General features: G+C 30.1%; 6 protein-coding genes across 10 annotated transcripts in view; 2 read left to right on the forward strand and 4 right to left on the reverse strand.

The window, feature by feature from the left end:
* Nucleotides 1-15,523, reverse strand: part of LOC139424914 (uncharacterized) — a 336,554-nt gene extending 321,031 nt beyond the window's left edge. Inside the window, exon 1 of the mRNA XM_071177022.1 lies at nt 15,161-15,523. The gene's annotated coding sequence lies outside the window, so the exon portion shown is untranslated. The remainder of the gene's footprint in view (nt 1-15,160) is intronic.
* A 21,427-nt stretch (nt 15,524-36,950) lies between these two features.
* LOC107443386 (mitochondrial ribosomal protein L12) lies at nt 36,951-47,024 on the reverse strand. The gene is made up of 5 exons (XM_043043489.2): nt 46,679-47,024; nt 44,965-45,103; nt 41,445-41,519; nt 38,361-38,489; nt 36,951-37,712 (listed from the first exon to the last, which is right to left on the reverse strand). Exons 1-5 carry the CDS (start codon nt 46,777-46,779, stop codon nt 37,596-37,598), a joined length of 561 nt encoding a protein of 186 aa, XP_042899423.1. The 5' UTR covers nt 46,780-47,024; the 3' UTR covers nt 36,951-37,595.
* A 3,577-nt stretch (nt 47,025-50,601) lies between these two features.
* Nucleotides 50,602-96,954, forward strand: LOC107443478 (GATOR complex protein mio). 4 transcript variants are annotated; one of them, XM_043043482.2, is made up of 27 exons: nt 50,602-50,729; nt 60,093-60,158; nt 61,131-61,204; nt 62,959-63,023; nt 63,684-63,763; nt 64,847-64,893; nt 65,903-65,961; nt 66,904-67,075; nt 67,239-67,340; nt 69,800-69,894; nt 71,014-71,055; nt 72,059-72,114; nt 73,220-73,335; nt 73,733-73,851; nt 75,380-75,523; nt 76,279-76,351; nt 78,470-78,653; nt 80,029-80,100; nt 80,184-80,296; nt 82,550-82,719; nt 84,926-84,991; nt 87,134-87,206; nt 87,412-87,592; nt 89,308-89,473; nt 93,756-93,864; nt 95,752-95,845; nt 96,790-96,954. In XM_043043482.2, the coding sequence occupies exons 2-27, from the start codon at nt 60,109-60,111 to the stop codon at nt 96,875-96,877; spliced, it is 2,610 nt and encodes an 869-aa protein (XP_042899416.1). In that variant the 5' UTR covers nt 50,602-50,729; nt 60,093-60,108; the 3' UTR covers nt 96,878-96,954. The 4 variants fall into 4 exon arrangements, with proteins under 4 accessions (XP_042899416.1, XP_042899417.1, XP_042899420.1 ...); XM_043043483.2 differs by lacking the exon at nt 50,602-50,729 and adding an exon at nt 58,256-58,548; XM_043043486.2 differs by lacking the exon at nt 50,602-50,729 and adding an exon at nt 58,258-58,548 and having other exon boundaries at nt 64,852-64,893.
* On the reverse strand, nt 96,900-116,890 carry LOC107443535 (replication protein A 14 kDa subunit). The gene is made up of 4 exons (XM_016057479.3): nt 116,607-116,890; nt 113,011-113,085; nt 98,738-98,849; nt 96,900-97,042 (listed from the first exon to the last, which is right to left on the reverse strand). Exons 1-4 carry the CDS (start codon nt 116,694-116,696, stop codon nt 96,972-96,974), a joined length of 348 nt encoding a protein of 115 aa, XP_015912965.3. The 5' UTR covers nt 116,697-116,890; the 3' UTR covers nt 96,900-96,971.
* LOC139424794 (uncharacterized) lies at nt 108,752-113,004 on the reverse strand. Its single transcript, XM_071177895.1, has one exon. It carries the CDS (start codon nt 112,941-112,943, stop codon nt 110,583-110,585), a length of 2,361 nt encoding a protein of 786 aa, XP_071033996.1. The 5' UTR covers nt 112,944-113,004; the 3' UTR covers nt 108,752-110,582.
* A 12,898-nt stretch (nt 116,891-129,788) lies between the features above and the next one.
* LOC107443304 (uncharacterized) lies at nt 129,789-137,393 on the forward strand. Of its 2 annotated transcripts, none has more exons than XM_016057158.3 (4): nt 129,789-130,050; nt 132,659-132,838; nt 135,393-135,462; nt 137,188-137,393. In XM_016057158.3, exons 1-4 carry the CDS (start codon nt 129,802-129,804, stop codon nt 137,310-137,312), a joined length of 624 nt encoding a protein of 207 aa, XP_015912644.2. In that variant the 5' UTR covers nt 129,789-129,801; the 3' UTR covers nt 137,313-137,393. The 2 variants fall into 2 exon arrangements, with proteins under 2 accessions (XP_015912644.2, XP_071034248.1); XM_071178147.1 differs by having other exon boundaries at nt 135,393-135,460; nt 137,180-137,393.
* The last annotated feature ends 761 nt before the right edge of the window (nt 137,394-138,154 follow it).

Consider the following 138,154-nt stretch of genomic DNA (forward strand, 5'->3'; position numbering starts at 1 on the left):
GAGAAATTTTCTGTGGTGATTGAAGTTCATTACGAAGCAATACGCTTTTTGTTTTAGAAAAAAAAATTAAATTTCCATCTTTTAGTTTACTTGAATAAAGTAGTTTTTATTTTTATTTTATCGCATTATCTTCTGCCCTTTAGATCCGGGTTTCTAAGTTCTTTTACATCGAAAATTTTAACTTCCAGTTTAGTAGGGTACTGGTAACATTTAAGAAACAAATTGTCCGTGAGCTTTTTATTTCAGGCATAGCTCAAAATACGTATTTAAGAAATTAGACGCATCTCAAGAAACGGGTTTAATAAAATGGACATAGCATTTAATTCCGTTTCTCAAACTTAAAAATTCATTTTATAAAAAAAGAAAAAGAACAAAATCCAAGATAGCTCAGATTGTCAGAGGGACGACCCAATAAAATCAAAAACAGTCACACTAGTCTCAGTCACTGATGTTTTTAGTTGTCCCAAAAATGTCATAATGCGACGTTAGTTCCGGGGTAGCCTGGTTGGTAGGGCACTGGCCCATGTCCAAGAGGTCACGGGTTCGATCCCCAGGGGGCGAAGATTCCCCGTGTAGTAAATGGTGACTGGTGCATGTTAAATCTGTCGAGTCACAAAGTCCTCCATCTTCCCATAACAAATCATTCCTCTGGGGGTTCTGATCCAGGAGCTTCCTTGTCTTCTGGATTGGTTCTAAATTACAAGGCTACAGAGTTGAGCATAAGTAGTCGTAAACCCAAAACCTGGGTCGGCTATTCAACGACGGATGGAAAATAAAATATAAAAAATAATGTGACTTTGACGTTACTTCATTTTATGATATGAAACTATATTTTGTGACTCTCGGTAGTCACAACTATACATGACTGGGAATAAAGTCAGTGAAAAACGCTGTTACAACTTTGACTCCTTGAAAGTCACGCATGAACCATTTCCCGACTTATCTTACTAGAGTCACTTAACGTATTTTTTGCAACATCTGTCATCCTGTGCTTACGACTACTTTTTTCATTGAAGTCTCAACGATTCCACTCTACCTTGTAAGCAGATTTATTAATTTTTTTAAACTACTTAAAGTTATCACTATGCAATATATTGCTTCGCTGTCCAATGCTAACAGTATCAGACAAAATATATTAATTGTAACTAGACCCCTTGTTTAAAATACGCAACAACAGTGCTTAAATAAATTTAATATTATCCATTTTAAAAAAGAATTTCAAGACCAAGGAGGAAGAACGATTTATGTCCATTTTTCCCAAAAATAGCTTACTCAACAATTGGCTTACTCAAAATAGAATGGAAAGAGCAGTTTCTAACATAAACAAATGCCACATTTCAGCAACCAATTAGGATTGAGATGCCCACACTACAACACTTGCAAGTGTCCCATTGATGTTTCATAGAAAATAGCCAACGATTTTAAAACTTAAAGTTAAAATGATAGCTGTGCTGCCGTCAGCATTTTTTTTCTCTCTCTATAATTTGGCAACATCTGAAGTGTACCTCAAAAGTTCAGAAAAATTGATTGTGAACCTTGTAGAATTAAATTAAGTCGACCGCAAAGGAATGTTCATAAGATTAAAATTCTTTGCGTTGAAACCGTTGGAAATGTTTATAATTTTTTATATTATAATTTTTTCTAAATAAAAGTTTGAATTGCGCGTTTAAGTTTTTGGCGCGTTAAATCTATATCGATGTAGTTTTTGGATCGTTTTTATTTTTCGTAGGTTATGGCTAAAAATTTCCAAAGTTTTAAAAATCTTAATATTTTTAATTTGACGAAAATATGATGCGTTAATTTTAATCACTCTTGGACGTCTTTTAATTTGTGTCCAGTTCATAATTAATCCACGAGACTTTTCGATCGTGTTTTCGGTGTTTATTGTCGAAATTTCACGTTTCGTTTTTATTATTCTTTCCCAGATGGCACAGATTGTCACAGCACTGTCACAGCAGTGACCGTTATGAATTGTCTGAAGGAGGTCATAATATGACTTTGATGTTACACTGTCTTGTGACATGAAAGTCTCCATGACTATTTATTGTGACTTGTGTCGCGTGGTAGTCGCAAATATACTTAACTGGGACTCAAGTCACTTGGAAAATTAGGTGCCACTTTGCTGCAACTTTGATCCCCTGAAAGTCACGTGGACGTCATTTCATGACTTCATCAAAGTTCCAGAAGTATTTTTTACAATTTACCTCATTTTGTTTTCATATTTAATTTTTATCGAATTTGTTTCATTGAAGTCACGTGTATATGCGACTTGTATCACTAAAGTTATGATTCCAATCTACACAGAAAAGTCTCTTAGAAGTTTTGTAAGCAGTTTTTTGCTACCAATCTCTTACTGTGAATCCCAATTACAGTTGCGAATGGTCACAATGATTGCATTCAAAAGTGTGACCTGTTTAAATATTTCCGAAAGCATTCATAAATGACATTAAGAAAGAATTGGTCTCCGTAAACGTGCTTGTCTAAAAAAGAAAGCTTAAGTATATAATTGTTCCATTAACTAAAAGCTCGAAATGTCAGAAAAAAATAAATTAAATGCAAAACACCCCTTGTCCAAATATCAAACCAAAATTTAAATAAACGTATCTTACATTATTTATTTGAAGAAAGAATTTAGATGTTTTTTTCCATCAGTTTTTAAAATAGATGTACATGTTTACATTTTCTTTAAGATTCATGTTTAAAATTTCTAATTTTACACTAATTTTATTGCCACAAACTTGATATGACTTATTTTATTCAAAAATATTACTGCAGAGGAAGAAAAATAACATAATTTTTGCGTGAACAGTTCCATAAGCAAAAACATTTTTTGTAATCGTTTTATATTTAATTTTAAATAGAATGCTTTATTTTATTTTGCGTACGTTTGGACTAATATTGTTTAAACTAGACTGTTCACAGACTGTTTTTTTTTCACGGAGGGGGGGCGGGAGAGAATATAGATAAATTTTCCAAGTAAAAAGACAAGATGCTAATTAAAAGGTTATTTTCCGAAGTTAATGGGTAATTAATTATTCTTAGAAAAATACTCAGTAAGAAAATCCCAAAAATTCCCTATCGTCTGAATTTAGTTGTCGCAGTGACATCATTATGCGTGACAAAGATGTGACCTACTCACGTCTCAACATGATGACGGTGTGACGAAACTGTGACATATTTATGTCTTGACAAGGTCACAGAATGACGAAGATGCGACTTATTCACGTCTTGACAAAATTTTGACATTTATGTCTAAATAGGACTACCGTGTGACTAAGCTGAGACGCGAATGTCACATTCTTGTCACACGGTAACGTCAATGCGAAAGTTATATGTCTCATTGTGGTCTCGTCTTGACGTCTGACTGACGTCAAAACGTGACTTTCACAATGGCGGACGTAGTAACCTTCAAAATCCCACGCATGACTTAACAAATGAGTCTTCGTGACTGTCCCAGTTTTGCTGCAATCTGGTAACTGTGCTATTTGGGTTATAACGAGCCGCGAATTTCAAATCGTGCCTATAGTAATCACTTTTGACATGCTTCATTCTTATATGCATTATATGTATTTTTATTATGCATTAATACGATATTCGAATTTAAATATGTGCTCTAAAATATGCGTAGAAAGAGATTTTATGAATGTGATGTTTAAAAAAAAATTTTTACAGCAATTTTTTAAACTACAAAAAAAAAAAAAAAAAAAAAAAAAAAAAAAAAAAAAAAAAAAAAAAGCTCAAAAAGACAGTTAAAAAAACACTTTCGAATTTTACGCGTCGTAATAAAATTGTACTAAAGATATCCAGATTTTTTAAGAGGAAAAAAATAATATGGAAATAAGTAGTAGCAACTGAAAAGTGACTTGGATTGATGATAGAACGGCACAAAATAAAACGCGTCAAATGGGACACCAGTGCTAATAATAATCCCCGCACAATTAATTATAATAGCGGATTAAAAAAAAAAAATATCGAAATTTCTGAAACACGTAGTAAGATAAGAGTAGAAATAACTTCTGCAAGAATAATTAAAAAGAAATATCTCGAATCAATGGTTGACGGAATGTAAACAATAACAAGCTTCCTAAATCCGGATTTAGAAAACTTCCGGTGTATTCCTCCGCTTATGTTACGCTTACGAGGCGATGTGTGAACAGTCTTGGTAATCTGGGAAGCTTTATTATTGTGATTTATGTTCAAATTTACGCGTAATTTTATCATTCAAAAGATGTTTCTGTAATTTATAAATTCTAACAGGCCATGAGCCAAATGCCAACAAGACAAATTTAACAATATTAATAATATCACAGCATAAATAAAGTGTAAGGTAAGTCATGTTTTGAGTGTTTTCCCTTATTTGGCTATATTTTCATTACAACCGTCGTTGAACAGCCGACCCAATTTTTGGGTTAACGACTACTAATGTTCAACTCCGTAGCCTTGTAATTTTGAACCCAATCCAGAAGACAACTGAACTCCTGGGGAAATATGCCTTCGTGGAGGACTTTTGATGGAACTAACACGCATTTGCGTTACATGGAGATGAAGACCACGAGAACCTCCCACGGTTAGCCTGGCGGCAAGGGGACTCTAACCCATGATCCGTCTACCACTGAGGATATTGCACGTCAGCACTGTGGTTGGTGCAAGCCGGATGCGGAATTCGTATCGACTGGGATTCGAACCCGGTTCGCCTCATTGGGAGGAGAACGCTCTATCACCTGAGCCATCGCGACTCCATTTGACAATATTTCTGTAAATTGGCACCGTTTTTTTTTGTTTGCTTTGTTTTTTCTTTGGGTAGCATCATAAAAAGACCTCCTATACCGACACTTGTGACCTATGACGTCAGCGCCAGATAATCTACGTCAGTAAAATTGCGTATTAAAGTTCAGCTTAAGTTTCTCTACATAAGTTAGAATGTTAATTAACGATACGTTAATGAAATACAGAGCCGTATCGCTCATCGAATTAGTTGAAATGTAATTCTTTATCTTCTACTTCTTTCACTTAACTTAGATTTATTATTTGTTTACGTATTTTATTGTGGCCATGATATATTTTCGATGCATAATAAGTTTGTTTATGTTCCTCATGGCTTCGTGCCTGTCTTTGTGTTAAGTCCCTGTGCAAATATATAGTGAAAGAATTTAAATCTTTGTGAAAGAATTTAGAATGTGTCACTTCAGAGAACTGACACTTGACGTGCTTGGCTTACTCGAAATAGAACGGGAAGAACAGTTGCTAACTTGAAGAAATGCCCCGTTTCAACAACCAATCAGGATCGAGATACCCACACTACGTCACCTCGGCAGGTATCCCGTAGTAAAGTAAGACCTATAAGCCGAAGATTACCAACATCATTTACATTTATAATCATTTCCATTATTATATTTTAAATGACAGAACTGTTAAATTATATGTGCGTATAACAAAATATGAAAATTTAAATATTTCTTTTAAATTTATAGCAAACATTTTATTTTTAATACAAATATATTTTTGATAATTTTTATATTATATTAAATTTTTAAATTTAATAAGCTTTTGATGTTAATTAATGCCAAGCAGCATACATGAAAAATATAAGAAATGGTGCTATTTGTAAAAAGTTAAAACGAAACGAAATGAATGGGAAAGATTGATTCTGATGATTCTGATACTTTTAAAATGATTCTGATTCTTTTCCTTTTAAAATGATTCTGATTTAATTAAATATGAAACTATGCTAGGGAAATATTTTTCAGGAAATGTATTTCTTTTTTGTTACTATTTAAAAATAGATTAATCAGCATTAATTAATTGGTCAAAGATAATTTAACGCATGTACTTTTATTTTAATCATGGTTGTATTAAGAGAAAACTATAATAAATAGTTCAAGTCTTTTTTGAGTGAAATATGTTTTTTTTAGTTTTAGCTAATTAATTGGCTCTTAAATGCTTTTAAGTGTTGAATTTTTAGTTTTTGAATTAGAATAACTCAATGTTATTGTCATAACTTAATAAAAAAAGGGCATCACTATTTGATGTTGTTATGAAACAATATTATTTTCATTTCATAATAGAAAAGGATTTTATAATTAAAGTTTTCCTTTTTAAATCATGATTCATCAAAAGTATTTTTAATATCAAAAGAATGAGCCTCAGTAAAAAAGGTATTATTTCTGATTTTCTTTTATGTAATGAAATAGTGGATTTAATCATACATTAAAAAATAAAAAATGATTAGTTTGAATGAGGAAACGATTACGAGACTGAGAAAAATATGTCATATTATGTTAGAAAAGAAACAAATAAAGAATTATTGGCATATTCTTAAAATTGCCATTTTAAAAATAGGCCCCGAAGAATTCTTTCAGAACCATACGAAAAACATTTAAATTCTAAGTGGAAATAATGTAAACATAAACACTACGATTATTTAAAAATAAGATATTTATATTGTTTACGAATATTATTAAAAAATTAAGCAAACTAATTTAGCAAAGTATTTTGAACCTTAAAATTGTAAAACTTTAAAAAAGAAAAACATTTCAATTCTAAGTGAAAATTATGTGAAAATAAACAGCACGATTATTTACAAGCATATAATATTATTCGAAGGATATAATATTAAAATAACGTTAAACTTAGCAAAATACTTAACGTAAATTGAGAAAAGTATTTTGAACCTTAAGATTGTGAAACTTTAAAAAAGAAAAACATTTAAATTCTAAGTGAAAATTATGTGAAAATAAACAGTACGATTATTTACAAGCATATAATATTATTCGAAGGATATAATATAAAAATAACGTTAAACTTAGCAAAGTACTTAACTTAAATTGAGAAAAGTATTTTGAACCTTAAGATTGTAAAACTTTAAAAAAGAAAAACATTTAAATTCTAAGTGAAAATTATGTGAAAATAAACAGTACGATTATTTACAAGCATATAATATTATTCGAAGGATATAATATAAAAATAACGTTAAACTTAGCAAAGTACTTAACTCAAATTGAGAAAAGTATTTTGAACCTTAAGATTGTAAAACTTTAAAAAAGAAAAACATTTAAATTCTAAGTGAAAATTATGTGAAAATAAACAGTACGATTATTTACAAGCATATAATATTATTCGAAGGATATAATATAAAAATAACGTTAAACTTAGCAAAGTACTTAACTCAAATTGAGAAAAGTATTTTGAACCTTAAGATTGTAAANGCGGCTAAATTAATACCTTCGAGTTTTCAAGAGTTAAAATAGTAATTATAATAGTTTTCAATAGCACAAATAGTTCTGAAGTTCTTAGAGATTTGACTGGGCGCTGTTTGACAAGGTCGGGCATAAACATAATTTCAGTAAAAAATGTACTAGGCAAAAATGTATTTAGTAAAAAATGTATTAAGACAAAAATGTATTATTAGTGAGTTCAAAAAGAAAATTGAAAAACGTAATAACAAAATCCAACTTTTTTTATTTAAAATTTATTAAACAAATGCATAAAACTCGAAAATGAATGAAAATAACTTGCTAATTAATATTTTTATTCATTTTGCAAAATAATTGCATTTCGAAAGTGGTGTCACTGAGTCTGCTGCGAGAATTTCTCAGAACGTGCTTAGCCACGCTGAATAAGCGCTCCACGGGAGCACTAGAAGGTACTGCAGTATTATATTTCACATATAATTTTTTTACGATTGGATATCGATTCAAAATTGATATGCTTTCCGTTTCGACATTTGAGCTCATGTATGCCATAAATTCTTCTGTCGCTGGTGATTGGCATGATGTTTTCAGCTTTAGAAAATTTAAAATCCCTGGGTTTTTTTTCTGTTACGTTATTAGTTATAGCAGGGTGTTCAGCTTGGACAATTCTTTCCAATTTTTTTGTAGCCTCCTCCCTAGCTTTTTCTTCCAACCAATTAAATTTGATGCAAGGTACCAGACCTGCAGCAAACAATAAATCGTCCTGCGATTTCACATCGCGAAACCTTTCGCAGTTCAAAAGAGCCGTCTTTTCCCTTTCAGGAATGACAATTTTAAAAGGTCAAGGTATTTGAACACGAAGTTAGCTGTGAATGCATATATATTGCGCATTAATTTTAAAAATTAAAAAAACATAAGCATTTTTTAAAAAAATATTTATTTTTTATTTTTTTCTTATTTTTAGAAAGCTTACCGAGTTTTAGAAAAAAGTAACGATTTCATTCGATATTTCCGTTACAAATACTTGTACTTTTTCCCTAAAAAAGTAACGAAAGTACAAGTAAAAGTACTAAATTTAAAAAGTAACGAAGTACAAGTAAAAGTACGTACTTTTTACTTGTACCGGCGGGACAAGTAACGAAAGTAAAAGTACTGCCATGTATGCTGCATATGTATATGGCAGGCTTAAAATTTATATAAATAGATATAAAGCTCAATCAATGACAAATATTTAAAATTGGCGGCCACTCAGGTAAGAACTACCGTTTGTGACGTCACTAAGACCTTGATGATCTCATTTCTTAGTGGGTATGAGTAAACAGTTTTTTTTCTTCTTTAAATAGCAAAATATAATTGTTTTGTATATTTACAATTTTATTCCCACAATACGAATTTTGATGTTTTTAACTCAACTGACTGCCAATGGTTATATTATCTCATTTCGTGTAGAAAAAAAAAATAAATAACGATGTTCTTGGCACTATTTTTTTTAGAGCTCATAGAAACTGAATTACCATGTATTATCGTTATCTTTATCGTTATTTTTGTTGAAAACAGTTTGAAAAGAACTAATTGATTTCGTAAAAATTAATCATCATCCTATTCTGCCCACATCAAGAAGTGGAGAAATTAAGTCGTGGGTAGAATTATTCTAATTTCTATCTCCTGGGGAGAAATGTAATTAAGATTCTAAACAATGTTCTCTTTGCAAAAGGAAAAAAATGAAATGGTTTAATTTATTGTTTTACTTTCATATAATTGTAAAAGTTCACAGTCTTAATGACTAAATAATTTTTTATTCATTTAAAATATTTTCATCGTATTTTACAGGCATATATATATTTTATTTCGCAGAAATAGGCTTAATATTTCACATAAACTTCACGCCGTTTCTATTGCAGACGAAATAACAGCAAGTATTATTATAATGATATGCAAAAACATTCCATTTTACAGCTTTGATATAACATTTAATCTCTTTAGCAAAATTAGTTTCCCATAACAATTATCTATTTATTTGTTTATCGGAAAGTTTCTATTGAAAATTATTTATAAAATGAAAGGTTTGAGATTATTGTGAAATACTTTTTACAGCTTCCAAAAAATCGAAATTACTCTGTAATTATTATGGAAAAATTACTCTGTACAAAAAAAAGTACCCTGAACGTGGCACCATAACCCGATAAAAAAAGCTTATTTTGGAAAAGTTGCCTCAAACCACGAAAAAATTTCAGACATCAAAAAAAGGTTTTTTCAGTATAAACCAAATTAGTATCGTATTTCTATGAAGAAATTTGTAAGTAGTGCAGCACAGATAGCCAAAATCCAAAATATTTCTCAATCTATGCAAATATTTTTGAATATGTAGTCTAATACTTAAATAAAGTCTTTATTTCATTTCTAAAATATAAATTATTAATATTTTCGCTTGTTGAAAATAATGTTTAGTATTGGTTTTAGGGTTTTGTTCGAAAACTGGTCTTTTCCAAGTTCTAATTATTTTTTTAATTAAAAAAATTAAGTTATTATCGCATAATTTCAATAAAATATATTGTAATCAGCCATATTTTAATATCAAAAAATTTAAAAAAAAAACTTTACATATCAAGCTGATACTTAACTATTCAGTTTTTTGTCTCAACTATTCACTTTTTTGTTGGAGATTACCGTTTTCCGAACTCATTGATTCAATTAGTATTGAGACATTAATTAATGTTTTATGCTATTAAGATGCAAAAGAATTTTCTTCCTGCTTATTACCGAAACTCATATTTTATTTTATTTCACTTCTATCTCATTAATGAAATTTTAAGCAAAATCGGACAAAAAATGTACGTTTTCTTGTATAAACATTTATTTATTTATTTATTTCTAATTCTTAATCTGATCCTCAAAGATCTGAATTTTAGAGTGACTGCTATTTCTAGACTTTTGTGAGAGGTCAAAAGTTTGGTTCTCCTTATGTAAGTTTTACTTTTTGCGTATTAAAGCTCTAAAACCTTTCAGAACTTTGAAAAATGTTTGAACTGTTAAGCATAAAAACATCTAATTTCAAATTATAAAATACAAAATGTAAACTAAATCAGTAGAGAAATTTTTTGAGTAATTTAATTCATTTTAATTCTTCAAAAATTATTCTACAGATTTGTACAATATTAGAATCTTCCTAATTTTAAAATTCTCATCTTAATATCTTATAATAATATAAAATTTGTATACTATAATAACTTTGTATACTAATTTGTATACTAATCATATAATATACCTTATTGTCTATTAGTAACTTTTTTAATCATTAAATAAAATTTTGAAAAAATAAATGGATAATCATAAATAAAATAAAAAAAATTCGAGAAATCAATGTTGGATCAACAAGTTGTGACGATAAAATGGTACTCTGTACTTTTTGAGCTAACAAGTTTATTCTAACATCAAACTTTACTTTGAAATAAAATAGTCATATTTCCTGAGGAAATCATTAAAAAAAAGCTGGTTTTGATGAAGTTCTGAATGAATTCAAATGTTTGCTTTACAGAACGGTATTCACGTATACATTTAAATAGAAAGAGTGGTGTATTTCGTTAGAAGTTGATACTAACTATAAAAGTATTTGGGGAATTGTAGAAACTGCGTAATAATACGACAACGTTGTTCTAAGTCAAGATAAGGGGAATAATGTAGTTATAAGAAAGGTTCTACGGTACCTAGAGGATTTGCCTTTCATATGTTATCGTATACTCTCGATATGACGAACTTCTATATTTCGAAAACCTTGTTATATGAAAAAAATATTTTTCCCTTTAGCATTACTTATCCACGTAATGTTAATTTGAATTCATATGTCGAAGAGTTTCTTCTCATAACTTTGTTATGTCGAATTATTTTCGAAATGGAACATGATTTTTTTTGTCAGAAAAATAACAATGTAAGTTTAATTTAAACCAATAACTAGCATTGTTTTTAACAAATGAAGCTGAAATGGCGTCTTGGGGACGATTGTAACAGCTGAAAATAAATAATCTTATGTTTACAAACCATTACTTAACTCTTTAAGAACCACCAATGGTTTCCTATATCATTTATATTATGTTGCATGTACATTATTTTATTTGTCAGCTTTCACGGCATAAATTAAAATTTTTAACCCCTTAAAGTTAAAAGTTTAACCCTTGTCTCTGCTCATTATTATTTTTACTCCTAAAATGCCACTACTATTTTGATCAATAAAAAAAGACATCACAACTATGATAATATGCATAATTAACTATGTTTTAGTTGAATTTATGAACTGTTACAATTGACCCCGTAAGTGGGGACAATTGTAACAAGTGCACGACTGTCAAAAATTGTTAATAACTAATATAATAACATTTAAAATAAGGTATTTACTTTTTTTTCTAGTAGAGGATAGTCTACTTTACTCGTCTGTCAATTAATACTAATAATATATTAGATTTTTTGTTAGTTAAAAATAGTTAAATAAGAAATTTTACAATTAACCCCACTCTCCCCTACATATTTATTAGTAGTTATTTTTATGTTTAATGACTCTACTTTTTAGGGTAATCTTAGAATATACTTCTCTTTTTTTAGAACATATTTAGTTTTGAACTTATTATCCCGAGAACTAGTTATCTCGAATTTTTTTTTTTTTTTTTTGCAGCCCTTCAACTTTGAGATATCAAGAGTATGCTGTTTTTAGATTCTAAAGATAGTTACATCAGGGTCTGTATGCAAACTACATGAAAGGGTCTCGAACTCGCAGGTTTTATTCTCATCTCTGCATTTTTTTCCCTCAAAATATATTGCTTGTTTTTTCACCCATTCATTTAATGCAGAGTTGTTTTTCGTTGCCAAAATAGATTAAAAATATGCTTTAAGTCATACTGAAGGTTATTTTTTCTTATCGCTAACAATAAACATTATCATTTAATGTTACTCTTTCTCTTAATCACTTTCATTTGCTTTATTCAATGATTGACGAGCATTTTTTTTTTCTTTTTCTAACTCATTTTAAAAATTGTGGACCAAAATCTTGAATTTTTAAATCATAATCCTTGTTAGAACTTAATAAGAGACTCTCAATTGAACTTGTTTGTTACGTTTTCATTGACTCGCTTTAGTGCCCATAAGCTCTTGCATTTTGATTACATTCTGACTAGCTAGTGCACTCAAATTTCAATTAAATTTCTCCCTCTGATGACATCACAGGTGATTGCTGCGAGCAAAAATTATCTCTATTTCATCGCCAATCGAAATTTCGACAAAAATAAACTAACAGACCTGAAAAAGAGCCGAATAAAATAACCTAAAAAAAAGCATTTTTTGGCACTTTTTTGGCAATTATTCTTTAAGATTCTTTTTTAAATCATTCAAATATTCACTGTCAAATATTCACGGCAAATATTCACGGAAGTCTTGTTGCAAAATGTATAAATTGCTTCAAAAATATGACTAAAAGTAACAATACGACAAGCGGATTATAAATTTCACTCATCTTAGTTAATTCAGGTGTTTTTTTGAATTATTGTTATTAATAATGGGTTTATTTTAAATATTATTGAAGAAAAAGAAAATATTTTCAGTGGAATCAATGTTTTATTATTTTTCTTAGTGAAAGTAATTTTTTGTAAATGCAAATAATAATTTGAAGTAGCAAAAGATGAATTTTTGAGACCAAGAAGAAATAGTTTGTAACCTTCTATTATAGGATTTTTTTGACCGAAATGAGCGTTTTTCCCTGATTATTTGTTTATCAGTAAATAATTTATTTTTTCATCAGAAGTATGAAACTCATTTCACCGTTTTAATTAAACATGCAAGCGTAAGGTTAATTGCTTCCTACACATATCTTATTAATAAACTATATGCATGTCCTCTGAAATTACTTCCCCTGGCAAAATCATTAGACACACTATAAGATTCTATGTAAACTCTTAATTATCTGGTGATACTATACAGCTTTATTGTTTTTACGCGACTGAAACCGGTTTGCACTTGTTTACGTTCGTGTATCAATTGGTTAACATTCTAATGCAATACGTTAAAAATAAATATAAATGGGAAGTATATAAAAAAATCTCTTGAATAAAAACCCATTACATGTGTGTTTAAATATAAAAGAATTGCATATATACTTTTGCAAAACATGTAACTATTAAAAAACTACAGTGCGTCTAATAATTTGATCTAATTATTATAATATACTAATATAATGCTTGATATAGTAAATATTCCATATTGAAATAATACATCGTCTAATTTATCTAATTGTCGAATTTATATTACATATCGTCTGTTTTAACCAATTGATACACGAACGTAAGCAAGTGCAAATCGTTTTCAGCCGCTTAAAAATAATAAAGCTGTATAGTGTCTCCAAATAATTAAGATTTTGCATAGAATCTTACAGTGCGTCTAATAATTTGGCCAGGTTTACACGGATGACATTTCCTAACATAAATGAGTTGCCTTAAATGCCTTTTAATTAAATTCAAGAGCATTTTGAAACTGCTAATAATATTAAAAAGAAATTTTCAATCTAGAAATGGTATTTTAGAGCATGACTGATTCTTTAAAACAATGCGTTAACTTTAAATGTAACACCTGCCAATTTTATTCCGAGATAAATTAAATTCGTGTTGCTCTGTTGTTATTCATTCGATTGTTAAAGAGCAGTTTCATATTTACATTTTAATTAAGTATAGTTAATTAATTTAAGTATAAATTGCTAACATTACAAAATGTAATGTTTTCCATTATCGAAGGTTTTAAAATGTGTCACTTTTTTCTACCACAATTTTTATCCTAATTTTTTAATTCTATGACTATTTTAATCCTAATTGTTTAATTCTATGATTATTTTAATCCTAATTGTTTAATTCTATGATTATTTTAAACCTAGTTGCTTAATTCTATGATTATTTTAATCATATTTGATTAATTTTATGATTATTTTGATCCTAATTGTTTAATTATATAATTATTTTAATCCGAATTGTTTATTTCTATGATTATTTTAATCATAATTGTTTAATTCTATGATTATTTTAATCCTAATTGTTTTATTATATGATACAATGACATTCTTAAGCTACTTTATCAAATGATTCTAGCCATCAGAGAATAGCATGACGTCGATTTCAATTAATTCCTGGTTACAAAAACTAGCATAAAGTTTGATTCTGAATTTCACAATTTATTTATGAGTATAATTCTTTCTTTAAAAAAAATAATAATAATGAATCCAGATAAATTCGTAATGTCTCGTGGTATCATTTATTTGCAAAAATCACTTGGTACATTTTATTAGATTTTTTGTTTTCAAAGACTGGTTCCAGTTGTTTATATAGGATTCTTTTAAAAGTATAATAGTGGAAGCTAAGTTTCGTAGAATTTAAGAACTCACTTTATCGTTTAGACTTCTGGAAGAATCTCTTAGTAAGTTACAACTCCACGAAGTCTGATAAGAATGTTTAAATAAGAAAAAGATGATTGTTAATTTTGGGTTGAAAACTGAAAAGGCGCAATTTGAGCTTCGGCCATTTTCGAAAGCACGTGACCAGATTTGAAAATCGATAATTCGTAAAAATGGTTTCCGAAACTGTAACACAAAATGCTTGTTTTGCCAATTAATATTTCGATTACTTTCTGTCAGAAATAAATAAATAGATACGAAACTAAAAAGAAATAAATTATAAAATAAATTGAAAATCGAAAGTGAGAATAAATAATGCCATCTTTGACAGATCCAAAATGTAAACAATCATCAAAAATTCTCCCACATGTTTGACAGAGATGCTTTCTGTCTAATAAAAATAAAAATTGATTTCTACTGTTTAAAAAAATGTAGCTTTTAATTACTTCATTTTTAATTTAATTGAAATGAATATGTCATCACGAAACTTTCATCATTCAGAGAAACTATTTTGATTATGTTCTAAAAATTAACAGAAACTTTCAATACTTACAGAAAATATAGTTTCGCAGTATCCTTTACCATTGAGCAATTTTTATTTTTTAAATATTATATCCTTTTCTTATTTCACACTTTGTTAATCACATCCTTGATAAAGAACACTATTATTATATTCCATGGCATTTATTTTCGAAATCATCACTATTCCGGTGTAGGCACAGTTATAAAATATATAGTAATAACGATCTCTCTATCTATTTTTATTCTGTTTTGAATCATTCACACTCAACAAATCACATTCTTTTTAATTGCAATTCAACGCCAGCGTTAATCGAAAAAAGCATTTTTGCTCTACTAAGTTCACTAATGCGTCCACACTCAGAGAACGAACTGCGGGGTGATTCTTCTTTTACAACAGCTATCAAAAAATATTTTCTTACCTGGGCAGGTTTTTGCGGTGGCACGCGGCTTTCAAGGTGGATCAAGAAAATAGAAGAAGAAAAAAAATAATAATATATTCTAGTCATCATTTTAGAGGGGTCATTTACAAAATAATCGTCATTTCCTAGCATCTTCCTACAGAGGCGCCGCGAAATATTTTTGGGAGGGGAAAATTCTCATTTTGCCGTATGAAATTCTTAATTCGACCGAATCATAAAGAAGTATGAAATTAATTTGCTTCTATAAGAAAGAATTAAATAACTTTGTTTCTAATCTTTTCACAATACGTTAATTTTTTCCATCAGTATTCCTTGCATCTCCATATTTCTAGCACATTTTTTTTATATTTTTTCGTTATTACCTTGCATCTTCATAAAGGGGCGCCGCGAATTTATATTTTTGAGAGGGGGAAATTCTCTTTTTGCCGAATGAAATTCGTAATTTGACCGAATCATGAATAAGTATAAAGTTAATTTGCTTCAATAAGAAAAATTAGCTAATTTTTTCACAATACGTTAATTTTTTCCATCAATATTCCTTACATCTCCATATTTCTATCACATTTTTTTAATATTTCTTCATTATTCTCTTGCCTCTTCATAAAGGGTATAGCCTCATTTTGCAGAATGAAATTCTTAATTAGACCGAATCATGAATAAGTATGAAATTAATTTGCTTCAATAAGAACAATTAGCTAATGTTTTCACAATACATTAATATTTTCTATCAATATACCTTGCATCTCCATATTTCAATCACATTTTTTCATATTTCTTCGTTATTACCTTGCATCTTCATAAAGGGGAGCCGCGAATTTATATTTTTAAGAGGGAGAAATTCTTTTTTTGCAGAATGAAATTCTTAATTTGACCGAATCATGAATTAGTATAAAGTTAATTTGCTTCAATAAGAAAGAATTAAATTACTTTGTTTCTAATCTTTTCACAGTACGTTAATTTTTCCATCAATATTTCTTGCATCTTCATGTTTCTATCATATTTCTTCGTTATTACCTTGCATCTTCAAAAAGGGGCGCCGCGAATTTATATTTTTAAGAGGGAGAAATTCTTTTTTTGCAGAATGAAATTCTTAATTTGACAGAATCATGAATTGGTATAAAGTTAATTTGCTTCAATAAGAAAGAATTAAATTACTTTGTTTCTAATCTTTTCACAGTACGTTAATTTTTTCCATCAATATTCCTTGCATCTTCATGTTTCTATCATATTTCTTCATTATTACCTTGCATCTTCATACAGGGGCGCCACTGAACTGACAAAAGAATTGAGGTTCAATCCCCAGGCAGACGTAGCTTGCAACTCACACAGCTTCAGATTGACGCGTATCTGGCTCCACGTTACGAAATTGTAATTTAAAACAGTTGATCACACGAAATAGTGGAGCCTTAACCTCCACGAACCTCAATTAGAATGCTTAACTTTCATTCCAGTTAATAAATAAAATAAATGATCAACCATTTGATGAATAAAAGTAATATTAATAAATAATCATAAAAGTAAAGTAATTCGTATCTAAAAAAAGACCTAATTTTTCACGATCCCACGAATTGAATTAAATAATCAGGTGATTGACAAATTTCATCAAATGCCAAATAGAAAAGAAATATTTTATGAATCTTGTTTTTAAAATATTTAAAAAAGAAATATTGTTTCAATGGTAAAAAATTAAAAAAAAAAAGAAGAATCGAAAGTTAAATACAAATTTCGATAAACTTTTTTAAAATTCCATTGAATAAAAACGAACAATTATAGAGTATATTATAGTAAACATGACTTCATGTTTAATTTTGCCAGTTAACAAATAAAGCTAGCATCTAAACAGATGAAACAAAAATGATTATTTCAAAATTATTTTTGATAATCCGCTTTTTGAATTAATCTTTACCCTTTTTTTCGTCCATTCCACCAATTAATTAACCCAGAGAGCTTCCCACTAATGCAGTGTTTCCCAAAGTGTGGTACGCGTACCCCCAGGGGTACGGGAACAGTTTAGTGGGGGTACGCGTTCTTATGCGAAATATCTTGCAACAAACGAAAGTTTCAAAACATTTCATTTAAAAACAAAGCTAGCCATGAAAATTTATGATTACGTATTTTTCTATTGACTATTTTTTGCAGAGTTAACAGTTAATATAATATAATTAGTGGTGTGAACAACCAGTTGTGATTTTTAAGTTTTTTGCAATTTTTTAATAGTAAAAAATGCATTAATTTTTTTATTAGTGGTACACAGCTATACGAAAAATTTAGAAAAGGTACATAAAAGTCATAAGTTTGGGAAACACTGCACTAATGTAATGGATGCATAATAATTATCGGCGCTCAGTCTCTCATAATTACACTGATGAATATTTTTTCTGTTGCATGATATTTTTCTTAACAGATATTAGATCTTGCTGATCTTATGTCTGCCATCGGTTTCTCCCTTTTTAAAAAAAAACAATAACAAAAAACCAGTTAACAAATAAAGCTAGCATCTAAACAGATGAAACAAAAATGATTATTTCAAAATTATTTTTGATAATTCGCTTTTTGAATTAATCTTTACCTTTTTTTTCGTCCATTCCACCAATTAATTAACCCAAAGAGCTTCCCACTAATGTAATGGATGCATAATAATTATCGGCGCTCAGTCTCTCATAATTACACTGATGAATATTTTTTCTGTTGCATGATATTTTTCTTAACAGATATTAGATCTTGCTGATCTCATGTCTGCCATCGGTTTCTCCCTTTTTTTAAAAAAAATGAAAAATTTGTCAAAATGCAGTATAGTATAAAAACGTTACATATAACAGGGGGTCGCGGGAATGTTCTAATGGCATAGCAGCCAACTATATTGGATTTACAAGTAGAGTACTGGATTTTTCCACTTTCTCCTGGTTTACTGGTTTAATCAAATTTCAACTGGTTTTTGTACATTTTGGAAAATTCCCTAAAATTAGTTTTCCTTAAAAAAAAATCCCTATTGAAATAGAATTTTTCGCAGTTTATTGCTTGCTTGAATATTTAAATTAGTGTTACATAATGAAGCGAGCTTCATTTATAGAATATAATTTAAAGCTTTCCTTTTTTTTAAATTTTCAGTTAATTTTTATTCGGAACTCTCCTTTTAAATTAATAAAATATCTTTAAATTATCAGTAATAAATTACTTGTCTGTTAGTATTATAAATTATGAGTTTACATAAGAAAAAGCATTTCAAGTTCATTTAATGTCAATCATAATGGCAATAAAAATCCCTAAAATTCCCTGTATGTAAAATATTTAGTATATATTGTACAACAGTTAGCATGAAATTTATATTATTTCGCAATATCTGCTGGGTTTTTTTTTTTTATTATCCCCTTTCCATATTGACACTATGGAGTTAAGGCACATCATCAGGATTAGAAACATATGAGAACCCATGCCTAGAAATATCGTTGTATGGGACGCTTCCCTATTATGAGCTGTTTCTTCGTAAGCACCCCTAACCACCTACGATGACATTAAAATTACCATAAATAAATTAAAAGGGAATTTCTGACTTTTCCCCTTTAAACCTTTTCGAAAATGAAGTTCTGTGCAATGACATGACTTGTGATTGCGCATCCAACTATGTTCTGTCCTCTGCTGTTTCAGTAAAGCGAAATATGCATTCTTATTATTTGAGTTGATGACGATTCATTTATCATTTTCATTAAACTTTTGCTTCTGATTGCAACTGAACCAATTTTAAGCATAATAATTTTGTGTTTACTTTCGTTTTAATAAGACTCAATATAATATATCTCGCACGCGACTATTCTTTCCCTGCGTTAATTAAAGTCTTAGAATATACAGAACTTAGGGATCATCTAGCCTTAATGAATAGTACGATTAAGTAAATTATAATGAGCAAGCAGTGGCTCCGGGGATAGAGTGTTCGCCCGCCAATGAGGNCATTTTGTAGAATGAAATTCTTAATTCGACCGAATCATGAATAAGTATGAAATTAATTTGCTAAAATGAGAAAAATTAGTTAATGTTTTCACAATACGTTGATTTTTTCTATCAATATATCTTGCATGTCCATATTTCAATCACATTTTTTCATATTTCTTCGTTATTACCTTGCATCATCTTCATAAAGGGGAGCCGCGAATTTATACTTTTAAGAGGGAGAAATTCTCCTTTTGCAGAATGAAATTCTTAATTTGACCGAATCATCAATTAGTATAAAGTTAATTTGCTTCAATAAGAAAGAATTAAATTACTTTGTTTCTAATCTTTTCACAGTACGTTAATTTTTCTATCAATATTCCTTGCATCTTCATGTTTCTATCATATTTCTTCGTTATTACCTTGCATCATCTTCATAAAGGGGAGCCGCGAATTTATATTTTTAAGAGGGAGAAATTCTTTTTTTGCAGAATGAAATTCTTAATTTGACAGAATCATGAATTAGTATAGAGTTAATTTGCTTCAGTAAGAAAGAATTAAATTACTTTGTTTCTAATCTTTTCACAGTACGTTAATTTTTTCCATCAATATTCCTTGCATCTTCATGTTTCTATCATATTTCTTTATTATTACCTTGCATCTTCATACAGGGACGCCACTGAACTGACAAAAGAATTGAGGTTCAATCCCCAGGCAGTCGTAGCTTGCAGCTCACACAGCTTCAGATTGATACGCGTATCTGGCTCCACATTACGAAATTGTAATTTAAAACAGTTGATCACACGAAATACTGGAGCCTTAACCTCCACGAACCTCAACTAGAATGCTTAACTTTAATTCCAGTTAATAAATAAAATAAATGATCAACCATTTGATGAATAAAAGTAATATTGATAAATAATCATAAAAGTAAAGTAATTCGCATCTAAAACCACTAAGCCATCGGGCGTAACCGACCACAGTGCTGACATAAAATAGCCTCAGCGGTAGACGGATCATGGGTTAGAGTCCTCTTGCCGTCAGGTTAATCGTGGGAGGTTTTTGTGGTGTTTCTCTCAATTTAATGCAAATGCCGGTTGGTTCCTTCAAAAAGTCTTCCTCAAAGGCAAATTTCACCCAATACTTGATCCAGTTGAAAGTTCCCTTGTCTTTTGGATTGGATTTAACATTACAAGGCTGGGGAGTTCAACATTAGTAGTCGTAAACACAAAATTGGGTCGGCTGTTCAACGACAGTTATGAAATAAAATAAAAGTAAATCATAATGATGCAATTGTGGCCTAATCATATAAACATTTATTTAGTATTTATAATTATTATTTTAATTATTATAAATGATACATGTTGGTTGTGATTAAACAATCAAGGCAGAAATGAACTGATTGGGGGGCACTGCTATGTTTTTGAAAAGCTGCGTTTAAAATGTCACAAAAAACGGCTTGTTTTGAATCGCTGCCTGTAAAATGTTTTGCTTTTAAACAACTTTATCCTGATGTGCGCATTGCAGTTAGTTTATAAATTATTAAGTCAAAATTTATTATTTCAAAAAAGGGAAAAAAAACTAATACCTTAAAATCTTATTAACAGGAAGAGAAGTTACAATCAATATTGCACTACATGGATAACTATAAAATTAAATTCGAATTTCTCTTGTAAATTTTGAAAAATTTTAACATTTTTAATTCTGAGATATGTACGTGAGTTACTTATAAACACAATTAATAGTTCAGTAGCAGTTAATAAAACCAGCTGTTTTAGTACAAAAGTAAGTTATTTAAACAAAATTAGAATATTTCAGTTCATTATTATATATCGAAATAGAATATATTATATGTATCATATTATGTAATCAAATTTATTTTGATTTATATTTTCTTTAAATATATAATATATACAGTCCCTGTCCAAATTATAAGACGCACTAAAGATTCTATGTAAAATCTTAATTATCAGGAGATACTATACAGCTTTATTGTTTTTACGAGACTGAAAACGGTTTGCACTTGTTTACGTTCGTGTATCAATTAGTTGAAATTGTAATGCAATACGTTCAAAATATATACAAATAGGAAATATATAAAAATTCTCCTGAATAAAAACCCATTACATGTATGTTTAAATATAAAAGTATTGCCTATAAACTCGTGCAAAGCATGTAATTACAGTACAGAACCCGTTATCCGGAAATCAGCAAACCGGAAAACCAAAAAACCGGAGCGAAATTCGATAAATTTTCCCGCCATTTTCAAAAAAACTTTTTTTTCCCTTATAAGATTTTAGGATTTTTCTTTCTTTTTTTAAAGATGTTTACCTTACCATCATTTTGGAAATAATCATTAGTGTATTACTTCATCGATTTTTCTTCTTTTTAAGATTATTTCCAAAATTTTTATTTATTTATTTGGGTTTAACAATAAAAAAAAACGGCTTTTTGCAGCGATTCAGAAAACCGGAAAAATCAGTTATCCGGAATAACGATGGTCCCGATCGTTCCGGATAATCGGTTCCCTACTGTATTAAAAAACTACAGAGCGTCTAATAATTTGGTCGAATTATTATAATATACTAATATAATACCTGATATAATAATTATTCTATATTTATATAATATATCGTCCAATTTATTCAGTCGTCGAATTTATATTATCTATCATCTAATTTAATCAATTGATACACGAACGTAAACAAGTGCAAACCGTTTTCAGTCTCGTAAAAACAATAAAGCTGTATAGTATCTCCTGATAATTAAGATTTTACATAGAATCTTTAGTGCGTCTTATAANCCCCGTGTAGTAAATGGTGACTGATGCACGTTAAATCTGTCGAGTCACAAAGTCCTCCATATTCCCATAACAAATCGTACGTTTGGGGGTACTGATCCAGAAGTTTCCTTGTCTTCTGGATTAGTTCAAAATTGCAAGGCTACGGAGTTGAACGTTAGTAGTCGTAACCCCCCCCCCCCCAAATGGGTTGGCTGTTCAACGACGGATATAAATTAAAATAAAATAACAGGAAGAGAAGTTACTATGAATATTGCACTAGTGTAGACTACATGGATAATCATATAATTAAAATCGAATTTCGCTTGTAAATTTTTAATTCTGAGATATGTACGTGAGTTACTTATAAACACAATTAATAATTCAGTAGCAGTTAATAAAACCAGTTGTTTTAGTACAAAAGTAAGTTATTTAAACAAAATTAGAATATTTTAATTCATTATATATCGAAATAGAATATATTATATGTATCATATTATGTAATCAAATTTATTTTGATTTATATTTTCTTCAAATATATAATACATACAGTCTCAGGTCAAATTACTAGACGCACTAAAGATTCTATGCAAAATCTTAATTATCAGGCAATACTATACAGCTTTATTGTTTTTTTACGCGACTGAAACCAGTCAGCATTTGTTTACGTTCGTGTATCAATGGGTTAACATTGTAATGCAATACGTTAAATATAAATACAAATAGGAAGTATATAAAAACTCTCCCGAATAAAAACCCATTACATGTATGTTTAAATATAAAAGTATTGCCTCTAAACTCGTTCAAAGCATGTAATTATTAAAAAACTACGGTGCGTCAAATAATTTGATCTAATTATTATAATATACTAATATAATGCTTGATATAATAAATATTCCATATTTATATAATATATAGTCTAATTTATCCAATCGTCGAATTTATATTATATATCATATGATTTAATACACGAACATAAACAAGTGCAAACCGGTTTCAGTGGTGTAAAAACAATAAAGCTGTATAGTATCACCTGATAATTAAGATTTTGCACAGAATCTTATAAGGGCGTCTAATAATTTGGACAGGGACTGTACACTACTCTACGTTAATGGAAGAGACATTTTCAGTTTTTGAAATTCTTTTGAAATTTCTCAAGAAATACTTAGTGGATTATTTCATAGATTTAAAGAATGTTTAGAACAGTGTTTCCCAACGTGGGGCCCACGCCCCACCGGGGGGCAATTTGATTGTAAAGGGGGGCAATTGAAAAATGAACTAGACGTGAGTTTAAACCTTTTGCTCTGGGCCATTTAAATGCAATGCGAGATTTCGGTGACAAAATCGAAAGAAAATTCTTTAATAATAGCGGTCAATAAATATTATGTGACTTAGGGATTTTTTAAGCGACAAAACTGAAATGAAGTATCTGTTTACAGTTACGATAGTAAAGCATTTGTGAGTTATTTAGCCAATATCTTTGAAAAACTTAATATATTAAATAAGAAACTTCAAGGAACAAATAAAACTCTTGTTGATGCAAAAGCGAAGATATTTGGCTTCATTACCCTTATTGAGTTTTGTCAGAAATATATTAACAACAAAAACTTTGAACAGTTTCATTGGCTCCAAAAATGTGAAGTAAATGATACCCCTTTACTTGTTATTGTCTATCATCTGAAAATTCTATCGGCTGATTTAAAAGAAAGATATTCTGATTTAAAACAAATTTATTTTCCAACATGGATGTTGCAGTCCATGTTAGTGGATTTGTCTGATATATCAAATATATCAAGAAGAACTTGCAGAAATGCAAAATGATGAGTCAGTTAAAACTTTATTTAATATGAAAGGAGTGATGGCATGGCTTCGTGAGGAAACAGAAAACAAATACCCAAATTCAATCAAATGTGCAAGAAAACTATTGTTACCGATTCCATCTTCATATTTAGCTGAATGTGGATTTAGTGCTGTAAATGATTTTATTGGTAAAAAAAAGAAATCGTCTGGATATAACACAACGGGGAGACTTGAGACTGAAGCTAACCAAATTGGAACCTAAGATAAAATCTACGTGCAGCAAGCATCAAGGGCAAGAATCTCACTTAATTAAAATATTAAATTATTATAGAAAAATCTTTATTAAAATTATTTCGAATTTGAATTTTAGTTTTTCATTATATGTTCTGAAAATTTACTTACTTTGTTTCGCTAACAATTTCCTAAGTGAACAATTCGATTTTTTAAGATTAAAAATTATGTATATGTTACATAGGGGGGGGGGGCATAAGAATTTTAGAAAGGCTTAGGTGGGGCATGGTACAAAAAAGGTTGGGAAACACTGTTCTAAGTAGTTTTTGTTCTTTTTAAGGAATATGAATGGTAAGGTTCTATACAAATTTTGTTTAATTCTATGAAACAAGATTTCTTAAAAATTATACCTGCATTGTGAAGGATCATCCCCAATAAAACTATGTTTTCTTTCTTTGTCACATCTTTATTTCTTTGTCACACTTTCTTTATTATTTTCTATCTTTATTTGCAAGTATGGATGATTATTGTAAGGTATTATTTGTTATTAAATTTCGTTTTATGATGCAAAATGGAATTTGCCAAAACTCCTTTATCATTTATAGCTGTCTTTTAAAAAATACAAAGGCTACTGAAATTGCTAGAAGCGTTTTTAATTTTCACAATATTAAAATTGGACCTTTCTTTTTAATTTTTTCTATGCATGCGCACTATGATAGAGCAAATTTAAGTGCTCATATTTTGCACAATTTTTTACGTATTATTTTCAAATTTAAAAATAACTATTTTTTAATTAATTTAAGAAATTTACTAAAGCTTTTATATGGGTTATGATGCTTAAATTTTCCTATTACTATTACAGATTTTTTTCATAGATAGCAGCACTGTAATGTAACTTTCTTTATATATTTTTTACCAATTATTTTATACTATAAAGCTAAAAGCAAATTCATCATATTTTTACTTCTTAGCAATTTTTCTTAACACTTAGATTATTAATAAATCTAATTTTAACACATTTTTTAATTTATTTTTCTGCATATCGGTAGGTTTTTTTTCTGCTTTTCTTCTTTCATCTTAAACTCATTTACAATTACATTATTTTTATTTTTTAGAAGCATAGCCGCGTTATAAAGAATGACTTTAATCTCAGAATAATTATTCTTTAGGTTGAAATGCCTCGCGCTGTTGTAAAGAAATACGTCCTGAAGGTAACCTTCACAATCTCCCATATTTTTTTTTCTTATTCTGTTAAATTTATATGTATATAAGGTCTAAAAACTGCCGTTTAAATATATTTTATATTCTTTCTTTTTTTTTCTTTTGGTCGTATGCCTGTTTAGGCAGAGGAGGTGCGATTGTTCTTGTTTTTCAGTGGCGCCATCTATGGCCAAGGATTCGACTTCTGCCACACCATTCACACAATCACAAACCCGTTTATAGGGCGGGTCACATTCACAAACACAAAGGAGAAAGGACACAGAACACAGAGAGAGAGAGAGAAAGAAACATCCATGCCTTGCCCGGGATTCGAACCCAGAACCTTTCTGATGCAAGGACAGTTTCCTGCCCCTACACAAACCGGTCGGCAATATATTTTATACGCCAGGTATATATTATGAAGGACATCGCTATCTGTTTTGATTCGTATTTTGAACTATGCTACAATGTTGAGATGTTTTGCTTTCTATAATATTTGCTTTCTATAAATTTACTAATTTTAGACTTTGAGTTTTTAAATTTTTAATTATAATTTTTTTTTAATTTGTCTTGGCCCGGTTATAGGTCATGTTTTTAACTACTTAGTCCTTTGTATTAGTGTATGTTGTTATTATGTTTCTTTTTAACTTTGGAACCTTTTTTATCGTTCCTTCTTGAGATTTTAAATTTTTTGTATTGTATTCTTTTGATTTTTTTAATTGCGTAAGGGATCGTATTGGATTTTAATCTATTTATTTATTTATTTTTTTATAACGGCTCAGTTTATGCAGATGTCATTGAAGTTATTCCTTTTTTTGTGTTGTTACTTGTAATGCTGTATTTTTTTCTGTCGGGCTGTTGCCACTGACATCTGTGATTTCAAGTTTCTGTGATTTTATATAATTTCTGATGTTTTATGTGTGTATAATATATGTTTTATGAATCTACACTCGTATGCCCTTAAATAGGGCAGGTCAAGTTATGAAAAAACAATAACAATAATATTATAGGAATTATAGAACATAGACATAATATTATAGAATATAATATTATAGAATATAATATTATAGAATAGAATATTATGGAATATAATATTATAGAATATAATATTATAGAATAGAATATTATTGAATAGAATATTATTCTGTAATATATTCTATAATATCAGTTCTAAGACATTCCCAACTTGTATGTTTTTAAAATATGTAATAAAAATGTGTGTAATTGATTTATTATTTTATCTGACTCTTAAATGTGGCTTACATTTCTTCTTTTTATATTACTTTACCAATTACTGTTATCAATAATTATTTTTGTAAGTATAAATATGTGAAAAACCAAGTTTCTTTCTGCAAACTTATCTCCTAAGTTATTTTTAATGTTTCATCGAATCTAAAAATATTTCTCAAATACTTTAAAGCAAAAACCATGGAAAGAGTGGGTTTTAACACTCTCACATTTAACAAATACATTAACAAGAGGCTCTGAATTCTGAGATTTCAATGAATAATGTTTTGTTATTACGATCAAAACAACTCATAAAAATCCAAATGTTAAATTTCTTTTTAAAAAAATTATTCCCTTCATTTATAAATTTCGCATTTCCTAACTTTTATGGTTATCAAAGAAAAATTTGTTTTATGATTGTAAAACAAATAAACCACTTAACTTACAAGAATTTTGCTTCGTATTTCTACTATTTATTGCTTTATTGCATGAAAATTGCATTTTATAAAAATAAAAAAGTACCATTCTAAAAAATGCTTTAAAAGTTTCCAGTTTTGTAAGTTCTTATCATAAACCAGCAAACTGTTAGAGTATGCTTAACAAAAAATAAATTTATACCAAATAATTTTAAATTGGTTAAATCAGTAGAAAGGATATATTGTGGGTAATAGTACTTTTTTATACTTAAATCAACCTAATTTGGTCTAAAAAAAGATATGTTTAAAATGTATCTAGTTTTATATGTTACCGTGAATACTCGAAATCAAGAGAATGTCGACTTTCACCTGTGAATGTCAACAATTATATAGTCTCTTTCGTGAATATTCGAAATATTTTTTATATCCAATTTGATATTAATCTATTCGTTGATATTATTATATTTATTCGATATTTTAATATCTGCTGAGGATAGATTAGAAGAAACATCAGTGTTCGGAGTACCGGTTTAAATGCTTTCTGGGCAGTGGCACTTGACCTTAAAAAAGCATTTGATGTAAGGCATACCGGGCAAATGTATACCGGGAAGTAGCTCTTAACTAGTCCTAGTATATATTTCCGACATTTGCCAAAGCGGCTATTTTTATTTTATTTTATAACCGTCGCTGATCAGCCGACCCAATTTTTGAAGTTTGCGACTACTAATATTCAACTCCGTAGCCTTGTAATTGTGAACCCAATCCAGAAAACAGGGGAACTGCCGGATCAAGTATAGGGAGAAATTAGCCTTCGTGGGCGACTTTTTAACGGAACTAACCCGCATTTATGTTACATGGGAAGGAAAACCACGAAAACCTTCCAGGGTTAGCCTGACCGCAAGGGGACTCTAAACCATGATCCGTCTACCACTGACGATATTTTTAAGTCAGCACTGTGGTCGGTGCAAGCCGGATGCGGAATTTGTATCGAACCCGGGTCACCTCATTAGGCGGCGAGCGCTCTATCCCCTGAGCCACCACGACTCCACCAAAGGGACTACGTGATTGTCAACATTCACCGGTGGAAGTCAACAACCACCAATTTCAGTCATTCACTGTGAAATATATAAATTATTGGTTGGTCCGCCCCCAAAGTCTTAAGGTACTTCTGATACCTAAGTTTTAATATATATGCAATAACAAATCAGGGAAAGAAATGGACTTTTTTTAAAAAATGAAGAATCTTTATGCTTTTTTACAATATTTAAAATTATTCATTATAGATAAATTAATACTAACCAATATTATTAGTATCAGCATTCCTTATTTATGTTTTTTCACAAGCCCCGTAAATAAGACAGGATTTTTCACTAATTTAGAAAAAAATTTATGGCACTCTCAGAAAAATCTATCAATGTTGAACAATATTTATACCTTAAACAGCAATGTAATATTTAATAATGTGTTCAATTAAACCATATTTCCTTTTAAGATGAATCATAAAAATGTGTTATCAAGTTATATTAAGGTTGCCGAAAAAGTAAACGATATTATGGTATAATTTTTTGTATCTAAAATATTGCATCTAGTATGGAGAAGTTTATTAAATATTTTGTAATATGTAACTTGCATATAACATAATTGGGTGTAAAATTAAATTCATTTGAAGTTTAATTTTCGCTAAAATGATATCATTCAGTGCAGTGCATTTATGTAGGCATATGAATATTACAGCTTAATCTTGTCTGGGGCAATTTAATAAAAGAAATTTCTAACAATAAATTTAAATGGACAGTTATTTTTTTCTTCTAAATGCTTAATACTGATATAAAATTTATGAACACATAATAGGAAAATGTAAGGAATATTATGCACATATAATAGAATATAAACATGAAATAAGAAATTATTTCAAGGTAACAAATTTTCGAAAATTCAATACCTAATTGAGTATGTTACAAAACTTGATCTTTTTATGTATTGATTTCAAGAGTTTTTTTAATTCTAGTATCGTCTTAAATATTCTTGAAAAATAAAAATTGCGATATAGGACGTTTTTGAAATTATATTATTCAGAAACTATTCATCAAATTTTTTCAAATTTTGTATTTCATCATATTTTGTTCTAATTTGCATTTTATTTTGCATCTTTTACGCAGTCTGAGAATTGAATTACTTTCAGTTCAAAAAATTTTGGATTTTAAATAAGTAACAAAAACTGCAATTTTTTTTCATTTCACAGTTTTTAATTATAATTATTAAATAATAAAATTATTTAAGTAATTAATTTAATAAAATAAATTTAATTAATATTTAGTTAATTCTTAATAATAATTATTATTGTTTAAAACGCAATAGTTTTCATTTTATTAAACTACTTTATTATTTTAAATATGCAACAAAAATTCGAAACAAGTTGAAAGATTTTCATTAACAGGTTTTAGTTTTGTTGGAATTTCCATTACAAGAGGTCTCCATGAACTAATTAATGAATCTATGAAAAATTATCTATGAAAATGCAAACAACTCCTTTAGATTAATTTAAAGAGTTTCGAAAGGTCAATAATGTGTGTACCATGGTTCATATTGTTCTGTAAAAAAGAGGAAAAAAAGACAGAGTTTGCATTTTCAAAATTTTTAGAGGGTTAAAATTTTCTAAAATTTTTAATATTCAATAAAAAATTTATTCCAAAATCAACTTACGCAACTTTTTAAAGTTTAAAAATTAGTTAAAGCTAGGAAATTTTAACCTTAAATTTATCACATTTATATTCTTTCCAAAAACTGCATGTAAAACTAGTATACAGTATAGCTTATAAGTTTTGCATTTTCCGTCATACCGCCAAAACGAATTGGAAAAAAAGATTTTTAAAGACTTTTTTCATAAATCACGTTGTAACAGTTATTTCTTGAGATTCACATATTTTTTTTAAAGATTTTATTGCAAAAAAGTATCAAAAACTTCACCTTGTTTGATTACCAGACACGGAAATGTAGCATAAAATTTGGTAAATAAAGCTTATCGTATAGAATTAAATAAATATTTAGAAAACAATACAGCCAAATTGTATTATATATTTATAAAAGTACACTTTTTATGGCATCTCTAATGGATGAAAATGTTTTTATCTTCATCCTCTAAACTCTAAAGACAAAAAAAAAGAAGACAAAAAAGCAGAAACTTAAAAATTTTGTATAAAATTGTTTTCTCGACAAGTATAAAACAATATTTACAACAATTAAATTAAATAAATATTTACCTCTTTATCGATGAATCTCAGGGGAAATTTTTCATTATTTGACAGTGCAGCCCAAATCATTACAGAATTATTGTTCTGAAAGCTTTGAATAGTTCTTGCACTTTCAGGTTTTTAACTATACAACATTATTTTTAGCATTATAACTTTGTTCTGTGTAAAATATTTTCTCATCAGAAAAGACTATTCTGTCAACACTTTTGTTACTGTGCCGGATCAGCAATTTCTTACATCTTTGCAACCTTTCAAATTCTTGAGCAGTTGTCAAACCTTGAAGTTTTCTTTTGCGATAAGAAGCAAAAACCCAGGTCTTTATTTAATATAACTTGCATAGTTCTTCTAGTCACGTTCTTTTCGGCAGCCATTTTATTTGCACTGTGGATTTCTTCGTATCTTTTTACAAATTCTTTTCATGCATTTTTTCGTACGAACTGTATCGTGAACGACCAGACGTGGGTCGATCCTTACAGCTATTAGTATCCAATAATCGGTTTATAGTTTAATATATAAATGTTCTATAATACTCAAGAGATTTTAATTGTTTTAAGATTCTACCTGCAGAAAATCCGTGATCGAAAAGCTGTTTAATCATCAACCTTTTCGATTCCATCTTTAAATTTATTCAAAAGTTTTGCTTTAAGCAAGAATCGTCTTCACTTATAGAAAGCGACAATTACAAGAATAGTGAGAGAGAACTCGTTTTACCAAACGATTAAAATTAATTCCTATTTTTTTTAGTGTTACAGTGTTTTGATCCGAATAATCTGAACCTCACAAAATGGCAATCAAGAATTCTTCGAACCTGCAATTTCAACTTCATGATTCGAATCGTTTAAAAAGAATAAATAAATATTAATCCTTCACAGACAATTTTTTTTAAAATTCGATTTAAAAAGAAGACAGAGTATCAAAATCGTTTTCCCTGAAATGTTCACGTGATTAATAGAAAATATTTTTTAAAAAATGCCTATGTTGCTTCAGAAAGATCTATGCGTAAATGCTTTTATTTTCCTAGACAGCCCCTTTATTTCAAATCCAGCAGGTGAGAAGTGCTTGCAACAAATGGTAATGGAAGCTAGGGTACCGTGCAGTCATCAAGGCAGGGTCAAGAATAAATTGAAAATCGAAAGTTAAGAAATCCCTTATGGAAACTTCTAACTTAAATATTGACAAATATACCGAGTGCCAATTTTTATTAATTAATCTCTTTACAAGTAATTACTTCCCGTGCGTAACGAAATTTAAACCTGCAATAATTTGCTTGCAATTTGATGTTTTGAAGAAAAAAATTTATTTAAAGCTTCATAATTTAAATTTTTTTTCCATGAAGTCTACTTAAAAGTGGCCCAAACGAAAAAATTCCACATAAATTTTATTGTACTTCCATGATTTTTTTAATCTTAGCATAAATTTTAGTACCAATTTTTCAGTTATGCTTTATTCTTAAACATAAAATATATTACAAAACTTGTCATTTGAGTTCAAATAAACAATTTATTTTAAAAAAATAATTATGTAGGCCAAATTTTTTGCAAAAAAAATATCGGACTAAGGATAAAATAAATTTATTCGTCACTCGAGTATTTTAGCCTGTTTTCTGTATTATGAAGTTCGTGACAAACGATTTGTTGTTATAAATTTTCTAAACTAATAATTGAAATTTTAACCGTAATATGATTCAGGTGCGCAAAACGATATAGAAAAAAAAGAACTAGATTTCTTATTTTTTCTTGTATTTTTCTGAATAAATAAGTTTCTTTTTTTATCAAATTAATTCCTTAAATATGCTAATGAGTTAGTGCGGACGATATTATAAGTTAAGAAATCAGGCACATAAAGGTATTTTTCGGAATGAACATTCAATTTTTACGACGAACTATAATTCCAGGCCCCCAACGTATGGGGGAGGAGCCACAAACTGAAAAATATGGTCTCACTAGTTTGATCAGGAGATTGGTCAAAAGTTTGGAACCCTTAAAGTTTATTTTACTTTTTCCGTATTAACTTAGCCATCGAAGTCAAGGTATCTCGCTGTCACGTGACGAAAATGTTCGAAATGTCACGATTGAATCAGGAACAAGACATTTTTTCGAATCAATCGAGCAGAATAGAGTAGTTGGATCGAATTTTGTTTCAACTGCATAAAGACTTTGATGGAACTAACCTGCAATTGCATTAGATGGAAAGGAAAACAACAAAAACTCCCGCGGCTAGCTTGACGGAAAGGGGGCTCTAACTCATGATCCGTCAACCACTGAGGATATTTTACGTCATCACTGTGGTTTGTGCTGATACGGAATTCGTATCGTATACGAACCCGGTTCTCCTCATTGGGAGGCGAGCTCTTTATCACCTAAACCATAACGTTTCTGTTTGCTCTCATAGAAGAATTCGCTAGAATTCACACCAACGTACTTTTAAAGGCGAAAATTACAGAATAGTGCTTGAATTATTACAACATCCAACGCCATCACCAGATTTGGTCCAAGGTGACTTTTTCAATTTCCGAACATGGAAAAAAGAAACTGACTCAAGACGATGAATGAAGAATCCCAAACTATTATTTTGAGACCGAAATCCTATTTTTTAGAATGCTTAAAAAAAATGTGGCTCTCTAAAAACAGATTATGTTGGGAAAAAAAATCTATTCAAAATATTTGTATTTCTAAATACTTATTGAACGACCCTCGTCTAATCAGGCAGTCGGACGAATATAATTTAAATATTGAACTGAAAACGATATTCGAGGATAAGTTTTCTTTTTCATTTGGATGATCTTTTCACACATTACGAAGTTGTTCGTTCAATTTTCTTTTCTACTCTTTCATTTTATGGTTTGCTTAATATTACAATGAAGAAAATTAGTGTAACCAATCCAAGCTAAGTCCGCCTATGTGGGCCAAGCCTAGAAAAACCCAATACATATTTTTCAAAATAAACCAACATTTAAAAAAATTTTGACCTGCCCAAATCAGCTGTTTTAATTTCTATCATTATTTAATTTTAGAGTAAAATTAAATTTCCAATCTGATTTTGAAGTAATTCTCAAACAATTTCAAATTTGTTTTAAAAATTAAATTGAGTAAATATGGTTAAAAATACACAAATAGATTTGGCCAAGGCATGCACAATAATACCTAATACTCTCAGTTCTAGGATAGTAATGCTTAACAATAGTGGATATAATAAGATTGTTAATTTTATTTTATTTTCAACAGATAGGTACGTTCATCAACTTATTAATTTGTTAACCGGAAAAAAAAAGAAAAAAAAACGTTCAGGCATTAAATCTCAAATTTTCTCGAAAAATCCCATTTTGGGATTTTTTGGACCCTGTTCCGTATTTAAGTAAAACCCATTTACCCTTGTAAAAGTTGGGTTTTTTATGAACGCCTTCGTTAGAAAAAAAAGAAAAGGGAAAAAGAAAAGGTATGTGGGCTTACGACAGTTATAAGATTAGCTTTCAAATTGCTTTGAGATCATTTTTGTTCCTTGATGGAATGTAACAGCAAAATTGAATGCAACTCAATTAAAAGATTCCAAATGTTTATTGTATCAACTAAGTGGCTAAGCCCCCTGTACGCTGCCGCTCACCAACCCCGATGATTGTTTCGCAATAATTGTTGTTTCTTGGCAGAAAACAGTTTTTTTTACTTAAGTTAAAATTATTCACTAAACATACATGCACTATAAGGAATTATGTTTACACATACTGTTAAAAAGTGTGTATTGCAGTTATAAAAAAAAAAGGAAAAAAAACAATATTTTTTGTCTATAATTCATTATAAATTAAAAGGAAGTTAATTAAATCCACATTGCTTACTTCATTCCAATGAATGCGATTTCAGAAGTGCAGAACTGTAATAGAATATTCTTCTTCTTTATAGAATAGATATACATCTACATCTATATAATTCGGAAAACAATATAGAATTATCTAAATTACTTGAAATATTTTCATTTGTGTTGATTATTAATAAATTTTTATCATTTTCTTGGTAAGTGTTTTTTCTTCTTTTTTTTAAATTTTGAATGATTAATTTCAACTAGAATTCAGTTATTCTGTTTTTAAGTTACACATTGAAATTCATACGGAGATCTTACAATTACAAAATTTTATTGTGTGGTTTGTCATCTTAAAGTAATGAAAGGATAACCTAGGTATATATTATTTGAGAACATTTCATTTTGGAATTCTCCGGATTTATAAAGTAGGTAAGTGTTATGATTTTTATAATAAAAAATTTACTTGTAATTTTTTTTCAAATTTTAATTTTCTAATTAATTTAGTTCTAAATTAGACGTAGAAAATCATTCTGTAGAGAGCCTACAGAATTATTTTCTAAGTCTAATTTAGAACTTCAACAAACAATATTAAATTTTTTTTTTCAAGATGAGGAATTTTAGGATCGTATTTCTTTTATCGTAAGCTTTCTTTATCTTACGTTTTTTAGTTTATAAATAATAATTTTTTATTGAAACTTAGTCGAAAACTTTTCCTGCAAAATTAAATGATATAACATTGTGTTTCTGTATACTTCTTGCATATTTTAATGTTTGAAGCAGACCTGCCAACCTCAGAAAATAAAAAAGCAGGAGACTCTTTCTGTATCACGACATAGCACAATATTGAAAATTAAACCTGATTCACATTTCCTACAAGAAGTTTATTTCAAAATATATTACTTACATTACATAAAATAGACCACAATAAGATTCTGACTAATAAAGATATGTGTTCTTACTATAAAATATAAGGTTCTATAGAATTATATTAAAACACATCTTTTGATTTCTTAAAATTTAGGAAGAGGTTCAAAATTAACAGAATATGTCAATAATGAATACAATATTTTATAAATGTATTTCTTCTTATTTTTTTTTTTTTTAACTGCTACTGTTTTAAAACTGCAGATGTTGCTGATTTAGCAATACTTAAAAAAAACTGCCATCTATAGAAAGTGAAAAAACATTTTGCCTAATGGTATCCAATATATATTTCCTCTCCAATTTTGCCATTTCATCGGTTATTGCTGTTGTTTTGGTTCGCACACACCGTAATTTTTAGCGATGTTGCTATTGGGGAAAATTTTTCTAAATAAATGCCCAGCATGATCTAAAGCGCAAGTTGGGAAGGAAATTGCACAAATTGTTTTTTTTTCCCTCTATCCTGAACTAAATAGAAAAAAGCAGGAGAAAACACCCTGAAGGCGAAGATTTGAGGCAAAAGCAGGAGACTCCTGCTAAAAGCAGGAGAGCTGGCAGGTCTGTTGAAGTAATATGATTCAGAAAAATATGGAAGTTTAAATAGACTTTTCATACTAGATCATTAAATTTAATATAGCGATTTCGCAGGCATTAGGTCTTAACTCTAACGAGAAGAGAAGATACTTATTTTTTTCTATTTATTTACAAATGTTTTTTAGATGTGTTTTGGATGCTCCTTCTCTAAAAACAGTGATTCCATTTTGTATAAGAAAGAACATCAAACATTTTTCTTTTTTAAACTTAATAAGCCACAATAAAGTTGGAACATTACCATGCCACACTGAAGAAAGCTCTAGTGCAACTGATGATCGTGTTTGAAAATTTTATTCTCAAATAATATATAGATAATCCCTTCATTAATTTAAGATGACATAACACACAATAAAATTTTATAATTGTAAGAGCTTGGTATAAAATTCATTAACTTAAAAGCAATGAGCTTATTTAACTTAAAATCGGAATTCATGATACGCCTTCTGGCGGGGATATTTTCAAGCTTTAATTTATTAAGTTTGCATTTAGCTCTATCAGTCTCATTGGCTGAGTAGGACGCTATTTTTTTAGCAACAAATAAGAAGCAAAATTTTCCTAAGGAAGAGGCTGAAGAACTTGAAAAAACGACCCAGAGCATTGGTAAATCTTTCTGAAACAGAACACGTCCAACATTTGAAGAAAAATCTTTAGGTATCTTTTGTGCTCTGTATATGCTTTTACTTAAAAGCAGCATTATACTCTCTTTTTTTTCATATGGTTGACTTTTCAATACATTAAAAAAAAAGGTTATAAAAAAGGAATCAATGATAAAATCATTGACTACAAAATTGTGACAATGAAGAAAGTTTTAAGGACTGCGCACAAATTTTCCAATTCATAAAATTATTAGAAGAAAAAAAACCGAGAGTATATCTGCAATATATATTGCTTTAAGATAACTTTGGGCTTCGTTACATCCAGCTAGGATTGGTTACATACACGTAGACAGATTAGATTCCAGTTTCACCCACTCAAAGTATTTTTAACTCATCAGACCACAAATTCTCAATAATTTCAACTTCAACCAGTTTCTCTTTAATATTTGTTTTGTTTGTAACATATTTAAGTGCATTAGGTTGTGTATTCATTGTTATAAAGAGGCTTTACTTCAGTAAAATTATATTTTAATTACTTTTATCCCCATGATTTTTTTCCAATTTAAAAATATAAAATAAGTTTATAGCATAATATTATCTTTCACAATATAATTATAACTTATTTTATTATACACTGCTTACTTATAAAATAAAAAAATGAAATGCTAAAAAACTTTAACAAGACAGTTTTATTTGATTTTTATTTCAAAACAATTCTAAATGCATGATCGGGACATATTAGATGCCAATTTATAATTGCACTTACATCAATAAATAATAAATAGTTTATATGCCATAAAGATAATGTTTTTTTTATTTGAAATTACTTTTAAGTAAGTGATGATTAATATTTTATGAGTACAAATGCCAATTTTAAAAGTAATAGTAATGGTTAAAAATAATAGTGTAATTTTAAACTTAAAAAGCATTTAAATATCACTTTTTTGTTTAAATCAAATAATTTGAAAGAAAACATGATTAAAAATAAATTTGAGTTTTAAAAAAATGTCTAATTAATGCATCATAATTACACTTATAATTTTCCTATTTGTAAAACACAAATGATCATGAATATGTTATTCACAAGTCAACTAATACATGTTCTATTCTACAAAAAACAAACACTTTAAACATATAAACTTTTATTTAACATATAATTTTTTACTGAAGGGTGGTACGGTAAAATATTGTTGTTATTAATCACTGCATTTCTAAAACACAGAAGATAACATCTGCATATTATGAAATAAAAGTACTAAGTCTATATGTTTTTTATAAAAGTGCAGCCAACAAAAGGAAAAAAAAAATGCGTTTGTCTAGGAGATTTCACAAGTAGCACCAACAGCCTCTAGTGTCTCTTTCAATTTATCTGCTTCATCTTTAGCTATATCAGCTTTTATTATTTGTGGAGCACTTTCAACAAATTTCTTTGCCTAGAACAACAAACATTGAAAGTTACAAACAAATATAAGTTATGACTTTTGAATTGAATTATCTGGCAAAAATATATATTACTCCCTTCCAGGGCAGTGTATTTAGTCAGGTAACACTTAAAATACTAATGCAAACCACTAAAAATGTAAATCTATTTGCTTATAAACGTTCAGTTTTTTTAGCGGCATTATTTCTTTAAAAAATAAAAAAAACATAGTTCAACTAAATCTCTTAACATAAAATTCAACATCTAAAAGTACCATTTGATCATATGGTGTTGGACTAAAATTTGCAATAAAAGAAATTTACAAGTTGCTTTTTAATGAAATATAACTGATAATTTTTTGTTATAATAAATTAAAGTCAAGACGAAAGACTAAAGAAACAGTGATATCAAGAAATGCCAGTCTCGGATTTAAGTTCTCAGTCAACAGAACCCTCAAAGCGATTGCTTGCTCCGGATCATTCCCTCAACGTAAGCAATTTTTGTAGGTTTTTAAAGTTCCACTCCCATAAAACGTAACATTTTTCTCTATATTATTTTTAACATAAACTCACTATACACAATTTCAAAAACGAAATTCAGGAAAAAAATTTACAGAGTAGCAAAAACTGAAGAAAGATCAAATTAAGAAGTAATCAAATACCTGAACTAAATTCATGCCATCTATTAAACTCTTAATTTCTTTGATAATAGCTACTTTTTGAGAGGCATCAAATTTCATTAATTTTACAGTAAAAGAAGACTTGGTCACTTGAGGTTCACTTTCATCGTCCTGTAAAAAAATTTAAAAAAACACTATTATTAGAGAAAACATTCAATTAAAAACTTAAAGAAAAATTTTACTTTGTGATTTGTATAATAACTAAATTGAGAGAAAATTATTCATCTAAACCATCTTATTCAATTTTCAGCCGTCATCATGATTCAGTTAGAACTTCGAAGATGAGTCCAGGACTTTGAACTTTTTGAGTATGCACAGTGGCGTCGCTGATGGTGTTAGTCTTTCGGTGAAAACATCAAAATACAGCGTTTTATTGATAGTCAAGGTCACTGCATTATTCTGATTTTCAACCCTTCAGTGAATGATGCAGAATTTAACTATTGATCTGTGCCAATTCATATACATTCAATCGCAAGTATAATGAATATGTCAATACTGAATCCCAATATTTGCTCAAAATCTTTTAAAATTTACAAATGTTTAAAATTGGCAGTTTAGGAAAATTATACTCCTTATTCTATACAACTTAATAATTATTTCAAACTAAGTCTAATGTTGTAATGCCACAGATTCAAACTGTCTGGCATTTGGATATCACTCCAATTACAATTAATGGGTCCTACAAAAAAGAAATTTTCCTTTGCATCTGTTATTTGATTTTTATATTTTATATTCGTAGTTGAACAGTCGACCCAGTTTTTGGGTTTATGACTACTAATGCTCAACTCCGTAGCCTAGTAATTTTGAACCAATCCAGAAGACAAGGAAACTCCTGGATCAGTACTCCCAGAAGTATGATTTGTTATGGGAATATGGAGGACTTTGTGACTCGACAGATTTAACATGCATAAGTCACCATTTACTACACAGGGAGTCTTAGGCCGGCGGGGATCGAACCCACGACCTCTTGGGCATGGGCCCGGTGTTCTACCAACCAAGCTATCCCGACCCTTGCGCTTGTTATTTATTATTATTTAAAACTCAAATATGTAAGTTTCAAAATAAAAATTGAACAAGAAATATTTTACTTTTATACGCTGATTCAAGTGCGGCAATATATCTTTAAGTATGTAGATTCCAACCATTTATATTTTATTGGTTATTGTTCAAAATAAATACAGCTCAACACATGTGTTTGAAAAATTAATTCAAATATTATCAACAGGAAGAAAAGTCACAAAAACTGGATTATTTCGTTACCTAATGACCTAAATCTTTTTAGTGGGTTATCTTTCAACATGATACTTCCATTTAATGCAGGGTTTGCGAGCCTGCCTTGAGAAACCCAGTGGGTTTCTTCAGATTATACTACTTGAAAAAACTCATCTTTAAATCCACCGAGCAAATTTTTTCACACTTTATTATTTCCTATCAATTTTCTTAGCAATAATCAAACCTAATTGCTCTTCAAAATAATCAGCTTATTGTTTTATAAATTTAATTTTGCAACTTTTTATACAAAATTATATGAATTAAAACATATTTCAGTAATCTGATTTTTGAAAACAAAATGTAATATTAATGAACTATGTAAAACAAATAAAATATATGAATAAAAAATAACATATCGGTAAATTATAATACATTACTTATCTTTAAAAGTAATTATGTGTATTATGCATACACATTACACTTATCGCATCATTTATTTGGATTCATAAAACCGGGTTTGTTTAAATACAACAACGAATATATGTTATATGTACCAAATATTACAAAATGAGTATGATATATTTGATATTTTTAAACAAATAATGCTAAAAAAAAATTTCAGTTAAAAACTTAGTTTCTTCTTAAAGAAAAAAAAATTATGCATAAAGATTAAGTTTAAAATATTACACCCTTAATTTGGCAGAAAACCATAATTTGGAATTCATAATTTAAAACTATGTATTGAACATATAAGGAAATTATTGCATATTGAATGTGAATGCATATTGTAGATATTGGTTATTCATGATATGTTCATATATAATTTTTAAATTTAATGTGCATCTCTGCATGTTCATTTAAATTATGCTTGGAATGCTTAGAAACAGGTAGTTAAATTTTTTTGATCCTTTTCCATTCATATCAAAAGCAAAATATACAATGAAGATAAAAGTTGTGAATATTTTAAACATTTCAAGGCATATGAAGAATTCATATATTAAAAAATGCAAATGACCATACAATGTGAAACAAAAGGATAAGTGCATTTCATTTCATGAATGTTTACAATGCTTCTAGAAAATCCATTAACTTTCATTAACTTTTTTTAAGCAAATTATGTGTTTAGTTAAAATTCTAAACTAATCACATAACTTATGCTTTTCATTTTACTAAGAATCATTATGAAGTTGCTGAAATGATTCTTCTGAAATAATAACTTGCTCATTATGTAATTCATTACACATTTAGAAAGCATAAAAATGACTGAAACAGTTCTTCTCATAACCATTTCTTTTATTAATCCCTTTGGTAATAATCAAATATGTTTATATTTAATACATTTAAGCAGATTGAAAAAAAACTCATCTTTATGAAAAAAACCACTTAACCCAAGCAATTTTTTTTTTCTTTTCAATTACAACCCAGGTGTTTGCAAACTTTGAGACATTTAAATTTTCATATTTAATTATAATTGACGTTTCCAACAAGGAAATGGCTCTTTTGTAACAACTGCTATCTAGAATGTTGGTAGAGGAAAACACCGACCAAACTGTTTTGTCGCATTATATTTTTAAGGAGATCTCTAATAATTGTAATTTGCCCTTTTCTTGCTTTGTAGAATTTAGATATGTATTTTTATTGTTAAGTCTTTGCGACTTAGTCACGGTTACAAAAGATATATTAAATAAAATCTGCTTCTGTCTTATGCCTCTAAACTTACTGAATTGGCTTTTTCTAATCAATGCACAGTTTGGGAGCCTCTTTTTTTTATACCTGGTAATGAGAGGGTTATGACATAGCCTCACTTTTTCTATGCTAGATTTTATTGAAACAATTATCAATAATGCAACTTACTTCAGCAGATGCACTAGGAGCAACCATTGGCGCAACCCCCATTGTCATTGGAACATCTTTTATATTAAGTTTTTTCTAAAAAAGAGAAAAGTTTTGGCTCATGAAATATACACAATGTGGACTAAATTGATTATATGCCATATTAAAGAACTATATGATAACTACAACACAAATTTCATCAAAACTCAAAAAACTTGATTTTTGAATTTGTAAGCTTTTTCAGTTTTAATGGCATAATTTAATTAAGAAAAAATAAAACTTTAGTAAGTGGAGGGAAAATATGCCAGCAGGCCTGCCAGCTACTATGCTTTTTGCAAAATTCTTCATAGAGTGGTAGACATTTAAAAACCAAAGCTTTCAGAATTTTTGGTAATTTTGCCAACTTTTTAAAAGCTTAACCATGATAGACCTGGAACATAATGCTGTTAAAAGTTCATATGCCTGGAACACAGGGTTGGCAGGTTTTTGACATGTGACAGTTTTTGATGGTTTAAACTATTGTTTAAACCGTCACGTCAAAAAACTCACTGTCAAAAATGTCAAAAACCTATATTCATATATGAAATTTAACTAATACATAAAATTTACATATTTTTTATAAAGGATAGTGTTTCTAAATGTGTTCTAGAAATTTTGAAGAAACACTTATATTTTGAATAGTAACCAAAATTTTGTATTTTTGAAAACACATCTTTTGTTAACATAAGACAATACAAATTTAAGTGCTTTCTGTTAAATACACAGAGTAGTTAGGGTCGATTTACAGTATATTCAGCCTATTCATTTACTATGCTGAAAATTTAGTTTATCCAAATACTTGTGAATTTCATTTTGCTGAATACTATATAGTTTTGTTGAATATCTAAATATTCAGCTGTTGAATAATTACTTCTTGCTTTCAAGATATGCATTATTTGTATTCTTAATACAAGTGGAGAAAAAAAAATTAAGAGATAAAAATTGTTTTAAAATGATAAGTGTAATAATTATAAATAAATATAATAAACAATATGAATTATATTTATCATTATTCATAAATATAACTACTTTTAAATTCAAATTAACATACTGGATAATAAAGATATTCGGTATAACATTAAAAAAAAAATTTTATACACTTGTATCTTATATCAAGTTTGTATTTATACAACATAACTTGTAAGTTCCTTATAAATATTAGTTATATGTTCCTTATATGTCAAAAATGCATAGTAATAAACTTTTAATTTTCTTAAGTATCAAAAAGAAAAAAAAAATTTTTAAATATAAATATTTAAACAATTTTTGTGCAAAATTTTTCTGCACATGCATTTGAATATAAATTTCTAAGATTTTAAATCTATTATTTTACCTTAATTTTAATTTTAAAAAAATATAAAACCTGTTGATTACCTATAGTTTAATTAAATTTCAATATAATGCATGGCAACTGTTGATAGTTTTGAAGTTTATATATTTTCCTGGCAAACTTCAGTTTTTGACGGTTTAAACCAGTATTATACCCTTGTCATGTCAAAAACTACTTTTTGACGTCAAAAACCCAACCCTGCTGGAACATAATGCACATGAACTTTTAAAACATTTATGATTAGTGGTGTGAAAAATAAGTTTAAATGAATAAAAATTAATACATTGAAATATAAACAAAGCTACCACCGGAATAAATTTCTACAAAACAAAAAAGCGTAGAAAGTTGGCAGTCCATGCCAGCAGTGTTAAACAAGGAAAAAAAAACTCTGTCAGCATGATTGTTTACACAATTAATAAGTATGTATGCATTCAAATAAGTATGTAACATTTTAAGTATGCTTAAATGCAAAAATTAAATATTATTCTCAGCGGGTCAAAATAAATCATGTTTAGATGCTTAAAAAATGATGAAAACAGCAATTATCCTGATATTGGGAATTTTTTGCATGGGTAACTACCGATAAATAATGCTCTATGTACAGGGTATTTATCTAATCTATATCTTTGGCTTATTAAAAAAGTCTTAATCTATAATTAAAAATCTATCTTAATCTATATCTAAAAAAATATTACAGTTTTACAAAATAAAGTTATAGTACGAGAAGAATAAGTTAAAGTAGAATTTAATTCTATACTGCTGTCATCAATATTTAAAACCAAAATTAACTCAGGGTGCGTAGCCAAATCTTTCAACAAAAAATAAGCACCTTTTAAGTACTTTTCAAGCACTCAAAAAATATTTTTAAGCACTATATACATTTACAAAATGCAAAATAATTTTCAGACATTACATGATCATGATAAAATAACTGTGACAAAGAACTCTTTTCCTGATTATATTTGCCATTATAAAATGATCAAGAGATTTTTCAGTTCAATATCAGAGGGTGGAAAATTAAGCTTGAAATTGATAATATCTTGCAAAATGCTGCAGCGTTGCACACGAAATTGCAATAAACTCACCGAACCCAGCTCAGTAGAAACACATGCGGACCAGCAAGTATTTCATCAAACATGTAAAATGATTGGCGTTCTCATACACTACGGACCGACGATACAACGAAATAGATAGTGGTTGATTGAATTGGGAAAAGGTTGAATATAACAATGTGAAAAGCACACTTTTGCATAATACATGGCGAAAATCGAGATGGTAAAAAAAAAAATCTCATTTTTGAAAAGGGAAAATTACGCACTTTTTAAAAACACCCAATGAAAAAAGCACCTTATGTAACTAAGCTCAAAAATTATTCAAAGAATAATTTCCTACTAATTTTTTGCTGACAGTTTACTCCTCACTTATTGTATTTTCACTTAAACTTTGAAATCCTGAAGCAGAATTTTTTCGGGCTTTCTGCGACAAAACTCTCTAGCACTAATATCTTTCTGCAAGATACTTTCAATAATAACAAAGATGTATGTTACTAATTTAAAGTAATAAAAAACGCTGTGTTTAGAAAGAAAATAAACATATAATTATTTTCTTTGAATTTCTATTATTTTTTTACTTTAATATTACGGGCAATATTCTACTATTTTTTGGGGGGAGAAAACGCACTATTTATAAAATAAATTTACAATTTATACAAATTAAGACGCAGAGAAAGGGGCACGTTACCAAGAAAATGTCTCCTTTTTCATAAGAAAAAGATCCATGATATTGAACAGACAAATTCTCAAGCTCTTTATGAATCTAATTAATATGCACACTTAGAGGCATTCCATCTATCGATAGAAAAACAAGAGTCATATTTAAATAATCAAGGATTTTAATTATATACACAATTAAACTAACACCTGCATCAACTATGTAGTATGATAAGCACAGAAATATTTTATTCCTTTGCTCTGCACAGTGAATGCATTATTTTTATATCCCCTCTACTTTTTTTTTCATTCTTGGTGTATTTGACTTTATACTGTGTAAGAGTAATCACATTTTAATTATATTTCTGATCTAATAACAATTTTTTCCTCACATAGAGCAAAGACACACAATGCACAAATATAATAAATTTTCTAAAACTTTTGATCATACAAACATGCTTACCTTTAGACATTCATTTAAATCTGCTACTTCAATCAATGTTAATTTTGCTATTTCTTCAACAATGTTCTTAATTTTTGGAGCATAATCTTTTTCACAACCATCTGGTGTAGGGTGGGAAATAGTTGCTGCACAGTAGTGCCTATGACAAATTTAAACAATTTATTTTTTTCCAAAAAAAAAACATAAATTTGAACAGCCCAGATTAGGGTTGGTAATTTTTTGAAATTTGACAGTTTACTACGGTTTTAACTATGTCAAAACCCCATTTTTTTAAATATAATTTCGGATAATTGTCAAAAACTCAAAATTTTAGTGCAGAAATTATAACCATTTACACCTTTGAAGCAATTATAAATAAAAACGGGAGATTTGACCTGCTATTAACAAATACAGCAAAACCTCTGGAGATATATATCTATATATATTTACTATATATATATACACACACACAATGTAACCTCTCGAGAACAACCAAGCTCTGTTCCACAGTAAAATGATTGCAATGGAGGTTGGTTGTTCTTAGGGGTTATCTCCATTGACTTCAAAATGTTATCAAAAGTACATTTGCAAATAATTTTCATTTAAGTCAATGTAAAAATTGATAAAAGTTAATCTAAAAATACATAATAAAAAATAACGTATCACTATATTTTTAAAGCAAACAATGCTTTAAAAAAGAAGTAAATATATAATTTACAGAACATTAAATCTGGGTTTCGCCTGGCACCCCCTCTGGGCGATAGCCTTCTTTGCCTGTCACCGGCTTACATGTAGCACAATATTTACCATATAATACTTGAAGGCCATTCAATAGGTAAAGAGGTTACTAAACATCAAGATATAAAACATTTACAGTATTTGAAAGGGTAGAAATTTCCATATTGGTACCAGTGCCAAAATAAGTGCAAAGTTTTGGCGATGAGAAGATATTTGTAACGTAATCTACAAAAGAAAAATCACCAAGTCTTGGCAACTTCGAAGCTGTGGCCTGCAAGAAACTAAAAAAAAAGTATGAGAAGATTTCCACATCGTGATCTATTGTAGAATAATTGCCAAGTCTTGACAACTTGCAGGCAGCAGCCCACGAGGAACTAAAAAAACATCACAGAAACGAACCAACCCAAAGGGTATAATTCAAAGCCGGCCCAGGGCAAATCTCTTCATATCTTGTTTGTATTTTCCAGTTTAAAATCAATTTGGCGACTTGGCGATTACATTTGGCGGGGCAGCTCACAATACCGAAATATCCCTAAAAGCATCACAAAAAAGGGACTAACTCAATGAGTACTACTCAGAATCACCCCAGGAAAAACCTCTATATAAATCTAAATATATTCTTGGCGACTCATGGGCAGTTGTCAATGGTAGGTACGTATTTTTTTAACGTCGCACTAGAGCTACACAATGGGCTATTGGCGACGGTCTAGGAAACATTTATGAGCATGATCCGAAGACAAGTCATAGCAATTTTGATTCTCTGCAAAGGGAAGGGCTCAGAAGAGCAAATCTCAACACATTTTTGTTTTGTTTTTTTAAACTTGGGCAATTTTAAATTTTGTTTTTTGAAGATTGTACTTGGCCCGAGAAAAGTCACAACAGAAAATCACTCAAATTTTCAAATAATAACCACAAAACCAAATAAACCATTAAAAGATTACAAATTAAATTTAAATTTTGCATATATGAGCAATTTCAACCGGCAAAAGATTCTCACCTCCAAATTCTCCTTCGACTGCAATTTAAATTGTGGGAATGTATAAAATACTTCGGTATTCTTCGAACAGTACTAAAATTAATACTTCTCATTAAGGACATTTTATTATGTAGTGTTATATAATATGTAAAGATAAAACTTGACCTAGAAGAAATAAACAACGAAAAGCATGTTTAGATTGTTAATTGTAGTAGAGTGCGACGAGTTCTGTGCATTAGCTTATAGCTCTCTATTTCCATTAATGCAGCTTAGGAATGAGGCTTAATGGATAGCAGGAGGTTGCAGTAAAAAATCAGAAGCGGTTTGTGGCTTGGAAAAATTTGCTGAGGGATTGGAGTTCGGTCCGAGGATTGTAAGATATTAGTTCACGATATACTGGATTCGGAAGCGATAAGGACTGTTAAAGTTCTTTACGAGTATTCTGCAATGAGGGACATTCCAGGAGAAAGTGATCGTTCGTATCGATACCTCCGCCGTACGCAGTGCCAGATTAAGCGCACGCGGAGCCCTAGGCCATTCGAATTTTTGGGGCCTTTAGATTAAATTTTTTTTCTGGCATATTTTTTATTTATTCAAATATAAAAGCATTTATATATCTTTTAATTTAAGAAAGCACTTTTAAAAAGTTTAAGCTTTAAGTATTTCAATATATAAAATTTGATTGGAAGTGGCCATGTATCAACTCATACAACTGCATCAAAAAACATACAACTGCAGTTGTATGAGTTTTTTCAAGAGTATATAAAACAATAAACAAACACTTACCTTTCAGTTAATAATTTCATAATTATTTATTGATCAAATAGAATTACGGACACGAAATAATTATAAAACACTAAAAAAATTATGAGACACTTCAGTTCAACAACATTTAATTCTTTGCTTTTTGTTTAAACAAGTCTTAGCTCGTCAGTACTGCCTTCAATTTTTTCGCTCGCAAATCGAAATGGTAAATTTGAACTTAAAAAACATTGATAAATCTCATAATACATAAACTATAATAATACTTATAAATAATAACTAAAATAAGTAATAAATAAAAATGATTAACATTATGTAAATAAGTTGTCATATTTTATTATTATATATTTGAAATAATTTTTTTTAAATCATTGCTTTACTTAATTTTTTAAAATTTATTTTCAAGAAATCCAATTAAGGGGGGCCCTAATGAATAGGTAATCCAGCTCAGGCAGTACGGGTAGTTTGGGTTTTGTATCAATTTCCACTTGTGTAGAATCGCATTTGTCTGAAGAAATTCAGTTCTGAGCCTGGCAATTAGTACATCAAGATTTCAGGAGCTGATTAGTGAATGGTGATCTCGAGATACATCGTGGTGAGAGAAGGAAAGGAAGTATTTGCAGCCCTTACATGCACATAGTTCTTTATTGAGCTTTTCATCGAGGAAGGCTTGGCTAAGGTCTTAAGATGATGAAAGATGTTAAATGAAATTTTGGTTTAGCGCCTGTATTGCAAGCTGGTCTGCGATGGGTTATTGACGATAGTCTTTGAAACTTCCCTGAGGATGATCCAAAGATATGCCATCGCAATTTTGTGAGGCCACTTCCTCAATTTAGAGATAGATCTGAAGGGACAGGATATTTTACTTTTTTTACCTTTGTGCCCATAGTACTTAGTACTATGGTTTGCGTGGATTGCCTACCGCCACTACGGAGTGAAATTTTCGAGTATTTGCGTTTTTTACCTAATAAAACGATGCAATGACTGTTCCAGAAAGGTGGAAAGCGTGAGTTGTAGACCAAGAGTTATATTTCTTTAGTTTTTACTGATTTATTAATTGAAGAATTTGCGTGCAAACTCATTTCTGCAAGGATAGTTTCTTCTAAGTTTGGGATAAGGTGGTTCCAATGAATTCAATTTTGCTAACACGAGAGAGAATTATTATTAGAGATGGCCAAAGAAATACTCTCTGGTGCGTGGTCAATTTCAAATGCTTCATAGGATACAACAAAGTTCGTTACGGAGAAAAAGTCAGTAGATGAAATGATAGATCAAAAAGCGAGGGTTGGTAACCTGGTTTAAAGCATGCTGGAATCTTTGTGACTACACGTAGTACTGTGCCTCAAGACGCAACTCGTGAAACCTTTCTGCTTCTTTTGTAGTTGGCTGAACTCCTAAAGCAGCAAGGTGAATGTTAAAGTGCCGTGGTGAAATGAATGAGTTGGTTAGAGATCGGCTAAGAGATTGTAACCAGTCGACTGAAAATTATCCGTCAGGAGAATAAAAGTTCACAAGGGAGAAAATGTAATCAGACGTGGTAAACTGAGCCAAATTTGACTGTCTTTTCAAGACATCAAGGGCGATTACTTTTTTTTAGTTTTCGTTTGGGTGAGTGAGAGTTATTGTTACTAGATGAAGAATTGTTTGATGCGACTGATACTGAGGTTCGATTCCGTCCTTGATTGCGATGAAGAATATTTGTTTGGAGAAAGTTTCGATCATTGTTTTTTCCACTGTTTGAGCTATCTCTTGAACTAATTCCAGTATAGCCTGGGTTATCATAGTAGTTAGCGAGGTAGCTAATTCTTGAAATGCCAATCGAATTTATTTTTTGGTCACAAATTTGGACGATGAATCAGATCCTGAGATTTGTGCGTAGGTTTCGTTAGTTTTTGAGTGATCAAGGCATCTTGCTTCTACTACAGTTGTGTGGTTTAGTTTGCTGATTTTTAACTCTTACTGACAGAATGAACACCACGTGTCTGTGCTGAGGTGAACCATCACACCAAGCGCATCCTATCAGTGCAAATTAAAAACTTTTAATTTGGTTTAAACTTCTTTTGAAAAACTTTTCAGTTATACTTAACTAAAGGCGCTCAGTTTCTTCACATACAAATTTTAGGAAATCAAGTGTTTAAGATGATTTATAAAATTCTCCAGACTCCTATCTACTCAGCCAATGAAAAAAAATCGTTCCAATTAATAGATTTTGAAATCCAAATGTGCTTTTAAAGTATAAATCTGAGAAAGAAACAAACAAAAACAAGCTTTCAGAAATAAATTTTAACAACGTATGGTCGCTTATATATTATGTATATATATATATATAAGTAAATAAATTCAATGCATTATAAATAAATGAATATTTACCTCTCATAAGTTGTTGTTGTAGTTCATTTACGTCACACTAGAGAGCTGCACAATGGGCTATTGGTGACTGTCTGGGAAACATCCCTGAGGATGATCCGAAGACATGCCATCACAATTTTGATCCTCTGCAGAGGGGATGGCATCTCCGCTTCGGTAGCCTGACGACTTGCACGCGAAATCGTGCACTTTACGGTAGAACAGTTTAACGAGGACAAATGCCGCACACCCTCGATCCCTACGCAGGCTGATCCAAGTGGTCACCCACCCGCAGCCAGTGATGCTTGACTTCGGTGATCTGCTGGGAACCGTGTCGTAACGATCAGTCCACTGCGGGACCCTCACATAAGCGAGTTCCACTTATGTATGCCATGGATATCAATCTCATACCGATACCCATAATTGGCATAGTTATCGCTTTTTGAATCAAAGTAGGCATGAAAGTCGAACACCATTCAATGTAGGTTACGTATCGTCAAACTTAGACGCAATTTTATTTACTTTTATTACGCAATTTGATCGCACGCGCTTTGATTGTGTCAACCCGCCTTCAGATCCGCGCTTCTCAAATTTGTAGGGTTAACGTAATAGAATAGCGGCTGCCAAGATAGTTCTCCTGGTCATTCCTTGTTAAAGAAATAGTTCGATGCAAGTGTTCTATTGTAAACACAAGAGATCACAAGATACACAATCATCACGCTTGTTTATTTTGTTTTGAATTTTGATGTATCAAAGTAGAAAATTAAGCTATAAAATACTTTTTTTTGTAATTCACAACTGTTTACCGACTTAAAATTTTTTTTCCGTTAAATTCTTTCTTTAATAACTAATATTATATGTTAAGTCTTATTCTTTTACTGTATAAAGGTTTTATTTATATTGAGTCTACTTATTATCTTAATAAAAAAATGATTGAGAACAACAGGAACTAAGAAGTAACGATGTATGCAACTATTGTTAAAATATATATCTAATTTAACATTTGTTACACTTTTTTCTTTTGGATAACTCCATTTATGAATGTAGTATTTGCAGACTTTGGAAGTAAAACTCAGTTGAAACCCGTTTCTTAGTGTCATTTACGCTTACTCCAATTTTTTGTAACTAATGTAATGTGATATAACACCAGTAATGGAGTAGACCTTTAATATTTGCTCAATTCCACCAAAATATCAAATTTTACTTATATTGAGGCATCACATATATTTTTCCGTTCAGTCGTCAATGCAAAGTTATCAAGCCCAGGTAAATCAAAAAAAATTTTTAATGTTAATTTTTAAAATTTTTTTTTTAAAAAAAATACAAATAAATGAAACAGCTGAATTTACTTGCGCTGTAAAAATGGATGAGTACATTTTGAGATTTGTTTATTTTAATGTTAGGCTTTTTGATTTCTAGAAATTATTTAAAACATAATTTTTCACTTAAAAGTTAAAATTATAAGTATTTTAATTTTTCTTGAAATGTCTGAAATTTAGTCAAAATTGGTGAATTTCCATATTGATAGCTGTTTGTGCTATTGTAACATTGCTGAATAGCCAAAAGATTTTTGTTTAGCAAAAATTTAAAAAAGAAAAATGTATATTGGTCTGGGTGTGGTTTTGAGTTATAAGTTTTGAGTTGGTCTGTGATTTTTTTTTTATTTCACTTTAGTTTTTCTTGTGCCACTTCCTGGTTGGTGCCAAAATTTGGCCGGCACTGGTTTCCCCAGTCTATTTTAAATATTAACAGTAATATTATACTATTATTTAAATTGTATGAAAACTTTTTAGAAAATATNCCTGCGCGCGAAGTCGAGCACTTTACGGTAGCACAGTTTAACGAGGACCAATACCGCACACCCTCGGTCCCTACGCAGACTGATCCAAGTGGTCACCCACCCGCACACTGACCGTAGCCAGTGATGCTTGACTTCGGTGATCTGCTGGGAACCGTGTCTTAACGATCAGTCCACTACGGGACAAAAATTTGCTGAGAGATTGGAGTTTGGTCCGAGGATTGTAAGATAAGTTGTCCCGCAGTGGACTGATCGTTAAGACACGGTTCCCAGCAGATCACTGAAGTCAAGCACCACTGGCTGCGGTCAGTGTGCGGGTGGGAGACCACTTGGATCAGTCTGCGTCGGGACCGAGGGTGTGCGGTATTGGTCCTCGTTAAACTGTGCTACCTTAAAGTGCTCGACTTCACGCGCAGGTCGTCGGGCTACTGAAGCGGGGGTGCTATCCCCTCCGCAGAGGATCAAAATTGTGATGACATGTCTTCGGATCATCCTCCGGGATGTTTCCCAGACCGTCGCCAATAGTCCATTGTGCAGCTCCAGTGCGACGTAAATTAACAACAACAACAAGTAAGATAAATTCACGATATGCTGGATTTTGAAGCGATTAGGACTGGTAAAGTTCTTTACAAGCATTCTGCAATGAGGGACATTCCAGGAAAAAGTGATCGTTCGTATCGATACCTCCGCAGTACGCAGTGCCGGATTAAGCGCACGCGGAGCCCTAGGCCATTCAAATTTTTGGGGCCCTTAGATTAAATTTTTTTTCTCGTATATTTTTTATTTATTCAAATATAAAAGTATTTATATATCTTTTAATTTAAGAAAGCATATTTAAAAAGTTTAAGCTTTAAGTATTTCAATATATAAAATTTGATTGAAAGTGACCTTGTATCAACTCATAGAACTGCATCAGAAAAGACTGCATCTCAAAAAACTCATACAACTGCAGTTGTATGAGTTTTTTCAAGCGTATATAAAACAATAAACAAACACTTACCTTTCAGTAAATAATTTTAAAATTATATATTGATCAAATAGAATTACGGACACGAAATAATTATAAAACACTAAAAAAATTATGAGACACTTCAGTTGAGACACTAAATAACTTCTTTTTCATTTAAAACGTCTCCATATATGGTCAACAAAATTTAATTCTTTGCTTCTTGTTTAGACAAGTCTTAGCTCGTCAGTACTGCCTTCAATTTTTTCGCTCGCATATCAAAATGGCAAATTTGAACTTAAAAAACATTGATAAATTTCATAATACATAAACTATAATAATACTTGTAAATAATAACTAAAATGAGTAATAAATAAAAATGATTAACATTACGTAAAAAAATTATCATATTTTATTATTATATATTTGAAATAATTTTTTTTAAATCAATGTTTTTCTTAATTTTTTAAAATTTATTTTCAAGAAATCCATTTAAGGGGGACCCTAATCATTTAGGGTCCCAGACCCCATGGCCTAGTCTAGCCTAATGAGTAATCCAACACAGGCACGGACAGTTTGGGTTTTGTATCAATTTCCACTTGTGTAGAATCGCATTCGTCAGAAGAAATTCAGTTCTGATCCTGGCAATTAGTACATCAAGATTTCAGGAGCTGATTAGTGGACAGTTGTTGTTGTTGTTGTTAATTTACTTCGCACTAGAGCTGCACAATGGGCTATTGGCGACGGTCTGGGAAACATCCCGGAGGATGATCCGAAGACATGCCATCACAATTTTGATCCTCTGCGGAGGGGATGGCACCCCCTCTTCGGTAGCCCGACGACCTGCGCGCGAAGTCGAGCACTTTACGGTAGCACAGTTTAACGAGGACCCATACCGCACACCCTCGGTCCCTACGCAGACTGATCCAAGTGGTCACCCACCCGCACGATGACCGTAGCCAGTGATGCTTGACTTCGGTGATCTGCTGGGAACCGTGTCTTAACAATCAGTCCACTGCGGGACGATTAGTGGACAGTGATCTTGAGATACATCGAAGTGAGAGAAGGAAAGGAAGTATTTGCAGCCCTTCCATAACACATAGTTCCTTATTGAGCGTTTCGTCAAGGAAGGCTTGGATAAGGCCCTAAGATGATGAAAGGTGTTAAATAAACTTTTGGTTTAGCGCATGTTTTGCAAGCTGATCTGCCATAGGTTATTGACGATAGGCTTTGAAAATTCCCTGAGGATGATTCAAAGACGTGCCATCGCAATTTTGTGAGGCCGCTTCCTCAATTTAGAGATAGATCTGAAGGGACAAGATACTTTTTTTTTTACCTTTGTGCCCATAGTACTTAGTACTGCTCAACGATCGACCCCAAGACTTTTGATCCTCGGAATTTTGCGAGCACGTATATCGCATGTACTCGATGGATCCTAGTGGAGTCGAGTATAGAACCCCACTCCTCCGGACTGGAGTTCGATTCTTTAACCACTTGGCTACCATAACACAGGGTGAATTTTTAAAGGGATTGAAGTTTGATCTGAGGATTAGGAAAAAAATTCAGGGTTCCGCAGCAGATGTTCCGAATAGATAACGCTGGGTTCTGATGACATAACGATTAGTAGTGTTAAGAGCATTCTGGAATGAGGGAGATTCCAAGAGAAGATACAAGCTGACTTGTTCATTTTCTTTTATTCCTGGGTAGGATGGAATCCTAATATAGGAGAGGAATCTCACTTTCCTACTTGATTTAGTAATATGATCAAGAAGAAGAAGAAGAGAGATTTTATGAAATTTTCGGTTGCCTTTGATGAGAGACTGAAGTATCAAACTGCTGTCCGTTAGAAAATATAGTTGTCGTTGCTGGTAACACAATGCTTGAGGGATCAGTGAATGGCCAGTACTTCGGCAATAAAGTCCGATGTATGCGGAGAAAGCCGACTTTGGATAGTGTAACCTTCGAAGGCATGTATTCTCAAGCTAATTTTGTCTGTTTATTTGGATCCAATGGTTGCTAGAACAATACAGTTTGAGAGATTCAGATAGGGAAACATTTCGCACAAAAATCAATTCTATAGCAGGATTAACAGTTTGGTTTGAAATGGTAAGTTATCGTCATAATTTGAAGAATTTTAAAGAATTTGAGTTCAATTGTGGTATTTAATAACGTTACCTTGAGTTATGTTCGTGCTGGTCACCCAATTGTGAATGAACGGTATCAGTGGAGTCCTTTTACCTTAGGGAAAGTGGGATGGGGGGAAATGTAGGTGATAGTAAGCTGTAGAAGAAGATTGGTGTTGATGTAGTTCATTTACTCAGCAATAGAACTACACTATTGGCTATTGACGATCGACGGTCTGGGAAGAATCCCTGAAGATGATTCGAAGACATGCCATCACAATTTTGATCCTCTGCAGAGGGGAGGGCAACGCCGCTTCGGTAGCCCAATGACCTGCACGCGAAGTCGAGCACTTAAGGTAGACCAGGTTAACGAGGACCAATACCGCACACCCTCGGTCCCTACGCAGACTGATCCAAGTGGTCACCCACTCACACACTGAATGCAGCCAGTGATAATGCTTGACTCCGGTGATCTGATGGGAACTCTGTCTTAATGGTCAGTCCACTGCGGGACAGATGAAGATTCGAGAGAGATGTGTCGGAAGTAAAATTTTGCTGAAAGCCATTTATTTCGTGATGCTAGTGTACTCCCGCATCTTTGAGAAGAGATGGAATAGGTGTCTATCTAGCAAACCAATTGCCACAAGAAGTGCAGCTTTACATAATACGCCAAGGGTTCTTAGACCAGTTTTTCTGAAGAAAGAAAAGTTGTGACTTCCGAAGTCAAGGGAATTCCTGATGCATGAGTTGGCAATTCGGAGCAAGTGATTTGATCGGACATCCCAGCCTGTGTTAGAGTTATAGTGAAGCATAGAGAGTTACTTTAGGATTTTCGGATTTAAAACTGAAATGATCGTAGAAGGTTATGATGCTAGAGAAATGTTGAACGAGAATACGAAGGCTTTGAACCCAGAAGATAGATTTGCTGAAAATGTTAAAACTGAAATTATCACCAATCTGTTTTCTGGATAAGTTAATGACGGCGCTTTTGTCTGAGACAATTTCAAAGTTCTTATCATTCCTCCTTATCTGAGTTTGGTGGCGACCGAATTGCATCTTGTATTTCGTTTTGTGTATGGTTTTTGCGACTGAAATATGCCCCAAAGACAAAACATAATATATAACCAGTGAGATAAAGATGAAGGTCAAACATGTAAATCATGAAGAGGAGAGGAGAAAGAACAGACCCTTGCGAAACGCCTCGGTTCATTGTAAAATTTGCTGTTAGCGAATTCCGCCGTCAGCAGAGCTGTTTTCAATAGAGAGCGTAGTCCTTTTAGAGTAATTTCATCTAGTTCTGGTGATTTAAAAATGGAGGATGGGAGGGCATCATGAATTTCTAATAATGTGAAAACTTGATTGAAATCCTGCCTGTTTCGCTGAAGTCCAGGGGATGAGAGTTTTTGGGTAGGCTCTGTTTAGAGGAAAAGGTTATGAATATGTTTGTGTTAAGGCCCTGTAAAGTTCATTGTTGTTCACTGTGATGTTGTATGAGGGGGCATTAAGGAGTTCAGGACGATTTAAAATTAAACAGAGTATTTTATAGATGGATTTAGGTTGACAAATGTCTATGCAGATTTCATTCCAGCCTATGGTTTGAGTGGATTGCCTTCCGCTACTCAGATGAAGTTTTTTTTAATATATATCTTCCACCAAACTGGATTAAAAATATGATGTGCAATTCTCGAGTATTTGCATTTTTTACCTAATAAAACTGTGCAACAGGGGTGGATTAAGCGTATGCGGGGCCCTAGACCATTAAAATTTTTGGGGTCCCTAGATTATTTTTTATTTATTCCAATATAAAAGTATTTATGTATCTTTTTATGTAAGAAAGCATATTTAAAATTAAAGTAAATCATGATAAATTAAATTTTACTTTATTATATTAAATTAGAACTAAAAAGTACTCATAAAATTTTGAAAAAATTTGAAAAATCATTGTTTTTCTTAATTTATTTTCAAAAAGTTCATTTTAAGGGGGCCCCTAATCATTTGGGGCCACAGGCCATGGTCAAGTTTGGCCTAATGGGTAATCCGACCCTGTTGTGCAAAGACTGTTTCAGAAAGGCGGAAAGCGTGAGTTATAGACTACTCTATACGAGTTATATTTCTTTAGTTTTTGCTGATTTATTAATTGAAGAATTTGCATGGAAACTTATTTCTACAAGGATAATTTCTTCTAAGTTTGGGATAAGGTGGCTCCAATGAATTCAATTTTGTTAACACGAGAGAGAATTATTGTTGGAGATGGTCAAAGAAATACTCACTGGTGTGTGGTCAATTTCAAATGTTTCAGAGGATACAACAAAGTTCGTTTCGGGGAAAAAGTCAGTAGATGAAATGATAGATCAAAAAGCGAGGGTTGGTAACCTGGTTTAAAGCATGCTGGAATCTTTGTGTCTACAGGTAGTACTGTGCCTCAAGACGCAACTTGAGAAACCATTCTGCTTCTTTTGAGGTTGACTGAACTCCTAAAGCAGCATGGTGAAATGAATGAGATGATCCACAAAGATACAGTAGAAGTCCATCAGTCGTAAATCAGACATCCACCGTAACTTTTAGGTGGACGAAATATGGATAATTTGATTCATAACTTACCCAGGCATAGTCATCTCATAGACAGCCACAGGAATTATTCCTTATCTGCTGGAAGACGTGTTACGAATATGACCATTTTATATCGTTCATATATGAACTCTATAATTTAATATTTCTCATTCTTTGTATATCTTTCATATACGAACTCTATAATTTAGTATTTCGCATTCTTTTGGCCTCAATAAAAACTTTTAATTTGGTTTAAACTTTTTTTAAAAAAATTTTCAGTTATACTTAAGTAAAGGCGCTCAGTTTTTTTACATAAAATTTTAAGGAAATCAAGTGCTTAAGACGATTTATAAAATTCTCCAGACTCCTATCTACTCATTCAATGAAAATAAAATCATTCCAATTTATAGATTTTGAAATCCAAATGTGCTTTTAAAGCATAAATCTGAGAAAGAAACAAACAAAAACAAGCATTCAGAAATAAATTTTAACAGCTTAAAGTTGTGTATATATTATATATATAAGTAAATAAATTCAATACAATATGAATAAATGAGCCTCACATAAGCGAGTCCCTTTTCCAGGCTGCTTTATATCCTCTGCAATTTACTACCCATTTCTTCTTTCTTTCGAGATCTGATGGGAATCTTAAAATTAGAATGCCCTTTTTTTAAAACAGTTTTCACAATTCATCGCTGCATAATTACCCATACCAATAATTTCAAGTATCTAAATGGGCTTCAAACTCCTCACGCTAATGTTAATACCATGCAACTAGCTAACTTGTTTGCTCCATAATGGCGGAATAGGAATAACTACTGTGAATTATTTTTAAAACAGTTAGTGATTTATTTAAGGGATATACAAACTTTCTAACCAGAAGTAGAGCAGGTCAAGAGCTTGAGGTTGTTGCTGCTTACATTCATATTCAAAACATCCATTCAAAAAAGTAGCGCGGAAAAAAATAATGAAGAGAAGGGCAACTTTACATGAAAATTGAACATCGTTCAAGAATAGCGGCTGCCAAGATAGTTCTCCTTGTCATTCCTTGTTAAAGAAATAGTTCGCTGCAAGTGTTCTATTGTAAACACAAGAGATCACAAGATAGACAATCATCACGCTTGTTTATTTTGTTTTGAATTTTGATGTATCAAAGTAGAAAACTAAGCTATAAACTATTTTTTTTTTTGTAATTCACAACTGTTTACCGACTTAAAAATTTTTTTTCGTTAAATTCTTTCTTTAATAAATAATATTATATATTTAGTCTTATTCTTTTACTGTATAAAGGTTTTATTTATATTGAGTCTACTCATTATCTTAATAAAAAAATGATTGAGAACAACAGGAACCAATAAGTAACGATGTATGCAACTATTGTTAAAATATATATCTAATTTAACATTTGTTACACTTTTCTCTTTTGGATAGCTCCATTTATGAATGTACCTAGTATTTGCAGACTTTGGAAGCAAAACTCAGTTGAAACCCGTTTCTTAGTGTCATTTACTCTTACTCCAGTTTTTTGTAACTAATGTAATGTGATATAACACCAGTAATGGAGTAACCCTTTTATATTTGCTCAATTCCACCAAAATATCAAATATTACTTATATTGAGGCATCACATATATTTTTCCATTCAGTCGTCTATGCAAAGTTATCAAGCGCAGGTAAATCAAAAAATTTTTAAAATTTTTTTTTTAATGTTACCGCTATTTTTTTTAAAATAAAAATGAATGAAACAGCTGAATTTACTTGTGCTGTAAAAATGGATTAGTACATTTTGAGATTTGTTTATTTTAATGTTAGGCTTTTTGATTTCTAGAAATTATTTAAAGCATAATTTTTCACTTAAAAGTTAAAATTATAAGTATTTTAATTTTTCTTGAAATGTCTGAAATTTAATCAAAATTGGTGAATTTCCATACTGTTTGTGCTATTGTAACATTGTAATAGTCAAAAGATTTTTGTTTAGAAAAAATTTAAAAACGAAAAATGTATATTGGTCTGGGTGTGGTTTTGAGTTATAAGTTTTAAGTTGGTCTGTGATTTTTTATTTTACTTCAGTTTTTCCTGTGCAACTTCCTGTTGTTGTTGCCAAAATTTGGCAGGCACTGGTATGAAAATCTTCCCCAGTCTATTTTAATTATCAACAGTAATATTACACTATTATTTAAATTGTATGAAAACTTTTTAGAAAATATGATTTTGGTAATTTCAAAATGTTGATTAATAAAATTTTTGTTATGTCAATTACAAAATATTTAAAGTCAATATTTTGTCAGAACAAAGACATATTTTTCTTATCCTATTATTACTGTTAGCAGCAAGATGAATGTCACTAAAAAAATTTTTGCAAATAAAATAATTAAAAAAAAATTTGATATTTCTGATGTTACATTTTGTGTAATGAATATAACACTTAAAACTTGAATTGACAAGAAAATAGACATGGTAAATATTATGCAGATACTTATTCGCACGAACTCTCTAGCTTGGCAGTGGGCAATACAGATTAAGGCAGCATCTGCTGATTATTTTTGGTCTAAGTGTTCTTTTTGGTACTTTGGGATTATCTCATCGACCTGTCAACGCCCGCGAAAATGCGAAATCTTTTGGCACCATCATAATGAATAACAATTTCCAAAATAAACATTCTAAACACATTGAATTTATCAAATAATAAAAACAAGAAGTTTTGTGTACAAATACATAATAAAAAGTGTAATAAAAAGAATAAAAACAAAGTAAAAAACCTCTATTTTAAAATGTCAATGTGTTTCCGAATTTTATCCATGTCCTTGTGTTTGTGTTTTACATATTTTGGGTATTGTTTTTTAAAGTAACACAAACTGTATAAATATTTATTACATTTTTAAAATAATAATTTTACTTCACATATTTTCAGTTACATTGAATGAAAGATGACTTCACCCAAAGTTGACATTCTTTGGTCTCCAACAGAATCAAACAGGTTATTTCTCATTTTAAATTGTCATTCTGTATTGTAACAGGCAACTTTGTCACAAAAACTTTTTTTTTATTTACTCTACTGAATTGATGAACATTTTCTTTAAATGAGCTGTTGAAAATTTTATTCTATTTCATTGTTGCAATCTTTCTGATGATTGAACTGCTTAATTAATATCTTATAGGGAATTTTGTTGAATAGTTTATTCGATTTTGTTTATATCAAATTAATTTTTTTGCTATTACAACCTTTTATGATGAGAATCCACCACAGGTGCAAATATTAGGAGTCCGTAAGGAGAATTCTTTAATTTCTTGCAACCAGGGTTGGAGTTTTTGCCGGCAAAAAGGGGTTTTTGCCAGGACAGTGGCAAAAACCTGGTAAAAACCGGCAAAAACTGGTAAAAACCGGCAAAAACCAAANTTTTAATATTCAGCTGTACAGTGTGTCAAAAGAAAGGACTACCTTGAATAATTTTCGACCTAATGATCAGATCTTCATGTTCTAGGACTCAATGGCTATGAACTTAATGGCTTAAGGGAGTATCTCAAACATGCTAATTAATAACTGCAGACGACATTTTAAATTGGAAAATCAGACACAAAAATGTACTTTCTCTGAATAAACATACCTTTTTTTCGAACCGCCTTTCTTTCTTTTTCCCCCGGGAAGGGCTTATTCGATTGACAAAACAATAATGAAGATAAACAAATTTGTGAAGGGTCCGATTAAAATATGAATTATTTTGTGAAAGGTCCGTTTTTATGGAAAGATATTTTGTGAAGAGACCCAAATTTCTTCTAAACTGACCCCTGATTATATGTAATTTTTAGAACTTATCAAGGAAAGTATGTTAATCTTTCTAATCCAAATATTATAATTATTCAAAGCAGGTTTGGTAACATTAATTTTGGATAATTAAGGATCCTTGTTGTAATCTGACATGAAACTGAAGTTTTCTACTTGTAATTTTAGGTTCATTACTGTTGGAACAGATATACAATTATTTGAAGTTGAATATCATAAGGATGGAATTCTTAAATCTTTCTGTAAGTTTTTCAAACTTGATATTAGTTTTAATACTTATTGCAAAACATTTATATTTACCTTACACCTAGATTTTATCTTTATACTTGGACTGTTATAAATTCTATTTACCTGTCCATGTTATGAAGTTTATGAATTCAATAATTGTGTATTACATTACAACTAAAAAAAATTGTTTGCCTAGATTTCATATAGTAAAAAACAGGTACTTAAAAGAAATATGTGATTTGTATACTAAGTTTAATTAATACATAAATAAAGTCTTAAAAGGTAAATTATGTATTATTTGGGAACTTAGTGTATTAAATATTAAAAATTGTAATAAAATAAATTAAAAATTAAATGTAATTCCTTAACAATTTTGATATTAGAAAATAAGAATGATTTTAAAATAAACATTATGTATATGTATGTATATACACACACACATATATCGACATTAATATAAAAACTCTAACAAGTCTTTTTATATTACTTTTTTGTCTAAAATATCTTTCTTAATCTATTATTCTGGAAGAAAGGTTTTTTTGTAATTAAAGATTCTAATGCCTGTAAAAAATATCTTACGTTTTCATTGCTTACATCTAAATATTATAAAAAGTTTTTGTCAGATAGTGAACTGTATGTTAGAATTTCTGATTCTTAATTAAACAAGGAAAACATATTTCAAGGAATGAGATTCTCTTCATTGATAATTTCAGTAATATTTATAGGATCTCTCGGGTTCCCCAATTCAAGAGTAAACTCTTTGAAAAAATATCAATGCATACTAAACTTAAAATGAAAGAAGAATTCTAAAAATTTTCAAACAGCACCGGTTGCCATGGCTACTCATGCAATACTCCCAGCCTTGAAATCTGAGAAGTTTCAAAATAATAAATACAAATATTTAAAATTAAAGACAATAATATTTACTCGATATGTATAATTGAAAAAAAAAAACACCTTTAAATTAAGCTTAATGTTAAATATTAAATGACATCTATACACTCATTACAATATCGATAAGAAGTACACATTTATCTCTAACATTTCGTTTTAATATTTTTCCATTTGTTAACAAGATATTTATTACTCGTACTTTTCGATTCTTACCACAAATTATTTCTTTAATTCTCCCTGTTAGCCATTTTGTACTTGGTATATTCTTTGTAAACATCCATTTATATTATTGCAACAAATTCTTTAAATAGTTTCCAAAGTTGCTGCAAATTCTTTAAATAGTTTCCCTCTTCCATAGTTTCCAAATTTGTTGACTATATGTTGTTATTTTTTGCCATTTAGAAAGTCTGTTCTCTGACATGAACTAGTATCACATTTGAAATTTTAGACACGCAGAAAAGCTCTGATAGCTTTTCGAATATTAGAAAAAACAGAATCATTCATAGTTTAATTTAAAAAAATGGCTTATGCTAAACCACTAAGAAAAATTCATTTTTAAAATGGCTTACTTGCATGATATAATTAAAAGTTTTGAGTGATTTTTAGAAATTTCCTACTTTCACTTACCAGTTCACCGAATTTCAAGAGCCTAACACAAACAGTTCAGGACTTATTAGAGGGAAATACTTACACAAAAACTGTTTCTTTTATAAATATGAATTTATGCTCTTTTCAGATAAATCAAAGAAATAGTAATATTTATCTGATAAATTGGTTCTTAGTATGTTAATTTTGTGAATTATTGCTGTTTATGTGAATCTAATTATTTTGTGAATGTTTTGAAATAATTTTAATCTACATGTTTTCATTTCAGTTCCATTGTCAGAAACCTCAAGTGCTAACCTCATAGCTTCAAGTTCTGATCACCAATATTTAAAAGTATGAATTAAGTTTTAAATTTTTTAAAAACTTCTTTACCCTGTTTAATCAATTACCCAGTGTTATATATTCATTGTTTAAGTTCAAACGTAATTTTTACTGCTTTTTTTTATATTAAAGAGTAATTAAACACTATCGCCACAGTTTCTGTTTTTGAAATATTTTTAAATGTGGATCTATGTTTTATGAAACTTACAACTTTTAGTGTACAGCATTTTTTGACACGAAAATGTCTATACATTTTAATCAATTAAAAAAACAAGAGTTTAAAATAGAGAATTAAAAATAATTATTAAAACTAAGTAATAAGTTTAATTTATTGTACAGTTTCCTTTATAATTTCTTTTGTTCTTTATAAAAGCAAACCATTTATTAAAAAAAATAAGTAGGCAAAATTTTTGACGTATGTTCAGGTGCCTCATATTCTCTATGTTTTTAATGAATTTTTAAGTGTTGCCTGTTGTTGTGCTACTTTTGTTCAAAGTGCTAAAAATTAAACACCATTTAACCATAATTAACATTTAGATGGTCCACAGGCTCCATAAATATGTTACAAATTATTATTTTACAATAATCTTATTTAGTATGTAAAAACCAAATTAATAGATTAAATGTTATTTAGTGTTTACTGTGTATATTGTATACAAAATTCTTTTTCAGTGCTTTGCGTGGTGCACAAATTCTGATTATCCCCTTGTGTTAGCTATTGGATCTTCTAATGGTCATATCACATTGGAAAGGTACACTAATAAATATTCTTTTTTTTTTACTTATTTTTCTTTCAAGGAAGAGCATTCATTCTTAATTACATTAACAGATGGTATTGCATATTTTAATTGAATAAATTTTTCTAATGAAGGATCATTTGAAATAACAAAAGAATTCTTTTTGCCATTTTTTAATTTGTATTAATAAATCTATATATACAGTGTGCAAAATACAAAACAGACCACCCTGAAAAACTTTTGATCTAATGATCAGATCTTCATGTTCTAAGATCAGTATCAGACTCAGTACAATCAATATTTTAAGTTAGGAATTCAGACACAAAACGCACTTTCTCTAAATAACCAGACTTTTTTTCAATGAATTCAGATTTACGAACCCCCCTGAAATAAACGGAGTAGCTTTAATCTGGGAAATATAGTCCAAATAGTTTGGTCAAGAGAGCGGTCCAAAGTACTTAATGTTGATTTTACTGTTTATGTATTTTGCCATATTTTGAGAACTTTTTAACCAAATTGAAACATTTTTGCACATAATTATAAAATCGTTTATCGAAAGATAATTCCATGCAAAAAGCAACTCTTAGTAAATATTTATTATTTTTTAATATTTTCTTTAATAATAGTCGAATAATAGTTTAATTATAGTTTGAAATTATAGGTTATAAAATTTTTGATGTTTTTTTAATTATAACTACTATTTATTTTGAGTAGTTTAATTCACTTTTTATGCACTAACACATCAGTTTAAAAATATCCCCTGATAGTTTGAAGATTTTGTTTTTCCAAATTCTCTTAACCTCAAGGTTATAGGTTAATTGGGGTTCTACTGTGCTTACAATTAAAAGCAAATGAGAGCTACAAAAGTAACTGTGATTGAGCAAAGGTAACATAGCAGCATTAACGAAAGACTATTATAGTTATACGTTATTCTGAACCAGCTCTCAAATACTTGTATATTTTTAACACGAATAATAGGCTGCAGGTCTATCCCTCTTTACACATATAAGAACAGTATTAATATATAACAGTCACCTGACTGTATAGTTTTATTTCTCCTTCCATGCAATTTTTTATTAAAACTTTATATTTCTTTAGTATAGAACCCACTTCAAAAGATGTTGAACTTATTGGACGAGAATTTGGTAAGCATTAAATAAATTTTTAAATTTATGTTTTTTTAAACTTTTTATTTTTTAACTACTGAATTTTTACATCGTTATGTTATTCATAAAAATGTATTATCTACTTCCATAATCACATATTAAATTGAAAACAAAATAGCTGAACTATTTACCTTGCATCAATCATTCTTGAATAGTATATATTTATATGTATATATACCACGGCAGTCTGGTAGAGCAAGGAAATGATGCAAGCGTGTGTGAAAAGATGTCCATTATTTAGACATAATAAATTATTGGGAGAGTATGAAATCACTGACTAAAATCGCCTAGTTCTACTGTACAATGTTAGGGAAAAGTTTCATAAAGTTTTTTTCCCATATCTCTTACATCACATGCAAAAAGGGAAACATTATTAATTATAATTGGTCCATAAAATAGGTCGATAGATAACCTAGGTTCTCATATTATCAATTTACCATAATTTAAAGACTTTCATTCTACATTGTTTATTACTGTGGCACAGAAAAGTTTTTTTCAGGGCTAACAACTAGCTTTTACAATTGTCAACATGAAATTTATAAAAATATCATCACCTTGAAATTAATTCATTTTCAGTTTTTTTAAGATATTTTCTTAATTAGGTGGTACTGGTTGAGAATTTTGACTTTTTTTATTAAATTATACCAATTTGTAACGATAAATATAAATAGGTTCTATGTTTGTGAAAACAGTGTCTTTTAAGATGATATTATTATTGATTATCATCTTAAAAAAGAGAGGGAAATGGAGATCTTTTATTGTTTTAATTATGTTGATGCTTTTCTATAATCTTACTAATGTAAAAATAAAGAATTATTATTAAATCTAACTGACTGATAAATGAAAATTTGTAGTCACACTTAAATTAGTTACACATACAGATTTTTGAGAAATATTGCTTTTTTTTTATTTATTAAAATTCACATTTTGATTTGTACGACATTTATCTGAATACTTTATTTTTATATCTGTTTTTTTTCTTCTGTAGTTCCCAAGATTATAAGAGCATGTAGTGTGTTAAGCTGGAATCCCATTGAAACAAATATTGTAAGTAGTAAATATTCTTGTTTTATTTTATATCTTGATACCTTTTTATTTCTATTGGAAACAACTGCTGATAGATATATTGTATGGCATTCAAGCAGAACACACAAAATCAGATATATATTTTTTTACAAAGTATTTTTCTCTTAATTCACCTTTATGACAGGAAGTTTTTAGATCTTGTTCAAAATAAAATATTGTAAATGCCATTACGTATAAACTAAAATACATCTATATAACCCAATTCTAAAAACTTCATTTCTTCATAAATCACATTTGTGACTTTGTGGATGTAAACAATGAAAGTTGGAGTTAAGAAAGTTCTGTAACTAAGCAAGAACTATTAATTTTTTTTCATTATTTGTTTAATTATTTGCTAAGAGGTAATAATTTCAAAAGCTAAGTAAACTAAAAAAAAACTTTTTGTTATTAGCTTTAATTTAATTTTTTTTGTAAGTACAGTGGTTCAAAAATGAGGGCTCGAAGTTCTCTTTAAGTTCCTTAAAAAAATAAAAGTGTCCTTAAATGTCCACAAGTTTTGAAAAGTTCAATAAATGTCCTTAAATTTTTCAAATTCATGTTGAAGTTGACAGAAGTATTATAATATTTTTTCTAAAAAATAATTTTCAATTATTTACAAATGTGATTTTTTTTTATATACTGAGGTTGAAGTAACCAAGTTTATATATATCCAAGTTTTACTTATTTTGGTGAAATCATATTCTATTTTCAGTATATGTATATTTAATTGTAAAAAAAATTTATTCAAGTGTGTATATGTTTTTTTTTTTTTTTTGTACATATAGCTTGTCTTGTTTGTGCTCAAAATTTAAAATATTGAAACTACATAATTTTTTTTTACACCTTGTCATTAAGGTCCTTTCTATGATGCATTTACCTTTAAATGCAACTTATAAATGAATGACAAAGATTTTTTTTCTCCAGCTTTTATCTGGATTTGACAAATCCCGAGGAGACAATGGCATCTATTTGTGGGATGTGACAAGATCTCTCTACTCATCTAGCACAATTGATGCTGTCACTAATTATGATAGACGCTCTGTATTTTCTGCCTATGACTCCACTAACACTACTGTTAAACCTGTACTAGAATTAGGTAAACATATTTTGTGTATTTCAATTTATGTCCATAGTGAATAGGGTAAAAATTTGCTCCGTAAAAATAAATATTTAAGGCTGATAGTATTGCTATGATTTAACTATTTTTATAAAAACCCTCAACTACTTGCAGTATTATCGTCTAAAATGTTTCATTTTAGGTTTGTCTGAAAATGCTTGTTCTGCTTACTGGTTTCATAAAAATCCTCATATCTTTGTCTGTGGAATGAGTGGCAAATTTCTTAAACTGTATGATACTAGAGGTAAGCTGTCTTAATCAGTGCATAACTCTCACCATCAAATGATTTATGTTTGCCTTATCCGAGAACTAGAAAAAAATTGCATTATTTCTATAGTATACAAATATACCCTTGCACAGGGGTGCACAACCTTTTTTTAATGAAGGGTTACTTGCACTGCAGGTAGATTAATGAAGGGCCACTCGCATGTTTAGTCATATTAGCTGCAAGTATGATAATTTTTATGTAAACATTAGTGTTCTAAGCACTAAGTTTTTTATCAGTAAACTTAATAACAAATTTGCTGAAAATTAAATATTTTTAATTATTTGAATTTATTTAAAAATAAAAAAATTATATTTTTTAAAAAAAAAACTTTTTTTCACAATAATTAATCTATTAATATATATGTATACAAAGGGGGGAAGTATAAATTCGAACCAAAGAAAAAAGATATACATATTTTATAGAGTAATATAAATTTTAGTTAAATATTTTTATTAAAGAAAATTTTTAATATTTAAACAAAAACTAAAAATTCAGCAAATCCATTATAGTGCAAAATAAAATTCAATATTTTTTGGAAAAAAAGCTCATTGCGTTCAGAAGCTCCCACGGGCCCTATGTGGCCCGTGGTCCGTTGGTTGAGTCCTACATGATATGAGTCCTACATGAACTTCCACCGAGGGACCAATTTTGGGATATCTAGATTTTTTAATATTGGTCGTATATAGGGCCAATATTGGCCTATATATAGCCAATATATGGCCTATATTGGTTGAATAATGAATCTAAAATATCAGGTGAACCTGAAAGCTCTATATAATGCCGATTTTGGTTGTAAAGTGACTGTAAAATATTGGGTGAATCGGACACATCTATATAAGGTCAATGTCTGAAACTAACGGCCCCTTGAATACTTATTGAGCCAAGATTCGTGAATATTGGTCCAATGAGGGCCCAAGGTATTTTGCTGCTAGGGTATGTATGTATAAACATATGTATAGTGTACAAATATTTTGTATTATTTTTTTTTTAAATAATGACTGGCACTAAACTTTCGTTCTTCGCCTTAGAAGATGCTGGAAGTTTTCCTCATTTATCGTTACCCAGTGGGCACCTGTGAACCAAAGTCACAGAGGCGATCAACATTATTCATGCCACACTGCCATAGATAAGGTAGTTCACATTCGCACATAACAGAGGATAACACACGTAGAAACATCCATGGCCTGAGAGGGATTTGAACCCACAGCCATTGGCTTTGCAGTCAGGCATGCTAACCACTTGGCCAGCTGTGTACATCATTCATATATTATATCATCATTTGTATATAACAATAATCCCGGTAGCAGAATCCCTCCAGCCTAGCAGCAGATGCTGCATATCATCATACCATCTGCAAAAGTTTTTTTTTGTCCCAGAATTCAAATGGTAATAATAAAATGCTAGCTAGACAATGTGGATTTTTTTTTCTTTTTAAAGAAATTAAAATGGAAGCCAAGAGAAAAAGTGAAGAATTTTCTTTTCTATCCTCATTGAGGAAGAATAAAGAGTAGTCTCTCCAGTTTTCGACACCTAAAACAATTTTTCGGGCAGGTGCGACAATTTAGCAGTACTTCCGTAACAAAAATTCGAAAACCTAAGTTTTTTGAAATATTTTTTTTATTTTGGGCTTTGATATAATTTTATTCACTAAAATACGTTCATTAGAAGTAAAACAGAAAAAAGGATTTAAGTAATATTTTTTAAAATGCTACTGCTCTTCCAGTTTTATATCTGAGATAATCTGTTTTAATATTCTGATTAGATTATACATTCACTGATATGATATTTAGAATTATGGATTTATTTCATTTAAGTATTGTGTAAGTTTCAAATTAAATTTTTAAAAAAAGCCTAAATTATGCAGATTTTTTTTTATCAATCCTATATTTACAAGTTCAAATTTTGTTATGTGAGGAAATTAAATCTCTTATTTGTTTCAATAATTTGAATCAATCTTTTTGTACAGTTTATGTAAAAGGATTTTCAGCCAACTAAAAATGTAATAATTATAGATTTTTTTAAATTGTGAAATGAGACATTTACAAATTAATTTTTAATAAAATGTTTAATCAGATTCAAAATGAGTGAAACACTCATGCAAAATATTTTCTGGTTGAAAAATATTATACAAATTACAGCTTTAAACAGACTATTAAGTTTTCATATTGTAAAAAAGGATTGCAATTGAAAGTTTAATAAGTGATGACTATTTTAAGCAATCAACAAAAGAATCATATAACTTTCAATGAAATGACTAAATACGTTAATGCAAAATATTATTTTAGTTTGGTTTATGTAGTATCATTACTCCTTTAAATAGTAATTTTTATTATAGTCTTATTTGTAATTTTAAAAAATGTCTCTGAACATTACTGCACTAAGTATACCTTTCATTTTTCAAAAACTGCTATGTCGTATCCTCTTAATTCTTCTAGATAGTTCAAAGCATCCTGAAAGCACACTGACAAGGGCGACATTCAATCTATGTGGAGATCCTGAAGTGGAACATAGATTAGCCTCTTCATTTGATGTAAGCTAAATCAATATTTGTACCTCCCCCCCCCGCTTATTCTGGCCGATTGTACTAATTTTTGAAGTTGTATGGTCCCAAAGCATTTTAAAACTTAAATAAATTTTAAAAACAAAAATTAAATGTGCCTTAAATTTTCAGATTAGAGAATATAATGGGGAAGATAAATTAATTCTTTTAAAAAGCTTTATCTTCTTCTTTTGTACTACAGCCCAGAACAGGCCAATAAGTTTTTACCATCAAAGTCTATGCATAAATATATTTGTATTTCTGACACTCTAATTACCAGCAAAAATTTTTAAATATTTTAAGAAAACAGTCCAATAGTTACTAAAAAAATCTGTTAGTTTATTGGAATTATATTTGTACTAAAATATGAAATTTAAAAAAAAAAAATTGAATTTTCTTTTCATTCAAAAATTTATTAATAATTGATTTTAGTGGTAAATAACTTTTTCTCTTTGATCTGTAACAACTGGAAATAAGTGCAAATTTAAAAAAAAAATTGTTAGTATGAATGTATGTATACAGTGTAACAAAATGTATATATACAGTTGAAAGTCCCATATCCGAGATTTCCGGGTCTTCGGCAAGGCCGGAAAGTAGTTTTTTCTGGATAATAGGTCTTTAAGGTTAACATACATTAAAACATCCTTATTAAATAAATAAAAAAAGTCAATAATTAACATCAATTAAAATCAACACTGCACTGTTGCGTTATTTTTGAAACTTTTGTAATTGCGTAAATCTGAAATTTTTTTAAAATGTGAAGTTTTTGCGCTCTCTAAAACTGAGTGTGTGACTGGTAGCGGTAATAATCCTTTTATACGAAACGTGAGAAAAATACAAGTATAAAAAACAAAATAATACAGTGTAAACAGTGAAAATACAAGTGTAAGAAAAAATAAATATTTATATTTTTTTCTTGAAAAAGGAAAAGTTTTGTTTATTTTGATTGTTAAGAACTGTTAAAAAAAAGAGACTATTTCGGTAAGCTGAAGTCCGGATATGGGACTTTGTACTGTATAAAAGTACAAATAATATATTATTCATTTTTGAATGTTTTCTTTCTTTTTCCTGTATCAGCAAGTTTTTATGTTCATATTATTAATTTTTCAGTGCAATTTTCTACTCTGGGACGTACGGAATTTTGAAAAGCCCGTATCCTTCACTTTTTATTATCTTTTTCAATAAAAACAATAAATTAGTTTAAAACATTTTTAAATCGTAAGAAAGAACAAATGACTGGAAAGTGTAATAATGCCTAGTTTAATTTTCTTAAACCTTTGAATTCTTAATGAGGTTGTATATCTTCTTTACTTTTTAAACTACTGTAGTATTTGATATTGTGGAAGAGCAAACAACTGGACAATTCCACCATTTATGAATGTAATGTTTTCAGACATAAAATGCATGTAAATCAGTTAAAAAAAATATGTGATAAAAAAGTTATGTATAAAAAATGTAAATAAATATATAAAAGTATTAATATATATAAAAGTATCAAGTGATAAGAGAATTAAAACCTACTTTATTTCATTGGCTTATGGAAAAATATTATACTGCTTTTGGTGAAAAATTTTCCATTTGTCCAGCCGGTGATATACAGACAAGAACTGGATATTTGTGTTATTGGTGGGAAAAAATCTGTTTCTTTTTTACCTGTTTTTAAATATTTTCAACTTCATGCTTAAACATTACGTGAACTTATAATTTCTGCTTACATATTGGTTTTTAAGTTTGGATTAACTGTCAGTCCAATATCCCAACTGTTATTGATAGCATATCAAGATGCCAAATTATTATCAAATGTATGTATCCAATTGAAAATTTTATTCATTTTTTGTTTAATTTACCTAGTAGATATTTAAAACTAGTATTTAACTTAAAATTTTAGTTTTATTTGAAGTCTAATTATATACAATGTAAAATGTAATTATGCTCATAAATCTTTTTTTTTTTTCATTATTAGAAGAAATATTTAAAAAAAAATTATGATTATAAGATCGATATTGTTGTGATAATGTGCAAGTATTGTGATGATCTCTGGTTGATATCACTGATTACTGATAAATAGGAGGCAAATATTGTTACGATCACTGGATAATATCTATTTATATCTTGAAACTGTTTTAAGAAAATGTTTCCTTAAATTGAAATTTAGGTTGTTACCATTACCCGTCCTAAACCAATTGTCAAACTTGCCTGGTCTCCTACGAGGTAAATAATTTTATAAGTTTCTTGCAACTTACGAAGGTACCAACTATTGAGGTTTATCCGTAATCATTACAATTTTATCGTAAATATTAAGTTTTTTTTGTTGAGTAATAAAAATTACAGCTTTTTTTCTTAATGCTCTGTTTATAACAAAGTTTTTACCTATAACTCCATAGTGATATGAATTTTTTTTTTTGCAGTCAAGCTGTTTTTTTTCCTACTAAAGCAATAAATAAAGAATAAAAATGATTTCATATAAGTAAGAAATAAAAAGTAACAAGAAGAGTTAAAAACAATATCTTATCTTTTCCTCTGAGCTGTTTTTAAAAAAACAATGCAGGATAGTTTAAAAGTTAATCAAAAACTAGAACAATGATTCCAAGTTATAAATTTATCACTTTAGAAATGAATATGAAATTTCAGATATTTTTTAATTTTGTACTTTGGCCTAAGTGTAACTTTTTTTTTATCTTGTAGCGAAATTATGCATAGTTTTGTTACTATTTTACACCTGCATAGAATTTAGTAATTTATCAGTTTAAAATTATACTGATTTAAATTGTATTATCACTAACTTCTATTAACTATATTTCTGTGATAATGTACTTCTAACTACTGATAGCTAGTTTGGAAAGTTGGCACATCTTCATTTACTTTTGTGTTAAATAATTGTAATAAATGTTTTTACTTATTTTTAAAAGCTTTAGTTGTTTTGAAATTTAAATTTGTCGTTTTAAATTTATATGGTTTATTTTTGCAAAAAAAAAGAAAGAAAAAGACGTTTGGAGCTTTTTTACCTTGATTCTATAGGAAACCCTTTTCTTCTTTCTTTCGGTGTAATTTGCATACTTTTTACTGGGTTTTCTATTTCTTAGACCTAAATTAAACAAATTACAACTAAAATAAAATATCAATTCACATAGATTATGTTATTTACCATCTTAATAGATATAGAATATTCAGTCTCTTGAATCAGTTCAATATTTTAGTTGATATTTTTGAATAGTTGATATGTTTGAAATGAAATCAATTGATTTAAAATTTACTAATTTTAGTTTTTTTTTTTTTTTTTTAAATTTATAATACTGTTTTTATCTTATTCATTCAGGTCAGGGCTTTTAGCAGTGCTTTGCAAAGATAGTTCCTCCATAAATTTGTATGATATTCAGTCTCCTATTGGGAATGATGAGGTGGAGCCAGCTTTAGTCGAAAGAATTATCCAGCGTGAGTGGAAATAAAATCTTTTAAATGTGTCAGTTTGTTTTATATTATATGTGTTATTTATGAAAAAAAGTGATATTTTTGTATTGTTTCTTGGATAGTTAATTGTTAAAAAAAAGAGGTTTCTTTGAACTAAGATAATTTATTAATCATAGAAAATTTTTAAATTTTAATTTATGGTTAATTTTAATTTTTGCCTCATTTTTTTTGTTGATGATAGTAGTTTTGTTTTTGATTAAAAAACTTTTCTTTATTTGAGAGTTGTGTATTAAGTTTTGATATAAAACCATAAAAGGTTGGTTTTACTATTAGTTGTGACATTGCAATACAGAGTGTATAGATTCAAGTAGTTTCATATCATCCAACAACTTTTCATAACAAATAACCTTTTTTCCCCCAGCATTTCCTTCCCATTCGGCTTTGTCTTTTGCATGGCATCCAACTCACGAAAATCGAATGCTTGGAATCTCACAGAACAATCAACTTATTGATTATAAAATTTCAGATCGTATCACCTTGGTAAGAATCTTCATTTGCATTCATTCTTATATAATTTTGTAGTTATATAATTTTGTATTGTTAATTAAAATTTTAAAAAAACTTAATTATTTTGATTTATTAAAGTATACCTGATACAGTTAACTGTTTTTAATTCAAAATATTAGAGAATTCAAATACATGATTATGTTACNAAACATAAAAAAACGGCTTTTTGTAGTGATTCAGAAAACCGGAAAAATCAGTTATCCGGAATAGCGATGGTCCCGATCGTTCCGGATAATCGGTTCCCTACTGTACATGATTATGTTACTTAGAATTTTCCTGTGTTAAAATTTTCTTCCTAACTCATTATGTTTAAATTCCCAATTTTCTTTTATTAAATGCTTTGAAATGAACTAGGAAAATAAATGATATATTTATATATATATATATATATATTACTTTTATTGAAGAAAAAATCATTTAATTTTAAGTAAATTATACTAAACATATTGGCCAGTTTAAGTATTAAGTTTTTTATTTTTTTTAATTTTTTTGAATTTAAATGTGCAGGAATGAATTTAAATTTGTGTTACAGAATTTTTTTAAAGAGTGAACAACTCTTTATCATTCAATGATGAAAAGCTACCGAATCTTATATAAAGGGAGGTTATTTATTTACTTTGCTAAGCAATCATCATACATTTTTTCGTATTTTCAGAATCATCTTTCACTTTAAAGGGTCTGGGACAAGTCATTTTTCTGAGCCCTTTAAATATTCTTTTTCTGAGGCTTTCCTAGTTAAATGAATAACTAGGGACCCTAGATGTGATTTTGTCTCTTATTGAAATACATTATTTTTTTTCTTATTCCGATTTCAGCCTCAAAAATTGAGTTTAACGAAATAATCATCTAAAATATTAAATAATCCCCCTTAAAAAATCATCTAAAATTGTATAAATAAATCTTATTTTTCAACTTCATAATTTTAATTTATTTGAAGTTTTTCTATGAGGGGGGCCCCTAAAAATATAAAAATTGCTGACTTCTTTTTTATTTCATTTTTATCTTTAAAAAAATGTTTTCAAATTTAAAATAGTAAAAGGAAATTTTAAGAAAATTGTAATTATTAAAAAGAAAATTTGAATGTCCCTGGCTCCCTTGTTGTTGTTGTTCATTTGTGTCGCACTAAAGCTGCACAATGGGCTATTGGCGATGGTCTGGGAAGCATCCCTGATGATGATCCGAAGACATGCCATCACAATTTTGATCCTAAGCAGAGGGGATGGCACCTCCGCTTCGGTAGCCCGACGACCTGCACCCGAAGTCGAGCACTTTATGGTAGAATAGTTTAACGAGGACCAATAGTGCACACCCTCGGTCCCTGGCTCATTAGACTCTAAGTTAAGTGGGATCTTTCTTCAAAAAACCCCACTTATCCCAGCCTTACAGCAAGTTTTAATGTTTAATTTATTTATGATTCATTCTCAGTATAATCTTTTTCTTCATTGTGTATTTAAATCTGTACACATTTTATTGTTTTTCTCTCTGTCCACCTGTGCAACAGAATTGGTCACCAACATCAGAAATTGTTTGGACGCACGGGAAAAAAATCTTGCAGTGCGTGGATTCCAGAGATGAATTTTATTTGTGCCTCAATGACATCTCGGTTAAAATGAGGAAAAGAGCCTCTCAGGGGTATGGTTTAAAGGTATGCTCGTTTTTTAACTTTTCTAAGTAAATAGAGTTTCTATTATGAATGTTTGCAACTTTCCAAAATCACAATTCTAGGAATTCTTGTGTTTGCTGAAGAAATTAACCTCTTAACTTTGACCCTTGTAAACGTAAGCAATTGATGTTTCTCCAAAGTAAATGATTTTTCAATTAATGAATATTGTTGAGGATACAATATATAAGAGTTTTTAGGGATTAAAAATTAAACCAAAAACTGCATACTATCCCTTTACATAGTTTGTCAGTGTTTTGGGCTCACTGATAATAATGTTATTGTACTCAGTCCAATTTTAGTGGTCTCAGACCAATGAACCATCTATAATTTTGAGCAGCATGAATTGACATTGCTTGATTCTGTTTCATGGCACCTGCACAGCTCTGGTGCCACTATTAAAAATCTAACCCTTACACATATTTTTTATAGTTATACATTTAAAATTATACAGTGTTATGACAATTTTTAATTTAATTTTTGTCTTTTGTTTTAGATAATGCATTAAAAACCGAAAATGTTATTTTCAACAGAATATTTTATTGTTTCAAAACTTTAGAAACAATTCTTTGCAAGATGAATAAGCAATTTTTTTTTAAAGTTAATTACATCCTTCATTAATATTGAAGCCTATATATTTAAAAAAAAAAATAATAATCTTTATCTGTTAAAAGATTCCCAAGTAAGAAATAACTAAATTAAGTTATCATTTTTCTAATTCTGTGATAATGTCTTTTTAGATGCAGAAGGTAAGATCTAATGCCGAATTTGCTGATGATCCAAACCTCACAGGCGTTTGGATGTGGTTAGATCATATCCTTTTTACATTTCACATTTTTATGCTTACATTTTGTTACAATAATTGCACAATTTCTTTTTTTTCTTTTCATGATTTAAAAGTTTGTTTACGATTCTGTTTTTATATCAAATGTATACAACAGGGTTGCCACTCCACAGAAAAAACCTGGAAAATACAGGGAAATTAAAATATCACCTAAAATAACAGAAAGAATGGAGGGAATTTTGAGTTTTTCTTTAGAAACTGGGAAAATACAGGGAATTTTGCTTCTTATTTTCATGTTTTAAAAAATGGTGACTACTCAAAGCGTAACTTATGGGATATTTATGTATGATATTTCAGTTGTACTAAACTATTTCATTTACCGTAGCATTATTTAACTGTGTTCAGCTGTCCTTTTTTTCCTCAATTAAAATTAGTATAGTTAGCCCAATATAGCTGACACAAGAGTACAGTAATTGTGTTTCCTCTTAATATATTGTGTATAATATGTATTATATATATAATAAAAAGCTGTGTGTCTTAAAGTCTTTATTCAAAATAAGTCTAGTTATCCAAAACAAAACTTTCTTATTAAAGAAAATAAAGAATGTGAATTTACATATAGCAGCAAAAAATTATTGTCTACCCAATAATAAATGATAATCATAAAAAATAAAATTATTTATTAGTTATAATATTTCATACTTTGTTGGTCTTTGTCATTTAACATTTTATTGAATGCTGGAATTTCAAACTTTGCTGGTCTTTGTCATTTAACATTTTATTGAATGCTGGAATTTCAAACTTTGCTGTTACAAAGCTCCTATTTCCAGAAGAATACTGGACAAATAAAAAAAAATTTGTTGACATTTTCTTATAAAATGCCTGACTTTGCATTTCCCATTGCAGTAAAAATCAATCTGTTGTTTCTACAGAGTGGCCACCCACAAGGAAAACCTGGAATTTTCAGAAAATTCTTTATACTGGATAAAAATCTGGAAAAGTCAGAGATATTTGGATAAATCAGGGAATTTTTAAGAAAAGCTGGAATTTTTTTCTTAATTTTAATTATTTTACCATCCTTTGCACCCACTTATTTATTTTTAAGCAGAAATTTATCGCCTAACAGTTGAAATATCATCAACTTAGCAATACTTTGCTGAATAAAATTTGCTCCATCATAACCCTATTAAACTAGAATGCCACATGAAACTCTCCTATGGTTGCTAATTGAATGGAGAACCTTTGACCTCTTTGGAGACTTTGCAGTTTAGGATAGGCAAAGATTGCTTTGGAGGTGGAAGAAGGGGATAGAATAGTTATTTCTGTTTTAAAAAGTATGGTTTTTTTCTTCTAGTCTGTGGACTGAATCCATTTATCATTCAAGTTTATTTCTATACTTTGGAATATTTTTTTCTTTTGACAAAATGTTTTAGCGTTTTTAACTTTATAATATTCTCCAAAAATTAGTGGGTTATGTTTTAATAGTAGATTTTATATTGCTCTCTTTTTCTTTTGTACTCCCATTTAATAAAATCGGAGAATTATTTTTTCTCAACAAGGCCAAAAATCACCCATTTTCTTATAATTGCTAACAGCAATCTGAGGTTATCAGGCACAAATGTGTAGAAACATTTCACATTTTGATTTACAAAAAAATTAAAAAAATCCTCAAGATGCACTTTTGATATTTTACACCAGACACCAAAATACATAATTAATTGTATTGTGCCACTATGATTTAAAATAATAAAATTATATTTTCTGTTTAAAGCAAGATTCTAAGTCTCATTTGTATAATCTATTTTTATTTTGAAAATAATAAATATTTTTATTGTTAATTAATGATCAATTATTTTTATGTCAGACACCCCTGCTTTTCTTTTCTTTACATTTGTTTTTATCTCTTATTTCACTTTTTCTTTATAAAATGAAGTGAATAAAAACCATCTAAATATTCTTTTAGGTTAATTTCCAATAATGTATTTCCCTTCAGTATTCTAATAAAATCTGCTTAAGTATGTTGTACTTAAAGTATTTTATATTAGAACTTAAATTGATCAATGACATTTCTTTATAAGATGACTTTAAATATTGTGGTTAAATAAAAGTTTCATCTAAACAGTGTTCTGTCCTTAATGATTGTGTAATTGTCAAAACATATGAAGTGGATACAAAAAAGCGCCATCAAAAGCAGCCCAAGTATGAAGGGGTTTATTCTGTTATTTGTGGGGAGAATGACTCCTCTGCCTTTAGTCAAAGTGAACCAAGGCGTGTCTCTTGGGTTGGCATCAATTCAGATTGCAGGATAATTAAATACACATGTGAAGAAAGGTAATCTTTTTTATTGTAAGATCTAAACTTGTCAATTATAAATAAATAGTCATTAAACTAATGCTCACAGTATAATCAATAAAATGAAAAAAATCAAATTTTTTTCATTTTTTTAAAAAAAAATTTTATTTATATTTTTAGAATGCAAATAAATCTTGCCAAATGAGCTTCTTTTTGATGAATAATATTCTTAATAAAGGGATTTTTTCCCCTTCCTTAGTTTAAAAAGTAGTTTTGGTTAAGTTTTTTCTTCAAGTTCTAATTTTTTTTCTGTTTCGTAATTCAAATAGTAAAATTTTATTTTGAATATTATTATAGTAAAGCAGTGAGATTTAGTTATAGGTGGTGGCTATATGTATGTGGCATCATTTGTGTTTTTTTCATGTTTTTTTATTTTTATAACCGCCTTTGAAGAGTCGACCCATTTCTTGGGTTTATGACTACTAATATTCAACTCCATAACATTTTAATTTTGTACTCAATCCAGAAGACAAGGGAACTCTTGAATCAAGTATTGGGAGAAATTTGCCTTTGTGGAGGACTTTTTGATGGAACTAAACCGCATTTGCGTTACATGGAGAAGAAAACATCCCAGGGTTAGCCTAATAGCTAACCCATGATCCATCTACCATGGAGGATATTTTACGTCAGCACTGTGGTCTGTGCACGTCGGGTGCGCAATTCGTATATAAATCAGTCATCGCTGGGATTCGAACCCGGTTCACCTCATTGGAAGACGAACGCTCAATCCCCTGAGCCACCACAGCTCTTTCATATTGTTTTTATTTTATTTTATAACCGTCATTGAACAGCCGACCCAATTTTGTGTTTATGACTACTAATGTTCAACTCCGTAGACTTGTAATTTTGAACCAATCTAGAAGACAAGGAAACCCCTGGATCAGTACCCCCAGAGGTGTCTTGGTGTCTCAACAGATTTATCGTGTATCACTCACCATTTACTACACGGGGAGTCTTCGGACGACGGGGATCGAACCCACGACTTCTTGGGCATGGGCCCAGTGCCCTACTAACCAGGCTATCCCGGCCCTTTCATATTGTTTAGCTTTATTCATATAGCTTGTTATTGAAGAGTTTTTCTTTGCACCATTCCCTAGGAATCTTGAGACAACTGTATTCAAGATCTGTGCCTTGTTTATCTTTTATATGATTTTTGAACCAATAATGCTCAAAGTAAGTTTTATAAAGAAATTGAAATTTTTATATTATCTTTTTTTATATACTGGCTCCTAGCACCATCTCAACAGACCTAATGCCCCCCTTGCCCCACCATTTACTACTGAAAAAAAAATATTACATTTGCAACAATTTTATTTAAAAAATTTGTAAATAATATTTTTTTTTCTTGTTTCAGAGAGAGAGCTTTACAACTTTGTGGCTGGGGTGCTGATTTAGATTCAGTTGCCCTGTATAAATTTCTGGAAAGGTATTCTAATTAAATCTGCAACACAAATTTAATTTATTTTGAAATGCAAAATATGTCATCTTTTTGTGTAATTGTATTTTTAGGCTTGAAAATGATGGTCATTATGCTAGAGCTGCTGCTATAGCAGTTTTTAATCTGGAAATTCGTCGTGGCATTAAAATTTTAAGCAAGGGAGCTTTGTCTCGAAGTCATAAAAGTATGTGCATAGTTTTTCAAGTCACTTATTTTCTATTTATCGTTTATGAATTTCATTAATGTTAAAGTCTCTCTCCCAGAAAGTTTTCTTACCTCATTGTTAGGAGTAAGTGTTGAGCTGTTATTGACAGGCATGAATTATTATGAAAAAATCTTTGGTACTGTATATAGTTTAATGTTAGGTTTCATAGTTCACCTTTTAAAGAGATAACATATTATCTTCATTTTGTTACTTAGCAAAGTTCCCTGCGGCAGAATCGGGGCGACATTGTCACAGAAAGCTACCGAGTTTTTACAGAAAGATTTTTCTTTTGGGAAGTAAAAAATTATTTTTATATTCAAAAGATGTCTTTCTCACGCATCGGGTGAAAAAAAAATGCCTGTGATTTTTCTATTCTCTTTTGAGAATAATGAAAACTAAAGAATATTGAAGTAAAAAATTTGGCTTTCTTTTCTGCAGAAATTTTCGTTCTATTTTTTTTTATACAGTTATTACTATTAATTTTCACATTACTTTTAAAATCCGATATTTTTAATACGGTTTTATTTATTAAAAAACTGAATCTCGAAATGAAAATACGCATTTAGTAACCCCTTTTCGAAGAGTCCGATTCCGTGATTACGCCATTGAACTTTTTCTTTCGGTAATTATTACTACCTATTTCATGATTTTTTAAATTATTTTTTAATGTGATGATGACTTACAAAATGCAAAAAAGGAAATAATTACTATGTTTTTCCCCAACAAAATGCGAGAATATCACCTATAATGTTAGAATAAAAAAATACTACACATTCAATTAAAAAATTATTTTATTTGATCTGAATATTTTTTTTGTTTTGAAGTTGACGTTTCTGTTACTTAAAATTAAAAACATGTATATTTGTTATTTTTAAAAGTATCTTGCAGAAAGATATTAGTATTAGAGAGAGATATCGCAGAAAGTCCGAGAAAATTCTGCCACAGGGGAGAAGTTAACCAAGCTTATAACCAAAACATAAATATTTGCCTCAACTTTGTTCCAAATCTAAGTAAACACCAGTTTTTAAGTATGCTTGTTCCTCACAAACAAGCAGATCTATTTACGCAACAGAACTGATTGAACCTCTTTCCTGGTTCAAAAAACTCTCACAAGTTGATTTTTGAAGTTGAGGTAAATATTTACATAGAAAACAAAACAATTAAAAGGCTGGACGCATCACACATTGTCCAATGTTAAACCCTGAACTCAGTTTTGTGTACAATTTTTTCCCCTCGCATAGATTTCCTTAGCTTCAGTCAAAAAACATTCTGGGTGTAGCATTATTTAAGTGCATTGTACTGTAATGTTTATAACTGTATTAAGGTTAATGTTATTAACTGTAATGTTACAATTAACATAAAATACGACTCAAGCTCTAAAATTTATTTCAAAACTTATACAGAACTTCTTAAATTGGTAATTATGCATTCTCAATTGAAAAAACAAACAAACTAGTCCCTTTTTTAAAAAAAATAATAATAAAAGAAAGCATTGTAGCTCTTGCTTAGCTTGATTAAAATTTTTAATTAAAACTCCATGAATTTTTTGATAAAATCCGCTCTGAGCTTTGTTTTTCTAAAATATGCCTGTTACGTTACAGTACATATAAATTCGAACATCATCTTGTGTATTTCAAGGCATTAAAGGAAGACTTTTTATTAAAATTATTTACATTTTTACAGTACATATAAATTTGAACATCATCTTGTGTATTTCAAGGCATTAAAGGAAGACTTTTTATTAAAATTATTTGAAAAATTTTATTACATAATTATTTTATTAGAAAGATATTAAATTAATAACATTTTTATTATCAAGACACTTCAACAGGGTTGCCACTCCATAAGGAGAACAGGGAAAACCTGAAAAAGACAGGGAATTTAAAAATTACCAAAAATAGCAGGGAAAATGAGTCTTTCCTTAAAAACTGGTAAAATACAGGGGATTTTATTTGTGTTTGATGTTTTTCCGGCAATTAAAACTAGTATAGTTAGCTTAATATAGCTCAGACAAGAGCATAGTGATTGTGTATTTCCTTTTAATATATTGTTTATAATGGGGAAAACACAGAGAATTTTTTTCCTTCTAGAATTCAATGGCAACTCTGCCAAATAATAACGTTTTTGTTCAAGAAATTCTACTAAGAACTTGTTTACTTTTGTTAAATCTTATTGTCATGCTGAATATCTATTTATTTAAAATGCGACTTTTAAAGGGGTTTTTACTTTTAGGTTCTTGTGATTTAAATGCTATAGCCATGGCACTGGCAGGTTATACTGAAGAGCGATCTGGTTTATGGAGAGAAGTGAGCGGTGCATTAAAGTCACAGTTAACAGATTCCTACCTCAGGGCCATGTTTGCCTTTTTGACTGCAGATAACGATGCATATGAGGAAATATTGGTTAGTCTCAAATTATGTGATTTACTCAAATTATGAGATTAACTATTTTAGTAATTCAAAACATTTTTGCACACAATTAGTGAAACTTTTTTTTTTGTTTTCAATGGCAAAGGAAAATGACAAACTCTTGTAAAATTAACAAAGAACGGAAATAAAAAAAGAACACAATAAGATTTAAAAAAAGTCAATGTCCAGCGCTCCAGTATCGCTTCACCGCAGAGCCCTTCATCCCAACAAATGGTTCCTGTCCATGATTTCGTCGCTTCCGCAAAGTGGGCAATTGGGCCAGAATAGCCTGGTTGGTAGGGCACTAGGCCTATGTCCAAGAGGTTATGGGTTCGATCCCTGCCAACCGAAGACTCCCCGTGTAGTAAATGGTGACTGATTGATGCACATTAAATCTGTTGAGTCTCAATGTCCTCCATGTTCCCATAACAAATCATACCTCTGGGGGTACTGATCTAGGAGTTACCTTGTCTTCTAGATTGGTTAAAAATTACAAGTCTACGAAATTGAACATTAGTAGTCGTAAAACTGAAAATTGGGTCGGCTGATCAACGATGGTTATAATAACTCTCCTCTGAGCCGCGATGACTCAGGGGATAGAGCGTTCGCCTTCCAATGAGGTGAACCGGGTTCGAATCCTGGCGATGGTTGCTCGATATGAATTCCGCATCTAGCTTGCACCGACCACAGTGCTGGTGTAAAATAACCTGAGTGGTATATGAATCGTGGATTAGAGTCCCTTTGCCGTCAGGCTAACCGTGGCAGGTTTTTGTGGTTTTCCTCACTATTTAACGCAAATGTTGGTTAGTTCCATCAAAAAGTTTTTCACAAAATTTCTACTAATACTTATAATAATTATTATATATTAATAATAATTTCTACTTGATACAGGAGTTCCCTTTTCTTCTAGATTGGGTTAAAAATGACAAGGCTACAGAATTTAACATTAGTAGTCGTAAGCCCAAAATTGGGTCGGCTGTTCAATCGGCGGCCAGGCAATCATGGCCTACTTGGAGTGTGAACTGCATGCCGAAAATTTTTAGATCTCTTAGCCGTCTAGGACATTACCAAGGTGCACCACTCCCACCCTATCATTAAACTCATTATCAAGGAATATTCATTCAAAAAAATATTCCCTTTTGTTGTTCCTCTGATTTTTAAAATCTTCAAACATGAAAAATATTATTTTTAACTTTTAATTTATTTGAACCTATGATAATTTTGATCCTAAAAGTGCACATATAAAGTGAAATAAGTAAAATAATATTTTTTTCTCATTTAATTTTATAAAAATAAACGACAAAAGAATGGTTGGATAAATCCTTGCTTACTGTAGATTTTTTATTGTTCCAATTAATCTTTTGAAAAAAAAAAATTAAATTATTAACATCATTTATTTTTTTTAAATAAGATTCAGCTTGTTTGAACTTTCCAGTTATTTGGTTATTTTCTGTATATAAATACAGCTGTGATAAAGTTGTAGCGTACAATGATAGATATAATACAATAATGCAATTTATAAATATGGTTTTAAGGTTTAATCAACCTTTATTGACTCATATTGAAAATCTGATACATTTGTCAGTTTTCTAAGTTTTTAACAGTGATAAGATTTGTCTCACCTGGTTATATGAAATTTTTTATTTTAAAAATTACAATTTAGGACATACATAACAACATATCACTTGTCCAATGACTTGTTGATATATATATATATATGAAATTAATAAGAAAAATATATTTTTTGGGTTATTTTACTTTTTTATTACTTAGACTTTTCTTTAAGGGTAGTTATTTTGATACACCCTGTAATTAATCGCCTGATTCATATAAAATTTCATACACCCTGTTTTTTCTCTTGATTCTTGAGTGTGAGAGCAACAAAATTTTAAATAGTTGAAAATGGCATAAAGCTAAATATCACCCTAATGTACATAGATTCAATTTCTATTATCTATTTACATCCACTTTTAAGCTTCTTATAATTCAAATAAAATGAAGCAAATTCATTTGAAACTTTCTTATGATATTGAACAGAAGTTAATCCATTTGAGGAGTAAAAAAAGTGTAATCTGTTTATTATTATTTTTTTTTTAAATCCTCTTTAGTTTTATAAAGAAAACATGAATGTCTTTGGTGATGAAAACAATTTTTACAAATTCAGTACATTTTATAGATTAATTTACTTTTTTTATTGCAGAAAGATAATAAAATCGTTGTTCAAGATCGTATGGCATTTGCTTGTCTCTACCTGAATGATAAAAAAGTATGTTTAAAGTTTATATTTGCTTTCATTCTATGGATTCATTATAGTTGATTCAATATGAGTATGGATTCATAATAGTTGAACAGTTCCTTAGTTGTTGAGTAGTTTATAATAGTTGGATAGTTTAGTTCAGTTAACAAATTTATGTGATCGTTAAAATTTAATCTTTCATAAAAATAGGATTTCATAAAGCATTCTTTTTCCTATTGTTACAAAAGTTCCCATACTTATATGTGTAATTACATGAATTGTATCTAGTGTAGTGAGTTATAAACTACTTTATGGAATTATGACAGTTATGCACCAGACTGTTTCCACAGAAACTGGTGCAAACAGTAATCATTAGTTAAAGATGTTCTTTTTGACTGTGATCATATCACATAAAATTGAGACAACAACTTGTTGATGTTAGAGTATCTGTGCTTGTATAAGTTCACATTATGATGTATCTCTTCTTCATTTGTGTTTTTCATCATCTGTAAATAAATCATTTTTATATTCACTCATTAGTGTTGTTCAATAATAATGAATTTTAATGATCTTGTTGAAAGAACACATCAGTAAAATGGAACATTACATAATATTATCTAAACCTAAATCTCATCGTTGTTTTTTAAAACTTTTTGTAGGGCAATAAAAAATTTATATATTGCTTATTTGCTGTGATATGTATAATGTATAATAATTTTTAAAATAATTATTTTAAGAGAATATAGAATTTTTTTTATTTGCAAAATTAATAATTTAAAATAATGGCTTGAAATCAAAAAATATATCCTGCTATGAGTTTTTTTTATTAATTTGTAAAATCTGACATGTTTTTCATTTTTTTATTTCTCCAACTGGTTTGTACGCTTAAAGGAAAAAATTATATAAATAAAACCAGGTGATCTACCTCTCCTCAGAATCACTATGTGCTTGCATCCAATAGCATATAACGTTCTCTTATCACTGATTATCATTTATCGCTCATTTTAATTTGTTTGGTTCATAATAGTATTGTTTGCATATATTAATGTAGTACATAACATGTTTTAATAGTACGTAATAAATTGTTTCCATGATGTATCGGATACGACAAAATTTGGCTTACATGAAATAATTATGATAGTCCCGCCTATTTCAGGTTAATGAAGTTTGACTGTATTGGGACTTTAGAAACCACATGGAATTTAGTCGTAATAACTGCCAAAAAAATGATCAAACGTAACTTGCATTTATGATAAAATTGGTAAAAATAAAGCAAGTAAAAGAGTGATTACTCAAATTTCAAATTCACACATCATAATAAAAACATTGGAATTCTTAAAACCATGTGGAATTTTGTAACAATCACTGAAAAGCGATCAAAAAACCACATATACGATAAAATCTGTACAAACTGAACGCAGTGAAAAGTGAGGGATCTTTAATGCGCGAATCAAAATTTTTTGATACTTTTTTATTTTTCAAGCATAAAAATAAATATTTTTACTGTTCAGATTCTCCTGTGGGCTGCATGTTATGCACCTATAATTTCAACCTTGATTACTTGCACCCAAATAAAATAAACACTTACATAAAATTTATCTTATTAAAATGACTTGGAAAAAATTTCAATCATCTTGTAAAATGCTGTTGGAAAAGCTCATATCTCCCCTCCTTCAGCCAAGCTTGGCTGAAGTATTAAGTGTTATGAAGAAACAAGAAAATAAAGTTTTGCTTAGTTCAAAACTTTATAAAGATCCTTCACTGTGTGTTATAGTGTGATGATGTGTTTCTGTGTAATAGTGTGATAAAGTGTTTCTGTGTTATATAGTGTGTTATATATTATTCACAAAGAAAAAGAAATTTTGACATTTATGCAACATTATTTGATGCTTAAATCAAAAATGAAGGATGTCTTTTTAAATATTATTTCATGATTTGTTTGTTTCCAAAGTTTGGTTTATAATAAATTGTTAACTAAAATATATCTCCAAATTCATTTTATGTATAGGTATTAAATTATTATGCATACACATCCATTGATTAAGGAAAAGCTGTTTTCTGAACATTATCGTTTTATTTATAATATTAAATTGAAATTTTAACTCAATTTTGCTTTTATATAATATATTTAAAATCCTGACCGTCAGTTATTAATTAATAAATTAATTCCAGCTTGCAGAATTTTTGGATGGTTTGAGAAGCCGGATGACTGAGACTGGTAATTTAGACGGGCTCTTATTAACAGGTTGGTTATTTGGTTGACTTTAATGTTTATAGTTAGATGAAAACATATCCATCAATTTTCTTTATAAGTGATTTCGATATGGCAGAAAACTAAGTTAGTAGATTATGGACCAGAAATTTACCTCATAATAGTTACTTATATATTGCTTTATTTTTAGAAACCTATATATTGCTTTACTATTTTTCTAATATTGCTTTATTTTTAGGATTAACCAATGATGGTTTATTTTTGATTCAAAGATATGTGGATACTACGGGAGATGTACAGACTGCTAGCTTAATCATTCTTCACACACTTCCAAGTCAAGTGTGTCGTGACCCCAGAGCTCAGTCTTGGGTGGAGAATTATCGACAACTTTTAGATACTTGGATGCTCTGGACACACAGGTAAATTCAAGACATGAGATGGTCAGTTCTAATATCATGGGAAACAATCAAATGTCAAGTAACTCTTGGGTGATTCCTTTTTTTTTTTTTTTTTTTTNTTTTTTTTTTTTTTTTTTTTTTTTTTTTTTTAGACAGGCAAAAACCAAGAAATCATCTAGAAAAATTGACCCTTGTGCCAATCAGGGTATTGACTCCACGCAATACTAAAAAGAGCATCTTTTTTTGGGAATTGTTTCTGGAAATCTTTCATTCCGTTTCCAGAGTTGCTAAACATTTTAGAATAAATTACTCTTTATACGTGCATTTTAACGAATTTAATACGCCTTGATTCATTGGTTGTAGCAAAGATATACAACTTGTGCATTAAAAAGAAAAACAATGAAATATGAAAAAAATGGATAAATATGACAACCGAAGTACCAGCTCCGGAAGTCATAAAAGCTAAACCTTTTCTATCGAAAGAGCATGACAAAAGTCTAAAATTGCTCACTCTGTACCCCAAAGGTTTTGCCAAAATCCAGGAAAAGAATATACTGTTTAGTTTGACAAATTACCTTGTGATTTTTTTTTTTTGATTTGTTGTGCCTTTATGATATAATTTAATTAACTTCCGTGATTTTGAAAATTATTTTATAATTTGAGGATTACAACTAGATAGCATCTAAATTTTTTTTTTTTTTTTAAATTATGCATAGTTTAAAAATGCTTTAAGTTTTTGGGGTAAGCAAAATATGTTTAATATTGTTATTATTGTATATCTTAAAAATGATTGATTTTAAACATTATGGCATGTTATATATAACATTTGCATATGTTTAAAAAAATTTCCCCTGCCTGCTATTAAAACGGCCCAGGCTTCACCCCAATTCTAACCACTTTGAAAATGTCACTTACATATTTCATTCACTCAGCTTTCCAGTGTCATTCAAATAGCCTGTTAAACATATACAGTCAAACCCCGCTATAGTGAACCTTCAAGGGACCGAAATTTTGGTTCACTATAACCGGGAGTTCACTATATCCGTTCCGCAGGCAATTTAACTAATGGTTCCCAAACTCCTCCCTTTTATTACACATTATTTAAATAAATGACTGAAAAATATTATTTAGTAGCGAAAAATGTGTTATTTTTCATTACTCTTCGTCTTGCTTAAAAAAAAAAAAAAATTTAGTAATCTTTAGCTGATGAGCAATCCTGACAGAAAATTCATATTGATCCCACTGACACCTTACAGGTGCACTATCTGCCAGGGTTGGAAATATCTGCTTGGTTTGTTTAGGGATGGGAAAGTGAGATAAAAGAAGCTTATCGCTAAATTCCCCTCTATAGATGGTTTTAAAAATCGGTATATGTATTTATTTTAAAGTAAAAATTTCAAAATTATTAAAAAAAAAATGAAGAAAAAAATCAGTTGAAGACAGAAAAAAGTTCATTATATCCAACTTCCTCACTTTTTTGGTTCACTATATCCACAAAAAATAACATTATACGTGTATAGCAAGGCACGGGACCTAACATTTCGTTCACTATATCCGGGAGTTCACTATAAACCGTGTTCACTATAGCGGGGTTTGACTGTAGCATATTTTATCATACATAATGAAATTGCAGTTACTGTAGAAGTTTGTCTTCAATCAATCAATAGAATAAATTACACTAAAATAATAATTTGATGAAATTTTCAATTATGAATCATTTGTTTTTTCTCTTCCAGAGCAATGTTTGATGTAAACTGGTATAATAAAAATACACAAATCTCCAAACCAACTCAACAGATTTTTGTTAGTTGCAACTTTTGCAGAAGATCTGTGTCCAATTTTCTCCAATTGCGTCCTATTTCTGGTTCAAATCGAGTTCCTGCTTCTTCAGCAAACAGAAAGGTTAGCAGTAGCGTGTCTTATTTATTTTTTTTACCTTAATATTTATGAAAATGGACACTATGCATAATTTTCAAAATCATTTTAAAATGAAAGAGCTTGAACACTAGAAAATGATAATTAAATTGCATTTGAACAAGTTAATTATTTTGAAAACTCCTTTCAAATTGCTATGATGCCACTCCCAGCGAAAAGGGCTGGTCGCTGACGATCATTGCCAGTGACGTCACTCTACATAAAACATTCTAGCAAATGTCTACTATCATTGCATATTATCAGTATTAACAATTCAGTTCAGTTCATTTTAAAAGAGAAAAAAAATATTGAGAATATGCTATTTTTGAATCTAAACAACTATTTTTTTAATACTATTTAATCAACATAGTAAAGGAAAAATCTCATTTTTGAAAAGAGAAAATTAAGCACTTTTTAAAAACACCCAATGAAAAAGCACCTTTAAGGGCTTTTAAAAAACAATAAGCACGTTTAAGCATTTTTTTATTGTTTTTTGTCATGTTCTCTTTGCTCTTTCTTTTTTTTAAAAGAAAAAAAAATTATATATAGTTGATAATTTTTTGGATTGATATGATGCAAGTTGTCATCTTTGTAACAATAATTCCTATTATTTTTATATATTCTAGATAACAATACTTCAGACATAATTTTAAAATTAATTGCATTTAAATCAAAATTTTTAAAAGAAAAGCTTTTAGTGCCATGTTTGTTTCTAGTTTTTATGTCTGTTTTAAGATGGTGTAACAAACTTGACATTTCAAAGTACAAAAATTCAGAAAACTAAATAATTCTAAAAAATATTGAATTTTATTTTGATTTAGACTAAGCATTTAGTAAGCAGTTTCAGACAATTGAATTAATGAATAAATATTTGCATGAAATTTACTAATGTAAGAAACATGGCAGAATAAAACAGCACCAACAGCGCTTCCCTGATTATCCCAAATTAACTCGGGTATGTATATATAGCAAATATTTATCATCCCGAGTAAGCTCGGGCATAGCAGAATGCGTCAATTCGTTTTGTTTTATCACGTTATTACTCAGCTGGAAGCAAAAAAATAAAATAATCATCTGATGTGATTGGAAGTTTGCCAATTTTTGTTTGGGAGTTTTGCTGTTTGGGGGACTACAGACTTGTTTTGTGCAATTGTATATGGGTCATTCTCACGAAAACTGTCATTTTTCAGTTCATAAAATCCCAAAAAAGTAAAGTGAATAAAAAGCTCTGAAACTTTTTATATTAATAGAAATATGTAATGGCATTATAAAGAAAGTATATATCCTATAAATTATACTTAATATTTAAATTAATTAATTTTTTAAATAATTAATTTATAATTAATTAATTTATAATAATTAATAATTAATTAATTAATTTAATAAATAAATTAATTAATTTAATAAATTAATTTATTAATTTTTTAATTTATTTTTCAAATTAATTAATAAGTAAATTAATTATTTTCACTATTTAAAAAGTGAGGGAATGACACTAATAGTGAGGGAATGATATTTTATTTTAATACATGTTTTTATCTAAGTTACATCTACCTAAAGTTTGAAAATGATAACATACTAAGTATATCTAATATTTATTATAATTTAGTCTTATATATTTAATAGTTTTTACAGGTTTGGGAAATAAAATTGGCTGGCACGATTGAACAAAAAAAAATTTAATAATATACTCATCTTGAATCATTCCCTCACTTCAGCGTCATTCCCTCACTTTATACACTAGTGAGGGAATGACGAATTCAATAAAATTTAAAAATAACAGTTAGGCCTAATTAATTTCTGAAGTCAATCACATACCATTATATTCATACAAGAAAGCAACATATAATTATCCACTTTCTCGATAAAGTTCTATTTTATTTTACTCTAAAAAATGACATGAGGGAATGACAAATGTAAAAAATTTTACCTGGTTTGATTCATTCAAATTTATTCCACAGCAAAGCTTCTTTAAGTTGAAGATGGAAATAACTGCAATTTTGTTCTATGTTGTTAACTTCTGAAGTTTTTATTAAAATATTTTTATTCTAAGAAGATTGTTGTGAGGGAATGACGCGAAACACTGGGGACAAAGTTTAAAATAGTGTTGTGTTAATATTTTTATCAGAAATTAAATTTAAAATTGATTTTCTGAATTCTATATTTCAATAGTCTGAAATGAAAAACACGAATTTGTAATTTTTTAAAATTTATATTTCAGAAAATTTTTTTTCTTTTTTTAAATCAGCAGTGGGGACAAGTGAGGGAATGACATATTGGTATATTTTAATTACCTAAAATAAATAAAAAACAAAAATTGATAATTTTATTTTTATTCTTTTGTTAGCCTGCATTCTGAAGGACACTTTCCCTGAAAACTTTTTTTTCGTAAGCTGTAAAACAAACATAAAATATACTGGGGACATGAAAATGACTGTTTTTGTGAGAATGACCCATATACAATGGTTGCTGAATTTACATAGAAAAAAAGAGTAAAAAAATGGGGTTCGCGAGTGAAAGTAATGCAGATGATTTCTCAGATTATGAAGATGTGAACATATACAAAGACTTATAATTAACTTTTTTCATTTGCCTGAGATAGTAAACTGATGGTAAATTAAATATTTTTTACACATAAAAAATTTAAAATTTCAACTTGTGTATTATATGTTTTGTTTCAGTTCCTTGCAATTATGAATGGAATAAAAAATATGTTGATTTTTTGCATTTTGTTTTCTTCCAAAAAAATTGGTAAGGGAGGCAGTTAAAAGGCTTCTTCAACTACAGATAGAACATTCGAAATATCTACTTATATTTCTTTTCTTACCCAGGGTGCGTAGTCAAATTATTCAAATAAAAAAAAAAAAAAAAAAAATAAGCACCTTTTAAGCACTTAAAAAAATATCATAATTAGGCAGGGTTGGAAAGTTTTTGGACAATTGACGGATTTATCTTGTTTTAATCGTCATGTCAAAAAAAAATCTTTTGGCATTGTTTTTGACAATTGTCAAAAATCATGAAATTTTGAATCATGTAAAATGAATGGCGTTTTCATACGCTACGGATTGACAATACGCCGAAATAGATTGGGGTTGAATTAATTATTAAAACGTTGAATAGAACAATTTGAACGGTGTCTTTTTGCATAATTCGAAGCGAAAATCAACATAGTAAAAGAAAAATCTCATTTTGAAAAATGGAAAATTAAGCACTTTTTAAAAACACCCAATGAAAAAGCACCTTTAAGGGCTTTTAAAAAACAATAAGCACGTTTAAGCATTGTTTTATTGTTTATTTGTTGGAACTTAATCTAGAGCATTTAATTCAAGTATAAGATATGACAGAGTAGAATACTTTGATTCTGAAAAGTAATTCTAATCTAAACAGTTTCAGTCTAAAGCAGCAAAATTTTCAGTTCCTTTTTAACTAGTCTCTTAAAAATTAAGATTAGTAAAACTAGTTTATTTTTGCAAGTTTTTCAGTAGTTAATGATAATGTAACTTCCATTCGATTTTCAATAAATTTGAATCATGCTTTTCATGTATTATATATTTCTATAAAACAATTTTACAATAATATAGTTCAAAATGTACTGTTATGATTTATTTTTAATAATATTTCTTATATATATTAAATAAGCTCAAACTTTAAAAAAAAAAAAAAACGTGAAGTTTTGCTAAAAAAAACCTGGAAAAAAATTCTTGTATCCTTAAAATAAAAACTAGTAACTTCATATTCAAAACGCAAATGAAATTGATTTTTCAACATTAATTTGTCACAAGATTCTCAGAATTTATAGTTTATTGAAATTTTATATTACTTTAATGCACTTTTTTTTTTTAAGGTAAAGGTTTTAACTTTTTTCAAGGTATGTGTTTTTTGTTTGAGGTTTTTTTAACTGTTGGGGAATTTAGTAATTATTTTTAGATTTGGTGATATATAAACATGGGACTACGGTATATTCATTTGTAATGCAACCAAATATATCTTGTTGCATTTCATGCTTTTAAGATTTTATTGGTGTTTTTTATCTATCTATATTAATCTTATGTTTTCTTCCCTGTTGTATTGTATTGCTGTATGTTATTTTTACAAAATGATCAGGGGAAATTCAAGAGAATTTTTTTCCAGCAAATTGTGTATGAACCCTAATAGTGAAAATTCTCTTAGATTTCATAATTTGAAAGAGATTTTAAAAAAAAAAAATCATATTTTGGTGAGAATAGGACAGAAAATTAGACGGTGAGCTGCAATTCTGTATTTATTTCAGATAACGTGTTGTCCAGGATGCAGAAAGCCACTACCACGTTGTTCTTTGTGTCTTTGCCATATGGGGACTGCTGCAGGACTGCCTATGCAGCGCCAAGCAGAAAATGAAGGTATGATTTTATTTATTTTCTTAAGTTACGACAGACATGACACAACAGTTTTAGGAACAAAAAAAGTAATACTGAACTTGGAGTGGTGACAAAACTTTAGAAACAGTTTTCCAAAATTATTATTATTTTTTTCAATAATGGCAGGCACTGAGCTTTTTGTTCTTCGCCTTGAAGATGAAGGAAGTGTTGCTCATTTATTGTTACCCAGTGAGCACCTGTGAACCAAAGTCACGGAAGCAAACAACATTACACTGCCACAAACACCCGTTCATAGGGTGGGCCACATTCACACAGCAGAAGACAACACAGAGAGAAGAGCATCGATTGGCTTCGCAGTCGTTAATCAATCGGCCACCTTTTCAAAATTATGAATTAAACAATTATAATTTAAAGTATTTATATTAAATATAATATAAATAAAATAAAAAATATTTTTTATTTAAAACATTTTGAAGATAATTCACTTAAAATTACGAGTTTCTTCTGTTAGTTGTTTCAAAATGCCATTCTGCAAGCTCGACTGTCTATATACTTCCGGGTTACTGTTTTTGGTGTGTTTTGAAACTATTTGGCTCACGACGTGATCATTGTATCTTGCAAAGTATTTTTTGTATTTGTTAACTGATGTATAATTTGTATTTAAAAGAAGAATCATTATAAGATTCTTAGTCATTTCAAGACATAAGAATTGTCATTTGAAAAATGGATCGTCATAGAGCACTTCTTAACAATATACCAACTTCAAAATTTAAACCTAAATGATAAATTTGTAAAATGAACTTAATCTCCCCTGCTAAAACAACATGCTAAACACTAATGTAGGATGGTGTACGGCTTGCACCAAGAACGAACAGTAATAAGTAAAAAGAAGCCAAATCAGAACTGCCAAAAAAGTGAGTTCTTTCAAAATCTAGCAACCATGTCACCTTTTTTAACAAAACATCTCTAAATAACTAAAACAAAATTTCACTTCAAAAACAACAGAATTACTTAATATCTTATGACATTATATACAGCAGTCATAAATTATATAATTTATTTCTTTTATTAAAAACAAAATTATCTATTTGAAAATATCGCCGCCTCGGACAAGGTCAAGAGCTATAGATTGTTGTTATTTACATTTAGCTGAAAACACCATCCTTATATATTGTCAGAATTTGAAGAATAAGATTTAGTAAGGCTGGAAAAAGCAAGATTATCTATCAGAACAAGACTGGCTTTTGTATTTAAAGCATGCAATTTGTTTTTGTGCATCAAATTCTACTTATCTTGTTTCCCATTTAACTTAGAATGAACCTATTTGTCAATTCTGTTGCTAATTTAATGTTTTGGAGTTATTTTTTATTGAAATGTATTTTATGGAACAATTTCATTAAGGTTTTTATGCCTTTTTAAAACTTCTACAAAGATATAATAGCTTTTAATAAAGTTATCAAAAATGTTCTAAATCCTTAAAAATTAAAATTGGGAAACAGAATTCCATACAGGGAATAGAATGAAAAATTTAATTATTCCAAAATATTAACTAGTCACTGAACAAATCATCACACAACATCTCTTGGAATGGTAGGTCAGGAGTTTCTAATATGTTATTAATATATTATTGTAGATTATCTTGTTTCTGCAAAATCCTTTTAAACATGAAATGGGTGTTAAAGTGGAATTCGGGCCACCCTCAACAGAGAGAATGGCAAACCTAATAATCTCCAGAATTTCAACTTTTCACTGTACTCTAATAAAAATAAGATTTTTCATTCTGATCATTAAGCTTTTTAAGGAATTTCATGTATAACTTTTTATAGTTAAAAGTACTTTAATACAAATATTGTATTTTCTTTAAACTTGCATTGTTTGTTTTAAAAGTATTGCTGTGTCTTCTTGCAGAGAGGAAAAAGATGACAGATTTTTCTAACTGGCTTACTTGGTGTCAAACATGTCGCCATGGTGGCCATTCTGCACATATCTTGGAATGGTTTAGGTCAGTATTTCATTTGATGCAAATTGTCTAACCTGATTTAATTATAGGCTATCTGACAGTAGTATTTTTTTTTTTAACTAAGTTGAAATAAGTCAAGCCAAATCAAATTTAGAAGTTGTTAGATTGTTCTTGTGTACATTGTTTTTGGGTCAGGTTTAATAAAAGTATTATTTTTGACATTGCTACCTACACAAGCGAGATATTGTTTTCTATGATGCAACGTGTGTGACTAAACCAGATTTAACGGGAATAGTAGTTTAAAATTTATAACTGTTTGCTTATAAAAAGTGTTCAATGTGCCCTAAAGATGGATTAAAATAGCGAAAAAGTTCTGCCCACCAGAAAACTTATTAAATACCATTCTCTTAGTAATTGGTTAACAAAATTGCACATCTCACCTGTCATCAGGTTTAAACAGGAGAAAAACAAAATCACTCCAACTATAATTATATGATATGGAGATAATTTTTAAACTCATTCTAGGGCCGTCGTAATCGCCAGGATTTTTTTTTGGGGGGGAGGGGGTGTAAATATAATTTTATAACACCTCTATTTATTTTCCTTATGAGTTGTTACTAAGTAACTGGTAAAAGTTATGAAACAAATGTCTGTAAAGTTCAAAAAGAATTCATGTTGTGACTGAAAATAGGAATCAAATAGTGAATCCTGACCGAATAGCAACATTTTTTTAAACCAATTGTTAAGAAATATTATTTTTTATAGAAATATAAGTTTAGATAAGAAAATAATCAAAACTAGTTGTATCATTGAGAGGGTGAAGGGAAAAAAAAACTAAATAGAAACTTTTAGAAAAAAAATACCCTCTCAATTATTAAAACATTATAAGAGATAGTGTCTATCAGAATGAATTTAGAATCATTTCATTTGATCAAATGTTATTCAGTATGTTCAAATATTTCATTTTTGTGCTTTTTCAATTGTAGGAATCACAATGAGTGTCCAGTTACTGGTTGCATGTGTAAGTGTATGTCTTTGGATGCAACAGGAAAACATGTCACTGAAGTGTATTAGCTAGAAATATAAAGCCAAATAATTTTCTTATACTGTGATTTTTATTGAATAAAAAAAAAAGAATGATACAAAAAAAATGAGAATTCCTTTTTCTTTAAGGCAATGTTACATAGTGATCAGGAAATCTTGAGGCCAAGGATAATACCTCATTGTGCAAAGACATGTCTGAAATTACATTTAAGCTTTCATTAGTTTAAACATGCTTTAGAAAAGTTGTAGTATTAAAATGATATACATTGTGCCCACTTAAAATCTGTAGTCACCCCGGTAGTTTTTGAAGGATTAGTTTACTCATAAAAGTAGGGTCTAAGTATAGTAAAGTTGCCATTCGCAATACAAAGAAGCCTAGCGGTAAAACTCAGCGATCAATTTAGTAAGAAAAAACATCACCCTTAGAGGTTGGGCAGCCTTGAGGAGCAAGGCTTGTCAACCAAAGGTCTATTGTACCCAAACCCTGGCAAGCAGAAGAGCTTTATAGCTGAAACAAGTTCCGCAAACACCCGACAGGAACATCCTGTAGTTAAAGCAATGTTGTCCCAGATGTTCGAATCTTTGAGCAAAATTGACTTCATACTCACAAAAAATATGTATGTGAAGTCTCCTCCTCAAGATGACAACTGACAAAGGAGATCAGGTGCAATAACCATAAAGTAAAGGTTGCAGTTACCAATGATCTTCCTCATCCTTACAAGTAATGTTAAAAATAAAAGGCGTAAAATGCATATCTTTTAGTTAGATGCAATGATTAGTTTTTAATACTTTTAACTATGTTCGTATATGTCAACTACATTACTTTTCAGTATTATTAATACATCTTATCAGACGTTTTGGTTGGTAAATGTAAAAATAAAAAAAAAAATATTAAATTTTAAAAAATCGGATTTAAGACAAGCAAATCTAATTTTTTCCAACTCTGCCTAAACCTTACTTATATGACTATGGCTCTTGGCCGTTCAAAAATTATTGGGGTGAAAACGGTTTTTAGCAGGCACATTGAATAACTTTAGAACATAGAATTCAGAATAAAAATAGAAATATAAGTACAGCATACCATTAAAATTATAGAATAAAAAAATGTCGAACATGAAGGTTATTCGGTCTGATGTAATGAAGACTTCTTTACTATTAATTGAAAAATGGGGAAAAATTTAAGTACATATTGGCTGCCACAACTAAACAAATACAAAATGCCTTTTTCACTTATTTTTATTCTATTTTTTATTATTTACATTACAAAAATTTCTACATTAAAAAGTGATTATCAATGATGTAATTCATTTTTCTTATAAATAAATTAATATTTACTAAGTTATCAAATTTAAACAAATATTTTAAATATACCCTATTATTTGAATATCTTAATTTGATAATACAGAATGATCTTAATGATTCATCAAAATAATGCAATTCTTTGAAAATCGCCAAGTTTATCATAAAAATTTCTTTACAATTAACAATTTTAAACAATGGAAATACATATTTATACGTATATTACATATATGTTACCAACAAAGTTTGAAGTCCAGCATTCTACATGCCTAGGCATTGAATCCAATTACTAAAACTAAAGCCGGTAATGTATGAAACAATTTATATTTCACACATTTCCTAGGCATTTTATAAAATGCCTGCGTAATAATAAAATGTTGCGTAACGTACATCATAAAAAACTTTTAATTAAACATTAAATTTTTACAGTGCATAACCTTACTATATAATAGTTCTTAATATTATTTAATATTTTAATTTCTCATTCATATTATGCCTGTAAATGCTGTTTCATTGGGTTTTAATAAAATAAATCAATTTAGTCATGTCGTGGTTGTTTTCAAATAAAGTAAGCTTTAATAAAACTTTTACCTGCTTTTTCATAAAACTCCTTTGGAAAACTGATAAGATGCTGGCACTTAATGGTGTTGTTATGGCTGACAGTACCTTGAACCTCAATAAATCCTTGCAATAAATCTTGAACCTGTTAGAAGCAATTTACACAAAATTAATTAAAAGTGTCAATAATTTATTTAGATTAAGTTTAAGAACAACTTAGTAAGTCTTCTGTTACTATATACTAATCTTTACAGCATTTTAAACATTAAAATAATCATATCAAGTCACATTCTAATTAATTTGTTTTAAAATCTTAGTCAATCAAAAAGAAATGAAGTTGGGAAAAAAAAATTCAGATTCAAAAGTGAAATGCGTAAACATGACTTGGATAAAACAAATCCTGGAAAAATCTAAAAGAAATGTCAGCTTAATTGATAAAAATTAAAAAAACCTATCAGTGGCAATCTAACCAAGATAGGTTGTTTTAAAGCACACCTATTATCAAAAATATTCAATGAAATTTTTTTTGTAATTTAAAGACTTCTTCACTTGGGGGAGAAAAAAAAATACCCAGTTAAAAAATTAGGCTAAAGAAGATTGGGTATACTGTCTGCAATTGAAAGAACAACATAAGTGCTTCACCACAGATTTCGAGAAAAATGGCTTAAAAACTATTTTTTTTTCCATTGCTAATGCTATGAATGCTAAAATAGAATCTCTAAAAACTGATAACACAAAATTTATTTAAAAAAAAAAAAAACTTGCAATTTATATCTTTTTAATGAAGTCTCTAATAAGCGAATATGTACTGAAAAATGTTTAGAATAGACAATTTTTCTTTGAATAATTCTACTTTGACTTTTGAAACTGTTTCAAACATTTTTTTAATATGAAAGGATTTATTACAGTAATAGACATTTTAAGAAAACTTCAGATAAACTAGAAAATTACTGGTCTTATTCCAGGGTGCATAGCAAAATCTCTCAACATAAAATAAGCACCTTTAAAGCACTCAAAAAATATTTTTAAGCACTATATACAAACAAACAAAATGCAAAATAATTTACAAAGACTTTATTTAATCGTGATAAAATAACTAATTTCTGACAAAGAACTCTTTTTCTTGATTATATTAGCCACCATAAAAAGATCCAGGGATTTTTCAGTTTGATTTCAGAGGGTGGAAAATGAAGCCTGAAATTGAGAATATCTTGCAAAATGCAGCAGAGTTGCACATGAGAGTGCAAGAATCTAGCCGAATCCAGCTCAGTAGACACAGTTGCGGACTCCCAAGTTTTTCATCAAATATGTAACATGATTGGCGCTATCATACGTTACTGACAGACACTGAAATGGATTGTGGTTGAATGAATTGTGAAAACGTCGAATAGAACAATGTGAAAACCATGATTTTGCATAATACACAGCGAAAATCAACATGGTAAAGAAAAAAAATCTCATTTTCGAAAAGGGAAAATTAAGCACTTTTTAAAAACACCTCATGAAAAAAGCACCTTTAAACACTTCTTAAAAATGCTACGCACCATTTATTCTCTAGTCTAAGCGGAACAAACTTGTATCCTGAAAATTTTTCTAATGTTGTCGGGGAAAAAAAAAAATCAAACTTCAAGTAATTAAAGGTAGAAACAGTCGTTTCAGCTGGGGTTTTAAAATTATCTAAGAAAATAGAATAATCGAATTGTGCAAGTTTAGGAGTAATTAGTAATTAACAAGCATGTATTGTAATTAGTATATTGAAATTTAACAATTGATTACAATATCTGATGTGCAATGCGTTCAACTACAATGTATTAATAAAACATATGACAGGTTGTTTAACATAAAAACAAATATTTTGAGTGTAAAAATTAATTATACTTACACTGTTTGGAATAGACATTTGCCAGAAGCACTTCACAGCACAGATATACAAACTATACCTTACTCTCCTCTCTAATAATTTTATTAACATTTATTTTCCAATATTTCATTTCTTTAATAATGTTTACCTTAAAATTTCATTTATTTAAATTTAATATTGGTTGAACTGCCACTTATTAATACCAAATAGGCTTAACCCTCTTGTAAGTATCTTTCATCCCTTCACAGTTTCCTCATAGAATTTTATTATGTAATTAAACTCTTCAGAGAAACATGCAACTGGAAATGTAGTTTTTTATTTTCAGGACTATTAGAAGGTTAAAATTAAACTACAAAACAGCAAAAATAGGGGATTGCTTTGGTATCCAACTGGTAATTTTAGAAAGAAAAAAAAAGTTAACTATTTCTTTAAAAAAAACTTTGTTTTGTTACTTAATCTCTCTTCAAAACCATAACAAATTAACAATACTTAAACTTGTTTTTTCATTAATTCAATTAAATGCTAGAAAAACTACGATTAAATTCAATTTATTTATCAATGAATTGGGGATGCAACAGATCGTACAATGGTCAGATATCTGGTCTGATTTTGAGCTGGCAACAATATCTTCTTTTTTTTTTTGTTCTTTCTTTTAGCATTTAATATTATGAGACAAATATTTTCTTTAAGTTCATATTCCTATTTCTTTTAAATAAATATTTAATTTAAAGTCAATATATATTTTAAACCACAACATTAATAATGCCATTTAATAAATATAATCATAATTATTAGCAAAAATTATTTAAACACATTTATTATTTAACCCATAAGAAATCTAATATTTAAACATCACATACGCAAGATTTGCAAAAAATAAGCAAAAAGATATTGTCACATTTCATATCACTCACAGTAATTCATGTTGGTATTACTAAAAAAATTTCTTACAGACAATTCCTTCATTGCAATATTAGAGTGACAACATAGCTGCCAAAAGAGAATATACGTTTATAAGTGATGAAAAGGCTTAGCTGTTTTCGCCTTCCTTATTGCTTCAATTGATAACTTATTGATTCCATTTCCTCAATTAATAAACATATAATTTTTTACTGACGGGGGCTGCAAGTCAATACATGTTTACTAATTTAGGATTCATGTTAGACAGGGTACGTAGCCAAATTTTTCAACAAAAAATAAGCACCTTTTAAGCACTCAAAAAATATTTTTAAGCACTTAAAAAAAATCATAATTAAGCGAAGTGGACAAGTTTTTGAGAATTAAAGGTTTTATCCGTCATGTCAAAAAAAACCTTTTGACAGTCAAAAACCCAAAATTGTGGCATAAGGATATTACCGATTATAAATATTAAGTATTTTTAAATTATCAATTAAAAACTAACTGAATCCTGAAATTCAGAATATCTTGCAAAATGCAGCAAAGATGCACATGAGAGTGGAAGAATCTCACTGAATCCAGCTCAGTGTACGGACATGCGGATCCGCAAGTATTTAATCAAACATGCAAAACGAATGGCGTCTTCATCGGCTACACCGAAATAGATCAGGGTTGAATTAATTGTGAAAACGTCGAATAGAACAATGTCATTTTGCATAATTCGTATCGAAAATAAATATGGTAAAGAAAAAAATATTTCATTTTGGAAAAGGGAAAATAAAGCACTTTTTAAAAAGCACCTTTAAAGACTTTTAAAAAAACGAAAATATGCACCTTAAAGCACTTTTTAAAAATGCTACACACCCTGTTAGAATAAGATGGAGTAATGGCAACTTGGAACTTTTTTGCCACAAGCCATGGCTGTTGATGGCATTTTAGGAATTATAAAATGTAGAGTGGGAAATCATCTTGACTGGAAGGTGAGTCACAACTGCAGAAGAATTTGCAAAAATTGCTGCAGGAAATACCCAAAATATCAAGGGACATTTATATTGAAAAATGAGATAAATAAATTCAAAGATCTTGAAGAAAGATGGAATAATATCCATTCTCTTCCTGACATATAGAACACTCACTATTTGCAGCCTGTACAAAATTTTGTTATTGACAGGGATGTAGCGAATATTCGGCCCTTTTGCCGAATATTCGTTTGCAGGTTGGCTGAATAATTGGCTAAATATTCAGCAAATTATTATTTGGAAAAATATTTTTCAGCTTTGTTTTTTTGGGGGCAAATTCTAATAGATTTAATAAAGAATAAATCTAAAATAGTATTTTTCACTATACATTATTAAAACTTATTTTTACACATATTTGTTAAGTTCTAAAATTTGTTAATTTATGATATGAGAGACAAATAGAAAAATGAATTTTGAAGAATAGAAACTAGATTTTTATTTTCTCTAACAGCGCTGCATTTTTAAAAGCGTTTCCAATTAGTGAAAATTTGATTCGAAAAAACATTATCTCAAAAGCTTTCTTCATAAAAACAGACATTAATTTTTTTTCTCCAAACTAGAGACAAGACTCAAAACAAGTTGAATGCATTTCAGTTAATGCCTTCAATTGTTAAGAAGTCTTTGCTTAAACAACAATAATTTTGCTTTTGAAGTAAAACATATTGATTTAGTACCGTAAATTTTGAAGAAAAAAAAGTTATTTTTTCAAGTGGTTTCACCTGAAAAAATAATGGCAGCGATATTTTCGGGCTGGGCCCACTTTGTCAAAATCAGCTTTTAATGCTTAAAAAAATAAGCCATAATAAATGTTATAAGTTGATATTAAATAAAAGTAAATAATAATGTTTGCTTTTTAGTCCACATTTTATAATACAGAAACAAAAGTTAATAGTACCCTGTTAAATTTGGATGATTTGAAGTGGAAAATAACCAGAAGAAAAGTTCGAAACCGCAAAGAATTCTAACTGTGATTATTTACATAAATGAAAGAGATAAATAAAAAAATATTAACCCCACAATCAAGCATTGAACATGTAAACTTTATCTAAAAATGTTGCTACATTTTTTTTCCTCATTAAATCAACCATTATTTATTTATTAGCTATAGTTATTAGCAAAGTCTAAGTAAGGGCCTAAAAACAATACAGAGCGAAAATTCAAAATGTAACTGCCGCAATAAATCATTAACCAAAAACAAGTACAGCTTTAAGACTAAAAGAATAGCTATACTTTGAAGAAAACCTGTGTTTCAGCCTTTCCATTTAGGGGGTCAGCTTGCCTGACAGTGAAGCCAATGGTTGCGGGTTCGCATCCTGATCAGGGCATGGATGTTTTTCTGTTGGGTGATGGGTATCTGTGGTGTGGGTGATGTTGCTTGCCTCTGTGACTCAGGTATCCACTGGATAACGTTAACTGAGCAACACTTCCGAGGTGAGGAACAAAAGTTTAGTGCCTGTCGTTAAATCCCCCCCCCATTTAGTAGAAAGTTTGTTTGTAACCTTTTCCTTTCAGTCCACACTGAAAAGAACTCTTTTACTGAGGGGCCTTTCGATTTCAGCTTCTTTTTCAGGGACAGGGTCAATCTTTCAAGAAAAAATAAGCACCTTTTAAGCACTCAAAAAATATTTTTAAGCACTATGTACATTAACAAAATGCAAAATAATTCTCAAAGACTTTATATGATCAAGATAAAATAACTAGAATTTGACACATTAGCCATTAAAAAATGATCAAGATATTTTTCGATTTGATATCAGAGGGTAGAAAATGAAGCTTGAAATTGAGAATATCTTGCAAAATGCAACAGAGTTGCACATGAGAGTGCAAGAATTTCACCGAACCCAGCTCAGTATACATGCACATACGGACTAGAAAGTAATTAATCAAATATGTAAAATGATTGGCGCTTTCATACGCTATGGACCGACAGTACACCGAAATGAATTGTGAAAACGGTGAGTAGAACAATGTGAAAAGCCCGCTTATGCATAATACTTGACGAAAATCGACATGGTAACGAAAAAAAATCTCATTTTCGAAAAGGGAAAATTAAGCACTTTTTAAAAACACCTAATAATAAAAGCATCTTCAAGGGCATTTAAAAAATTAAAATAAGCACATTTAGGCAGTTGTTAAAAACGCTACGCACCATGAGGGAGTGACAAGCTTTGAATGATTACTAAATAGTGTATAGAAAGAGTATAGAAAGGAGAGAACTGTTTTTTTCCCCAGGAAAATTATTTAAGGGGTAGATTTCAATATTATAATTTAAAGGTAATTGTGGTGGAAAATTTGAGACTATCCAAAGTATAGTTCAAATTATAAATTTTTTTAAAAACATTTTCCTCAGAGACAGAGCAAAGAAAACAAATTAACCAGAATTTTGTGTTAAAAGAGAATGAATAATTCCTATATGAATGTATTGTGTACTGTATTAAAACGACTGCCATAGAAAAAATACAAGCATAATAATTTAAACCCCTTTATTTCATCAAAATTAATTAATTTTGAAATTACACATTTCAAGCACTTTTTACGTACCAAATACTTAAAACAAAAAGTAACAGTGCAAAAAGTTATAATATATCTTATAATGGTGTAACAAATGTACCTGAAAATTGGCAATCTCACAAAATAAAAACACATTAAAAAAAATGGAAGTTAAACATATTAAATTATGAGCATTTTGTAAAATTCGACCATTTAAGAACCAATAAAATATTTAATTATAAATGTTAAGAATTGAAACTTATTATTCCTTTTTTCTGATCGTAATTGAGATAGTAATTACACAAAAGCTAATAAACCTCATGTATGTTAAATTAATCATATTTAATTAAATTAAAACTGGCCTTATTAACTTTTATTCCACAGAAAAACCGTGAACAAAAAATGGCTAATAGGTTACTACTCTTATTGAAGATGTTGAGTAGTTTTGCTTATTTCCAAAGTAATTAGCAAATAATTAAGTCTTAAATAAAAAGCAATGGGTCAGTTCCCAGATATAGAGTTTTTGGAGCTAGCTCCAAACAGTTCTAAAGAAGCCATTTGAAAATTAAAAAGTTTAATTGATTTTCATCGTAAGAAAACAGTGCAGAAAATCTTTCTTTCACTTTTTGTTATAAATAAACAATTTTGTGTAAAATTCAAATGCTTTGAAAAAAAAAACTTTTTATTTCAATATAAAAGATTTTCCAATTTTCTGGAAGAACTAGCATTTAAAATATTGAAAAAAGAATTGTTATTAAATAAAGAATAGTGACGTTATGTGAAAAATATGAATTGTATAATCAAAACATCAGCAGTTAAATGATTAGCAACAGTTAACCATTATTCGATAAACTTCTTAAAAGTTTTGCCTTTTGTAATATAAAAAACATCTTAATATAAATATATAAAATAAATACATTTTACATTAAACACTTAAGAAAAAAAAAAAAACTTAATTTACTTCCAATATTTTGAATGGCAAATGAATTTCTTTATATAAATTCTTCATCAAATCAACGTACAACAGATGTAATAATTATACATTAAACCTTTATAAATCCCTCAATTTGAAATAATTGTAAGGAATCATTTTATACAATTATTGTTGTAAGATTACATGTTATTTGTGAGAATCGTGAGAATTATATTTTAGTGTGCTTTATAGAACAAAGAATATATTCCTGACACTGGGTTACATTTGGTTTATCATTGAAATTTGTATTAGCATATATACAAAGCTAGATAATGCATACATGAACCAGCTGCACAGAAAAAATTGGAAATATACAGTTAATCATTAAACTTATCAGCTTATAAAAAAAATATAAAAAAACTAACAATGAAAAATTATAGAATTTATCCAGAATGAAACAGTGCTAGGAAGAAAAATAGATCTAGTATTTATTTTTTTAATATAAGCTGATCTTTTTGAGATGTACTGGAAAATAGTATTTTGTAAATAACATGAACAACAAAATCTTACAATTCCACAATATAGTTTTTGTCGTTAACAAGGCCATTTACTTTAACACAACCTGTTTTAAAATAAATTACTTAGAATACAAGCTTTTGCTTACAAAATTAAACAATATTTCAAAACAAATTTAATTTATGTGCAACAACATGGTAATTAAATTACAATAACTACCACAACATTACACAATTTCATTTACAAAGTTAGTTTCATAGTTGTAGTTCTCAAAAGTTTAAAAAACTAGTCCGGAATATAAGTTCCTTTGATAGTATAAATCACCATGCAGAAGCAAATTGAAAAATAAATTAATTTCTGATTCTTTGTTCTGTTACTTTGTACACATGCATTTCTCAGTGAAGTATCAAATATAATAACTTTTAGGGGGCCAATGAAAAATTAAATATAATAATTAATCCATAAAGAAAGTGGTAAAATCTGCATGTAGCTTGTTGAGAAATGTTTTATGTTCTAGTCGCAGATAGTAAGATTTTTTCAAGGAGGAAAAAACTTAGACGAAATAGGTTTCTTCCGACCCAAGAACAAAGAAACGGTTTTTCAAAAAGAAATGTTAAATATTAAAACAATATTTTAAATGTATTATGAACTATAATTGAAATCTAATTTAAACAATCAGTATTATTAATTTCCAAGGTAGTAATTACATCACAAGTGAAAACTAGAAAAAGGAATTTAATGAATTTCTTGAAAAATTAAACTAAACTTGTGTAAAATTTATATATGTAGGGGTGATTGTGAGCCCAAGTTAAAATTCCGGAAAATTTCTTGAGTTAAGAAAAAAAAAAAAAAAAAACCAGTTCAAATTGAAAAATTAGAAAAAAATTTAAACAAGGTTTTTTTCCTTTTTCTCAATATTTCTTAGTTTACTTTAACTATATTTAAAATTTTACACATACCTATACCATTTAAACATACCTATGATGACCTGGAGAAGTAATTAAAATTTACAAATATGTCTTTCTTTCTTCAGTTTATGATTATAACTATTTACTGATAAAAAATTTATATTAATCATGAATATAAGCTTTAAAGTATCTCTCTGGCTAACAAATAAAATAAACTTTGTTTCTAAGTTCCACCTTTGAAAATTTGATTTCCGGAAACTTCTGTGATCAATGATTTTTTGAAGCATCTGGACCTTCGATTTCCGGAAACTTCCAGATTACTGTTAGCGAAAATTCCGGAAAACCGGATTTTTTCCGGAGCACAACCAGCCCTGTATATGTTACGTAAAGGAACAGTAAAACCTAATTTTAGAGTTGCAAGAACTTTTAATGTCAAGATTAAATTTCATCAATATAATCAATATCTTTCATTCATTAACAAATCGCATACTAAACATACATACACTTCCGAACATATGCAGTACTACATGTATATAACATATTAAATTCACAATTACAAATAGCATAAATTTTCAAAATCAAACACTGAGATACCTTAATTAACTCTTAGACAATATGATATATAGATCTTAAAATTCTATCTAAAACTACAACAGTGCTCCAAATTAACAGTGGTCTGTTTGTCCAATATTACATAACTCTGGCTTAAACTACTATAAAGTAATTATTAGTGGTATCCTGGACAAACAATTGATGAAAAGGAATGGTCAGTTGATTTCGTCTATTTTTTTGTTGCAAAACAGCATCTTTCATTCAATTGTCAGTGTTACACATTCTCAGAGTTATCTTTCACTTAAAAAAATATTTTTTCGAAAAATCTAATCGAAAAATAAATGGACAGATGAAAATGTGTACAATCTAGTGACATCTTTTAGTTACTGGTCCTCAAGACTAACCACTAAAATTTCTTGATGTATAAAATTAAATAATGTATGTAAAATTAAATAATAATGTATAATATAAAATTAAAAAAAGAGAATGAAGATTTTTTAACTTTTTGGTGATATCTTAAATTTAACTTGTTTAAATTTAAGCTATTTTAATAATTATCAATGCTAAACAATTAGTCATTCTTAGTTTCTTCCATTTGTATCATAGAAGAAATAGCTTTTTTTCACACAAAATGCCCACCCTGCTTAAAAGCTCCACTGTATGAGTAAAATATTTCTTTAGACCAGTCTGCATAGTTAGATAATATAGACGCACACGTGCACACTGTGAGCGGATACATCGGTGATGATTCTCCAATTTTACACATACTTTTTTAATATTTGTGGTAATATAAAAAAAAGTAATCGCGTCTGCAAAAAAAAGTAAACAAAAAATAAGAAAATAAAAACATGAAGCAGACAGCATAACTATGATTTATGCAAAGTTAAGAAAGTCAGTGTTTCGTGTATGCTGCTTCCAAAGAAAAAAGACAATTGTCACTTTAGCCCAAAGATTAGTAATCCCATCGTTAGCGGGCGAGCCTACAATTCGTTGATTTTTTTACAACTTAACTCGACAATTGTTTTACAACGAAAATAGATTATTGCGGTGAGAGTAGGAAATCTTTTAATGTAATTTCGTTTGGAGTAAATTTACTAATATTACTTAATATGACAATTACTTTATATGAACGTAGTTCTATGTATAACTATTATTGTTCCTCTACTGCTCTTAATGTTAATGTGCATGTATATATATATATTTTTGCCAAGAATAATGAAAATATTAAATAGTTAATTGTTTACGTATACTTAATAAAATGATTCTCTTATCAAAAATATTACGAGCTTGCAGATACTCTTGGATTGTGTGCGCAGATACTTTATGTTACTATGCCAGTCTGATCTACTAATTGGTTCATAAATTGAGTTAGAAATGAGCTCCAGCAGTCTGTTTACTAATAAAAAATCAATCTGTGTCCCATGGGAAAAAAATCAATGCATTCAACGCTCAATTCACAAAAAAAGTGGACATGAGGATGAAGATTTTAACTTCATTATAAATGTTTGAAATTTTAATAGCTGTAAATTGTAAAAGTGCATACTATTTCATATTTTAATAAAAAAAAAGAATGAAATTTTAGTAATTAACTTGCTTACTTTAAATTTAATATGCGCTACTGCGCCTGAGTGGAAAGACTGCACCAAAATCTTTATCTTTCATGGTCTCCTATAACTGAACAAATAATTCTACAATTCTCCAAACTTATATTTATATGATCAGACAGCTATTGTTGAGTTTTTGGTCCGCAGAAAAGTGTTCAGTAATTTTCGTTACAAGAGGTAAGCATATCAAAATTTACTAACACCAGTCACATTACCAGCCAGTAACGTTTGAACCCCTTAACGTTAAATTCTCTTTTGTTTACTTAACTACATCTTGGAAACTTATAAGCAAATAAAAATCCTCACAATTAAAAAAAGTTATTAAAGAGATTTTACACAGGGTAATACATTACTAAATTTAGTCAAAAGAAGAAAAGTAAAAAAAGGTTTAAACGAGTGTAACTTTCTTTCTCAAAAACAACAGTTTATATGAGCAATGCTTTGTACTTTTTAATAAGCCAGTTTAAACAAAAGCAATAAAAAATAACTGAAATATTAAATAAACTGAAAAAAAAAAAGATTATTTAAATATTAAATAAACTGAAAAACAAATAAATTAAACAACAGTGATAAACAAATAAATTAGAACATGGATTTAAAAATATTTAATAATGCCTTTAAAGAACATTTTTAATGCTAAAATCTTTTTATTTGACAAAACTCAAATACGCTATTTTCAAAAGGTCAATTCTAGGGATTATGTTAATTTAATTTCAAACAAACAAAAGCCTCATCATCTTTCCATGTAGTATCAAATTACTTTACATCAAAAAATTTTAATTCCCCCAAACACTGGTCAGAAATATGTTATTTTTAAAATACACCTATAAGGATCGAGATGTACGATTTTTAAAATATGTGAGAACAAATTACAATGTGGGATTTTCGATTTGCCTGACAGAATTAAAGGCTCCAATACTCAAAATCCATTATGAATTGGGAGATTTTATGATTTTTTAGTATTTATCACTCAAAATCATGACTTTCCATTAAGGTCGAAAACCATGACTTTCCAGGTATGCAGATACCTTGTGCTTATTCACACCTTAAAAACTATTCTATTTTTGCATTGTCACAACACCCAACCTTAAAAGGTTCATTTAGAGTGAAATAAACCCCTAATGATTAGTCCTTGCTTTAAGATGCAATTCTCTGTGTGATTTTTCCCAGTCTGCTACTTGACATTCCCTGGAACAATAAAAATACTGATCTGGAAAGTTTTCTGCTTTACATCTGGAACATCTTTTGAATGATTTAACCACAACCTCTTGTTTTGAACAATAAGCACAGATTTTCAGCTTGCTTTTTCGTTCAGAAAGAATATTCTTTTTCTCTTTATTCCCACCAGTAGCATTACAATTTTCAGTATTGGGGAGGTCAGTTGTGGTACCATTGCAAATCGTATCATCCGTCTTTTCTTCCCCATTCACAACAAAACTGTAAAATGTGTTAAGTTCATCATCAACATCACTGGAAACTTCACTGACACTAGGCTTAGATTCTTCCACATTTCCCCCCTGATTACACAACTCAGTTAGGCCTAACTGCAAATCTTTCGAAGTTTTGGTGCCACTTTTCTTGGTACATTTTTTCTCACCGTTTTCAACTACATCAGAATTGGAGGAACTTTCAACACATTTTGCTTTTGAATCACTTTTAGTATCCGATTCATCGGGCACTGTACCAGAATTAGAAATCTCAGCTTTATTTTGAGTTTTGGGAGTGGTACGTAAGCTTTCAGCATGTTCCGATGATGTATTCACTAAACTTTCAACGCATTTTGCATTGGAATTACTGTTGCAATCTACCTCATCCAGCAATGTACTGCAATCGGTAAGAGAAGCAGTTTTATTAGCCTCATCTTTAGTTTCTGGGGGTCTAGAGCTTGCAATTTTAACTTTAGTAATTTCAGTGGTGGTAGAGATGACAGCTTTTTTCTTCTTCCTCTTAGAAGTCTTTTGAGTGCTGATATTAACTTTTATTTCAGTGGTAGGATTAGTCTTAGGAGAAGATCTACGTCTTGAAGGCAATACCACACGCCCAAATATTAAGCTAGATGTTCCAATGGCTACGGTTGTTAAGGATTTCTTTACCTTAAATAGCTGCTCGTCAAAATCACAAGGTTGATTATGCTGAAGAGCAAAAAGCTTACTGTAATTTTCGAAGCATATTTCATTTAACCACAGCCTTTGCGCTTCGTCATACATATCCTTTAATTGGGCAGGGTCTTGGCTGTCATATTCATACCTCTCCAGTAGCTTTTTCCTCAACTTTTGCCGGTATTCTTCTTTGCGCTTATGCTGAGTATATGAGTTTCTAAAGTTCGGATCATAATTGCAGTAAAATAATTCCTCCAAATCAAGACTCACTTGCTTTCTCCTACTTCCACTCAAAGGACAGAATGTCTCTATTTGTGAGTCACAAGACTCAACGAAAGTCGAAACACTACGCTGGCTCCGCTTTTTACAATTAAAGACTTCAACAATAGATTTTTTCCAGAAATCCTTTACTTCTTCTTTATGCTTACTTTTAAGAACCGTTTCACAAGTTCTGCTACAAGTCGAATTCATACCAAGACATATGTAAGGTTCCAGGCATTCTTTGCCATGCAGAAGTTTTACATAACAATTATTGTGTTCTGGACATAAAGCTGTTTCTGGTTTGTAAATATGAACAACGCTCAAAGCTTGTGGCTTGCCAACCTTATACTTATCTTTTAGCAAGCCAAATATACTCTCTTCATCCTTAAATTGGCAAGAACATTCCTCGTCTTCGGCATGATTATTAAAAATATTATAAATATCGCACGTTAGCAAAAGTTTTGGAAGAGATTCTCCCCAGTGGGTAGCTAAATACTTCTCAAAACATGTTGGCATAAATTTTTTGCATTCCCAACTCTTTTGGGGTCTCCAGTAATATATAGTAAGATCAATATTATTTTCATCTTCTTTGCTTACATCAGATTCTTTTAACCATTTTCTTAAAAGTTTAAGAAAGCCATCAACGAATCCGCAATACATGATACATAATAAAGAAACTATACCAGAATAAGTCACTTTTCCACTATCATTCTGTTCCATAGCAGAGCTTAAATGTTCTAAACTTTCTTCAGAATAAATAGGATTTTCGGTAGTGTATAGGGAAGCTTTGTGAAAATTCTGTACAATTCGAAAAACATTTTCTATAAAAGATTCGACTCTCTCGAATGTAGATTCTACAATTTGCTTATGAATTCTTATATAAACGAAGTCTGGTACGTGTCTTTCGTAGTGGGATATCACAAACGCACTGAGTTCAGCATGATTGGATGCATAATCTTCAAAACTCAGTTGATATGTTAATAAGAAACGAAGCCAATATGTCGGTCCTTGTGCCGTCCACATCTTTTTCAATGCATTACGATTTTTACGAAAAAATTTATATTCTTCAACGTCTAATTTATACAAAAAAAGTTCTGGGCGTATCTGAACGATTCTCATATTTATATCACACAAGCAAATAAATAACAATGTTAAGAAGAAAAGTTCAGTTTTAGAGTTGACTTACGGGTTCTTGTAGTTGAACAGTAACAATATCATTGCTGGCAGTTTTCATGGTAAATGTTCTTCCACTTGATTCCAACTGTTAAAAAATCAAATAAAAATCTTAGAATTCTTCCATTGTATATATGAAAGAGAAATAAAGAATTTAGTGCATTTTATATTTTAATTATTTTTAAAAGATAATAAAAGCAGAAATAAATAATTCAAATTGTGATCATAATTTGACAAGATATGACAGATACTAATCACTTCACCAGTGGTATTAGTCTGTACAAGCTATTTACACGACTCATGTTCATATATGTGCAATAGATATGTAAAATTTATCCCTTGAAAGCAGGGTTCGTTGATTTAAATCAGCTTGATTTAAATCTTGATTTAAATCAAATGATTTTTTTAAAAAAATCATTGATTTAAATCAACTAATTTTTTTTATCTATATATATTGATTTCAAAAGTTAAAAAACAGTGTTTTAAATTTTTGATACTTATATTATTTTCTTTTCTTAGTATTAAAATTTAATTTAAATAAATTGCTGCATTAATTAATTTTAGTTAACAAAATTACTTTCTTGGTGTGTGTTAAATTCCAACACATTTGAAATTACAATTTTAAAAATCGTTTGATTCTTGAGATTGAAAGTATAGATTAAAGTAAACATTTAATGCTGTCTTAATATAGATTTGCATAGCTGTAGAAAGTAATTAATAAACATGAATTTTTTTCAAAAAATAATACAAATAATGTTAATTAAAATTCTACCTTTTGAATGAANGCCGAAAACTGTGAAAATAGTTGCCTAAATAAGAACAAAAATAAGACAAAAATTTTATTAAATGACTTAATTGTCATATACCATGATCCATTTCGTCAAGTTGGTGGCAAATATGATAGTTTTTATATAAACGTTAGTGTTCTAGCTCTAAATTTTTATATAAAAAAATTAGTATCTTTGCAGAAAATTAAATACTTTTAATTGCTAGAATTCATTCAAAAAATACTCTTTCATTGAAAAAAACACACTTATTCTAAGAAATTTTCCCTTTCATCAATAATTGATTGTGAAAAGGGATTACTCAAATTCAAAATTCATGCATCATAATATCGTATTAAAAATTGGGTTTTTTTTAAAATCGTGCAGAATTTCGTAGGTAAAACCGTTGAAAAGGTGATCGAGAAACGAAATAGACTTACGACAAAATCTGTTCAAATTGAGCGCATTAAAAAGCGATGACTCAAATTTGAAATCTAAAATTTCTCATTTCTTACTTATTTATTTAATTTTTTTAAATTTTATTATTTTTATTTTACATTTTTTTATTTTTATTTTTATTTTACATTTTTCAACAGACTTGGCGATTATTCTGCTACAGATCAGGATACGGAAATCTCCCCTTTAAGAAAATGTTTACAAGATAAAAACATTTTTTTTTTCTGAGATAAAAGATTCGATAAAATTGAGGAAAGTTTTGATAAGAAATTGAATTCCAAAATTAATTGCCTGGAAAAAAGACGAATTCATGCTAGTTACTGAGGAAACTAAATTTTCTTTCAACATCTCCAGCTATTATCAAACTTTTCACTCGCAAAGCGAAATCATCGTGGTAGGTGTACAAAACTTAAGAATATGCTACTTTTCCTTCAAATATGTTAATCCCTATTATTCCATTTTATTCATTCTAAAATCCAAATTTATGCTATTAAATCTACCCTACAAGTATAAAAAAAATAAGAACACAACTCAACCATAAAATAATAATTGAATAGAATTTTTCATTATTTATGCATAATTCGTTTTAATTTTACTGTTGTAGACATTTATGTTGGATATTTTTACTTTCATGAATGTTTTCAGAAAAAATAATTCTATATTGAATAGGTACATTTTAATTTCAGTTTTTTTTTTTTAAATTCCTTTAAGTTAGTTTTGTTTACAACACACATTTGTTAATACAAAAGAGAGGTTATTAAAGATTAATATGATTCGATAAATAGATCAAAGATTTTACACTAAATTTCCACTTCTTTAATAATTACAGATCTTTTTACCCTTTTTCATATCAATTGCAAAGTTAGAATAAAATTAGAAAGTTAAAAAAAAGAAACTGATTTATTAAGGCAATGCAGTATTTTTTACTAAATTATTATTTCATTTTTCAATTTTTTAACGTGTCTAAAATCCGTTGTTGGAAATAATTTTAAAAATTTCCAACGCATGGACACATATAAATAAAGAATTCTAAGCAGTTTTTAATGACTAAAATATGGGGAATATTTTCGTATCGTTATCTGTCGCACCAACTACAATCGCCAAGGTGCCAAATAGTTTTAAACTTGCAATTTTTCTAAAAATTGTAGATGTTTGCCCGGAGATAGCTATGAATTATACCTTTCGAGTTGATTCTTTTCTGTGATTTTTTATTTCAGTTTCTTGCAGGCCACTGCCCGGAAGTTGCCAAGATTTGGCAATTATTCTGTTACAGATCACGATACTGTAATCTCCCCAAAAATATGTTGTATTTAAAGTTTTTTATTTTGGAGTTGGATGTAAATTCTCCAGGTCGGATATAAATTTGAGTTAAAGATAATAATTATAAATACTAAAAATTTTTAACTTTTATCTTAATATTAAAAACAATTTTAAGATAATTTACAGGGTGCATAGAAAATCTCTTAACAAAAAATAAGCACCTTTTACTTTGTAAGCACTCAAAATTTTATTTTTAAACACTATATACATTAACTAGTTTCTGACGAAGAACTTTCTCTTGATTATATTAGCCATTATGAAATGATAAAGAAATTTTACTGGTTCGATATCAGAGGGTGGAAAATGAAGTCTGAAATTGAGAATATCTTGCAAAATGCGGCAGAGTTACACGTGAGAGTGCAATAATCTCACCGAACCCTGCTCAGTAGACGCACATGCAGACTCGCAAGTATTTCATCCAACATGTAAAATGATTAGCGCTTTCATACGCTATGGACCAAGGGCATGCCGAAACAGATTGTGGTTGAATGAATTGTGAAAACGTTGAGTAGAACAATGTGAAAAGCGCTATATTGCATAATACTTGGCTGTAATCAACATGGTAATGGGAAAAAAATCTCAATTTCGAAAAGGAAAAATTAAGCTCTTTAAAAACACTCAATGAAAAAAGCACCTTTGAGGGCTAAAAACGAAAATCAAAAAAAGCACATTTTAAAAGAGCTACGCACCATGATTAAGATTTCCCTAAAATATAGGACTCTATAAGGAGCCCATTTTCGTATTTTAAAGCCATGTCATAAATTCGAAAAAAGGAAAGATGAGAACAAGACATGTTATGCTTCCAAGTTTGATAATAGAAAAGTAAACTAAATTTTATGGGAAACTTATGATGAAGACTTATGATTTGTCTAGGAAAAGTTAAATTCCATTTCAAGCAATGACTTTTTTAAAGTTACTAAACAACTTTTGGAAAAAAGTAGTGATGGCTGCGAATTAGATTTAAAAAAAAAAATGACACATTGAAAACTGCTAATGAAATCGCTGTTATTTTTAATCATTATTGTAAAATGGCAGGGAACAAAAACATTCAATTGAGGTTTAAACAAACCTGCATAAATTCTCCAAACACTGTAACATATTGTCCCAAGTATTGAGAGAGCGACGCACCAGTCACACGTTTACGAGTTTGGGAATTCATACTGAATACTTATAATGAAACAACAAATGTAATTTCAATGAAGTTATTACAGAAATTAGAATAATCAAAGAGATAAATAAACTTCTCCGAACTTTTAAAAAAAAAGACACAATATCTACAATGTTAACAGTTAAGTAAACAAAAGAACTTGAAAATTACGAACCCGCCAAGCAATGAGCAATTGCTTCCCACGTAATTGTTGGTGATGCGCATCAAATGTTTAAAACTTTTGAGTTTGATCAGTTCAGTTTCAGTCAATGATAGATTTCTAGCTTTTACGAACGAACACTGGTTAAATATTTTTTGATGCGTATTAGAACCTATTTTTTAAAAAAAACTATTTGAGTCGTCATAAAAGCCACAAGCTGCCTATTTTAATCTCAAATCTTCTACATTTCGATTTTTTGGCCGATAAAATGGCGATTGAATTGAGCTGCAGGTGGCGTAAAGCAGAACTCTTTACCTATGGCAACACTTTGCATGCTTTCCCCATTAGCGTGTGGAAAGTCATAGAGGATTGAAATACGTTAGTTTCTTTCTTGATTTTCATACAGATCAAAATATTTTAGTAGGAAAACTATATGAAACTGAAAACAACATTAAACATAGTTATGAAGAAAGGAATCACGGAAATTTTAAAAAATATTTTTATTAAATAAAAGGGAAAAATATTGAGAAAATGGGTAAAATATCGTAGTACATTCCTATACAACTGAAAAGAGGTGGAGAGGGAAGGGAGAAGAGTCAAAGGCATGAAACCGGTCTCTCCCCAGATTGCGTATTCGAGCGTTGCGATCGTCAATGCCTCTACGATCAATTCACTGACAGCTCAGATTTCTATCATGACAGATAACTCATACTGCCGACTCGATCTAGTCGATAAAATTCACATCACCAGCACGATTACTTCACTGAGAGCTCATTTCACCGAATTTATCATATTGATATATTCGATAGTATGATCACTTCGCCAACATGATCTCTTCAATGATTTCAACATTGATTTGTACCGCAGTGGACTGATCATAAAAAACACTATTCCCAGTAGAGCATCGAAGCCTGGCTTCACAGGGTGTGGCTAGTAGGAGAGTGAATCACCACTTTGATCAGCCTGCATACCCTTATGAAAAAATCGAGGTATAAATGAGGTATAAACAAGGTATATTTTAAAGGTATAAAGGAGGTTGTTATTTAAAGACGTCGTTGAGGTTGAAAAGGGTGCAAATGAATACCTCAAAACCAACCTCAAATATACCTTAATATATACCTCCAGAGGTATATATGTTTCAACTTGAGGTGTTTAATTTTACATCNCAGATAACTCATACTGCCGACTCGATCTAGTCGATAAAATTCACATCATCAGCACGATTACTTCACTGAGAGCTCATTTCACCGAATTTATCATATTGATATATTCGATAGTATGATCAATTCGCCAACATGATCTCTTCAACGATTTCAACATTGATTTGTACCGCAGTGGATTGATCATAAAAAACACTATTCTCAGTAGAGCATCGAAGCCTGGCGTCACGGGCTGTGGCTAGTAGGAGAGTGGATCACCACTTTGATCAGCCTGCATAGGGATAGAGGGATCACGATATTGGTTCCCATAAACTGTAACTTCGACCGTAAAGTGTTTGACTTAGCGTGCGGGCTACCAAAGCAGGGAACCATACCCTGTGAGGAGATTCAAAGTTTCGATGGCATGTCATTGAAACATTCTCCGGGATGCTTCCCTGACCGTCTTTGTGTAGTTCTAGTGTGACGTAAATAAAATACGTACCTATCGACATCGATTTATAATCTCTGCAAAACTTTCTCCATTAGTATTTTTTCTTCTCTCTCTGAGAAGCCTTTAGAAGAAAAATATTTATTCGATGAGTAGCATTATTTAGCTTGAGACATGTTGTTGACTGTTAATATTTAAGAAATATAATAACGAAAAAAAAAAAACTAACTAATTTTTTTTTTTCTTTTTATTTCCAATGGTCACTTGTGTTAAGATTTCGTTCAGGGGCACCATATTAGGTGGACCAGCGTTGCTCCCACCCCGCATCAAGAGCAAATAGTACAAATGAAAGAACAATCATGCCTTGCCCGGGATTCGAACCCAGAACCTTTTTGATGCAAGGCCAGTTTCTTGACTCCTGCGCAGTCCGGTGCGCTAACTAACTAAAATATAAATGTAATCACTAAATTTTAAAGCGGAAAAAAATAAATAATAAATAAAAAAGCAAAACAATGCTTTGAACTTTTTAAAATATATATATATATATCATGTATTTAAGATTATAATTTATCAAAAGGAGATGTAACAAACGATATTAAAATTTCCAATTTTATTCAAATTTGACATAATTTTAAGTTTCAGAAATCTTAAATTCTTTAGAAATAAGTCAATACCGACTTATTTAATTATAGTCAATACCGACTTATTAATTTAGCTTCGTATATAATTTTAATGCTGAATCGAATAAAATCGATTGCGAATAAAAGTATTTATTGTTTGAAAGTTATATGAATTTTTTATTTTATTTATTTATTTACTTTTGTTTCTTAATTTTACCCTGTGAGATATGTTTTTATACTTAAACAAATGATTGTAGCAACTAACAATTAATTTTATTCTGTTCGGTATTATAAATTACATGAGAAATATTTTACTCTATCTCTTTTAAAAGCATTATTTCAAATCGTTCTTTCTTTTAGACATTTTCTTCTCATAAAATTGCTCACAACTTTAAAACAAATGATCCTATCAGCTTATGGTTAGTTTTATTCGATTGGATGTAAAAAATGCGTAAAAATTGGTACCTATTCTTGATTACATTGATTAAAATAGCTATTTTTTTGCAAAATTCTGAAGTGATTGACAATAACGGAAGTCCTTTTCAAAATCAGCGTCAAACTATTAGTTTTATGACGTCTGACAAAAAGTTTAAAAAGTATAGACTAGTCTTGTAGGTGATCGCAGAGCTGGAATACGCCATTTGGGGAGAAGATCAGCTCCATGCCTTTGGTCCTTCACCCTTCCCTCTCCTACTCCTTCCTGTTGTATTGGAATGTACTACGATATTTTTCCTTTTCTTAATATCTTTCGTTTTTAATTAATAAAAATATCTTTCAAAATTTCCATGAGGCTTTCTTTTAGAACTATGTTTAATGTAGTTTTCAGTTTCATATAGTTTTTCACCTGTGAAATTTTTTTTTTAATCATATGAAAATCAAGACAGAAACTAACGTACTTTCCTCTTCTGTGACTCTCCACCACTAATGATGAAAGCATGCAAAGTGTTGCCATAGGTAGCGAGGTTTGCTCTACGCCACCTGTAGCCCATTTCGATCTCCAATTGAATTTATATAAATATTCGTAAGACAAAAAGAAAGAAAATCTAATTATCAAACTTACAAGTACCATAATGAAAGATTTTTAGGAAAATAAAAAGTGCTAAAATTTCATAATAAGATTGGAATTATATATTTGAGTTTCTGTAAAGGTTGTTAATGGTAGTACTTTCTTCAGTGTATTTTATTTTGTGGCTGTGGTATTGGTCACGCTTATAAACGCTTTTACGTACGAGGATTGAATAGAAATGACAGAAGTGGAATGCCATTTATCTGAAAAAGAAAATTAATTTCCTCCAGTTAATTTAAATCATGGAAAAAACGAAACAATTTCCAGTTTCGAGTATTTTAAAACCTGCAGCTATTGTTATAAATATGACTTTTTTACTAACTCATATTTTTTACTTTTAGGTTCCAATACTTTCAACAGGGAGACAGGAAGTTTCAACAGGGAGACAGGAAGTTTCAACAGGGAGACAGAATCAATATTTAAAAATTTTTTTGTTGATTTGATAAAAAAAATGAAATTTTAGTTTTAAAGAAAAGTAAGCTGAATGTCAGTTGAAAAATTATTTAAATTTGCAGTTTCATAGCTTTAAAAATTCAAACACTTAACAAGCACTGATAATTTAATTGAATATATTGAAATTACATAAGAAATATGTATTTTAAAATTTCTTTTATAGCTTAAGAAAATAAGTAATTACTGTCGAAGGTGTAATATTAAAACCATGCATGAAGATATAATTACCGGAAGTATAAAGTGGCATACCTTAGGTAAATAAATAAATACCTCAATAACTATATAAATCCACACTTGAGGTTGAAAAATAATAACCTAAAGTAGAACATCGAACACCTCACGTTCATAAAAACAACCTAGTCAACGGTCGAAAAATACACTTGAGGTCGATCTATAATAACTTGATGTGCAAAATGACACACCTTAAGTTGATTAATAAACCTCTACAAGCATAAAAATATATTCTTGAGGTTGAAATATAATAACCTGTGGTAGATCATAAAACACCTCACTTTAGTAAAAAATTACCTTTACAACTGTCAAAAAATACACTTGAGGTAGTTCCAGAATAAGCTGAAGTGTTAAATGAAGCACTTTAGGTTGTTCAATAAATACTTCCATAGGTGTAAAAAATTATACTTCAGGTTGATAAGCAATAGCCTAAGGTTGAAAACGAAACACCTTAGAGTAGTAAATATTTACCTTTCCACAAATGTAAGAGCCCTAGCAACAATTTTATCTTGATAGCAGTTCGGCTCAAACTTGGCTCAATATGGGTCCTAAATGAGCTTGACCGAGGGACCAATATTGGGATGTCTAGATTTTTTAATATTGGACCTATATAGAGCCTATTAAAAACAAACATTTCTTATAAAAAAAAACATTTTTATTAATTATTGAATTTAATTCTTCATTTAAGCAGTCTATGATATTTAATATATACGTCACTTTTGCCTGCATCACTCTGGAATAAAATATGACCATTTGAAAATACATTAATCCACATCTTACTCAACAGTCGGTAATTTATTCAACTTTTTCAACAAAATAGTAACTTCAACATCTTCAAAATTATTTTTCTCCAATCACACAATTATTTTTTCGCTAAACACGCAAAGGAAAAAAAAAAAAAAAAATCCTGAATACCTTTTAATCTAGTGATCGGATCTTCATGAACTAAGACTCGATCTTAATGGATGGTGTTTTCAATAGAAATGTAAATAATAACAATCTCGAGCTCGGCGCCTACTCTAGTTCCAGTTAAAAAGTTTGCAGCTGCTTACTACATCATTTCAAAGTATTTAATTTCAGATGGCAAAATATAAAATTTGAGGGAAGTCGCAAGTAGTTCCCGAGAAATCAAATTTTAAAAAAACGACTTTTTCAAAATTTGATTTCTCAGAAACTATTCGAACGATTTCGCTAAATTTTTTTATTTTTCCATGTAAAATTATATTCTTCAAAATGATGCTAAAAATTTTACACCTCAATTATGCCATTAATACGTCGATCATTAATAGAAAAATAATTAAAAATAATAAATATTAACTAAAAGTTATTTTTTGCATGGAATTATCGTTGAATAAACTAATTCTATATTTGTACTCAAGAATTTTTCAATTTGTTTAAAAAGTTCTCGAGATGTAGCGAAATATGCTCACAATTATAAAATTCGTCTATCCAAAGAAAATTCCGTGCGAAAAATAACCTTTGTAAAACATTTATTATACTTGCATCATTTTATTTAGTTATGGTCGAAACATTTTTGAATCGTAAGGTATACAATTTTTTTTGCATCATTTTAAAAAATATAATTTTACATGGCAAAATTCAAAATTTGAAAAAATTGGCCTGAGAAATTTGAATTTCAAAAAAGTCAGATATTTAAAATTCGATCGACCGATTTTGCTCAAATTTCGTATTTTGATTAGTAAAATTATATATTTGAAAATGATACATAAAATTGTATGCCCTACAGTTCAATTTTTTACTATTATTAAATAAAATGATTAAAAAATAGTAAATATTTGATAAAAGTTATTTTTTTGCATGGAATTATGTTTGGATAAATGATTTTTATAACTGTGAGCAAAAAGTTTTTAATTCGCTTAAAAAGTTCTCAAGATTTAACGAAATACATAAAAAGAACAATATTAATATTAAGGAAAGGGTTTAAACTTTGGAGCACTTTCCTGACCAAACTATTGGGAAAATATTTCCCAGATTGCTGTTACCCCCTATATTTTAGGGGTCAGAAATCTGAATCCACTGAAAAAAAGGTATGTTTATTCAGAGAAAACACGTTTTTGTGTCTGATTTCGTAACTTAAAACATCGTCTGCCCTTATTAATCAGCATGTTTGAGTTCACCCCTTCGACCCAGTAAGATTGAGTCTTAGAACGTGAAGATCTGATCATTACATTAAAAGTTATTCAGAGTAGTCACTTTTTTTGAATTTTTTATTTATTTTCCGTACTGTACATTTGCCTTTCAACAAAAATTAAATCGATCATTCAACTCGCGTTAATACCTCCATAACTCCTGTTCTGAAATATTTTATAAATAACTTAAACAATATTAATTCTAGCAAAAAACGTTAGACGTACGAAATACTGACGTAAAATTACTATTAAAAAATAGATTTTTTTTCTTAAGACGAATAATTACAGATAGATTTTCAAATTTGTCTTTTTTTTAATTATTTATTTGTGATCATACAGGGAAAGTGAAAATTGTAACATGTTTTGTCACTCGAGAAATTAAATCTGAAGGCGATACATGAGAATAAACTTATGAAGAAGTATAATTCCGATGAAATCAAATCCAATAAATATCCCGTGTCGCTAACCCATTGCATCATGCTGTGTTCCATTATTAATACAGAAGCTTTTAAATCTATGTCTCCTTCTATCGACAACACCCTCCACCCCCTGTAAGCTTTCCGCTAACTCTTACATGTTGCGCAGAAGATAAATAGAAACAACAATAAACAAATAATTAAAAATATAACATGTATATATATATATATATATATTAAAGTATCTTGCAAAAAGATATTAGTATTAGAGAGGTATGTTGCNTCCACACCACACATTAACCTTAGGGAAATCCCTTTGTGTCTCACGGTATTTATGGGGGTTTTCAGATCCCCATATACACACATTATGGTATATATATATATATTCAAAAGTAGAGAAAACATGGATGAAATTACAGAACAATTAAAAAAGAGAAAAAGAAAAATGATAATAATAAGAACAATAACAATCCGGAAAAAAATATCCGAAAAAGGGAAGAAAAAAAATATAAAGATGAATAAATAAAAAAAGTAATAAAAATCCGGAAAATAAAAGATATAATCTTTTCATCAGCTCACACTATTATATCCACAAAAAGGAGTGCTTTCTAATATTGTATCAATATATAGCCAGGGCAAAATATATCAACACAATAGTGTAAGGAGCACTAAAAGAAAAAAAAACGAAATTACAAAAAATTTACAGCAAATTAAATAGAACACATTAAGTAAAATTATCACGTAAAGACAAAAAATAAAATGTAATGAAAAAACAGAATAAAACATAAAATGAAATCTATAATGGGAGTAGCGAATTCAAATGAACTTACATGTACGGGAATTTTTTCAATAATGATTTAAAATATTTTCGTAACAAGATTGCCAGATTACAAAAGATGAAAACAGAAGCGCAAATTGAGGTAAAAGAGTAAATAGAGGGGTTTTGTTTTATAGGGCGTTCTTATTGCAGTACTGAAGTGCGTTTGATTTGTTAGTTATCAAGGACGGGCTCGAGAATGGATGTGCTCGAACTATATTATACTGGATAGCTTAAAGAAGTTGACAATTAATAATTTTTGAAAATTACTTCTATTTAAGAAAATAAATAAAGTAAAGTAGAAAAGGGAAAGAAACATGAATTGCCTGGTTTGCACATAATTTTACATTGCTCATGATGGATTTGCCCGAAATGGATGCGCACATGGTAAAAATTATACAAAGAAGTTTTTTTGTAAATTTATTTACAATAATATGCAATATACAGAATTTAATTACTTTATTTGGGCATCCATTGTTTTTTTATAAAATTTTGAAAGAGTTTGTCTATTTGTTTTTTGGATAAATAAACATTGCTACATATTCTTTTAATTCTATTCATTTGATTAAAAATGGTATTTAAATAGATGTTCGTAGAAATATTAGAATTCCAAGTAATTAGTTTATTTATATTAAAATCATTTCTTTTATGGAATAAATCAACTAAGCAGATATTTTCTTCTTTTATAATACCCAAATCCAAAAAATTGAAATAAATATTATCATCATGATTACGAAGAAAGATTAATTCCTCTGGGTAAATATTATTTAATAAAATAGAATAAGCTTGAAAATTAAAGAAAATTAAATCATCAATGAATCTGAAAACAAATTTAATATTAAGAGTATAATTTTTTTCATAATAGTGCAAAAATAAGTTTGCTAAGATAAATTAAAAATTAGATCATTGTGGTATTCCATCAATTTGAAGAAAAATATCTTTTTCATTGTAAAGATAATTATTAAAAAGACAAAAATTAATTAGAATTTACCGATAATCGAAATCGCAATTAAGGATATTTTCAATATCATAGTGATAATTCAGAAGGACATCTTTTATTTTTGAAAAGGGAATGCTATTGAAAAGATCATGGAAATCAAAAGTCGTAATCGAATTAACTTTATTATGTTTAATAAATTCTTAAATCGGTTGATTATTAGTGATAATCCAAGAAAAACCTTCATTAATAACATTGCTAATAATTTTATTTAAGCAATTAGAGAAAATGGTGCCAGGTTTAGCTAGGTAAGTATTAGACCCACATGTGATTGTTCTAAATTCTATAGGAATTTTATGAAATTTAGGATTGATAATTAAGTAAGGAGATTGTATATTGCTAATTTTAATTTTTAACCTATTATATAAAGCTAAAATTTTTTTAATGATATTATTATTATATAAATTATTAAATTTAAAATTTTTACTATTTTATATTTAATTTGACACCATTAAGCGAGTTTCCATTACTTCTTGATCCCCATTTACCTTGATTTGTACGCTTATCTTTAATATGAAAAAGTGAAGTTGAGGAGTTATTAAAGTTAATCTGTGTATGTTGGAAGGTATCATTTAGTCCTTATTTTTGACTCGGTTTTGACTCGCGTCGGAGAGAGAAAGGTAATCCTTTTCTTTGGTCTATAGTGCTAGCCCTAGAGTGGAGAGAAGCTACCCTCCCTGAAATGCACTTTACTTTTTTCCATAGCACCATAGGTCTCAGACTTTGTGGCGGGGGGAGTTCATACCGTGGACAAACTATACGCGTCTTTCATTCAAACTTCTTCACAACATCTAGCAGGAGGATTTTCAGACACAGGATCACGTTTGCTGTCAGCATCGAACCTACAACCCCTAGTTTTCCACCAAAGTGTATCATTTCCATTTGCAGTGTCCAGAAGCCCATCTCAAAATTGAATTGTTCCTTTCGAGTAGATTAGCTTGAAGATTAAGCTAAAGTTGTAGGAGGAAAAAGAAATAAAACTTTACACTGAAAACACTAAACTTACAATTACTAAGCATTGAACATTTGAAACTTCAATTATTTAATATTAAAATACTTTTAAGAAATTGCGATACACTTTATAATGAAATTCAATGGGTAGATTTCCGTATCAATACTAGCTCCAAATTATCCCGGTAGTGCCACACGAGAATCAGAAAACATCACAGAGGGAAGAGGATTAGCTAAAAGAGTTTAATTCATAACAGCTCTCATGCAAAAAATTTATTATCTTTTTTTAATATATTTATACTGCTAAACCCTTTAGCCCCTTTCATATAAAGTGAGCATTCGAGCATATACTGATATGAAAATTTCTCAAATTCATTGCATTGCTTTTAATTTTTTTTTGTATAAAACAGTTCTCCCTACCAGCACGCAAAGTCCGGTTATCTTAATACAGCTCTCCCAGCCTCTCGCAAAGCGGCAATGAATCAACTAGTAGTACCCATTAATCAAATTCTATCTCTGATAAAATGCCTTTTGATGAATAACGGTTTGTCATTGTCGGGAGTCTAGCTCCACAGTTTGCTTTTCGTTCTACATCGTTTCGTGCTTGTCTTTGTGTTAGGTAAGAGGTATATAGTAGTTTAATTATTGAAATCTTTGAGAAAGAATATCGGATGAACCATTTAAGAAAATTGATACTTGACAAATTCAATAATGCCAGTAGTGTCAACTACCAAAATTAAGCATCATTGGTGTCAATAATAGAATGGCGACTTTTTACTGATCTCCATTACAATTAAATACATTTTCTAACTTAATTTTGTTTTTCAGTACACATTTTTTTTTAAAATTTCAATTACCGTTGATTTTAAATTATTTAGTTAGCACGTTTTTAACACATAACCATAAAACTAAACATCATTTCAGTAATAATAATTTGGTGACGTAGTGTGCCTATGCTATCACCATCACATTGTTCTTTCAGATAAACTGGCGTAACGACTAAAAATATTTAAGAATTATGGAAAGTGCAATAAACTTTTCTTGATAAGAGTTGTAAGCCAGCAGACGCTGATGTCGGAGAATATCTGACAAAACTGAATCGTCAATAGTTTAAATTTAGAACAATGGCTTCCGATAAGCTAGAGAAAAAAATTCCATTTTTCAAATGTATTAGAAAATCAAAAACCGGGCTTCTTTAATTGTTGACAATTGCTCGTGTTGAATGTCATATTTTAAAAAACTTAACGATGTACCCACAATCCGGTATAAAGATTCTTCATTTTATTTTACGTATCGATTTATTTTATGCGAAAAGGCACAGAGAAAAGTAAATCAAAAAGGTTAAAAGCCTCAGTAATGGAATCCTTCCCACTGCTGTATTAGAAAGTGGGGGAGTGGCGTTGTGGGACGTCTTATATAAAATAATCGAATCAAATGGTTTATTAGAGTATCAAGGAACTTTCGTTCATTCGTTAACAGGCTCCGGGTGAGTACAGTTGAGTTTTTCTTTTAAAATAACAGTATAATTATTAGCCCTTCAATGACATTTAAATACCCGTCTTTCAAGTTAATGTTTAGTTAAATATTTCATGTCTTCATAACTATTAATGCACTTTAACTAACGTATTTAGATATAAACGTGTGTTTAGATCAGGACTCTATTTTAACGAAAAACGTAAGCATTTTTCTTTTCGCTGAAGAGCCGACGAAATTTTGAGCTTACGGCTACCAATGTTTAATACCGTAGCTTTGTAATTTCGAACGCAACCCAGAAGAAAAGGAAACTATAAGGCATCGGGAGCAACTTTATCTTCGCGGATGACTTTTTGATGGAACTAACCTGCATTTGCGTTATACGAAGAGGGAAACCAGGAAAACCTCCCACGGTTAGTCTGATGGCGAGGGAACTCTAACTCGTGATACGTATACCACTGAAGATAATACTCTACCACTGAAGATAATACTCTACCACTGAAGATAATAACTCTTTTTAGTTAAAGTTAATTTTGATAATTTTCAATTTTAGCTATTGTAATGGAATAGGGGAGAGGGGATTAGAGTCGACAAATGGAATTTTTCTGATATTTATCACTAAAAATTTCACTGTAAATTTCGACAGTTTGGCAATCTTGTGTTATGCTGGCGCTTTAAGTGAAGTGAATCATCTTAAAAATTTGTTTTAATTTTAATTAAGATATTACAGTAAAAAGACTGAAGTTATAAAGAATTAAATGTTATAGTTTAATATTTTAAATTTGCACCGAAAATTATAAACAATTTTGTCCCATGTTCGGATTTCTATATTTACACTGAAATTTTCAGTTTTAGAGGGATCTAAATTTAAATATTTACCAGCACTGTCAAGTTATAAAATAATGCAATTTTGTAATAAACCTTTAATAATTCTTTAAAATAAGCCTACATTAATCTGGACTTATAATAAACGGCTTTGAAATAAATTGGGCTAATTGTTTCGCGATGAATTGTGTACTTTCTAATTAGCTTTAAAGTATGTAGATTCACTGCAAACATATCAAGCAGTTTATAAAAACTACAGACTTCTCCAACTAGATTGTCACGTTTTATTTTATTTTATAACCGTCGTTGAACAGCCGACCCAATTTTGGGTTTACGATAACTAATGTTCAATCCGTAATGTTCCGTAGCCTTGTAATTTTGAACCAATCCAGAAGACAAGAAGGAAACTCTTGAATCATTACCCCCAGAGGTATGATTTATTATGGGAACATAGAGGACTTTGTGACTCGAGAGATTTAACGTGCATCAGTCACCATTTACTACGTCTTTGGCTGGTGGGGATCGAACTCACGACCTCTTGGACAAGGGCACAGTGCCCTACCAACCAGGCTATCCCGGCCATAGATTGGCCCATTTCAAGAGTGCAAAAACTTTCAATTATGGTCGGTCCTAATCTCAGATATGGTCAAAATGAATTTTGCATCCGTATCGAGGAGTAAAATATCCTAAACGGATCATGAGAAAGAATAACTCTTTTCGTCTTCGTGCGATCCATTGTCCAATGCCAAGAGTACCCTTGTCTTTTGGGCTGGGCTAAGTTAAACGTCGATAGTCGGAAACCCCAAAATGGGTCGGTTGTTCAACACTGGTTTCAAAATAAATCAAAATTAGCCCACGACATATATGATTTTAAACAAAATAGAGCTACATTGTCATAACAATGAAATTACTATAAGCTGTCATCACTACAATTTAGCAAGTAAGCTAAATATATATATTATTTTTTATTTTTTTTAAATGCTATAATAGTATTATTGATAGCATTGCTTGACTGCCTTGTTCGTGAACTTATTGATGCATTATGACTAATTTTCTTTTCTAAGTCTTAAATGCAATGTAATAAAAATTTGGACTAACCTTGATCTTGCAGTTGGCTCTTCAATTATTCAATGAATTCTAATACTTATTGCTATATTTTGTGTTGATAGAGTGGTTTATTAAATCAATATTTTAAAAGAAAAAAATTCATTATTCGAATTGTCACATTCAAAGCATTCCAACCTTTACCATTTTGAATTTTCGGATATTAAATTCGAACTAAAGGATGCACAGTTTAAGTGAACTAAAAAAAAAAAAAATCAAAATTTGGTATATTGATCTTTTTTATTGCAGTTTAGAAAGAAGAAAAAAATGGAGGTTTGGTTTCTTTTGGGTCTTGTCATTCACTTTGGCAAAGCAACTCCATTAGGTTCCGAAATTGGAATGCGGATGAAGAGGGCTGAAGACAGAGTGACCATTGACCTTTCTGCCCTAAGACCTTCTCTACCGGGTTTGGTTCTTTACAAATATGGCGAACTTGCACCTAAGCTAGTTCAGGTAGATCTCTCGGCTCTTAACCCACAACTGAAACCACACGTCATCTGGCCTCAGTTCAACCAGGTTAGTCTTTTTTCTCCACAAATCTATTATTCATTTTCAGCCCGAAATATTCAGCATTTTCTGTGAAGTGGTCAGGGAGCTGACCTCACATCAGAAAGGTTCAGGGTTCGAATCCGAGACAAGGCATGGGTGTTCTTTCATTCTCTGTACTATCTCTCCTTACTGTGCGAGCAACGTTAGACCACCTAATAGGGTTCTCCTGATAGGGTTCTCCTAAAAGAGTGGCCAACAAATCTGCCCTAGAGATACCTGAATGATGAGTGTCAATTGGGTAGGTATTGGTAAAAAAAATTTGTGCTTTCGTTAAAATTAGTTATACTCAGGATACATAAGCAGGGATGTGTCCGGTTCTAGATGAGGCCCGATGGTTAAGGCACTGTATTGCGATTGTGAAGAACTGGGTCTTGATCCCGGTTTGAAGCCCATACAGCTTCAGATCCATGGGTATCAACTTGTTTAGGACGTAGAGATATGCGCAATACTGACCACATTGCCATAATTATGCCGTAGATCACGAAATTGTAGAGCCTTAAATCTATTGGCTCACAATCGGCATTTTACTGAAGTGCTGGTCAACTCCTAAATAAAATAGCCCTTATGAAAGTAGTACAATTACTGGAGAAAACAAAAGAAGTCGATATAAATGAAAAAAAGGAAGAAAAGAACGTAAGATATACATAATTAAAAATATCTAAATCATATTTTATATAAATGTATATTCAATGACAAAAAGTTTATTACGTCAAACTAAATATTCTTTTTTACGTATCGTTAGTATGGTCAGTCGTCATCTTCCAGACCAGTGGTTTCCAACTGGATGCCCGCGACGCCTTTCTTGTGGCCCGCGAACCAAAATTTATTAGTTGTCAATTTTTGGCGGACAATTTTCGCAAAAAATCTATATGGGTTTTAAATACCTGGTTTGACCTGGTCAAGGTAGCCAAAAAAAAAAGACAATAACGTCAGCTCAAGACTGTTAGTTGAGACTTCTAACCAAAAGGAATAGATCCGCGACAGTGACACAACTGTTTCGCTACCTGTCTAATGTAACAGGGACATCTATTTTGCGGATAACAGTCGCATAGAGACTTAATGCAGGTTACCTGTATACCAGATGTTCAGTAATCTGCATTCTTTTACTGCGAACCCCTCCCCCGCCAAAAAAAACAGTCTAGCGTGGTGCTGCCAGAAGACCTGTCTTAGACAGAGAATGATTGGTGGCAATTAAGTAATGAGTCACGATTCAGTCTGGACAGCGACTCGAGACGTGTTCTCATCTGGAGATCGGGGAGTCGATATCAGCCCTCTAACATTGTCGAAAAAAACGACTGTGATAGTCTGGGGAGTCATCATGGCAGATGGGCATACCGATCTTCATGAGTTCAATTGAGGTAATTTGACAGGTCAGTGGTACAGGGACGAGATCCTTGCACCCCATGTAAGACTTTTCCGTGGAGCATTTAGAATTTTTTTTATATCGATGATAACACCCGTCCATACAGGGCTCAGTTGGTGGTCGAATAACTCTTATCAGTGGATATTCAACGATTTAAGAGGCCGGCGATGTTCGTTGACCTTAATCCCTTCGAAAACACGTGCGGCGCCTTTGGTAGTGTAAAATACCGGCTCCAATGACCATCGATGAGCTCAATGGTTCGTTGGTGCAAGACTGGGCATGATTGCCACATGGATTAATAAAGACCCCGTGAATGACGATGCGAGAGTTGTGTAGTCGTTAAGGACTATCATAGGCATGTTTTTCTATTATTAGACATGTTTTTCTCTGACTGACAGGGTATTGGTCAGCTGCAGTGCTGGACAAGTGACCAGTTCCTTTATTTAGGGTACAGCTTATGCCCCTTTTGTTTTTTCACATATTGGTCAAAATTTCAACGTATTTTATAAAAATTGGATTTTTCAGGAACTATTCGACTGATTTCACTCAAATTTTATATTTTGCCACGTAAAATTATACTCTTTAAAATGGTGTAAAAAATTTCATACCTTACAATTCAAAATTTTTCGACTAATATTAAATAAAATTATAAGAATAATGAATATTTACTAAAAGTTATTTTTTGCTTGAAAATATCTTTGGTATAAATGAATTTTATAATTGCGTGCAAGATTTTCTTAAATTAGCTTAAAAATGTCTCAAGATATGGCGAAATATGCAAAAAGTGAAATTAACATTAAAAAGTCCAAACTTTGGAATGTTCTTTCGGACCAAACTATTGGGAGCATATTTATCAGATTGCGGCTACCCCCTATGTTTTGGGGGTCAGAAATCCGAATTCCGTTGAAAGAAATGTATGCTTATTCAGAGAAAGAACGTTTTTGTGCCTGATTTCGTAACTTAAAATATCGTCTTCACTAATTGATTTGTATGTTTGCGGCTACCCATTTGAATATTTGAGATTGAGTCCTAAAACGTGAAGATCCGATCATTAGATCAAAAGTTATTGAGGGTGGTTTGTTTTCAATTTTGCTCGCTGCACATTCCTGCTGTTGGGGTGGAAAATTTCATACAGCTCGTACTTCTTTAAAATTTCTTGTGTTTTCGTTTTTGATTCAAATAAAAGAAAGATATGTAATGATTATGTTCCAGATGGATATGTTTGACGAGAAGCCTTTCGACGACGTCGATGCCATTCCCTACTTGACAGAGGAGCATACTTTGCTGAATCCGCGTCGACTGGCCAAAATGACTGAATGGCTGGATGAGTTCTCCCATCCATCCTCTGATCAACTGCTTTCTTTACACCAAAGTCTACCCCTCGCAGATGAGGTGATTTTTTTAAAAATTTATTTTTATTGCAGTTATAGGTAGGTTGGCAGGTACTTTATTTACGTCGCACTAGAGCTGCATAATGGGCTATTGTCTGGGAAAATCCCTGAGGATGATCCGAAGACACGCTATCGCAATTTCAATCCTCTGCAGAAGGGACGGCTCCCCTGCTTTTGCAGCCCGACGACCTGCGCGAAATGGAGCACTTTGCGGTAGAACAATTTAACGAGGAGTGATAATGCGCAACGTCGGTCCCTACGTAGGCTGATCAATGTGATCGGTGAAAGCCAGAAGCAGAATTCGTACCGACCAGTCATCGCTGGGATTCGAACCTGGGTCATCTCATTGGGAAGTCGAGTAAACATTGAAAGCCTTACTGACTGAACCAACCTTGTAGAGGACGTTTTTGATGAAACTCTAATCCGCATTTGCGTTCCAGGGAGAAGAAAAATGCGAAAACTTCCCATGGTTAACCCGATGGTAAAGGGATTCTAACCAATGATTTCTCTACCACTGAGGATANGCCAGTCTCGAAAACTATACTGGTAGGACAGAAAGGAACCAGTCCGTAACAGTATCACGTGAATTTGGTTTCAAAAGTACAACCCTATTATAGTAAATGTTTTTTTTCTCACGGTATTCCTCAGAATACCGTGAGGAAAAAAAGTAGGCATAAGGCAAATAAAAATATATAGTCCTAAAAAATAATAGCTCGCATAATTTCTACAAAAATGTTTATTTTTGCCATTTTGTCTGAGCTCAAGGGGAGTGTTTAAAGCCCTAAACCCCTCTCTTGCGTACGCCACTGGGTACTTTATTTACGTCGCACTAGAGCTGCATAATGGGCTATTGTCTGGGAAACATCCCTGAGGATGATCCGAAGACACGCTATCGCAATTTCAATCCTCTGCAGAGGGGACGGCTCCCCTGCTTTTGTAGCCCGACGACCTGTGCGAAGTGGAGCACTTTGCGGTAGAACAGTTTAACGAGGACCGATAATGCGCAACGTCGGTCCCTACGTAGGCTGATCAATGTGATCGGTGAAAGCCAGAAGCAGAATTCGTACCGACCAGTCATCGCTGGGATTCGAACCTGGGTCATCTCATTGGGAAGTCGAGTAAACATTGAAAGCCTTACTGACTGAACCAACCTTGTAGAGGACGTTTTTGATGAAACTCTAATCCGCATTTGCGTTCCAGGGAGAAGAAAAATGCGAAAACTTCCCATGGTTAACCCGATGGTAAAGGGATTCTAACCAATGATTTCTCTACCACTGAGGATATTTTATATCAGCACTGTGATCGGTGAAAGCCGGAAGCAACATTCGTACAGACCAGCCATCCCTGGAATTCGAACCTGGGTCATCTCATTGGGAAGTCGAGTAAACACTGAAAGCCTTACTGACTAGAGATCGAAAAATGTCCAAGTGTACGAGGAAAGTTCCACTTCGATACACTGACAGGCCTTTTCACAGATAAACATATAGAAGATTTCAGTGATAAGTTGCATCACGCAATGAAGTAAACAAATAAAAACTTATGTGAAGTATATTCAATATTATGATGTCTTTCTGATATAATTTATCAATGAAAATATTTATGGCTTGAATATGTTTGTTATTTCTTAAACTTAAAAGCAATTTTACTGTATATTTCTTAACTTCATATCACAACTTAGAGGGAATGTAGGGCACATGATAAGGACTGAGAGTCGCTTATGTCGTAAAAACGTCAGATAACGTCACTTGGAACGTTTAGTCTTTGTGGACTGCAAATTTAAACCGGTGTCTCTTATTCATCTAAATTATGATATGTTTTCTAATAATTATGGTCAAAACACTGCATACAAATAAGCCCGAAAATAGCTGTCTTATCGTAATAATTTGTCGATTAACTTGTCGAAATCTCCAAAATAGACGCCTAATCATCAAATTGAAATTTAAAAAAATTGTCTTTTGACTTAGTTGAATTTTATAACCATCGTTGAAAACAGCCGACATAATTTTGGGTTTACGACTACTAATGTTTAACTCCGTAGCCTTGTAATTTTGATCCCAATCCAGAAGACGAGGAAACTCCTGGAAAAATACCCCCAGAGGTATGATTTGTTGTGGGAACATGGAGGACTTTGTGACTCGACTGATTTAACGTGCATAAGTCGCCATTTACTACACTGGGAGTCTTCGACCGGCGGGATCGAACCTACAACCTCATAGACATGGTCCCAGTGTCCTACCAACAAGGCTGTCCTGGCCCAGACTTGACTTATTTGAATGTAACTTTTAATAATAATTAAGAAAACGTAGAATAAACATAAAATTACAATAATTTGCATAAATAAAAGTTCAGGTTCAGAGGCGCATGAACAGTCAATCCATAATAAGAAAGTAACCCTATCGGCGTATGGTGACATTACGGGTCAAGAGTCATTATGCATTTACAATTCCTATGATGTTCCCTGCTTCCTCTCCAAGTTCGCACGAAAATACTACGCAATATTAACAGCGAAAATTTTTACTAAATATTTTTTAGAGTTTTGTTCTAATGTTCAACAGGTTATCGTTCCATTAGATTGGGAAGAGAAAAAAGGCACGAAGAGAGCTCCAATGAAAAGTCATAACGGAAGTAAGAAAGTTTTTTTTCCTCATTATACTTTTTGTAAATAGAATAGAAATTATAGTGCGGCTTTGAGGAGAACTCCTCCAGTCTAAAAGTCTGGGGCTGTCTGCTGGTATGGTAACATGCTAGAGCACATTTTAAATGGGGGAAACGGAGGTAAGAAGGTGTCGATTGGTTTACTCACGACGACCTACGCTAAGATTAAGACTAAACTATTCACCCAACACCCCTATTCGAAGTGACCTTTCCTCGTAACCATAGTACCCGCCACGACGCGAGACGGGTGTCTGGAGTTCTCCTGAAAGCCGCACTATACACGATTTCTTTAACTATGGACAACAAGAAGGGACTAAACCATGACTGGTTAACCGTGGTTTAACCCCTTCTTTCCCTGGTTTTCCAATTTTTGCGCAGCAAATCAAAATTTAACTCTCACAACTTTACCGGAAATAACAAGCGGAGATTATTTATCAGAGAGAGATAAATTTAAAAAATTTGTGTTTTTCTGATTAAATTCTTTGTAATTACATCAATTTATTGCGAAATGTTTTGCGTTTGTTTAAGAAGATTTTATACTGCATAAATGCGAAGTTTTTATTATGGCGTAGCATTGTATGAGGCAGTATTATTTTCTTTTTATAGATAGATTTGAAAATTTCGTCGGCAAAAGGGTCTGGTGTTCTTTTTTTAGAACGGCAGGCACTGAACTTTCGTTCTACACCTCGAAGGTGTTGCTCATTTAACGTTACTCAGTGGACACATGTGAACCTAAGTCACGGAGGCGAGCAACATTACCCACGCCACATTGACACAGATACCCGTTTATAGGGTGGGCCACATTCACGCATCACACAATAGAGAACAACACAAAGAGACAAATATCCATGCCCTGAGCGGGATTCGAACCCACAACCATTGACTTCACAGTCAGGTAGGCTGACCACTCAGCTACCTGGCCGGCTGAAAGGGGCACTGGAGTTGATGTTGCTAAAATAAACGTGACCCATCACCGTTGTAGTTAAGGGAAAGTATAACGCTTTGTAAAATTTCGCAAATAGTAGTACATTTACGTCGCACTAGACTACTGACGATGGTCTCAGAAACATCCTCGAGGATGATTTGAAGATATGCCTTTACGATTTTAATACTCTGGTGAGGGGATGGCCCGACGATCTGCGTGTGAAGTTGATCACTTTATGGTTGAGCAGTTTAACGAGGTCCTATACCACGCAGGATATTATTACAGGGCGCTTGAAAAGACACTAAATAATTGTTATTAATATTTGTTTTTAATACTATCTGATATGCCTTTTTCGTTGCATGAAACAGTTTGAACAAAAAGTACTCCATGCCTATATGACCAGAGTTAGCGATGCACTCGTCTATTTTCACTAATTACTATACACAAAATTCCTATTATAGCAGAATGAGGCAAGATTAATGAAAATTTGTTCAGATATTCTTTTTACCGAGATCTTTCCTCGTTAAAAATTAAAAACGGCACATTTCTAAATGAAATACTAAACCGAAGCTCCGACCAAAGTTCACCAAACTCAGGTTGGTCCCAGGTGTCCTTCGCAGACTGGTCACCCCCACCATTTCAATGATTGCGGCCAGTGATGCCGGACTTCGATAATCTGTGTGGTATAAATTAATCGAATAAGATTGTATTTTAGTGTGTGAAAATCCAATCAATCGTGTATTCTTTCTTTAATTGTATTTCAAATACAGGTGAAAGACTGAATGTGCTGTTTACTCCATCTGGAATAGTATCCATGGACAGACACAAGAACCTAGAGAGGGAAGGTGTTCTGAGGAAGGTTCCCAGAAGATCCTCCGCCAGTCGTTGGAAATGAAACACTGTCTATAGAATCATAAAAAAGCGCTGATTATTTTTTAACACTTAGTAACACTGACGAAATAAACTTTTTCTCTTACATAAATAGTGTTTTATTTTTTTTTAAAGTCTGAGTACAATAAAAAAAAACGCTGCCATGTACAGTCCATGGCCAAATTATTCGACGCACTGTAAGATTCTATGTAAAATATTAATTATCAGGTGATACTCTATACAGCTTTATTGTTTTTACCCGACTGAAACCAGTTTGTGCTTGTTTTCGTTCGTGCATCAATGGGTTAAATTACACGTTATATTATATAAACTAGGAGGCTTCGCCCCCTGCTCGCTGGCGCTCGCCAACCCCCGGAAATGCTTTCGCAGTTCATTGGATACGTTCTTAACGACTAGCTTTTGTATACTTTTTTGGACACTGAAGTTCCGACCACTTTTCACTGTAGAAAATTCTAAACCCGTGCATTTCAGTATTAATTTGAAATTTCAAACAGTTCACATATTTTTCTTAATCACACTATTCTAAATTTCAGTTGTTGAGAAAAGTAACTGTTGTAAGTTTTGTTTTAAAGTCTTTCCCACCAGAGGGCTAAAACCATGTGTTGTAAAACAATATGAAATAGTAAGCCGGATTTAAAGCATCGGCTTCGATGAAGAGAATTTTGTGAGAATTTTTTTGATAATTGGGTATATTATAGCCTACGTCACAGGTTGTGTTATTCCTACTAAATTTAACCCATGAGCGGCATTTTCTGCGAGCCTAACTTCAAGCCACAAATAAACAAACGAAGTGTTTGATCGTTTAAATAGCTGCTCGCCAGATTTTATTGCATTATAAAGAAAAGT

Source organism: Parasteatoda tepidariorum, chromosome 2 (genome assembly GCF_043381705.1).
Source record: "Parasteatoda tepidariorum isolate YZ-2023 chromosome 2, CAS_Ptep_4.0, whole genome shotgun sequence".
Taxonomy (NCBI): Eukaryota; Metazoa; Arthropoda; class Arachnida; order Araneae; family Theridiidae; genus Parasteatoda; species Parasteatoda tepidariorum.

Bases quoted from the DNA above. Each gene is read 5' to 3' on its own strand.
- LOC139424794 (XM_071177895.1), bottom strand. From the start codon at position 112,943: ATGAGAATCGTTCAGATACGCCCAGAACTTTTTTTGTATAAATTAGAC.
- LOC107443478 (XM_043043482.2), top strand. From the start codon at position 60,109: ATGACTTCACCCAAAGTTGACATTCTTTGGTCTCCAACAGAATCAAAC. The intron at 69,895-71,013 runs GTAAGCTAAATC...TTAATTTTTCAG, and splicing joins GATTAGCCTCTTCATTTGAT to TGCAATTTTCTACTCTGGGA. The intron at 72,115-73,219 runs GTAAATAATTTT...TTATTCATTCAG, and splicing joins CTTGCCTGGTCTCCTACGAG to GTCAGGGCTTTTAGCAGTGC.
- LOC107443304 (XM_071178147.1), top strand. From the start codon at position 129,802: ATGGAGGTTTGGTTTCTTTTGGGTCTTGTCATTCACTTTGGCAAAGCA. The intron at 130,051-132,658 runs GTTAGTCTTTTT...ATTATGTTCCAG, and splicing joins TCTGGCCTCAGTTCAACCAG to ATGGATATGTTTGACGAGAA. The intron at 132,839-135,392 runs GTGATTTTTTTA...AATGTTCAACAG, and splicing joins GTCTACCCCTCGCAGATGAG to GTTATCGTTCCATTAGATTG.
- LOC107443535 (XM_016057479.3), bottom strand. From the start codon at position 116,696: ATGAATTCCCAAACTCGTAAACGTGTGACTGGTGCGTCGCTCTCTCAA. The intron at 113,086-116,606 runs GTTTGTTTAAAC...ATTTTTTAACAG, and splicing joins TGTTTGGAGAATTTATGCAG to TTGGAATCAAGTGGAAGAAC. The intron at 97,043-98,737 runs GTAAAAGTTTTA...ATGTAATTTCAG, and splicing joins GGAGTTTTATGAAAAAGCAG to ACATGTCTTTGCACAATGAG.
- LOC107443386 (XM_043043489.2), bottom strand. From the start codon at position 46,779: ATGTCCTTAATGAGAAGTATTAATTTTAGTACTGTTCGAAGAATACCG. The intron at 45,104-46,678 runs GTGAGAATCTTT...AATTTGTCATAG, and splicing joins AGTCGAAGGAGAATTTGGAG to GCACTACTGTGCAGCAACTA. The intron at 38,490-41,444 runs GTAAGTTGCATT...ATTTTTTTACAG, and splicing joins CTCCTAGTGCATCTGCTGAA to GACGATGAAAGTGAACCTCA.